We start from the raw sequence: 144,179 nt of genomic DNA, 5'->3' as shown, positions 1-144,179 counted from the left end.
ATGAATAAGTTTCCTGCTTCTCAAGTATCCATACCTTTACTCGTGGTCATTTTGTTTTTTTTATATTTTTGATAGCCAATCTGGGGCAAGACAAAAAGCCTCAAAATAGTTTTAATTTTCATTCCCATTATGGCCATGAATTTTGAACGTTTAAGAAAATGTCTCTTAACTACTTGTATTTCTTCTTTTGAGAACTCTTTGTTTAACCTCAAACCCTGAATTTTACTGAGTTGTTTTATTGATGTTTAGTTTTTAAAAGTTCTTTGTATATTATAGATACCAATTTTTTGTCATATGTATAACCAGGACAGAATTTTTCCCATTTTGTAGACTGCCTCCTCACTCAAATGATATTGTCCCTTGTTGTACAGAAGCTTTTTAGTTTAGTGAGGTCTCATTTGAAATTTGTTAATCTTAACACTGATGCTATTAGGATTCTGTTCATTAAGTCTTTCCTTGTGGCTCAATTATATTTCCTATGTCTCTGTCACATTCTGAGTATCTATACTTTTGTTGATGTCCTTGATGAATTTGAAATTGAATTTTGGTTAGGATGAGAGATTAGGTTCTACTGCCTTCATTCTTCTAATGCAGGTATTCAGCTTAACTAGAAATATTAATTGAAGATACTGTCTTCTCTCCATTGTGTATTTTTTGTCTTTTTGTAAAGTAAAAAAATCACATGGCTTTAGAAGCATGCACTTATATCCAACTTCAAAAATTTGATTCTATGTACCAATTAATGTGTCTGTATTTATAACATTATAATGTCATTTTTTTATTGGTGATATAAGCAGGACTTTTATTGTTCAAGATTGTTTTGACTATCCTTCGTGTTTCACTGATTGTATAGATAGTTTTTGATAGAATGGCCATCTTTACAATTATTAATACTACCAATCAATGAATATATGAAGATTTCCATTGGTTGGTCTACTCTTCAATTTGTCTTTTCAGTGTTTAAAAAGGTCTCATTGTCTTGCACTTCCTTGGTTAGATTTATTTCAAATATTTTAATTAATTTTTTTGCATAGAATTTATTTTGATCATGTTTCCCCTCCCCCAATACTTCCCAGATCCTCCCCACTCCCTTTACCATCCAATTTTATGATCTCTCTTTTAAAATGAAATAGAAAACAAAAAACAAGCCCCCACAAAAATGAAAAGCAAAATAAACAAGTAAAAGACTAATATGACAAAAAAACCAAAATGAAACAAAAAGTTCACAAAAATATCACTTAGTTTGTTTTGTGTTTGTCACAAACTACTTCTGGGAATAGGGTTTACCTTGTAGTATGGTAGATATACCCACTGACACTCTAGTAGATAAAAGTGAATTTCTCTTTTTTAGCTGGTATTAATGTAGCAAATAGCTTTTGGAGTGGTGTTGTGACCCCTTAATTCCTTACCTCTCTCAGTGTTGGTACTCAGCCTGGCTTGAACCTGTGAGGTTTTGTGTGTGTTGCTACAGTCTCTGAGAGTTTATATGTGTACTTGCTTTTCAGTTCATACTTACCAATATTGAAAATATTGATTCATTTATCTAGAAGATGCTGTTTCCTTGGAGCCATCCACTACCTCAGGCTCTTACCATCTTTCTGCCTTGTTATCCTCGTAGATTCCTGACCATTGTTGGGAGGAGTTTGATAAAGACATTCCATTTAGGTCTGAGTGCTCCAAAGTTTCTCACTCTCTGTGCATTGTTCAGATACGGTTCTGTCTTAGTCAGTGTTCTATTGCTACGAAGAGACACCATGACCAGAGGCTTAGAATGAAACCTTAAAGCCTACCACCAGGGACTGAATTCCTCCAATGAGTCCATACCTCCTAATCCTTTCTAATAGTTTAATAGTGTAGCTCCCTGTTGACCAAGCATTCAATCTATGAAGCTATGGGGGGCATTCTCATTCAAATCACCACATTCACATTAAAATTGCATTTAGTCCAACTTCAGAAGTCCCCATAGTCTATCACAGTTTCTACAGGATTTAAAAGTTCAAAGTCTCTTCTGAGCAATCTCTTAACTCTTGCCTATTGTAAACTAAATCAAAAAAGTAGGGGCTGGAGAGGTGGTTCAGTGGACTTAGTTCTATTACACTTCCTGGTGTTCTTTTTCTCCTCAAACTGTACATTTTGTATCTTTCCTTGATTAGCTTGCTCGTTTTCATTATAGATCTGCATAAGAATGACCATTAATCACCACATGAGTGAGTCAATACTACAGTATCTTGAAATCTCCTTTGATAACACCTTTAATCCAAAACTCTTCAACTTAGCTTCAGGAAGATTGTTTTTGGACAAGAGCAGAAAGCAGCCATATTCTTTGCCAAAATATCACAACAATGGTCTCTAGGACAATAACTAATATTCTTCTTCTCTGAAACCTCTTGATCCAGATTATTATATCTATATGACTAGTATGAATCTTCCACACTCCTACTAGGATGTCCTAAATATTAAACCTTGCTTAATATTGAATTGCTTTTCTAATTTAAAATTCTAACTTCTATGTTCTGCCAACAGGGTGCATGGTCAGGTCTGTCACAGGAATACCCTGCTCCATGGCAACAATTTCTGTCTTAGTGTTCTATTGTTGAAGAGACACCATGACCACAGCAACTCTTAGATAAAGAAAATGAAAAACACTCAATTGGAGTTTGATTATAGCTTCAGAGGTGTCGTCCATTGTCATCACGGTGGTGATCATGTGGGCACACGGCAGACTGCTGAAAGAGTTGCTGAGAGTTCTACATCTGGATCTGTAGGCATCATGAAGAGAGAAACTCTGGATTTGACATGGGCTTATTGAAACCTAAAGTTTATACCCAGTGACAGATTTCCTAAAACAAGACTCCTAATCCTTGCAAGTAGTATCACTCCCTGGTGATATATGAGCCTCTAGGGCCAGTCTCACTCAAATCACCGCCCTACAGGGTCTCTGTGTTAATTCATACCTACTGCAAAAAGAAGTGGGTGAAGTTGGGTATAATAGTACATCATCAATGAAACAAATAACCCAATTAAAAAGTGGGTTACAGAAATAATGAAAGAGTTCTTAAAAGATGAAACGCAAATGCCTGAGAAACATTTTTAAATGTTAAACATCTTTAGCCATCAGGGAAATTCAAATTCAAATTACTTTGAGCATAGGAAACAAGTGACAAGGCATGCTGGTGAGGGTGTGGGAAAAGGGAACACTAATTCCTTGTGTGTCAGGGGAGAGGGTGGTGGTGAAATGCAAACTGGCAAAGCCACTATGGAAGTCAATGTGGTAGTTAAAAGCCTGAAAATTGTTCTACCTTCAAGATTAGCTGGATCACTCTTGGGCATGTAAGTATACATATTGACACAGAGATAGTTGCTCATCCATGTTCTTCACAATAGCCAGAAATTACAAGCAGTCTTGATGTCCATAAACCGATGAATAACTAATCAAAAGGTGGTACTACATTTACACAATAGAATATCACTCAGCTGTTAAGAAAACAAAATTATGAAAATTTCAGGCAAATGGAAGGAGTTAGAAAAAAAATCTTAGTAAATTAATCCAGGGCTCCAAAGACAAATATTGTAGGTTTTTTTCTTTTAATGTTAGGTTTTAAGCTTTTGTTATGTGCACAACAATCTGAATAACCACAGACATTAGCTATCTCGTAAAAGACCAAGAGGGAGAAGAGGATTCCCTAAGGAGGGGAAATACAATGTCACGTCATGGAGAGATAAAGGACAAATTAGAACGGGAGGATTAAATAGGGAGTGTCCTATAAGAGGAGGGTAAAGGAGGAAGTCTGGGGAGGGACACAGTAGATTATCAGTATAGGAGAATAATAATAAAATACCACAGAGAACAATATAGTATCAAAAGTATAGAACATACTTCCAGCAAGCTACACAAATGAGACAGTATTCTCAGTATTAATAATTATGAAATGAAAATATTGATCAGTTGATAAATTTCATCCAATGATATCAGATTTGCAACCCAGATTAAATTATATTTGTAAAAATAAATGTGAAAATGTGCTTTTTGTTAAAAAACTGTAAGATGCAAAATTCAAGAAGTCATTGTTTTTTACTGCTGAGTAGTACTCTAATATGTATATATTCCATACTTTCTTCATCCATTCTTCCATTGAAGGACATCTAGGTTGTTTCCAGGTTCTGGCTATTACGAACAATGCTGCTATGAACATAGTTGAGCATATACTTTTGTTGTATGTTTGGGCATCTCTTGGGTATATTCCCAATAATGGTATTGCTGGGTCGAGAGGTAGGTTGAACCCGACTTTCCTGAGAAACCGCCACACTGCTTTCCAAAGTGGTTGCACAAGTTTGCATTCCCACCAGCAATGGATGAGTGTGCCCCTTTTTCCACAACCTCTCCAGCAGAGGCTATCATTGGTGTTTTTGATTTTAGCCATTCTGAGTGAGGTAAGCCAGACCCAAAAAGAGGAACATGGGATGTACTCACTCATATTTGGTTTCTAGCCATAAATAAAGGACATTGAGACTATAATTCGTGATTCTAGAGAAGCTAAATAAGAAGGTGAACCCAAAGAAAAACATATAAGCATCCCCCTGAATATTAACCTTCATCAGGCGATGAAAGAAGACAGAGACAGAGACCAACATTGGAGCACTGGACTGAAGTCTCACGATCCAAAGGAGGAGCAGAAGGAGAGTGAGCACGAGCAAGGAACTCAGGACTGCGAGGGGTGCACCCACACACTGAGGCAATGGGGATGTTCTTTCGGGAACTCACCAAGGCCAGCTGGCCGGGGTCTGAAAAAGCATGGGACAAAACCGGTCTCGCTGAACATAATGGACAATGAGGACTACTGAGAACTGAAGAACAATGGCAATGGGTTCTTGATCCTATTGCACGTAATGGCTTTGTGGGAGCCCAGGTAGTTTGGATGCTCACCTTAATAGACCTGGATGGAGGTGGGTGGTCCTTGGACCTCCCACAGGGCAGAGAAACCTGCTTGCTCTTTGGGCTGAGGAGGAAGGGAGACTTGATGGGGGGAGGGGGAGGGAATGGGAGGTGGTGGCGGGGAAGAGGCAGAAATCTTTAATAATTAAATAAATTAATTAATAAAAAAAATAAAAAAAAATAAAACCGCATATTGACAAAAAAAACTGTAAGATGATGTACATGCAATAGAACTGTTTTAAAATAAAATTTGTTTTGACTTATCCTCAGCAAATGCTTAATTCTTGTTTTTGTTTTGCATACCCATACACAGAGCCACAAAGCTGAAGAAGCTCTGATTTAGGAGACATAATCTCACAGTAAGCTTCTCATTCCCGTGACTCTTAGAAGCCTTCTGCTCCCTCTTCCACATTCCTCTGCAGTTGTGTTGTAGCTGTTTCTGTTGGAGGAGACCGTTACCGAAAATTGTTGTAATAAGAGCGGCAGGGCTGCATCCCCGGCACCCGGCCGCCCACCCGCATGGCTAGCTTATGCCCCGAAATAATTACACGGAAACTGTATTCTTTTAATCACTGCCTGGCCCATTAGTTCCGGCCTCTTATTGGCTAGCTCTTACATATTGATCTAACCCATTTCTAATATTCTGTGTAGTACCACGAGCTGGCTTACCAGGAAGGATCTTAACCTGCGTCTGTCTGGAGTGGGAGAATCATGGCGACTCCTGACTCGGCTTCTTTCTCCCAGCATTCTGTTCTGTCTACTCTGCCTACCTAATTTTCTGTCCTATTAAAGGGGCCAAGGCAGTTTCTTTATTATTTAACCAATGAAACAACAGATAGAAAGATGACCCACCTCCATCAGAAAATAATAAGATCAAACCAATAAATCTTGTACCCATATTGTTTAGTCTTGTGTAACATATGTTCATTGGCCAATTATATATTTTAATTAATTAATTTAGTGTGTGCATGTGTGTGTGTGTGTGTGTGTGTGTGCATGTGAGTGCACAGACACACAGAGGCTTGTAGTGGGCATCAGATCTCCGGGAGCTGAAGTTACAAATGAATGTTAGTCACTGAATGGGTGCTGGGAACAGAATTCTGGTCCTCTGAAGGAGCAGCAGATAGTCTTAATAACTTAGCCATGTCTTTAGCCCCACCGGTCATATGTTTTACAACTGAAGTTGTATTTCAAGACAATATGGATCAAGGAACATATTGGCTTTAGATAATATAGTTTCTGTACTATGGTATGTTCCCAAACATCTTGGAAACAAATCAAAGCTATATGCTAGTCTGTGGCTTTATCGGCTGGTTCATAGACTGAAATGCTGACTCTGATCTTGAAACTCTGTATGTTAATACTCAGGATCTGAACAAGAGCCTAAACATTTGGTTGTGTTTGGGAATGAGAGAGTTAAATATTTGCAATGAGGTCACATAAGAATGTATTTTGAAATATTTTCTCGACTTGTTTCTCACATATTTCTATTAGCTATTTTTATATTATTTGTGAGTAATTAACTTCATCTTATCCCATTTTCCACTCCTCAGCACTGTGGACAGGAAGATAACCACTCTTTTATTTTCAGCAGTTAGGAATTATTGTATTCTGTTAGGAAAAAGAAGGCGGGGTGGGGGCAATCTCCTTCCTGACTATTGTCTGAAAGAAAGGCTGTGGTTGATTTTTTTTTTGTCTAATATACTTACAAGTAAGAATATTTCACCCTAAAGTAACTGTATTTTCCTTGGTTCCTAATTTGGAAATTGTTTTAGTAAGTCTATCAGAAAATAACTTTGTTAAATGCTATTGAGAGTTTGGAGAAAGATAACTACTTTACTTTCCTCTGCCTTAGAAATATTTTCTGACTCAAACTCTTGCAACAAGATTTCATGCAATACAATTCTGAGGGCCTAAGTGTTTAGGATAAATTAAAAACAGCTTATGTGACCCTGATAAACTTCTCCAAACAAGGCTTTCGTTTTGATCACCTTGTACAATTGTCCAAAATTCTACTGCATAGCTGTTTCTCCAGGATCTGCATGGTGACAGATGTCCCAGTGAACATCCTTGTTACTTAATCTTTGCTTTTTTTCTCTGACCTATACTTCCATTTGGGTCAAAGAATAAGCAACTCCGGTAAAGCTTTTGAAATAATTATCAAGCTGTTCTTGGGGGGAAAAAACAGACGGTGAGGAAATTTTCTGCTCTTTGGTTGTTGACTGGTTATAATTTGGATGTGTTTTCTGTGGATTTCTAGGATGAAATTTGCTCCCTGTGGTGAGGTATTGTCTGAAAGTGGAAACCAAATCTGACTAAGGTGTTTAGAGGTAGGTTCTCAGCAAGGTGATTAAGAAAAAAAAAAAAAAGAGGGGAGTGGAACACACACAGGCTTGCTTTCTGGCCTTTTTCCTCTTCCCTGTTGCACACTTCAACTCAGTTAGCAAGAACATAATCACTAGATATGGGTCCCTAAGTACTGTACAGAACAACAAAGCACAATAAACCTCTTTACAACTTGTGCTGGCTAGGTTTATGTTAATTTGACAGAAACTGTAGTTATCAGAGAGAAGGTAACCTCAACTGAGAGAATTCCTCCATAATATCGAACTGTGGGCCAGCTTAGAGCATTTTCTTATTGAGTGATTGATGGGGAAGGGTCCAGCCTATGGTGGGTGATGCCAATCCTTTCTGGCTGTCCTGGGTCCTATAAAGAAAAGCAGGCTGAGCAAGCCATGTCAAGCAAGCCAGTAAGCAGCACCTTTCCAAAGCCTCTGTATCAGGTCTGCCTTCCGGTACCAGACCTGCTTGAGTTCCTGTTTTGATGTAGTCCAATCATTGATTAATATTTGGAAGCATGAACCAAATAATCCATTTCCTCCCAAATTGCTTTTTGGTCATGGTGTTTCACTGAAACAAGAGAAACCCTGACTAAGACAAACAATAGTTGGAGACAGCCCCTGTTTGCAATATTAGGAGTCCCACAAGTAGACCAAGCAGCACAACTATAACAGATATGCAAAGTGCCTAGATTAGCACCATGCAGACTCCCTGGTTGTCAGTTCACTCTCTGTGAGTCCCTGTGAGGCTAAGTTAGTTGATTCTGTCAATTTTCTTGTGTTGTCCTTGACTTCTCTGGCTCTATAATCCTTTCTCCTCCTCTTTTTTTTTGTTAAATATTTATTTATTTATTATGTATACAATATTTTTGTCTGTGTGTATGCCTGCAAGCCAGAAGAGGGCACCAGACCTCATTACATATGGTTGTGAGCCACCATGTGGTTGCTGGGAATTGAACTCAGTACCTTTGGAAGAGCAGTCAGTGCTCTTACCGCTGAGCCATCTCTCCAGCCCCCTTTCTCCTCCTCTTCTGCAGGATTCTCTGATCTCTGCCTAATGTTCGGCTGTGTGTTTGCATCTGTTTTCATGAGTTGCTGGGTGAAGCCTCTCTGATGACAATTGGGATAGACACCAAACTATGAGTATAGAAGAGTATCTTAGGCATCCTTATATCGACATTTCCCCCTCCAGTCATGTTTGTTTCTATCCTAGGTCTCTGGGTCATCTAGTTTGTGGGTCTTAATATTCCAAGCTGTGTCACCGGGGTGGGGAGAGCTTGCTCTCATGGCATGGGTTTTAAAGGAGAACAGTCACTCCTTCAATCTCTAGCCACCCTTACCCCCGTACATCCCATAGGCAGGACAGACTATAGGTAGAAGATTATGTGGCTGAGTTGGTTTTCTTTCCCCTGCACTTAAAGTCTTGGCTGGTCACAGGAAATAGTCAGTGCAGGCTACATATTTGCTACTGCTAGGCGTCTTAGATGGGGTCATCCTTGTAGATTCCAGAGGGACTCCCTTGTGCCCGGTTTTTACCTACCACTGAAAGGCTCCCTCCCTTTCCGGGAGTCTCTTTCAGTACTTTCCCCTTCCTCCACAAACTGATTGCCCATATTTCCATCCCCACTCACCCTCAGTTCACTCACAAAATCTCTTCTATTTCCCCTTCCCAGGGAGATCTGGGTGTCCTGCTCTGCCCCCGCGAAAACTTTTTGTTACTTACACTCTTTGGGTCTGTGGATTGTAGCATAGTTATCCTTGATTTTACAGCCAATATCTACTTATAAGTGAATACATATCGTGCTTGATTTTTTCAGTTTGGGTTACCTCACACAGGATGATTTTTTGGTTCCATCCATTTGTCTTCAAAAATCCTGATGTTATTGTTTTAAACAATGAGTAATATTTCACTGTATAAATTTACCACATTTTAAAATTCATTCCTTGGGCCAGGCACATCTAGATTATTTCCAGGTTCTGGCTATTATGATTAAACCTACTATAAACATAGTTGAACAAGTGTACTTGTGCTATGTTTGCACATCCTTTGGGTATATGCCCAAGCGTGGCATAGCTGTGTCTTGTGCTATTGAGTCCCAGTTTTCTGAGAAATTACCACAGTGATTTGCAAAGTGGCTGTACAAATTTGCACTCCCACGAGCAATGGAGGAGTGTTCCCCTTGTTCCACATCCTCTCCAGCAGGAGCTATCACTTGGTTTTTTTTGATCTTAGCAATACTGATAGGTATAACATGGAATTTCAAAATAGTTTGAAATTTTGTTTCATGATGGCTATGGATATTGAAGACGACTGTAAGTGTTTCTGAGTCATCTGAGACTCCTCTGTTGAGAACTGTCTCTTCAAATCTCTTAACGTCTAGTTTCTTGAGTTCTGTATAATTTGGAAATCGGCTTTCTGTGGAATGTGGGATTGGGGAAGATCTTTTCCCATTGTGTTAGCTGCTGTTTTGTCCTTTTAACAATGCCTTTTGCCTTACTGAAGCTTTTCCTTATCATGATGTCCCATTTATTAATTATCAATATTAGTGTCTGGGCTACTGGTGTCCTATTCAGTAAGTTGACTCCTGAGCCAGTGTATTCAAGGCTAGTTCTCACTTTCCCTTCTGTCAGGTTCAGGGTAGCTAGATATATTTGAGGTGTTTAAGCAACTTGGACATGAGTTTCGTGTTGGCGATAGATAGGTATCTATTTGCATTCTTCTCCATGCCAACAACCTGTTAGACCAGCACTGTTTGTTGAAAACACTTTCGTTTTTTCCATTGTACAATTTTGGCTTCTTTGTCAAAACTCAGTAGTCTATAGGTATGTGGATTTATGTCTGGGTCTTCAATTCTATTCCATTGATCAACCTGTCTGCTTTTATTCCAATACCATGTGGTTTTTATTGCTATAGCTCTGAAGAAGAGTTTGAAATCAGGTATGGTGATACCTCCAAAAGGTCTTTTATTGTACAGGATTGTTTTAGCTATCCTTTGTTCCTTGTTTTTCTGTTGTTCTATTGTGCTTTCATGTCTGCAAAAAATTGTGTTTGAACTTTAGTGGGGGATAATGTTGAATCAGTAGATTGCTTTTGGTAAAGTAGCCATTTTTACTATGTTAATTCTACGAACATGAGCATGGGAGATCTTTCCATCACCTTATGTCTTCTCCAATTTCTTTCTCAAAGACTTGAAGTCTTTGTCATACAGGTCATTCACTTGCATGGTTAGAGTTATACCAAGGTATTTTACATTACCTGAGGCTGTTGTAAAGGGTGTTGGTTCCCTGGTTTATTTCTCAGCCTAATTATCATTTGTATATCAGAGGGCTGCTGATTTTTGAGTTGATCTTATATCCTGTCATTTGACTAAAGGTGCTTATCAGCTCTAGGAGTTCCTTTGTAGAATTTTTTTGGGTTGCTTATGTATACTGTCATATCACCTATGAATAATGATACTATGACTTCTTCTTTTCTTATTTGTATCCCCTTGATTTCCTTTAGTTGTCTTACTGATCTAGCTAGAACTTCAGGTACTATGTTGAGTAGATAGATAGAGAGCAGACAGCCTTGCCTTGGTCGGTCCTGATTTTAGTGGAATGTTTTGAGTTTCTCTCCATTTAATTTGATGATGGCAATTGTCTTGTTGTATATTACTTTTATTAGGTTTAGGCATGTCCCTTGTTACCCTGATCTCTCCAGACTTTTTATCATAAAGGGGTGTTGGATTTTGTTAAAGGTTTTTCAGCATCTAATGAAATGATCATGTGGTCTTCCTTTCTTTCAGTTTGTTTATATGGTGGATTACATTTGCAGATTTTCATATCTTGAACCACCCCTGCATCTCTGAGTTGAAGTCCACTTGATCACGGTGGATGATAATTTTTATATGTTCTTGAATTTGGTTGGCCAGTATTTTGTTGAGTATTTCTGCATCAATGTTCCTGGACAAAATTGGTCTGTAATTCTCTTTCTTTGTTGAATATTTCTGTGGTTGGGAAACAGGGCAACTGTGACCTCATAAAGGAGTTTGACAATGATCAGTAGACTCTCTTTTATGATAGACACTGTAAATTGTTTCTCCAATATTAACTCCCCTTTCTTTTCTAACAAAAAGCCTTTGAATTGTATTAATTGCTATCATCTCTTAAATTCATGACAATAATAATAGTTCTCAGCCTACCTTATAGCTAGGATTGGTCATATATCAAGGTCCTTGATGATAAGATGTAAGTGAAAGTTGCTAGAGGAAAACTGGGGAAGCTCCTTAGAGCGAAATAAATAGGCTAGCATCTTTTGCAGTTGCTTTCTTCCTGGGTCTTTGCTCTTCCTTCTGACATGTGTAGCACTGCACTGCTGCAGAATCTATCACCATCAAGTGAGAATGGGTTAAAGACACACAGTAAGGATAGAACAGATGAGAGGACCTGCTCCTTGTTAGCATAACAAATTGATATTTTTATCACAGCAAGAGAGCTTATATTTGGTTTACATGAATAGTAAAACATTTATCTCCTTATGCTTTAGTAAATTAAGTTTGTTATTAGGTGCACCTAGTAGGATATTATCTGTCATGTTTAATTGGAGAGAAAAATTTGCTAATTGATTTAGAAAGGCATTTATATTTAAAGCCTATAAACTATTTAATGAGTTTGATCAAATAATTTCCAGCACTTCATTCCTGATTATTTTGTATTCATTTTCTTATTTTTGTCTAATCAGTTCTGATATTTTCAAATTATTTATTAAAGTCATTAACTTATTCATTCATGGTTTCTGCTTTGTCAAATTTAGAATACCTTTTTAGTACATATTCAATCACCTCCATTTCCTTGAAATCTTGGCCTTATTTTTGTTAACTGACTAGAAGGAGATGGCTATTTTTTGTGCCTTCTGTGTTCACTTAAGACATCATTGGTTGTTGTACCCATTCTTAGTGAATACTACATAGGCTAAAATATGTATTTTTGTAGGATTAAGTACTTTCTTGGATAATATGGAGCATTAATAATAAAAATATATAGATATATCTACTAATATCTTTATGATAAGTTACTGGAGAAACAAGCCAAGAACAAACTGATATAAATGTAGGCAATAAAAGAAGTTGAGAAAAATTTTCTACTTAGGTTTTTGTATGTGTGACATATAAGCATGTATTTGTACTCATATATGTGTATGTGTGTGTGCGAGCATGTGCGCACACACACGCACGCACATGTGTGTACATGTATATACGGGCAAGACCACCTTACCGAAAACAACCTACAGACTCAATGCAATTTCCATTAAAATTTAAACACAACTCTTTACAGACTTTGAAAAGACAATTCACAAGAAAAAAAAACAAAATAAACAAAAGCTCTGAAGAGCTAAAACAATCCTGAAAAATAAAAGAACTGCTGGAGGTCTCTCCATTCCTCATTTCCAGTTGTACTACAGAGCTTATATAATAAAAACAGTATTGTATTAGCATAAAAGGACATGTTGATCAATGGAATCACATTGAGGATCTAGGCATAAATCTACACACCTATGACATCTGATTTTTCATAAAAAAGACATAAATACACACTGTAAAAAAGAAAATATCTTCAGCAAATTGTCCTGATCATACTGGATGTCTACCTGTAAAAAAATGCAAACAGATCCATATTTATCACTCTGCACAAAACTCAAGTCCAATTGGATCAAAGGCCTAAAAATAACCTTGTAGAATAGCAAGTGGGGAAAGCCTTGTACTCATTGGCATATGAGAAGACTTCTTAAACAGAACCCAGCTAGCACAGGGACTAAGATCAATAATTAATAAATGGAAGCTCTTGAAAATGAAAAGTTCTGTAAGTCATTTGGACAAAGTACTATCATTTGGACAAAGTGATAGCACACAGAATGAGAAAACATTTTTACCAACTCCACATCTGATAGAAGACTTATATACAAAATTTAAAAAGAACTCAAGAAAGTATATATCAAAAATCCAAATAGTCCAATTAAAAATGGGGTACAGATATAAACAAAGAATTTAAGAGGAAACTACAGAGGAAACTCAAATGGCTAAGAAATACTTAAGGAAATATTGAATATTCTTAGACATCAGGGAAATGAAAATCAAAACTACTATGAGATTCCATCTTACACTTGTCAGAATGGCTAAGATAAAAAACACAAGAGACAATTCATGTTCTTGAGAATATAAAATAAGAGCAACACTCATCCATTGGAGTGCAAACATTTATGGTCACTTTGGAAATCAATATGGCAGTTCTTCAGAAAGTTGGGAATTGATCTACCTCAAGATCTAGCTAATCACTGGGGCATATACCAAAGGACACTTCATTCTACCATGCTGATAATACTCATGTTTATCTGTAGACACTTGTTCAACAATGCTCATTGCTACTCTAGTCTTAGTAACAATAAACTGAAAACAACATAGATGTCCTTCATCAGAAGCATGGATAAAGAAAATGAATGTTCTACATTTGCACAATGGAGTATTACTCAGCTGCTTAAAAAATGATATGATGAAATTTGCAGACAAGTGCATGGAACTTGAAAAACTCATCCTTAGTGAGGTAACCCAGACCCACAAAGACAATATATGGAATGCATCCACTTATATGTGGATGATAGCCATTAAATAAATGATAATCAAGCTATAATCTCTAGACCCACAGAGGATAGGTATAGAGGATGGGACCAGGCAGGACACCTACCGGATCTCCCTGGGAAGGGGAAACAGAATAGATTTTATAGAAGGACTGGGGTCAGGTCAAAATGAGAAAGGAAGGATCAGGTGTGGGGCAGAAGAGGAGAGAGGGTTGAATGCAGAGAGTAACTGCTGAAATTGAGGAGATTTTGAGAGATGATACAGAAGCTAGTACAGTGGAAACTTCCTAAAATATATGAAGCCAGTCCTAATGAGGTCTCCAAATAATGGAAAGATACAGAATACCAACTGGCTATCTCTTGCCACCAAATAAGGCTGCTAGTACTGGGACTGACTTGCATTCAGTTGATGTGTTGGCTAAGGGAGCCCCATGGAAATCCCCAAACAATCCAAGATGTTGCTAAGACAAGGCATTTCTCTCTGCAATCTGACAGCAGGGCCTCATTGCTGAGAACACCCACACAACTCATTAAACATGGAGATAATTCAAGGTTGTGCCAACATAGAGCCTCCACACTAACATTCTAGCATTTTTGATGTAAGAAGGTACTCTGCAGGCTACTATAAGAGGAATAGAAATACTAACTCAGCCAAAACAAAACAATTTTGACCTACAATGTCTTGCCTGCAAAATATGCTAGGTCAATGTTGACACAGAACTTGTGGAGGTAGCCAACTGATGTCTGATTTTGACATAAGGCCCACTCCATGAGGTGAAACTCATCTTGACACTAATTCAGTGACCAAGAACCTGAGACCAGATAGACCAGAGATGTAGCAAAAACTATGGAACAAAAAGAAAAATAATAGTAAAATAACTCCTAATGATATGCTGTTATGTTTATAGATTGGTATCTGATTCAGCCATTATCAGAGAGACTTCCTTCTGTAGCTGATGGAAACAAATTCAAAAATCCACAGCCAGACATTAAGGAGAGAGAGAGAGGAAGAGAAAGAGAGAGAGAGAGAGAGAGAGAGAGAGAGAGAGAGAGAGAGAGAGAGAGAGAGAGAGAGAGAGAGAGAGAGAGAGAGAGAGAGAGAGAGAGAGAGAGAGAGAGAGAACACATAATTATAAATTATAAATAGGATGTCTTCATGAATGCCGCTGCTTACAGCTCAGGGAATCCCAAGCAAGAGAAGGCAGAAAGAGCATATAAGCCAGAAGATGTAAAGGATACTAGGAGAACAAGACCCAATGAATCAACTATGCAAGGTGCATACGAACTCACAGAGACTAAACCAGCAAGCAAGGAACTTAAATGAATCTACATCAGTTCCTCTGAGTATATAGTGTAGCTTACAGCTTAGTCTTTTTATGGAACTCCTTAGTGTGTAAATGACTGGATCTCTGGTTTTCGTGCTTGCCCTTATGGCTTGTTTCCTTCTGTTGGTTCCTTTGTCCAGCCTCAATGTGATGGTTATTGCTTTATCTTATTGTATTTTTATTTTGTTATGCTTTGTTTTTATCTTTTTGAACCTTGACCTTTTCTAATGTGAGACAAAATGGGAGTGGATCCAGAGGGGAGGGGAGTTGTGTAGGAAATGGGAGGAATAGAGGGATGGACATATTATATAAGAAGAGAACCTATTTTCAATGAAAGAGAAAAATGAAAAAAGAGTGTATTTCCAGTCTAAAAAATGTAAATGATGCTATCCCTGAAATGACAAAATTGTTTATAAACCGAAAGGAATCCAGTTATTTAGACAGATGCATATGCTTTAGTTTAGACTCACAATATGGTGTTTGGATATCTGAAAAAAAGTGACAGAAGTAGTTACTAATCTGTAAATGATAAGTTCACAACTTTATGGAACAAAATGTTCTTCAATAGATTTGAAAAACTTGAAGGGGAGATGTTCCTCCTAAGAACTAGTCTTCATGGTACCAGAGTTACTTATGCAGGATTCCAAAAAAGAAAAACAGGGAAGCAACTAACAGTTCTACACAACTGTGATGTACAGGAACCACAATGATGATCAGCATGTCATGAAAACCCTAAAGGTTAGGAGTACAGGTATAAAGCATGGTGGCCAAATGCTCTCTAAATGCACTTAAGACCCAATCAACAAAAGGAAAATCATCCCTAGTGCTGGAAACCTAGCCTGCTATTCAGGGCTAATGAAGTCATGGATCTTGGAGAGAACCTACAGCTATGACTTTATCAAAATAACATAATCCTTAACTGCATTCTAAATATTTGTCTTCACACTCCCACATAAGTGTAATCCTCACCTTACTTTAAGGAAATTTCTCACTGCAACACAGAGAGAGACCATTGCTGAAAACCATACCCAATCAAACTGCATAGTTTATGGTCTAGTCCCCATAAAAACATCTACAAAACACTCCAGCATTTAAGGCTCAGGGAACATTGTGGAAGAGGGGAAGAAGATTGTATGAATCAGGGGATTAAGGATTTTTCTATAAGACTGTCTCCTAGTAACATCAGAAACTTTATTTGTGAAATCTTACCAACATCATTTCTTAAACACAAGTTGAACAGAATAACAAAAATAGACATGCTTAATGGGGGAAAAGCCCATGAAGTTTCAACACTACATAAAGAACTATAGGCAAATAAGGAATGTGGACAGTTAGGGAAATAGTCTTACCCAAGAGAGACTACACCAATTAGTAACCCAATGCCGAATGATCAACTCTGAAAAGACACATAAAAGTAACTTTATACAGACTGAGCAGGTTATATGTTGTTATATATATGCACTTATATATATATATACACGTGCACACATATATACATGTACATATGTATCATATACACATGTAACAAAGAAGAGAGGTCATGAATTAAAGAGAGTTAGGAGTATATGAAAATATAGGAGAGTTTGAAGGGATAAAAGGGACTGGGAAAAAGATGTAATCCTATTTTAATCTCAATAAATAACACAAATAATAAAAATAATGAATTCTAGGAAGGAGCATGGTCTTTAGGTGTGATAGGTTTCTTTTTTTTCTTTCTATCTGGCTCATTTCCTCATTTTCCTTATTGTAACTTGCTTACTTACTATTTACCATATATTACGTTGATGGTAATTGGAATCTTTCTCTGTTTGCTTATCGCAGAAAACAAAGGACATTGCTGGTGTAGCTGCATACTAAGTTTATAAAGGATATATATTTTTAAATTCATCCAATACATTTTTTCAAAGCATAATTTATATTACTGGGTTAAAAAGGAAATACGTAGACACTTTTTCCCTTTAGCTAGTGTCTGCCACTTTGTTACTAACTAAAGATGAGTGAGCGGCTGGCTACTCTGCTATTATGGATTGTGATACCACAAGATAAAGTAGGAAGAATAAATGGGACTTGACTTCATTGGTTTAACCACTAGAAGAATCATGAAGCTAAGAAGAGAGGCTGTAGGAGGGGATCAATAGTTGACAAATGAAAAGAGTCTCAGTCAGGTGGAAGGTGCATTTATTTTCACATGACGTAGGAGAATAAATCACTTGCAGAATTCAACAGTCAGGACTGTCCATGGCAAAACAACATTCTGCTTTTCTCTATTCAAAATCTCTGGGAACTATAGTACAAAGTGTATTTTAAAAATAATACAATTTGGGAAACTGGAGGTGCATCTATCCAAACTGATGATTGCCTCAATTAATTACTAAACATAATATCAAATTATCTGAGGGAATGTGAGTTATCACCCACAGTCTGTTTACAAACATGCGATTCTTGTTGCCATCAAAACGGTAAAGAGGCTTATTTATAGTCTGCTAGTGATACACGATCTCTATGTTATTGCTTATTGAGAGATTTTTTTCTGCTCTGATTGTATTTTTCTTACCATATTTTTGTAACTTAAATTTATTCTTTAGTATAGGAAATCTCTTTATTCTTTGCATATATTATAAACCTGTTAGATACATCTTCGGGCTTGGCATTTGCCCTTATCCTACTTCCCATCTGTTCTCTACTATTTTCTTGTAGTAGTCACTAGTCAGTAGCTTAAGGTTACAGACACTGTGCTTTGCTCCTAAAATAAGTAGTCTATGAGGGTTTGTTACAGCCCAGATTCCAAGTGCCTTCTCATATTGTATCATGGATATTCTCCCAAAAAGGACAGAAATCAAAGACAGAGCCTAACTCAAATTTCATAGTTATGTGTTGTTGTGTGCCATTTTTTTATAAATCTCAACATTTGCTACAAATGGAAAATGTTGCTCCAGGGAGGAAGGGGAATCTAGTGAGGCTTCCCTTCAGAAAGACACACTTGGAGTGTGGTACTGCCTGCAAGCTGCAGAAAGATCCAGTGGTCACCAACCACATGGGGTGGGCTTTCTGGCAAAACAGCTGCATTTGAGCTATCCCTGATCCTCAGAAGTAGCTCTGCACCCACACTCCTGTTAGTAACCCCAATAAAAATTCATGGATACACCAGATTCCACATTGGTATAATTATTACTTTGGTCTATTGTGGGCTCCTTTTCTGTGGTGAAGAGACATATGAGTCTGGAAAAGTCTGCCAAATTTTTTTTTTTTGATTAGAGGATTGTCAAAATTGTTCAGATCCAAGTTACCAAAGCTTATAACAATATAACATGATCAGACCAAAAGTAAAAGAGGTGAGTGATGCATTCTTTGCAAAAGAAATAAAAAGTTTTCTGCTAGGAATCAACTAGCGTATGATCTACAAAAAAACAATTTGAAGTGAATAGTTGATTACAAGGACACAAAGAGATGTCTGAATGAATCCAAATTCAAGGACTGCTGTTGGCCTTCAAGATTCAGAATGAGAGACCCTTGTACTTTTGAGACCTACCTTACCCATGCATGCTTAGATGTTTGCTTACCTTTTAGCAGGAAACTCCATTTGCCTTCTTACCTTAATGAGAGAAAGCAACAGGGTGACATACCCTACGTGTCAGGATCCAAAGAGAGCTGTCTGTCAATTTTAATTAAACACTAGAAGATAAAACTGACACTGATTGAGTGTGGATGAGGTTCTCATTTGCAGAACACAACAGACAAAGAAGGGCAGACTGAATAAGGTAACTGCTAGCATACAATGACATGGTATGGTGATTTTGTTGAGGTAGCATAAAAAAGAAAATGTAAGGTCATCGCTCTACCTAAATTTAATTTAGCTGTAGGTTGCCATTTATCAATCATTCATTTATAAAATAGTACATTAAAAAATCTAACTAAAATTATTAATACGATCTTCATTTCTTGTAAAAAGAAAATGGGGCTTTAAACTACAAAGTCTTCTAGCTCCTCTTGCAAAATGCTATGCCAAAGTTTTCGATTTCTCCCTAATATAGAAAGAAAGAAAATATTATAAGTAGATGTCATTCCAAAGACACCCAAGATATCGACACAACTTTCTTTTTACATACACAGTTTTGAATAAAGCAATAAAGATATTTTCACTGATTGTTATTAAGTAATTTTGGTGCAAGAGACAGAACAAAACCAATGAAGTTTATTTATACTTGCCTTTCTATATCTACCCTGTCTATAAGTAGTGGCAGCAAGTAAATAAAAATGCATCATATTTTTAAATTATTGTTATCTATTGCTGTTCACAATCTATAGTTACTTGCTTCTTTGTTAATGTTATGAGGCATAAATTATAACTCCACATTAAAGATGAGACAAGTTGAGTAGTGGGTTAATGGTCCAATAGTTATTTTTTTTTTTTTTTAAGATTTATTTATTTATTACTCTGCCTCCATGTATGCCCGCAAGCCAGAGGAGGGCGCCAGATCTCACTACAGATGGTTGTGAGCCACCATGTGGTTGCTGGGAATTGAACTCATGACCTCTAGAAGAGCAGTCAGTGCTCTTAACCTCTGAGCCATCTCTCCAGCCCCCTCCAATAGTTATTAAATGACAGATTCAATGCATAAATCCACGTTGTATTAATTCCAAAATCTGCACTTGTTTGTTTAGTGTCTAGCTTTTCAGTTTCAATGTCTTTCCATGCTAATAGTCATTGAGCATTGTGCTAAGTTGGAGCTTGAGTGCACACAGAAAATATTATATGGTAGCCTCATTTGGGATGAGTAGGCCCCGAACAGTCACTACACTGCATTGGAGATTGAAAAAAATTAAATCACAAATACTAATTAAGTATCAATTTGTGATGTTTAATTGTATCTTTAACTTGACATATAGGTAAAATGACTGGTAAAATATTTATAGGTGTTCTGTAAGGCTCTTTCAGGAAGAAATTAACATGAAAGTGAGTAGACTAAAGATAAACTCCCACTAGCATCCAATCCGTTTGTCTGGACGGAACACAAGATTCTACCCACAGAGGAAGGAAACTTGCTTCCCGTTTCCCCTTTTAGCTGGGACATTCATTTTCTTCTGTCTTTGGCCATTAAATTTTCTAGTTCCTTTGTCTGTAGGCTGTGGCTGAGGGCTGAATTATACCACCTGCTCTTCTAATTCTCCAGTTTTTTTGGACTTCCTCGCTTCCACAACAGTGTGAGCCAATTCCTATAATAAATCTCATACACTATCCATATCTTACTGACTTTGTTTCTCTGGAGAAACCTGACTGCTGCAGTACTACAGGCCAGAAAGCCAGCCAGCTGTTACAGAAGACTCTCAGACTTAGCTCATTCTCTGAGACAACAGGTTACATATGCTCTTGGGGGAAGCTGAACTAAATGAAGGCAAGGGAAGATTGAAATGAAACAGGATGGGATGTATTCCCAGAGTTCCATATCTCAACATGGAGAAGATGAGGAGGAATAGGAAATGATTCACGAACATCTCCTATAAGTTTTAAAGAAAAAATCCCTAATAAGAGATAATTTTCCTGTGATTTATTTTTTTCTTTTTTTTCTTTTTTTTTATTCTTTTTTAATTAAAATTTCCAACTGCTCCCCGTTTCCCATTTCCCTCCCCCTCCTCCCACACATTGCCCCCTCCCCCCGCTCCCCTCCCCCATCCCCACTCCTCTTCTCCTCCCCCCAGTCCATTCCCCCTCCCTCTCAATACTGAAGAGCAGTCCAAATTCCCTGCCCTACAGGAAGACCAAGGTCCTCCCACTTCCATCCAGGCCCAGGAAGGTGAGCATCCAAACAGGCTAAGCTCCCACAAAGCCAGTTCATGTATTAGGATCGAAACCTAGTGCCATTGTCCTTGGCTTCTCATCAGCCTTCATTGTCCGCCATGTTCAGAGAGTCCAGTTTCAACCCATGCTTATTCAGTCCCAGTCCAGCTGGCCTTGGAGAGCTCCCAATAGATCAGTTCCACTGTCACAGTGGGTGGGTGCACGCCTCGTGGTCTTGATTTCCTTGCTCATGTTCTCCCTCCTTCTGCTCCTCATTTGGACCTTAAGAGCTCAGACCGTTGCTCCAAATTGGGTCTCTCTCGATCTATCGCCAGATGAAAGTTCCTGTGCCATTCTCCTTGGCCTCTCGTCAGCTCTCATTGTCCGCCACATCTATTGGGAGCTCACCAAGGCCAGCTGGACTGCTACTGAAAAAACATGGGATAAAACCGGACTCTCTGAATGATTTATTTTTTATAATTGGTCATTTTATTTTATTTATTTGTTTATTTATTTATTTTGGTTTTTCGAGACAGGGTTTCTCTGTGGTTTTGAAGCCTGTCCTGGAACTAGCTCTTGTAGACCAGGCTGGTCTCGAACTCACAGAGATCCGCCTGCCTCTGCCTCCTAAGTGCTGGGATTAAAGGCATGCGCCACCACCGCCCGGCATAATTGGTCATTTTACTCATTGACGGTTTGATTAACTAATTATGGGTTAATTTTCATTTTACTGCAAGTAAACGCATGAATCTGTCCTCTATTTTGGAGGTTAGACAATCAATGTAATATTTTTTATGAAGTAAAGCAGGAGTTTTAGGCAACGTAACTATTCTACACAATTTAACAATTTCTACAAAATACAGTTTCAGGTACTGTAAGCATCTAAGACTTTAAATGAAACGTTCTGCTGGTACTAATTCTTATCCAAGTGTATTGCTGGATAAAATAGTTCCATTTTGACTTTTTTTTTATAATTTCAGTTTTTAAAAGCATTAAATTCATAAGGAAATGATCATGCCAAAAATTTTAGAGGAAGGATATTCCGAATGCCATCTTATGATTATATTAGTGGTTTGGGCTATGACTTCTATAAATTTGTTGTAATTATTGGTTGACTTAACTGTCTTATTAGGAATCAGTAGGAAGGCATTTTAGTTATTGATCCACTTTATTTACTCTCTTGGAAATGCCGTGTAACTATCAACAGACAGACATAGCAGCAATAGTGCTCCCTCAACAGACAGACATAGCAGCAACAGGGCTCCCTTTTGAAGTACTCAGCTTACGTTAATATTATGGTTATTAGTTTGCACTCTAGTTTAACACTAAATTTTAAAAAGGTTTTATTCCTTTTATTTCTTAATTTTTTGAACAGTTTATTATTGCTCCAGAAAATTGCTTATATTAATGTCATTTTCCTTAACTGAGTACTATAAAGCAACAATGGTTTTGATAGGAATGTGTGCATATGTATATTAAATTGGGTCTGACTTATAATATGGCAAGTGCTATCGTTGATGATTATGTAGTTTGAAGTGAAGTTATGACTTAGAAATAGATGTGGCATATGTTCTACACTACTTAAAAAATATGCCTGTGGGAAACTTGAAAAAAATTCACAAATCCTGCTTGAATTGAAGAACTGCATAAATTGACTTACAATGTATTTCTTTGCATAAAAATGTTTATACCTCATAGCATTTGAACATCAGATATCTCAAAATAATTTTATGTTTTGAATAACACAATAAGAACAGCAGCTGCACCTACAGAATTTTTTACTTGATGTTAGACTATCTTCTATCTACTTTACACCAGTTACCATTTATTCTATAATCTTCATAGTCAGTCTGTCCTACTTAACATGTACACAAGAAAATCTCAATGGTTAATTGATATCACACACACACATACCAGAAGAATAAAACTGTGAGTGAAAAAAACCAAGGTAACTTCTTTAAAAAAACAAGCAAACACCTAGAGTCATGTGCAGAACTAGCAAATAATTTTATTTACATAAAAATGCACAATACTTCATTTGTACACAGAAAATCCTAAGTATATATTACCCACATATTTTACAATAAACAGTATTTTACTCATGTTTCTAGATGAACACAAAAGATGTCTCAAAATATTATTCACCAACCACAAATTTACCAAAGCACCCCAATTAACTCAAAGGAGAAACTTCAAGCATGGACAACCACATACTAAACCGAGCACAACTTGTACAAAAAAGAAAATAAGACACTGCAGATATCACCAGGAAAAGAACAGACTAGAAATGTGAAATAGAGAACAGAGCTGCTGCCTTTCTGAACAGTGTGATAAGAGCATATTTGTTGGTTATGACTTACCTTCCATGAGCCCCCTTTGAGTATTTTGTTCAATTGATTTTGTACAGATGAGAAGTGAGGAAGAAGTTAACATCTACTACTGGGAGAGTAATCACACATCTGGAGCCCTAAAACTCTTCATCCTTTTGCCTCTTCTCACATAATGTCAAGTTCCATCATTAAGATGGCCACCCAACTCTTCTAGAAGGTGAGGACACTGAGAGTAAAGTAATTTCAAAAGCTCAGGGATGTGAACATTGTAGGTATCAGCACTTAACATTTAGAAATATCCAAATATAACTCATATTTTCACATAAATTTCTTATTCTCATTTTAGTGATTACCTAAACATACACAAAAGAAAACCTAATTTGAGGGGGCTATAAATTATGAGCCCATGACTGGAATTTTTTGCCCCAAACCACTTCCTTTTGATTTCAGAATTGTTCCTTAAATGTATATAAAATTGGATTACCAAATGAAGAGAATAAAATCCTAAACTTTGATGTGCATAGAACTTTAAAAAACAATCTCTCGGCATTAAAGTGTTTGGAAACATTGTCATCTTCATTATTGTTGAGCTGATTTAGACCCACATTTGCTTTTCTAATACCCAAATGGTATGTTACACTACAACTCAAACAGAAATCATAAGGGCAAAGTGCTTTGACCACATTCTACTCAACTGCCCACATGGTAATGTGTTTCATTCTCTTGTGAAGCCATAGCCAATAAAACTGGCACCAATCTGAAGAGACAGATTTAGAGAAGGGTTTGACACCAGAAGCACAATTCTCTTAAATACTGCCTTTTCAGTTACTCCGCTGAACCTACTCTTTCTAAGGAAACCTTCCAAAACATTTCAACAGCAGGCTCATTTGAAGAGCAATGCTTATCACATGCACAATTCGGTTCCTTCCTTCACACATGGCTAGTACCGATGCTTCTTACAGAGAAGCAGCATTTCCAGAATGTTACCATCTCCCATGAAAATGACGGTTTTACAATCAGTTTGACTTTTTTGATAAAGGTACTTATCACCGAAACAAATGCACTCCATATTTGAATATATTATTTTAATTTGAAAACCGGACAAGGAATTGTAGTCCACTGTCAGAAATAAAAAGGATATTTTTCCATGGAGAGCTGGGGCAGTTTCTTGGGCATTTTAGGTAAATTGACGTGAGTATTTCATTTCTACTACTGAGAAAAGATTCATCCAGAAGATAAGTATGGTGTCTCACTATGGTAATTGTAGTCAGGACAAACCTTTTGCACAAGTTTATAATCAACGCTGTAAAAAGCAATGTAAATGCAGATAACCTTAAAGGGTTTGGAACATAACCAGGATACATGGCTCTGTGTCTGCTCCTGGTAGCAGATCTTAGAAGGGTCGAAATTGCACAGAGCGGTCTTCTTTGCCCGATCTGTTTTTTCATACTCAATACGGCAGTTGAAAGCTTTGGATTCCTTGGTCTCCAAGGTAGACTGGGGGGATACCTCAAATTCCACTATTTTAGAAGGAGGTACCAAGCTCACTGAAACATTGCCCAGGCCTGTTGAATTGTGTCGGAAATAAACACTGAATGTTCCATTTCCGTGATCTACAATTTTCCCTGTGATGAGCAGGTTAAGTTTAACGGTCTTAATGTTAGAATGGAAGTCACCCCAGCCAAACATTTTCTTAAATTTTCCTGTTTTCACTATTGGTCGTCTCTTAGTTCTTGCCAGTGGCTCCTGAATCTCCGTGATGTTGGCCAGCCAATCCCAAAAGTTTTCCATGCTGTCTGTATATGCAGGCTTTGGACCCGGAGGTTGCTTAACAAACAGGCGCAGAGGACTGGTAATCCGTGTGTGTACCACATTTCCAACCAACGCTCCTGGAACATCTCTGTCTTCCCAGTCCACACCCTCCGTAGTGTGTATCACTTCTTCACTGTCACAAAACAGCTGTGGGGAAAGAAGAAAGATAAATGTACTTTGGGATAGGCTTTGACTATAAGCATAGATTGATAAGGAAAAGAGAAATGAGATAATTTGGATTCCAGTGATCAGTCCACATGCAGGTATGTTCATCAATAGAAGGACAAAGAGCATTTAATTCAGACACTGGAAACTGGTGAGAAAAGTTTTAACATGCTGAGGTTAAAATGAAGTCCTCCAGCTTCGATGTTGCTGTGGTCTCCCTATCCTCAGCATTTAATCTGCAGATTGGCTCAAGTAGCGGTTATTTGGCCCTCATGTGATAAACTGTTAAATTTGTGAATATTAGTTCTTTTAGTCAAATGAGTATATAAGTACCCAAAATTTCTATCAAGGAGCTATAAGACCATGTAAGTGTATAATATTAATAAATCTTTTAAATGTATTTTGAAAGATTATGGCATTACATTATTCAAAGACTTAATACATATAATTTCATAGGCTTCATTAAAATAAGTAACAAAAATAAAGATTGGTATTCAGTTTTCCATGGAAATTTTAGATGAAAAACACAATTATATATTTAGTTGCCTACACTAACAAAAAATGATATGAAAGGGTATACACTGATTAAGAGACTATATAGCTTAATATATTGTATTATAATAAAACCATACTCCAATGAAGGATTCCTAAGAAAGACCTCTATGTCTGTTTCAAAGGTTCCAAAGTATTTTGGTTTAAACCATAGCCACTGAGACAACATTTTTATTTAGATTTGATTTCTCCTTGTATTGTTTAAGTAGTAGAGATCCTCATGAATTCCCAACATCATTTAGGTAGGTCAGTGTGGATTTTGAGGGGCAAGCTTATGACATGTATGACGTTATAGAGTGAGGAACAGAGGCTCCTGATGGATATACAGATAGCCTCTTATCTTAGTGGAACAACACCACTATTGTAATGATTCCAGAGAAAACTGTCAGCATGATGAAGAGGAGGAGGAACAAAGGGAGGCTGGAAGCATACACTGCTTCTCCACCCTATGCAACCTTCCAAAGCAGCTGGCAAAATTCACATCAGATTATTTTCAATAAAATTTCAGAAAAGAATAGAGACAGCACAGACTAAAAATATCACAGATCTACTTTGCATTTGTGATGTTTCTTAATGGTTATAAAACCTTGGAAGTTTTAATTTTAGAAGAACCTAGCCAGACATGTCTTAACATATAAGTACCAGAATCGCTGTGGGGTAGGGATCCAAAGTTTCAAAACTGTGGAGTTTTACCTTTTCCTTCAAAATTCCTTTCTTATCACTGAAAGTACTACAGTTAGATTAAGGGTAATTTGGTATAACACATATTCTTATTTTTATGAGAACTCACATCCATCAACATCATAGGTGTTTATGCAGGCACGTGCTGAATCACTAACTTCTACACCCATCAGGGCAGGGGTGGAGCTATTGCAGAGAAAGATACTTGGGCCACTCCATTTGGCTAAGAAACTTTTTTAAAGTCCCAGATGAATTGGAATTTCCCTAGTAATCATACATTGAGGGAAAAGACTGATGCCTGGTGCCAGACACAGGATGAGCTTGTCTTCCAGGAAGAGATTTCACACAGTTCTGACAGTTAGCACATTACCTTGCTTCAGAAAAAAAGAGACAGTGACGCGCAGGGTCACACCTTGACCAGGATTGCTTAGTTGTACACACCTCTCTTGCTTTTTCCTTTAAACTTAAACCGTATTGTCAGAGTATACCAAAGAGACTTGCAGGGATCTGTAGATCTGTTTATTTTTCATTCTTCCCAAAGTGGCCACGCTGAATACATACTGCTATTCTGCTTTGTTTCCCCAGTATTTGTGTCTTTAGTTGGTGTGTTCAAGATGGGTCATTTAGCAAGTCTTGTTAGGGCAGCCAGGGCCCACTGTCTTGTACATGGTGAGCAAGCACATTAACACTCAACTGAGGGGAAAGGCAGGGAGGGGAGCAGAGAAAAATGTAGAGCTCAGTAAAAATCAATAATAAAAAAGAATGATGTGCTGGAAAAAAACTCAACTGTAGTTCAGTTCTTTAGCTCTTGGTTCTGATTTATTTTGACAGAGGGTATTTCCAGTTTTATCCATGTTGGCCTCAGAATCATGAGGCTTCCTGCCTTTGCCCCTTCAAGTGTTATGAATACAGGCATGTGCCACCGTACCTGATGTCACTACTTCTATCCCTGTGGTATTATAGATGACATATTTAGGATTTGGATATATATGCGCATATGAATGATATTATAACTATAGCTTTTAATTTTGAACATTCCTGGTTATAATGTATACAAATCAAAGGCAATAGACACAGAGTTGACTTAGTTTCTGAAGAACTGAAAACTTTGGGTTAAATATTACATCTTGAGCCCCAGTGAGATCAAGACCACACGAGCAGATAAGAAGCCCAGTTTCCCTCCTGCAGGATTGGGATTGTTGCTACCTACTTTCAGCTGTGTACCGACTTTGTGAATTTGGCCTTTCTTGGGAAATATGTTAGATACAGCTGCTGTTTGCTGAGCATCCCTGGTACATAAACTGTTCCTTTGCTTCTGATCTAGATTTGACTTGGCACAATTTCAAAATGTTTTACCCTACACCTGTTTGCCTTCCTCTCTCCCATAGGTCACATTTCTTCTGATTGCCCTTGTAAGGTGCATTTCGTACTTACATTCTTTTTTTTTTTTTAAATTAGGGCTGGAGAGATAGCTCAGTGGTTAAAGGCACTTATTATTGCAGAGGATCTAAACCCAGTTGCCAGAACCCATGTCAAGTGTCCAACAGATGTCATTAACTCCAGCTCCAGGGATTCTAATGCCTTCCTTTGTGCCCCTGCACACACATGTAAATTCATACACATTTACATGAATATAAATAAAAAATAATTTTAAAATAGCTTATTATTTCATTTCATCTTTTACCTTAGGGATGGTAATATAATTTCATCATTTCTCCCTTCCCTTTCTTACCTCCAAACCATCTCATATACCTCTCCTTGCTCTTTCAAATTCCTGGTCCATTTTTTCATTAATTTTGTTACATGTACACACATGTGCACATGCTTGCATACAGATACACACACACACACCCATAAATACAGAAACTGAGCCTGATCATTCTGCATATTATTACTCGTTTGTATGTTGCATAGCTGACCATATGGTGTTTCTCTCACTCTCATCGTTCCTTCCTTTCTTATACTTCCCTGAGTGGGAATGAGGCCTTCTGGGCTTCGCTCCACCCCCTTTACTATGTCTACTCTTGTGGTCTTTGTTCATCTCATGCTCAGTTCAGTTAAGGCAGTCTTGCTGGAGAGATTTTATGGGTATAGATTATGACATTACTAGGAGACACAAAATCATAGCAAACTCACTGATCCACTGACTTCTACATTATTTCTGTTCGTACAACTATTTCTGAACCTTAGAAGTAGGAGTTGTTTTTCAGAGGCATCTACTGGGCCTGGACTCCACAATTCTGTACTTGCTTGGCTATGGTTTTCTGTAGTGGTCTCTTTCTGGTGCAAAGAGAGTATTTCTTGATGAGAGGTAAGGACTACACTTATTTGTGGTTGTAAGGACACATGTTTAGAATGTAGTTAGGAATTATGCTGCTTTGCTAAAGTGGAGGTTGTAGGTTTTTCTTCAAGAAGATGACTTCAGTAGTCCTGGGTAGTTGGCTAGGTTTCCTCCTGTTGAGTGGGTTTTGTGGCCAATTCACGAGCTCCTGGTTATTACCAAGATACGTATGTCCCTGTTGCAGCCTGAGTTACCATGCTATGCTGACATTTGTTATGTTCCATGGGCAAGACTGTTGGTTGCCTCTCTCTTTTGGAATTTTGCATGGCACCTTCTGGTACCATGAGAGTTGTTCGTTGGGGAGGAGGCATTTGGGCTAGTTCCAGCTGTCTGAAGAGCATGGTGTTTTCAGCCTCAGGACTTACCTTCTGCCTTTGGAGGAGCAACCAAGGGCTCTAGCAATAGTCTATAATGTTTTGGAATTTTTTTCAATGATCCTAACATTTCAGAAGATGGTTTCTCATGACTGGTATAGAGGTTCTTGTTAGATGGTTTTACCTCTTGGGGAAATATTATCAGACCAATGGGAAAATTTCATTTAAACTATATTAAATATAAATCATATTAGACCATTTAAACTTTAATTACATTGTGTGTGTGTGTGTGTTTGTGTATTTGGAGTTCAGAGGGCAGCTTCCAGGAGTTGGTTCTCTCTTTCTACCACGTAGTTATTAGGGGACGGAACTGAAGGTTTAAATCAAGCTTTGTGGCAAGCATCTTTACCCACTGACCAAACTCAGCAGCCTCTGAATTTTATAACCTTCTACCAATTTATACCTTATGAATAGAACTAGGATATATTTTATTCAAAAGTACTATTGGCCACAAGTATGAAGAAAAAACAGTCTTTGATACCAGAAATCATTTGTCTTTCCTTCCTTTAAGTGTTTATTGCATGTTATGTGCTTTCCTGAACTTTTTCTGCTTAGAATATGTCTGTTCAATCAGTGCTTTGTTCATCCTCCCTACCAGTTTTGTTTTTGTTTTTTGAGAACCCCTAAATATTGAACCTACTTCAGTGGCAAGTGTCTTCCAATCTTACCCAATTCTAATGAATTAGAACATGCAGTAGACCTCAGCCACTTATGAGACCGTCTTCTTTCTGCTATGACTGCTGGTGTGGTAGTTCTGAAGTTACTCACTGTCTTAGTGTTCTATTGTTCTGAAGAGACACCAAGACCACTGCAACTCTCATAAAGGAAAACCTTTATTGGGGTTGGTTTACAATTCAGGGGTTTAGTTCATTATCATTGTGGAGAGAAGTAAGGCAGCACACAGATGTCTGTGGTACTGAAGAAGGAACATAGAATTCTACATCTGGATTGACAGGCAGGAGAGAGAGAGAGGAGAGAGAGAGAGAGAGAGAGAGAGAGAGAGAGAGAGAGAGAGAGAGAGAGAGAGAGAGAGAGAGACCTGGCCTGGCCTGGGATTGTGAAATTCCTGGTGACATACTTCTTTAACAAAGACATACATCCTAATAGTGACACTCCCTAATGACTGGGTATTCAAATATATGAGCCTATGGGGGGCATTTGTATTCAAACCACCAAACTCACTAATAATAGCAAACGGCTATTTTCTGACTTATGTAAGATATATTTTCCAAAAAAATTATAAAAGATATAACAAAATTTCATCCAAACATACATGACTCCCTTAAGAAATATAAGTGAGAAAGAAAAGAAATATAAGTGAGGAAACAAAAACAAATTTAAGTCTATCAAACAAATAAATTAGATGAGATTGTTTATATAAAAATTCACTAACTCTCGAGAAAAGATAGTCCATGTGAGATTTAAAATAAAATTCTATTCCTAAAATAATCTTTCTAACACACTCTTCTTTATTTAGGAACATACCAAAGGAGTCCTTGATGTGACGGCTGGGTTATATAAAATAATATTTAGCCAGTAGCACAAACTATAACATTTCCTTCCTGTATCCTGACTGCAAGTTTCTTATATAGGAAGTGCTTATATTATATATAGAAGTACCATTTATGTATAAAATATCTTCTTATCTCTCATCCATTTATCTGTTTCCACAGACCATCATCTCTAATCTGCTCTGGCAATATCATTAACCAAGTTGATAAAAACTGTACAATTCCACTGAGTTGTTTACACAATGCTGATTTCTGGAGCTATGTACAAATCTCAACAAGGAGTTCAGTAATGATTTTTCTAGTGTAATTAAAAATTGAAATACATTTCTCATCATCTTGAAATGCCAATGCAACTTTCCAGACTTCTTCCTTGTCTGGTAAAACATGTGCATCTTCCTTTTGTTATTGGCCATCACTACATGGTTTCATCACTGAGAAAGTACACTTTTGTTGGCGATTCTAGCAGATCAACTAGACGGTTGCATGATCTAAGTATCTAAAGTTCATGCTTACCCTCGGAAAAATCTTAGGAAGGAAGACAGACTAGACAAACAAACCACAACAATGCTCCAGTTAAAAGCATACAACCTTTTACACAGAGAAGCCACATGATATGGTGGGAAAAACAACCATTTATTGATCATGGATATTATTCCCTCTTCCATTGCTCTATGAGCTGAACCCCATGTTTTCTCATTTTCATCTCATGTTTATTTTGAGACAAAGAGAAGAGAGATTAGAGAGTAATCCTTAGCAAAAGCCTTTTAATAACCAATGTTTCTCCCATGTCCAAAGGCAGAATCTCAGGACTCCTACTGAACACTGTCTCTAAAGAATTACACAAATTTGTAAGCCTCCAAAGAACTGACTAATGAGTAATTGAACACTGTGTTCGCTGCCATGTGATAAATTAGCAGCTCAGTAGAAATCCGCCTTCTCAACCAAGGAGATCAATCATTTCCTCATATTTGTAATCTCACTAGCAGTGAAGTCACACCTAGATTCGAGACACATAGAAACTCCCTTTGATGACAAAATGTGTTTATGGATTTTTAAAATTTTTTTTATGAAATTCGGTATAAAATGTACAAATAAAGCATCACACAGCAAAATTAACTGCTTACCCAAAGTCTATACACCTCAACTAACTTCTAGACAATGTAAAATGGTGCCCTGAATTGAAGCTGTGAAGCAGCTTCATATTAAACTTTCAGTAGTTTAAGCAGTCAGCCACCATCAAATGAAAAAAAAGGATCTAAGACACAATAAGAACCTGAAGAACAATTCGTTTCGTATCTTCTCTTTGATTCTACACAAATGAGTTCAGCAAGTGGACCTGCATCAGGGTCCTGAACTGTTTCTATGATAAAATATTCTAGGAGAACACAGAACATCTCTCTTAATTTGGTAAAATTTCCCATCAAAGCAAAGTTGTTCATTGTTACCTAAAATACATGTCTGTGCCCCTTTGCCTACTTTCTCTACTTGCTGGGGCTCTCACACCAGTATCAGTATCATCCTTGTTTTTTGTCCTATCACAACAATCATGCAAAAGCACTTACTTCTAAGCACAGGACTGAGTTTTATAAAGGGGAAGAAGGAGCAAGTGTTGATCTTTATCTGTTTGAGCATTCTCTGTTTACAACACATTTATCAAAGCTTACGTAATTTATGTTTTGTTTGGATGAATCAATCTCAATAATCACACACATTGGTTATATACAATGCTATCATATTACCCTTTTCTGCTCCTTACAAAAGAATCCAAAAAGATTAATAAGAGCTCAAAATTGTCATCCATTAATTGAAGCAGTCAGAGAAAAGCAGGTAGGGTAATAAGACCATTTCATTTCAGTTCCTTTTGTCCTGGTGGTGGAGAGGGTAGCTGACAGGCTCAAGTCGTTCATCTTAACAAGCTGAAGTTGAATTTCACTGATAATTAAATGCATTTTTCTTAGAGGCAGGAAAACTGCAATGAATTTTATAGTAGTAGATGTGAGAACTGTCACAAATTATAGAAATAATTTATAAACAAAAAGGCACATTTTTCTGAAAACATCCTTTAAAATTTTTTCAACTGTATCTGCTACATATTTTTAATAATCATTTTACTTTGGAATTATTTTAGTGAACAAAGAAGTTGCACGATATGAAGTGTTTCAATGTGCTCTGCTCACTTTCCTTCACCCTTCACTGTGCTCAATTTTTTCCACTGTTAACTTCTAGCAGTAAAATGCACCTCTCATAAGCAGTGAGGTACCAACACTGATACACATCAGCTCCAGGTCTGGAATTTCCTCATGGCTCCCTCACCATTAACGGTTTATTCCAGGATGTAAATGAATCATTGTGATCTCTACTCAGCCTGTCTCACATAGGACAGTTGTTCCGATATTTGTGGTTTGCCATTACTTTGATTGCTTGGAGGAAGATTGGATGTATAATGTTTAGAATGCTCCCCAACTTTGGTGTGTCTGCTTTTTTTTTTTTTTCTCCCAGAAGCATTTTATTGTCTGTTTTCTTTTTTTTTATTAATTAATTTATTTAATTATTAAAGATTTCTGCCTCTTCCCCGCCACCACCTCCCATTCCCTCCCCCTCCCCCAATCAAGTCTTCCTTCCTCCTCAGCCCAAAGATCAAGCAGGTTTCTCTGCCGAGACACTTAAGATCGTGCTCAACTTCCTTAGCAATCAGGGAAATGCAAATCAAGACAACATTAAGATACCATCTTACACCGGTCAGAATGGCTAAAATCAAAAGCACCAATGATAGCCTCTGCTGGAGAGGTTGTGGAGAAAGGGGCACACTCATCCATTGCTGGTGGGAATGCAAACTTGTGCAACCACTTTGGAAAGCAGTGTGGCGGTTTCTCAGGAAAGTCGGGTTCAACCTACCTGTCTGCTTTTTTTATGGTTAGGTTAAACTGATGCCTTTGCTTGAAGAACTTGAATGCTAGTACCACTTTCATCCCTTTCATTGAAGAATCTCTGCTAGCAAGACAATTTAACTGCTGTTAATGCTGATATTCTGCTTAGGCAGAGAAAATCCTGAAGAAAAATGTTTTCTTTTTTTTTTTTAATTTTTTTTCTTTTTTAATTTTTAATTAAAATTTCCACCTGCTCCCCGTTTCCCATTTCCCTCCCCTCCTCCCAAATATTGCCCGCTCCCTCCACTTCCCTCCCCCTATCCCCACTCCTCTTCTCCTCCCCCCACTCCATTCCCCCTCCCTCTCGATACTGAAGAGCATTCCAAATTCCCTGCCCTGCGGGAAGACCAAGGTCCTTCTATCTACGTCCAGAAAGGTGAGCGTCCAAACAGGCTAAGCTCCTACAAAGCCAGTTCATGTATTAGGATCGAAACCTAGTGCCATTGTCCTTGGCTACTCATCAGTCTTCATTGACCGCCATGCTCAGAGAGTCCGGAATCAACCCATGCTTATTCAGTCCCAGACCAGCTGGCCTTGGTGGGCTCCCAATAAATCAGTTCCACTGTCACAGTGGGTGGGTGCATCCCTCGTGGTCCTGATTTTTTGCTCATGTTCTCCCTCCTTCTGCTCCTCATTTGGACCTTAAGAGCTCAGACCGTTGCTCCAAATTGAGACTCTGTTTCTACCTCGATCCATCGCCAGATGAAGGTTCTAAGGTGATATGCAAGATATTCATCAGTATAGGATAGGGTCATTTCAGGTTCCCTCTCCTTAGTTGCCCAAGGTACCAGCTGGGGACATATTCCTGGACACCTGCGAACCCCTCAAGAGTCAAGTCTCTTGCCAACCCTAAGATGGCTCCCTTCATTTGGAATTATCGTGAGGCTTGGATCTCTAAAGCAAACCATTTGAGCCTTTTAAGCCCAATGGTTTTAAACATCTGTGTTCTGACTTAGTAGGAAAACACTAGATATTAACACTTCCTGTTTAACAAAATAGGAAGTCAAGAAACATACAAATAGCTGCCAAAGATATTGCTTTGATGGAATTAAGTTTACTGATTCATTTATTTTGTCCATACCTGAAACACAAGAATGCTTACGACACTCTTATGCTAGCTTTCAAATTACTGGACAAATACAAATGGTGGAGTGTGCTGATAGAACCTGTCTATCGTAATAAGTTGAATGTGAGCATAACCATTTGCAACTGTATATACACAATAATCAAAATAATTGTGCTGAGTCAAGAATGAATAGAAGAGCCTGAGGAAAATGAGCTCAGTCAGATGGGGTAAGATTAACGATCAGAAGAGCTGGACAGAAACAGAAAATCATGTCATTTTCTTAACACCTTTTACAAAACTGTTCTGCCATTGTGGCTTTTGCTTAGCAGAAAAAAATGACAACAACTCAGAAAATCAAATAGCTCTTTAAAGATTTGAAGGGGCTTGTGAGATGGACAGTGAGCTTGGATGAGTCAAATCTATCTGTAGTGACTTGGCTAAGCAGGAGGAGGGAGTCAAGTCTATCTATAGGTACTTGGCTAAGCAGGGGGAGGGTACAGTGCAGAGGAGAAAAGAGAACTTGAATCCCCTTCAAATAAGCATCTGCCACTTTGGAATCACCTATTTAACATACTTTCCAAATATATTATTCTGGGTGCCTAAAATTGTGCTCTCCGCCCTGGAAGTTTAATACTAAAAAGGACAAACAGATTGTCTCTTCTAGCAGAAGTCACACCAATTTTCTCGCCTTTTACAACTGTGAAATGTGCTATAGTGGACTTGTGAGTTGCAACTCAGTGCTGAGGAGGAGATGATCATTGTAGGCCTTACAAGTATAATTTTTTTACAAGACTAGTGATAGAAACATTAAAGACATAGCCATACCAATCAAAGAAACATGGACAGTATGGTAGAAAGGACTGAGCAGAGCTGCAAAGTTAATATCAATTTTATTCAGATAGAGAAAGAAATTAAAGATGTTCCAGTGGATAGTTGAAAGTGAATGAATTAGTGACTAGATAAAGAAATTATATTCCTCTGTGACTAAATAGAAATTCTGTATTGATAGGTTTCTAGCTACTAATGAGAATATGATGAGATTATGGAGAAATTTTCTTGTGAAAAGCTAATGAGAAGCTATTATTATGACATACACATGGCCTGTTGCTCATTGTGTTCTGAATTCCTGGCTTTCAAATGCAGTTTTAGAAGAAATGACCTTATCAGGTCTTGTCTTTCCTCTTTACATATGCAAAAAATGATGAAGAATTTGGAATATACTTTCCCAGGTTCAGAAACAGACAGACTTTGGCCATGATTATCATTATCATCTTTTAAAGTTCTATATAGGAGCCGGGCGGTGGTGGCGCACGCCTTTAATCCCAGCACTCGGGAGGCAGAGGCAGGCAGATCTCTGTGAGTTCGAGGCCAGCCTGGTCTACAAGAGTTAGTTCCGGGACAGGAACCAAAAGCTACAGAGAAACCCTGTCTCGAAAAATTCAAAAAAAAAAAAAAGTCTATATAGGTTTGATAGTTCAGTGTTATTTGTTAATGAATGGAACTTGTTCTAAATAAAGAAGTATATTTCAAATTTGCCAGTGTATTTACAAGGGTCTAAGAAATCTGCTAATAGGCAACAAATCTAACTAATATTCTTGATTGTCATTGGACACATTAGTGTCAATATTTAAGAGAAAACAAAGTAATTGAATTGTCCCTACAACTAGTATATCAAAGAGGCATTATAAAAAAGGCCTTTCTTTTTGAAATTTTACTTAATTTACTATTTATGGGAGGGAGAGACTACCACGATGCTCACAGTGAGGTCTGGGCAATTTATGGACTTGGTTGTCTTCTTCCACTTTCAAGTGATACCAGGGATCAAACTCAGGTTGACAAGCTCGTGAAGTATGTGCCATTACCCACCAACAATTGTGCCGGCCCCAAAGTTTCAGGCATCCAAATTTGCATCGAACAATTATATTTACAGTTTATATTACCTCACTTCAAAATACTTGTTGTAACAATGCAGCACACAATACATTGCATAGATTACCTGCCATTAAAAAGGAATCCTTATGGATTATAATTATATACAGCACACCAATAATTTGTATTCTTTTATTTATAAAAGAAGAAAATCCTGACTCTGCAGGAATGATAGCAATGAACTATATGTTTTCTTGTATGTAACAAACTGTTTATTTTCACTTTTTTAAAAATAAGGAATATAGCAATGCTACAACAGATAAATTAACAAAGTTCTAAACAAATATGTTTTGGAGAAAGCTTTATTGAGATTCTTCAACACCCCAGAAGATCTTATTCATTTTCTTTCAATGTGACAACCATTGCTAAGTACAAGGTAGGAGAGAGAAACTGGTTTGCTTGATGAATTTGATTACAGCACTATAATAATTGAATCTATATAGCTAGCAACTAATTAATTCACTGGGTGTCCTTGTTTAAAGCAAGAGCTCTACACTGGTCCCTGTTATATAACCTAAAGGTGACTCACAGATCATTTTATAGCTGAAAAATGGAACCAATAATGAAAAGTGTTCTACAGCCTCATTTCTGTTGCTTGTATATAGCTGACATAATTGGATTACTTTAATAATCCTGTCCCATTCCTTGCAGTTAAACCAAAATGACAACTTGCTTAGCAGAAACTACACACACGCGCACACACACAGAGGGGGGGGGGGAGAAAGAAAAAGAGGGGGGGGGCTGGTCAACTTGTAAATATATCTTGAAAAGCATTTTTTCGGAGGAGAAAATTTTCTAGAATATCATCCATACAGGCATGAGCCTATTGGATGCACGTAATGCTTTATTGATGGCAAATGCTACAGCTTTCCTGAGAGTAATATTTCCAATGTTTCATTACAAAACTATCACAGCAGATTAAGGGAGAAAAAAGTGAAACGAAGAATAACAGAATCAAACATCTGTCGATATACTAATTGCACATATTAATGTTTCATGGCATTACTTCAAAATTCATTTTGCCTTTAAAAACAGATGACTGCTTAGGAGAAGAAAGTTAAACAGTGATCATCACTTCTGCTGAAATTCACATACTCATTTTATCTTTAGAAAAATTTTAATTGTTTTTACAGTTTTCTAAATTGATGCAGGAACTAACTAACAGGAAATACCGATCTGAAGACAGAAGTCTCATCAGTAAGAGCCAAAAAGTTCAATTGCAATGTTTGGCAGTAGTTTTACTGCTAAGGTTAAATATGGCAACTCTTATTTTATCTGTATGCTCTTAATCATTGACAGAAATACCATGCTCATAAAAAATTCTATACAAATATCTGTGTACAAAGATTGTTTGTCCACAAGAGACTGTCACAAATGTGGAAGTGACATGTAAGCTCACACATGGAAGATTATTTGGGTCTCATTGTTGATGTGACAGGGGTATAATAGACAGAAGGAAAATGTGTGGGAAGGGGGACTGATGGTAAGACAAAACTTAGAAAATTATAGTAGTTGGATTAAAATGGTTTGTGAGGGCAAGGGCAGAGGCAATGGAGAAAAGGTAGGTAGGTATCTGGTCATGGGGGCATTAATCTGAGTATGTTACTTGTTGGTAGTATTAAATAAATATGTGTTAAATTTTATGAGCTAAATGTATTGCAACCAGAAAAGTATACAGATAATATTGGTGAAGCGATTAAAATTAAGAGTTTGAGACACTGGGTTCTATACTTTCATTTGAATGCTATTTCAGCAACTTATATTAAGTTGACATAAACTAGCTAGGACAGGAAGTATTGCATCAGGGAATTGATTATTTACTGTTGTAATCAGCTAATAATTCACTAATTTATGTAGTCTTGGCATGTGAGCAGCTAGTTATGAAGTTTAGTTACACAGAGGAATTCAGAAGTCATCAGAACTTCCTCTACAGTCAATGCTGTCCAAATGTAGGTTGATCCAGAGAGAGCTATCAGGAGAGGTCATCTCAGGGCCTTTTCATTTATAGTGCCCACACAAACCCATAGGTCTGAGCTTGGTATTTTGAAGATTTTATAATCCTTGTTGAGGAGTGTTTTTTTTTTTTTTTTTTTTTTTTTTTTTTTTTTTTTTTCCAGTTCTAAGCACTCGGTCTTTCTGAGTATTGCCACCTGAGTATAGTCTAGTGCTTAGAATTCCACAGGGGAATTTTTTTCTGACAATGTTTGTCAGAGCAGCAGTAACTCCCTTCTAGATTGATGTTTTATGATTCATGAACTGCTCACTCATATTAACTCTTAAAATGTTAAATTTGTCTCCAAGTTTCTTTTTTTTTTTTTTTAAAGATTTATTTATTCGTTATGTATACAACATTCCTTCCATGTGTGCCTGTAGGCCAGAAGAGGGCATCAGATCCCATTCCAGAGGGCCGTGAGTAACCATGTGGTTGCTGGGAACCAAACTCAGGACCTCTGGAAGAACGGCCGGAGCTCCCAACCGCTGAACCATCTCTCCAGCCCATACAAGAGATCTTAAACAAGCAAACAAACAGTTGTTCCAATCACTTCTATGACATGATTAGACAGTAAAAGTGCTGGATAGACCTCATACACTCTGCTGACTCCAAGAAAAGAAGTGCTTTGTTTTTCCCATTTTCAATGGTACCAGGCTTTCTTTAGCTACGACAGGCCTTCTCTGACTCTATGCTGCTAACTATAATGTTGTCTGCTCATGGCTTTCTATTTGAAATCTTTCCTTTCCTTACAAAGAAACTGGTCACATTGGATTCGGGTTCACCCTTATGATTTCTTCTTTATATACTGGTTTCTGATATTAAGATGTGTTAAAGAAAAGGAACTTCAACAGGCAATGTTCATCAGTAGAATACAAGAGATAGAATAAAGACCCTCAGGCATTGAAGGCAAGATAGAAAAAATTGGTCACCTCGGTAAGAGAAAACATTACATCTAAAAACATCAAGAGACAAAATATGCAGGAAATCTGGGATAAAAAACTAAGAATAATAGGAATAGAAGAAGGAGAAGAAATTCAGGTCAAAGGCATAAAAATATGTTTACCAAAACCACAGGAAATTTCCTTAGCCTAAAGAAAGAGATATCAAGGTAAAAATAGACCTGACAAGAAGTCCCCCATGATAATAAGATCAAAAAGGCAAATGTGCAGAACAAAGAAAGAATATTAAAATCTGCAAGGGTAAAATACCAAGAAGCATATAAAGGTAGAGCTATTAGAATAAAACCTGAGACGAAATCTACACAACTCACTGAACTCATAAGTCACAATGATGCCCACCTAAAATCTTTACGCCTACATGAACTAGTTCATGGTACTGAAAGGTACTCTCTGATGCTACCAAAGGAGAAAGTTAAACACTAAAACCAGCTACAAACCCATTTTATCTAAATGGAGACCTGCATGCAGGATGAGCGAGTGCTCATGCTTTGGGACCAATGAGTATCTAATTGGATTAAAGCCCTGTCCATGAGACGGAACCCATTTTCTACACTGCTTAGGTGGCCTAGAATCTGAGACTAGATGGGTCAGGGATTTAGAAGAAAACCAAATACTACTATTCTTCAAAAGGAACATAGCAATAAAATGAGTCCTAATAATGTTCTGCTATACTCAGAGATCAGTGTCTTGCTCAACAATCATCACAAAAGCTTCCTGCAGTGGTAGATGGGAATAAATCAAGAGACCCACAGCTAAACAATGTGCAGAGTTCTGAGACGTTGGAACACTAGACATAAACTGGATGTCTCCATCAATTCCCCTCTGCCAGGCCTTAGGGAAGACTGCAGAAGAAAAGATGGAAAGAGTGTGAGATAATCAGGGGGAAGGAGGACACCAAGGAAACAAGGCCATCTAAATAGAGCAGGATGGATGCAAATATGAATTCATAGAGACTGTGGCAAAATAGGCAGGGCTTGCATGGGTCTGGACCTGATTGGGGAAAGGGAGTCTCAGTTCTGAGAGTGGAAGTGGACACAAGCAACCACCCCTAACCCAGAAGCTACCTCAAAGTGATAATTGTCTGCAAAGGAAAAGCTTAGTTTTCTCTCTCAGAGTCTCACTGACTATGTAAACCACTCTTAAAAGAGCAGGACCCACGCATGACTGTAGATGCCCAACACAAAATGAACTCAATGGCATTTTGGGAGGTTCTTTGTCCCATAATGCTTTGTTGCAGCTATTTTTTTCATTAACCATATAGGTTTTGTGCACATGCAAGCGCACACACACACATTTCCAGTTTTTTGTTTTTCTGAGATTTCTGTGAGTGATAATACACATTCTAAAAGACCAGGAGGGCCAATCTAGACTAATATACCCAGACATGTGGACCACTATAGTTAAAGGAGAAACAAAATCTTTCCATGATATAAAGAAAACAAAAACATTGATAAACAAAACTTTGTAAAAGACAGAATACATTATTTTAGACTGGACAGAGGAATTCTTATAGCTAAGAGGCCCTGAATAAAAATGCAAAGCTATAATAACTGCACACAAAATACCACTGAGAACAAAAACAAGAACACTAAAAGTCAACAAGACAATGCCTTCAAACAACACAACCCTTCAATAGTACTTTAAATATTAACAGTCTCAGTTCTCTAATCAAAAGTCACAAGATAGCTGAACCAAACACAAAACAAAAACTATGTATCTGTTATTTATAAGAAACACAGCTTTAAACTAGGTTTAGTGATGCATGCCTTTAATCCCAGCTCTCAGGAGGCAGAGACTGACCTGAGGCACCTCTGAGTTCAAGGCCAATCTGGTTTACCTAGTGAGTTCCAGGAGAGCCAGAGCTATATAGTAATACTGTCTTGAAAAATAAACAAACAAACAAATAAATAAACAAGCAAATAAATAAATAAATGAAAAGAATCACAGTTTTAAAGATATCACTGCCTTATAACCAAAGGACTGACAAAAGTGCTGAAATCAAATGGGACTGAGAAGTAAACAGTTACTGTTATCATAATGCTAACATAAGGCATAAAGATAGACTTTCAACTAAAATGAATCAGAATAGGTAAAGGACACTTTAATCAAGGGAACAACCAATCAAGAACACATTACTATTCTAAATAAATTCTCAGCAAAGTCTTCAACACCCAATTTCATAAAATATGTCCTACTCTAGTAAAAACAGATTGACATAAGCAATTAATAGGTTATTTCAATACCCTGCTTTCTCAGTTAAACAAGTGATCTGTACAAAAATAACTGCTAAAATTAAGTGATATCATACATCAAATGGACCTAACAGGTGTGTACAGAAGATTCCACAGAAACACCAAAGAAAATAAATTCTACTCAACAGTACATGGCAGATTCTCTGTTCTAGACCACATCATGGGATGCAAAACACATATTTAAAAATTTGGAAAGTCTTAAATAATTCTATGCAAATGAAACTTAAAATTGGCAACAAAGACATTTCTAATCAACATACAAACAGATCAAACAACTCATCACTGAATCATTACTGGATCAAAGAAGAAAAAAGAGAGAATTCTGAAATTCCCTGAAACTAAAAGAAAAGGAAACTACAAACCAATGAATAACTTAGCAGATGTGAGTAGGTTTCTACTTTGCTGGCGATGTAAATTTGCAGAGCTTTACTGGAAGATAGTTTACATTATTCAGGAAAGTCTAAAAATCCTCATTCTAAGTCATGAAATAATTAATTCCACCTTTTTTTTTGATTTTTTGAGATAGGGTTTTGCTGTAACTATCATGTTGGTCCTGGAACTCACTCTGTAGACCAGGGTGGCTTCAAACTAACAGAGATCCACCTGCCTCTGCCTCCTGAGTTCTGGGATTAAAAGGGTACACCACTATGGCCTGGCTTAATAGCATTTCTAAAGTGTTATCCTTACAAAAGTTTTTACGCAATCACCTGTAACAGATATGTGTATAATGTGATAGACTATACTGTGGCAGCATGCAAACAGGCAAAATCTCTAAAATATGAAGATAATTGTGCAGATATGCTTTGATATAATTACTTAAACTCTTATTTTCTAGTATTTTTAAATGATGATATATTTTAATAATGCCTTCTAAAATGATTTGTTAGAATATCTATATAATTGTTCCTGAGTTATTATTTCAATGTAATAATATATAGCAAACATGGGGAAAATTGAAGTAAATGTTCTAAATAATTATAAGACAGAAAGTTCCCAGATGGTTTCCCTCTTAAATTCAATCTGTATGTATATTTTGAAAACAACCAAAGTAAGCCATTATAAATTGAATCAATGTCTTCTAAATAAGATAACTACAATGTATGTAGCCCAAATCAATGTCTTCTAAATAAGATAACTACAATGTATGTAGCCCAAATCAATGTCTTCTAAATAAGATAACTACAATGTATGTAGCCCAATGTTAACAAATTCTAAATTGCTGTCTATCAGAGACTTGTTTACTCTTCTAGATCCTGGTGGACTTGGAAAGATAAACTTTATGACTAGAGAATAAACAATTATGCACTTTACGTTTTTTTGACCAATGCTGGCTAGCACAATACCAGAATAGGATTGTCAACTAATGTTTATTGTGATGAAGTGGAAGTGAAAATTATTGAAAGTATATAAAGATACTTGCATGTGAATAAACATACAATTTAAAAATAAAAGAAAATACAAGATATTGTCTTAAGTTATTCAAGAAATACATACAAATTTCAACCACTTAAATAGAAAGAAAAACAACACAAGCAAACTCCTTTTGCAGTTGTCATAGAAAGTATAGATCTATGGACTGCTCAGAAGTCTTTTCTTTTTTGTTTTTTTGTTTATCAAGACAGGGTTTATCTCTGTAGCTCTAGCTGACCTCGAACTCACAGAAGTCTGCTTGCTTCTACCTCCCAAGTGCTGGTATTAAAATCATGCACCACCACTGCCCAGCTATGCTAAGAAGTCTTAATGAGTAATTATGCTTAACTCTAAGCCTGATAACCTGAGTTCTATCCCAGATACCCACATAATGGAAGAAGATAACTAAATGGCCCACATTTGGTTTAGAAAGTCCTTCTGTATACGTGTTGCCTTTATTGGTTAGTGAATAAAGAAGCTGCTTTCGGCCAATGGCTTAACAGAATATTGCCAGGCTGAAAGATATCTATCTATATCTATATCTGTATCTATATCTATCTATATAAATATAGTGATAGAGATAGATAGATAGATAGATAGATAGATAGATAGATAGATAGGTAGAGAGAGAGAGAGAGAGAGAGAGAGAGAGAGAGAGAGAGAGAGAGAGATAGAATAGGTAGAGTCAAGGAGATGCCATGAAGGAGAACGATATGAGTTATAAGCTGGAACCTTGCTGGTAGGCCACAAGCCTTGTGGTAAAATATAAAATATATAAATGGGTTAATTTAAGATGTAAGAGTTAGCCAGAAATATGCTTAAACTATTGGCCAAACACTATTGTAAATAATATAGTTTCTGTGTGATTATTTTGGGAGTCTGGGCAGCTGGGAAATGAACAAGCAGCCTCCCCCAACAGATTGGTGTTACATATGTTGACCACTTGCAAGTTGTTCTTGGACCTTCACACAAGCACTATGATACCTAAGTATGCATGTGTGCACATGCACCTGCAAACCACACACACACACAAAGAGAGAGAGAGAGAGAGAGAGAGAGAGAGAGAGAGAGAGAGAGAGAGAGAGCCTTACAAGTAGAATGAATCAGGGAGAAGCTAGAATACTAGAATTTGAAGACAAAGTAGAGGAATTGGGCTAGTTAAGCAGTATTTTATTTTATGTATATGAATGTTTTATAGGAATTTTTGCAAATATATCACATGCATGAATGGTGCCTTTAAAAATCATATTTAAACTTGGTGAAGGCCTTCAGACTCAGGCACGAATGTGCCACCCCCATATGCTAACCCCCTGGTACATTCACATAAGCTCCCACACTAGCATTTCTTGGTTAGCACTCCGGATCTAAGCCTGACCGCACCATTTCTGAAACAGACAAAAACAAACAAGGAGACAGAAACAGGAGTAAAAAGCCTTCGAACTAATGCAAGCCTAGCTCAAGGTGAACTCCCAGCAGAAGTCGATCAGATTTTCAACAAGATTTGTACAAAATATGTCTAATTATTTTTAAGAAAAAAAGAAAAACACAGAAGTAACCTTTCCAAATCACAATCAAGCTGTCTATATTCCGAAGATATGGTTCAACATATGTAAGTCAAGAGATGTAAATGAATCATATAAGTTGGCTTAAAGATAAAAGTCATATGATAATGTATTGATGCAGAAAAACATTCTGATAAAATTTAAAATGTATTCACAATAAAAGTTCTAGAAAGAGTAGGGCTGGGGAGAATATACGTTACCATAGTAAAGACTCCATATGACAAACTCACAGCTCCATAAACCTAAGTGGAGAAAAACTCAAAACAATTCCAGTAAAATTATGAATGAGATAGAGATCTCCACTATCCATACTCCTCTTCAATCAAGCACTCACTAGAGCAACAAAACAAGAGAAGAAAATTTAAGGACTAACAACAGAAAACAAAGAAGTCCAATTATCTATGTTTGTAGGTGACATGATATTACACATAAGATAGTCCAATATTCCACAGAAATCTCCTAGAATCAGTACTAGGAACACTATTTACAGCAAAGTGGCAGTTTACAAAACCAGCAGTCCTTTGATACACCAAACACGCTAACAAAGGTGTCATCTAATGGTCCCCAGAGGCTTGTGTGTTTGAATCTAGAAAGTGTGGTGGTCCTGTTGGAGTAGGTGTGATCTTTTTGGAGTATGTAAGACCTTTTCAGGGTAGGAGTGGCCTTGTTGGAGTAACTGCACCACTAGGGATGGGCTTTGAGGTATCAAAAGCCTAAACCAGGCCCAGATGTTCTCTCTATTTCTGTTGTCTGAAGATCTGGCTGTAGAACTCTCAGCTCCTCTCCAGCACCATGTCTGCCTGTGTACCACTATACTTTTCACCATGGCAATAATGAACTAAACCTCTGAAACTGTAAGCCAGCCCCAATTAATGGTTTTCCTTTATAAGATTTGCCATGGTCATGGTGTCTCTTCACAGCAATAGAACACTGATTAAGACACCTATAATCTGAATAGCTTATAATAGAGACTGGGATGGACACTAGAAGATGGAAAGAACTTCCATGTCCATGAATTGATAGGATTAATTTTGTGAAAATGACCATTTCATCAAAAGTCATTTACAGATTTAATGCCATCCTAATGAAAGTCTCCATGACATTCTTCCCAGAAATGAAAATCCTAAAATTCATATAGAACCACAAAGAGTCTAGGATAGTCAATGCCATCCTGAACCAAAGGTACAATGCTGGAGAGATTACCAGTCCATATTTCAATCTATATTTCAAGAGTTATAGTACTTAAAACAGCCTGGTACTGACACAGAAGCAGATATGTAGACCTAATGGAACAAAATAGAAGACTCGAACATGACAGCATATTACTACAGCCCTGTGATATGTAACAAAGGTGCTACAAACACATACGTGGAAGGAAAATAAGCATCTTCAAAAAATCATGCTGGGAAAACTGGATGCTCACATGAAGAAGAATGAAATTAGATCTATAAACAAGTGCAAAACTGAATTGCCAATGTATCAAATACCATAATGTGGAACCTGCCACTGCTAGATGAAAGTGAAGAAGAAAGTGTAAGATACAGGAAAAGACTTTCTGAATAGGACTCCTTTTGTTCAGGATGTACGAACAACAATTGACAGCAGGAACCTCATAAAACTAAAGTGCTTCCACATAGCTAAGAAAGCAATTAATCAAGGGAAGAGGAAGCCCACAGAGTCAGAGAGAATCTTTTTTAGCTCTGTATCCGGTAAGAATATTAATATCCAGAATGTACAAAGAATCAAGAAAACTAATGACCCTGTTAAAACATGAGATATGGATCTGAACAGAGAGTTCTCAAAAGAAAAAGAGAAATGGGCAAGAAATAACTTAAAAGCATTCAACATCCTAAATGTCCTTCAACTGATGAATGGATAATGAAAATGTGGTACAAAGACACACTGGAATACTATTTTAACTGTATTCTAAATATTTATCCCTACACCCCCAAATCAGTGTAGTTCTCACCCCTCATTACAAAAGTTTCTCTTTTTGTAGCAGAGACAATCACAGAGAAAGGAAATCATTAATTATTTAGGTAAATGGATGAAATTAAAAATACTATACTGAATGAGGTACCCAAAACTCAGAAAAACAAACACTGTAAATTTGCCCTTAAATGAAGATCTTCATTCCAAATCTTTGGTTGTGAATATATAACTTGAATCAATCACAGCAACCAGGAAAGTAAAAAAAGACTATGGAAAAATGGGTGCAGGTATAAAATTAGACACAGAGGTATTAAAAGATGACATAATAATAAGGGGGTAATATTAAAAAGGGGAGAAAGAGATTTACAGAAGAGGAAATGTAAAGGCATAAACATTGCAAAGATTTTTGAAAAAGCCACGAGGAAACATTAGTTTATATTTCCTTAAAATATATACACATATATGTGTATATATAATATGTCTCTCTGTGTGTGAAGTTACCCCACTTGGGTTGATAACCTTCCAAGAGCCATAGATCCTCTAACAAAAACCCCAGTACCTGACTTGAAAAAGCCCTTTCTAGTTGTTGATCATAGGAGTCCAAGAAACTTCCCAAACAACATAAGCAATCACTGCTGCCTTTGGTTGCTTCCTAGAACTTGAAGGTAAAATTCTATTTCTGAAGACATTACAGGATATAAAAGAATCAATCTGGAATTGACCTGGAGGCATACTTCTTGAGGTCTAGCTCTCACAGTATCTGAAAACGCTGTATAAGCTGCCAAAGAAGAAAAACAATCAATTGCCCCACTGAGATATAAAGCCTCTCAACCACAACAGTGATCAGCATGACAAGACATCCTCAAACAGGCAATAGTGGCAATTCTATCCTAGAGTTGACCAACATCTTCTTGCTTGCACTTAAGGACCACACAATAGGAGGGAGTACCTATCTGGTTCTGTAAACCTAGAATTACCCATGGACAGTAAGGACTTGGAGGTTATGAAAGCCTACTACTTACTGCCACTTTCCTAAGCCAGTAGAGGTTAATAATAACTGTATTCTAAATACTTATAATCATACTCACAAATTAGTGTAGCTTGTATTCCTCATCCAAGAAGCTTTGTGCAGCACACAGAGATCATCAATGAACTCCACTTTTGCATATGAAAAAAACTTCCCTTTATTAAACCTTGCAGACTTATATGTGTATAAATTGATGACATGACCACTCAATGTTATGGTTTGGGGAAGGTTTTTATTGTAGATATGAGGGAAGAAACAGCCAGATGCATCTGGAAAGAGTACAGAGCAGAGAGAGAAAGCAGAAGGCTGAACAGGACCTACAGACCGGATGTGGCCAGGAGAGAAGCAGGAGCAAGTAGAGAGAGGAGATGAACGAGAGAAGACAAGAGAGAGTGTGGGCAAAAGACCAAGACAAGGCATTGCTGTAATAAAAGGGTTGTGAGGACGGTGAGAAGCTGGGAGTGGGCTGAGGCAAAGGAAAGCTCCTGCACTGAGGGAAGTCTAGGATGTGTGTTGTGTGGGGAAGTGCGAAAACCTGTGAAGAGCTAGGATGCTTGCAGGGACTCTGAAAAGTTATAGCAATGACACTGAGGGAGCCTGGAGACCAGCATGTGCTTTGGCATGCTAATTAGCAACCTATCACTGGCAGCAGGGACACATTCCCCGGTGGTAGAGGAGAACCCAACTAGCTTCACAAATTCCTGTCAGAATTTCGGAAAATGGTTTCCTTTGGACCTCACAATACGTGACAGTCCATTTTAAATGTTGCATTCAAATCATTTTTTAACATTATTTATGCCTCCTCATTTAACAGTACAGGGTGTGCCATCACACAGTCCTAAGTGAAATGCATATTTACTGCTATAAACATCTTAGAAATGAACCTTAATTATGCAACCATCTTCTCACTAATACTCAGTTTCTAAAATTTTTACTTTGCTCTTTGGATACCCGTCTATATAAGTATAATACCACGTTATTAATTTCTAAATAAGAAAAATAGTGAACTTATTATGTTTAAACATTGTACACTGATGTTTAGTTTTAGGTTCTTGCATTAAGTGTTTACAGTATTTATGACTGAGACTATTTAGGCAATTCTGTTCACGCTTAAATATGGGTTTCTCCCCCCTTTGTGAAGATTATAAAATTGGAGCATTCGACTATCATACCAACACCTGCCGGCCATCCGTCTGTTGGACTTCTTACTTAATGTCCTCCCTCCTGTTCATTTCGTAAATGCCTTGGAGATTTCACTTTACATTTGCTAAGACTGGCTCATTAAAATACTAATTTGATCCTGTAATTATCTGTTGGTTCATTTCAGTGGTCTAAACACAGTGGTGCTGATATCTTCTAGCTGCAGGACAAATTCACATCCGCTCTTATCCCCTGGGTCTCAAATAAGAATTACTGTAGTGAGGATTGAAAGAGATGTACAGAGCCATCACAAACAAACAAACAACAACAACAACAACAAAAAAAAACCAAAACCAAAAACAAAAAAAATAAAGGCAAGAAATAACTGTAAATACATGAAATTGACTCAATTGCAAACCCATTCATGATAATTCCTTTGAGGATGGGAGAGCAAAAACAGTTAAATAGAAATGATGCCAAGTGATCCTCCCAATATCAGGTAGGGAGAGAAAGTGACAGGGGCACTGGAGAGATGGCTCAAAAGATAATAGCACTGACTGTTCTTCCACAGAACCTGGGTTCAATTCCCAGCACCCACATGGCAACTCACAACTGTCTGTAAGTCCACTTCCATGGGATCTGACTCCCTCACACAGACATGCATGCAGGCAAACATCAATGCACATAAAATAAGAATAAACAAATAGTTTGAGGAAAACAAAAAAGAAAGTGGCATGGGTAGACGATTCCTTTCTTTATAGTAATGATCAATAATATAATTAGTGTGGAGTGGCATTAAAGAGCTGAGGGGATGCCCATTGGTAGTGAGAATTCAAGATAGCCTCAAAGTTCAAATATAGATGCATGAAGAAGAAAAAAAAGCAAATAAGAATAAAACAGAAAATACATTTAAATGGTAAGATGAATGAGAAAGACGGCTAGGAAAGAAGAGAGGAAGAGAAAATAAAAGCATCCCTGGGACATTATCTACAGTTGTGAGCACTTTCTATGAACAAGGCACCATAGAGAGGATGCGGGGATGTATGAAAGGAAATTTGAGGGACGCTTACTGTGTGCTCTGTTGACTTGGGTCTTGGATCTGGAGAGTACCATTCACACAGGTGAGGTAGCAGGTTTGTAGAGGTCAGACTCTGGATTGAGAAGTCCATTGCACAGTCTTTAATTTTGTCATGAGTGGCACAAAAAGGCACAGAGCTGGCTTCTGCAAGGGGTTGACCCTGCTAGCCACTGATTGCAGGAAGACAAGCTAGAGTGCATGACTATTACTCTGGTTTAAGGCAAAATATAAAGGAATAATTGGCGAAATCTCTGCAACATGGGTCATTTTACTATTCTCTAGAAACATTTTTCTTATTTTTACATATATTTCACAAGTAGTTCTTTGCTTACATAAAATTACAACACTGGACCACAGCCTCATTGTTCAAACTCCACCAAGGGCAACTACTGAGGATTCAAAATGTTCTGAATTTTCTTTGTGCTCTCCATATCTACCCATCCTCACAAACCGACTAAAAATAACATTAAAAGAATGCAAGCTACTATTTGTTGCTACCAATGCAGCCAAGAAGGGCAGCCGACTTCCTTGACAGATTATTTGCTGCATAAAATAGAATATAAAATGCCCTTATCTACATATAAGAAGCAAATTAGCATATACTAGCATATACTACGAACAATAACAAAAAGTGAAAGATCTTTAACAATGGCCAAAGCAAAGGAAAAAGAGTTTAGTTTAGCACAAGAGAAGAGAGAACAGACGCACATCCTTTGTCCTGAGCATGCAAAGAGGTAAAGCAAATGGATGAAGGATGAAGTTGAATGGATGACACTGAAATAAGGAATTCCTATTGAAAAATCCATTTGGAAACTATTTAAGAAAAGTAGTGCTTCAGCTCTTATCTGTACCTGTTGGAGAGATGGGCCTTGTTTTTCCATGTTTTACATAATAAGTATTTAAAACTAGGGGTGTAAAGTCCATTTTTCTTCTATATCTTCAGGACCTTGGGATGAGATTGTTAATAATTTAGCTAACTGAGTACACCTAACGCTTTGAATCTTGAAGCAAAAAAATAAAAATTCAACATTTCCCATAGATATGATAGGCTTAATATTTAATGCTTCAGAGATCATTAGTAAAAGAAAATATTAGAGCCGTAAACCACCTCTGAGAGCTAAACTAATGAACGTTTCCCACCTGCAGTTGGAAAATCATAGACTCAGTATGGATTTCAAGAGAAGGCACCACTGGCCGACGGCAGAAAGGACAAACTGAGTTGTACAGGACTAAGGTAATAAACCATGGGGACCCTTTAAAGACAAAGATGCCACCATTAAATATTTCCAGCCACTTGAATGCAACTGAGAGATACATTCTGGGGGTCATTATCAAGAAATCCAGTAGGTATCTGAGTGGTGAAATGCTAACAACCCCAACACAGGTTCTGTTCACACCAAGACATAGGTAAAACAGCTCTTACTGACACCTCTATCTATTCAAAGTGATTTCAAGGTTTCTTTTCTAGTTTTAGTGTTTGCTACATGAAGTGATGAATACAAGCTGGGCTGATATAATGAAAAACTGTGACTGAGCCTTTTCTAAAGGATGCTCAGTATGATGTTGCTATTAATTTTTAAAGTATGGCAAACAATCTCTTGAGAAGAATTCATTCATTGAGATCATATCATGCATAAGTCTACCACTATTTACTCTTTAATAAGGCATATAATATATATTTAACAACATGCAAATGGTTAGCCTTCATCTAAAACTTATACCCCAAGGAGTCACAATTTTCCTCCATTATTTTCCTGGATGTGATCATGTTATATCATCTACGAAACTGCATTGCTGATTTGAGTCCACACTGAATACATTTTTTTTTTTGCATTTGTCTCAAGAGTTAGAGAAAATGATGGGGGCACAGAATGTCTGATTAGGTTCTAGCATTTTCTCTTATGCTCTGAATACAAGTCATTGGCTCCAATTAAAATATCATCCAGCTATTGATGTATAGAGTACAAGCAAGTATGTAAGAAGCCACAGGAAGGCAATGATTTAAAGGCAGTCTAGGCCCTGAAAGTGACTTTGGCTTTGTATCAGAATTAAGTGTTCCTTAACTTGACAGTCATCAGATAACCTTTAGTTTCCGAACTGCCACCAAGATAAATAGTTTTGTGTTTAGAAACTTTTATAGCAATTTGACTTTCCTGACATCATCCAATGATGTGGATTTGAATTTCATAAAAGCACCAGAGTGGAAATTAAAATAACAAAAAGAAGCCATTTTCACAGATGGCTTAAGAATTAAGTATTACATAAGGTACCAGAGAGATGGTGCAGCATTTCAAACTGCTTGCTGCTCTTCCAGTGTACTCAAGTTTGGTTCTAAGCACCTTTATAGGTTAATTTTAGCTCCGGGAATCTGGAGATCTTTTCTGGCTTCTGAGGACACATACAAATAAATCTTTGTTTAAAAATAAATAAGATAGCTGGAGACATCTCAGACATTCTATAGAAGGATGGAGATCCCTGAGCAGGTCCTGAGTGGTGAACTACTCAGGAGAATTCAATATGGTATCAAACCAATGGAAGGCGGCTTATAGCACACTTGGAACGGGAGCTGACCAGCACCCACTAGCAAAATGGAGGCAGGATAAACAATCAGGGATTTAACACTAATACAAGATCAACATGAGCTTTTCATGCCAGTGTTCAAAGTGTATCAATCACCTGATGAAGGCTCAACTAAGTTGGATTTGTACAACCACATATAAAAGGAAAGATACTTTATTCCTTCTAAACAGATGTGCTTTAAAGAGGCTCTAGATTGGAAATGGGTCATGAAGATTTCATCATGATCTAGATAAAATATAAACTGTTTGAGGCTCAGGCTTCAAATATGAGAACTATCTAGAATTGGACTATTGTAATACAGCAATGGTGCCTTATTTCTCAACATGAAAGTAAAGTATCAATGCTACTTGAGTACTATACTCTGGGGTCTACATCTAAAGCAGGTAAGTTTTATTCACTGGGATAGAGCCCACTAGAATTACTATTTGTTCTTTTTTTTAAGGGTAAGAACTATCAAATATTTTTACTCTTCCATGTATTCACATTTGTACTTCTCAGAAATTCATGAGACAAACTTCTACTGCAGAGACACCATAGTTGTATTCCAGAAAATAATTTATTAACAACAGGTACTTGCTTCATTGAAAGAGAAGAAATCTTAGTTCTTTAAAGATTAGGTTTATTTAATTGTAAAATCAAATTTCTACTTAGTGTACACACAGTTAGAAAACAGTATTCCGTGTTATTGTCACCAATCAGAATACACACTAAGCAGATGAAAACAGAGACCAATCATAGTCCCCAGAGAAAGTCATTCCAGTTTACACTGACTAGAGACTCATGCCATCCTCCAAGGAAAGGGCCTGGCATTTAAATGGATTAGCCATTGCTCTGGCCTGGTACAGTATGAACCCTCATACTATAATCTATGATTTTAAACATCATTAACCTCAAAGAACATTTGCCTGACATCTGCGTACGATGCTTTATGCTATCACTTTTCTTTTGCGAAATACCACAATCTATTAATAAAGCCTGAAGTTGCATAAGCATTCTGGAAAGCTTACGCATGTGTTGGAATGCTTTTGCTAGTTTGATGATTCACAATATTATTTTCAACTAAAATTTTCGCATACGTCTAACTATGTATGCTTTATTGTCTGGTGGTGTTCATTGTGTATTCCAGTGCCAGACCTTGAAAGGGTCTCTTTCAATTTCTTTCCTTCTGGATTGATCCATCATAATAGCCTGCTGAGATCACTGTGAGTCTTGTCAGGCAACACATCCTTTCTCTCACTGAGCCTCATGTCATCAGCTAATTTAATAAGATTGGTCTCTGCCCTTTCAAAAATCTGACCTTGTCAAAAGACTCTGCAGGTCGCCAAGCTGATTGTACAGATACTACCTCCAATTCCTTTTTTATCAGGTGTAATTTGCAATGGCAGTCACATCTGTCCCCAGATGCCAGAGCTGTTCTCTCTAAAGAGCTTCAAGAGTGGCTCTGAAACTTTCTTTTATATGACTGCGTTTATCCTGACATGCAGGGTGTATAATGAACGTACTTAGATAAAAAGAATTTCGTTTATTCCTAGCATAGAACATGAAGCAGTGATAACCTAGAAAATAATAGCAACAAAACAACAAGAAGTTGGACTGCTACTTTCCCAGCGGTGACACACACTAACCACTGCACAATTTGTCACCAGACCGAGGTAGTCAAACATGACAAAAATATAAGCATGGATGAATTAAGGCATTTTAGAAAGTTTCTGAGCACATAATGTGCCTTTATTATTTTTCACCAATACTTGAATATTGCAAATACCTGCATTCATTAAATCTAAAATAATGTCATTATTCCTTTCTATTGAAAATTAATGTTTCATTCTGTTCTCATGGAAAAAAATAGTTATATGACTGAAATTGTTTAAATGTTTTAACAATTTATTTTCCTTATAAATACATACTGAAAAATCTTGAAAAATAGTAACTGTTATTTAGTTATGAATACTCCACATAGGAGTCTAGAAATAGGTCCAAACGTCAAGTACAGTGATTATTATCTTCTGAATGTTGTTCTAAATTAAGGATGCACATTGCCAAAAAGTTAATGACTGTTAACTAGAAAACCTTCAATTAAGTAGTTGGATACCAACTTCTCCTTGGGTTAAAGGCTGGAGGACATTTATCCAAGCGTAAATTAATCAAGAATTAACAGATGAGCTGTGTTGTACAGTGTACTTTAATTCACTCTCTTCATGTTGACAAAATACAATGCAGAATCACACACTTAAGTTGTGTCCGTACAGACTACAAACTACTTTGAAACAAAAAAAGAGAACCTTCAAATTCAGACCAATTTTTGACAGGTGCATTCTCTCAGCTGTGTCAGCAATATAGTAATTCCAATCAAGAAAAAGCAGCTTCAGTCCCAGAATAACTGGGGGAGATGCTGGCACAGTCTCACTTACAGAGGCCATTCTGTCTTTTCAGAGGAAAAAGCTGCTAGCCTGAGGAACTGAGGGAATTCTCCTCAGCATCCCAAAGGCTCAGATTATGGTTTCCCTCCCATCTTTAATTCTACAGCATCCATTAAAGCTTCTTTTGAATTTTTCCTCCTGTGATGAAACATACATGAAATCCTTTGTCATTTTAACTATATTTAATGGATGATAGTTTGAGTACTTTTAAGCTTGCAGCAAACTCAGGTCAAAGTACAGAGATCTGTACCTCTTACTCCTATGGGCAATCTTTCCCTATAATCAGCATTCACCAAGCATGGTACACTTTTTTTAAAAGTTATACACATCATAATACAGAGTCATCCCTGCCCCCCGATTACAATAAGATCAATAGATTTGAAAAAGTGGATAAGAATATTTATCAACCCTTATAGACTATACTGAGTAGTTTCATTGCTATAAAACATCTTTTATACTTAGCCTATACATCCTTACCCTCACTTGGCCTCTGACAACCACTAATCTTTTTTTCCCCATTTCCATAGTTTCACTTTTTCCAGAATGTCTTACATCTGGAATCATATGGTAAGCAGCCTTTCCAGACTGATTTTCTTCCTTTCGTAATATGCATTTAAGGTTCTTCCATATCTGTTTTTGATATGAATGGCCATGTATTTCCAGAACTGAGTAAGATCCTACTTCCTGAAAATACGACACTTATTTACTCAGTTCACTTATTAGAGTTTAGTTTTTAAATATTCTATGAAGGCCAAGTTTGAAGGCTTGTTTGCCAGCCTGTGATACTCGTAGAAGGTAATAGGCCTATAGGAGGTGACACCTAGAAAACATGCAAGTGGGAACACGTCCTCGAAGGGGATACTAGCCCTTCATCCATCTCTAATCGCTTCCTGACCACCACAAGGTAAATAGCTATGCCAAGGGTTTCTTATCTTTGTGAACAACCTGGCAGAAACAAGGTGGGAGAAGAAATATTTATTTGGCTGTCAGTTTCAGGGTATGAGTCCACCAACAGAATGGCCATTGAGGAAGAAAACAGGACAAGACACAGCCTTCAAGGATCTCCTTCTTCAATATCCTACTTTTGACTCATATCACCTCCAAATAAAGCTATTTTGCTAGGGGCCATAGCACACATCACACCCATTGATCAGGTGTGAGCCCTCATGATGTCTCTGGAGAAGCCCTAACGCACACATTCAGAAGTGTGTTCTACTGATCTCCCACAGAGTTAACAAGGCTGTTCTTGTTAGAACATGCACACTCTTCACCATTATGCTCGCCTTATTACAATTCCTGAAACACGGGAGCAAGCCGACGTGAGTGAAACTTCTTAGTCTTTCCTTTGTATAAGTCAATTCTCTTAGGTATTTTGTTACAGCAAAGAGAAGTGAACACACCCAGAAATAGACATTTTTACTATTTCCAAATTATAGCCACTTTATGTGTAAGAATTAAATTACATTCATTTTTTTCACTAACTTGTATAATAATCACTACGGTGTTTTTGTAGTGTTCCACTGTCCCAAACTGAAATTCTGCCATTAAGCAACAGATCCCTACTCTCTAAACCCCTTATAATGTACTAATTTGCTTAATAGAAGTATTCTCTAACAGTAGGATTACAGATATGGTGATTTCAATGAGAATGTCCTTTATCAGTGCATATATTTGAAGTCCCTTGAAGTTGGCACTGTCTGGGGGAGGTTTAGGAGGTGTGGCCATATTGAAAGAGTATGTTACTGAGGATGGGCTTTGAGAAGGAAAGTCTTACACTACTTCCAGCTCTCTCTCTCTCTCTCTCTCTCTCTCTCTCTCCCTCTCTCTCTCCCTCTCTCTCACCCACTCTCTCTCCAATGTTGTGCCTGAGGTTGAAGATGTGAGGTTTTAGCTTATTCTTCCAGCTTCCATGGCTGCCACTTGCTGCCATGCCTCTCCACCATGATAGACTACAGGCAAATAATCGGTTCCTTCTATACGCTGCCTTGGTTGTGGTGTTTTATCACAGCGATAGAAAAGTACAGTACTGCTGGGAACAATGTGAACTATAGAAGTTCAGCTCAGAGATTTTAGAAGGTAACAATAAGAACAATGGGCTCGAAGCCAAAGGTGAGATGTTTTGGCATATAATCTAGCTTTCTTCTGCTGTTGTCCTAAGAACTTTTCTAGGATAAATAAATGAATCAAAGATAACACATTTATTTCCTTGGCAAAAGATTTTTTTAAGACAGTATAATATTGAGTATGTGCAGTGGCAATTATTAATGGCTCTTATACATGTCTACAATTACAATGTGCAAGTGGAGCAGAAGAAAAACTTAAATGTCGAGTTTGAAGAGAAAAAGAGCATTAGGAAGCATAATGTGGCAGTTGCAATGTGTGTTGAAAGAAATAAGGATATTACCCCTGCTAAGGAGAGTCATTATATTCTACACTGGGTTAAAAACAATGGTGCCAGGACTAACCTAAACTTCCAACTTGTGAAAGAGCCTAAACCCATTCTTTTGTTTGATGGAGGTGGGTCTTGTATTTATCTGTTGCTTTCATTGGTTAATTAATAAAGAAAACTGCTTGCCCCTGATAGGACAGAAAATTAGGTAGGCGGAGTAGACTGAACAGAATTCTGGGAGAAAGAAGCCGAGTCAGTGAGTCGCCATAATTCTCCCACTCCAGACAGAGGCAGGTTAAGATCTTCCCTGGTAAGCCAGCTCGTGGTGCTACACAGAATTTTAGAAATGGGTTAGATCAATATGTAAGAGCTAGCCAATAAGAGGCTAAAACTAATGGGCCAAACAGTGTTTAAAAGAATACAGTTTCCGTGTAATTATTTCGGGGCATAACCTCGCCATGCAGGCGGCTGGGTGCCAGGGATGCAGCCCCGCCACTCTTATTACTACAGAGCACCGCTCCTTATTACTACATTTGTTGTTCTTAGAAAGTGCCTGAATATTGATGCTAATGTAATTCAGGGGACAGGGTCTATCCCAAACTAGCAGTCAAATATGACAGTGCCATCCATATGGTGTTGACTTTAAAGGCATGAAGGATGCAAGAATGAAGGGGTTGTAGATTCTTCCTGAGGTTCTAGACAACCATTGAGACCAGGCAGTGTGTAGCATGTGAGGCCCTGCACAAAGGCTTCGAGAAGTCAAAAAGCCATGGCATGGAAATGTGAAAGTGGAGACTCTGAGTTATTGGAGATGTCAGAGCTACCAAGGAGTGCTACACACAGGAACTGAAACCAACATGAGGGAGATGTATGTTGCAGGGAGCAAAGCTAGAGGGATGGAGCCATCTACACCCTTGCACACTGGAAAAAGTTTGATGTTTGCCCTATAGGATTTTGGTCTTGTTTTAGTATTTCTTTACTATGCCTCCAATCTTTCCCTTTGGAATGGTAATGTATATTCTGTGCTGCAGCAATGCAATATTCTGAAACTCTCTCCTACATTCCAAAAGACTGGAAACTTTTGATCTCCAAAAGTTAATAATAGATCTTGAGATTCCCTAAGACTCCTATTCTGCTGTGTTTGTTTGACCTGCCTTTAACGTTTGGTATTAACCGAGCTTACTTGCCTTGAATTCCCCCATGTAATTAACCTTTACAACCTAAGCTAATGCGTAACTGTAATTTTAAACTATTGAGGACTAAACGTTCATGAGTAATGCATCTAACCACACATTTATAGATTCATGCAGGTTGTGAGAATGTTAGTAAATGATCTAAGGTATGTGAAACATGAGAATTATAGATGTATATATGGTATTAAAATTTTAGGTTCTAAGTGTACCAGATTGATGTTAAGCCTCTACTTAAATTAATGGAGTTCTCATATGATAGTCATGTACTCTTTGTAACACTTATATATACACTGGATGCTAAAGCTTTAATTAGAAAACCAATTAAAATGATAGGCACAAGCTTAAAAATTTAAATTTCCTTTGATCATTTTAAATTGTTTATAACATGCTCATGCTGATAACTTCAGGCTTTTACCTGTACTGCAACACACGGGTCTGCATAAGCCTGTTTACAGATGTTTATTAACTCTTTTCCCTGATAGAAGGAGCCCAAAGCAGATCAAAAACAAGCAATAGCCTTGCTGATGTATCTAAAATACCTCTTTTTAAAATCAACTTAGCAAAATTCATGTCTCTCATAGAATTCTACATAGCTTCCAAGGACAAGTCATAATTGAATAAGCTTATTTATTACTCAAAAATAAAATGTATGAACTTCTCAGGAGCAATTTGTCAAATCAAAATAGACTTTAAAGTTTCAGTAGTTCATACTTATAGCTGTTACCAATAGTGGATTAATACTTATGAGAGCTCTATTAATTTAAGTAGAGATTTAACATTTAACACCAATGTTTTAAACTTTGAATTTGGCAGTTTTAATAACAACATACATATCATAATATTTCATGTTTCATATACTTTAAACCACTTACCAACACTCTTACAACTTGCCTAAACCTGATATTTTTCCTTTTCATTATGGAAAAATCTAGCCATTTTAACCTTTTTTTTCTTTTTTTTATTTATTAATTAATTTATTTAATTATTAAAGATTTCTGCCTCTTCCCCGCCACCACCTCCCATTCCCTCCCCCTCCCCCAATCAAGTCTTCCTTCCTCCTCAGCCCAAAGAGCAAGCAGGTTTCTCTGCCCTGTGGGAGGTCCAAGGACCACCCACCTCCATCCAGGTCTATTAAGGTGAGCATCCAAACTACCTGGGGTCCCACAAAGCCATTATGTGCAATAGGATCAAGAACCCATTGCCATTGTTCTTCAGTTCTCAGTAGTCCTCATTGTCCATTATGTTCAGCGAGACCGGTTTTGTCCCATGCTTTTTCAGACCCTGGCCAGCTGGCCTTGGTGAGTTCCCGATAGAACATCCCCATTGCCTCAGTGTGTGGGTGCACCCCTCGCAGTCCTGAGTTCCTTGCTCGTGCTCACTCTCCTTCTGCTCCTCCTTTGGATCGTGAGACTTCAGTCCAGTGCTCCAATGTTGGTCTCTGTCTCTGTCTTCTTTCATCGCCTGATGAAGGTTAATATTCAGGGGGATGCTTATATGTTTTTTCTTTGGGTTCACCTTCTTATTTAGCTTCTCTAGAATCACGAATTATAGTCTCAATGTCCTTTATTTATGGCTAGAAACCAAATATGAGTGAGTACATCCCATGTTCCTCTTTTTGGGTCTGGCTTACCTCACTCAGGATAGTGTTTTCTATTTCCGTCCATTTGTATGCAAAATTCAAGAAGTCATTGTTTTTTACTGCTGAGTAGTACTCTAATATGTATATATTCCATACTTTCTTCATCCATTCTTCCATTGAAGGACATCTAGGTTGTTTCCAGGTTCTGGCTATTACAAACAATGCTGCTATGAACATAGTTGAGCATATACTTTTGTTGTATGTTTGGGCATCTCTTGGGTATATTCATTTTAATCTTTATTAAAAAATATATATACTCTGTACTATGTTGGAAGCATGCAATTTGCCTTTTTCCCCCCTTTTTTTCTTTCTTTGCTTTTTTAACCATGGGTTAAAATTGAGAGATAACCTTGGATCTCAGAAGAGACTTTGTACTTTTAAACAGTGTTGGGACTGTGAATGGCTGTGAGGAATTTTTCAAGTTGGACTAAATGCCCTTTGGATTATGATATATGAGTTTATGGGAGTCAGGGAGTGGAGTGGAGTAGTTTGACAATAGCTGCCATAGACTCAGATATTTGAACACTGGGTGCCTAGTTGGCTGTGCTGGTTAGGCAAATTTAGGAAGTGTGTTCTTTATGGAGGAAGTAAATGACTGGAGGTGTTCTTTTAGATTCAAATCATGGTGCTGGTAATTGACACACGAGTTTTGAGCATCCTGATTGTGCAGCCGTGCCTGACCCTTGCAGCCATCCTTTCCTGTCATGAGGGCTCATTTCCTTGGAACTCACATGAACTTACAACTTATTAGAAAACAAGTTGCCGTAGTCATAGTGTTTTATCACAACAGAAAAGTAACTAATACATATCATATTCATTCATATCTTTGTTGCCTGATTTGTTACTTAGCATTGTGATCCTAAGTGCTCCATGTAGATATGCTAGAATTTCATTCCTTTTGATGGTTATATACAAACACTTGTTTATATATACACACCAGGATTTGTTTATCCATTAGCTCACTAATGGACATTTGCTTGAATATGCTTTTGGTAATTGTGAGTAATGATACAAACAGTTTGGTGTGCAAGTTTCTGTCTGGGGCACAGTTTTCAGTTCATATCTAGGAGAGAAATTGTGAGTCATATGGTAATGCTATGTTTAGCTCAAAAGGGACTGCCAACCTTTTCAACAGCAACTGCACTATTCTATGTTCCCACGAACGACACACAAGGGCTCCAATTTGCAGCTTTTCTTTGCAGGCAAAGTGGTTAGTTCAAATGAGGATTAACTTGCAACCATTTGGTCTAAGAATTAATTAGCATCTTTGTTTACCACAAGCTATTATAATTTACTGTTACCAGATCTACAGTTTTCCACTGGAATTTTCTTCACCCATACTTTTCTCTAGGCTTTGGGTTTCATGGCAATACTACTAATAAAAGATATATTCATTCTTCCTATGGCTTCTAAACTAGAGACGCAATTCAAATCACATTTAATCCCTAGTTCAATAGAATCATTAAGGTTTAACATATACTATGGCTCTATCACTTACCACTGTTGGTCTTGCCAATTTATTGACATCTTCCTGGCCCATTAGTTAACATTTCTCTTTGTGCTGTCTTCCTATGGCCACTTCCCCTTTGTCCAAATGAGATAAGATGCTTTTGTTTTATCCTGATATTATACTATGCAATCCTATCTTTGGCAAAATTATTTCTTAAAAAGCTTAGCCAAAGGAAGAAGGCTTACTAACAGATGTACACTTCAACAGAAACGTCCTTACTTCTTCCTTACATTTGTGCCTTTCCTTCATTCCTCTGGCTCCTGCCAACTTGAATCCAGAGCTGGATATTACAATAGTTCTGCAACTAGTCTCTGCCTCCTTTTCTATGCTAAATCCATCTTATAGACTATGGAATATGTCTTCTTTGTGTGATCGTCTACTCAAACTTATTCAGAAGTCTGACAATAGCAGTCCTGAACTTCCACAATGACCCAAGCATTTTCTCATGACATTTTTTTACTGTTCCATAATGGACTTGTATTGCTCCAATCTTGCCTGCCTCATGAGCACTCCCATTATGTGTCTTCTGACTTGGTCTTTGTGCTTTCTGAGGACCATGATCCTATGCCTAAAGAATTTTCACATTTTGTTTGAAGATAGCATTCATGGTGAAAACTAAAAGAGAAATGCATATTCTTTGCCAGCCTGACATAATTTATAATATCTGTTTTAGGTTTAACTTAATCTGAGAAGCATCTATGAATCTGTCACAACAATAAGCATATGGCTGGCTGTCAAGTAGTTTCTGTATTTGTATTAGTTGCTTTTCTTATTGCAGCAAAACATGACCAAAAAACTTAATAAAGAATTTATTTTGGCTTGCATCTAAGAAAGAAGTCCTTTATGGCAGCAAAGTCAGCAGCAGGAGTAGGAGCTTACTGATCACATGGCATCTGTTACAAAGAAGCAGAATGATGAATTCTTCTGTTCAGTTAACTTTATCTTTTCTAATGCATTTTGGGATGCCAGGCCATGGAATAGTGACACTCACATTTAGGGTGGATCACTCTACCTCAATTAACCTAATCTAAATAACTTCCCTTGTCATATACAGAAGGTTATTTCTTTGAGCAGACAATGTACAAAATCAATCCAAAGTCCATTCCTTATTAATTTGGCATCCAAACTTGAGTTCATACCTTTCCATTGATACATGCAAAGAAGAGTTGAACCCAGGTGTGGATAGTGCACTTGAATTCTCAGTCTGCAGCATGGGTAGTTGTGTGGCAGAAGAATAAAGTTAAATTAGTAAGACGCAGAGCTCAGGCATGCTTATAGCAGCTGAACTGTGTTCAGGAAGAATTTAAAGACAGTGGGCTTCTGCAGAATTCAAGAAAAATAAAACTGTACCCAAGGTTATCCTACTGGATCATGGTGATGGGAAATTTTGTGGTATGTTGTGCTGTTAGCTGTTTAAAGTACAACAGAAAAACTTAACAGAAGGTGACCAAACATGCGGAATTGTAGGAATTCCTTCAGCCAGTAGCCTTTAAGATACCAGCCCATGAGACTTAGCCAGTGACGTAGGCTGGAGCAGGCCTGAGACAGTAAAACTCCACAGGAACAGGACTAAGCCAGCGACCTGGGTTGGAGCAGGCCTGGGAAGGTGAACTCCACGGGACCAGGAGCAGATCCAGACTAGGGACATTTGAGGAAGCAGGACTGAGCCAGCAACCTGGGCCAGAGAAGTCCTGGGACAGCAAGCTCCACAGGAGCAGGTACAGGGGAGCAACCAAAGAGGGAAAGGACCAGAGCCAAAAACCTCTGTGGGTTCAGGCATGAGTCTGGGATCCATGAGGGTATAGGTAGGTACCAGAGACCTCTGCAGGTCTGGGCATGAGTCTGGGACTTGTGAGGGAGTAGGCCTGAGATAGAACCTCTGTGGGTCTGGGCGTCAGTCTGGGACCTCCCAGGGAGTAGACAGGAACCAGAAACCTCTGTGAGTCCAAGTGTCAGTCTGGGACTACTGAGGGAGTAAGCCGGAGCCAGGTCCTCTGTGCATATGGGCACACCCAAGTCTGGGACCTTCTATAGGGTAGATCAGAGCCAGAGACCTTTGCAGGACCAACTCAAAACCAGGGACCTCCGCAGGAGCAGATCCAGACCAGGGACATTAAGAGAAACAGGTACAGGCCCTTTGAATATCAGTATGGCAATTTCTCAGAAAATTAGGAAACAACATTCCTCTAGACCCAGCAATACCACTTTTGGCTGGCTATATATCCAAAGGATGCTCAATCGTGCCACAAGGACATGTGCTCAACTATGCTCATAGCAGCATTATTTGTCATAGCCAGAAACAACCTAAATGCCCCTCTACCAAAGAATGGGTAAGGAAAATATGGTACATTTACATAATGGAGTACTACATAGCAGAAAAAAATGACATCTTGAAATTTTCAGGCAAATGCATGGAGCTAGAAAACATCATATTGAGTGAGGTAACACAGACTCAGAAATACAATTATCATATTTACCCACTTACAAGTGGTTTTTAAACATAAAGCAAAGAAATCCAGCCTACAATTCACAGTTTCAGAGAAACTAGACAATAATGAGGACTCTAAGAGAGACATACATGGGTCTAATATACATGGGAAATAGAAAAAGGCAAGATCTCCTGAGTAAATTGGGAGCATGGGGACCATGGGAGAGGGTTGAAGAGGGGAGAGACAGGAAGGGGAACAGAAAAAAATGTAGAGCTTGTAACATGAGGGGCAGCTTGTTGGGGTATCTGTCCCACCTGGTACCCCACAGCCGGCAAGCCCCAAAGAAAATCACACAGAGGTTTCCATAAGATTAGAAACTGATTGGCCCATTAGCTCAGGCTTCATATTAGCTCTTATAACTTATGTTAGCCCATTATTCTAGTCTATGTTAGCTACATGGCTCAGTACCTTTTTCAGCAGGGTAGGTCACATCCTGCTTCTTGGTTGTCTGGGCAGGAATGGGAGGAATTGGGTTCCTTCTTTTTAACATTCTCCTATTCTCATTGCCCTGCCTCTACTTTCTATCTGGTTGACCCACCTACACTTCCTGCCTGGCCAATCAGCACTTATTTAAAACATGATTGACAGAATACAGACAATTCTCTCATACCAAGAGCTCAATAAAATCAATTTTAAAAATATACTATCCCACTTGGGTGTGGCCTCTTATAAATGCCCAGGTAAAGTACACACTTGCTCCCCTTTCTGACTGCTGGATTCAGTTCCTGTTCCTTGTTCATGCAGAGGACTGTCATCTGTGAGTCTACCCCTAAATAAATAACTTGTTATTATACTCAATTCTGAGATAGTGTCAGATTTTTTTTTTGCGTTCATCTTCAATACTAGGAAGAGAATTAAAAAATCAGGAGACAAGAAGCTTTGTCAGACTAAGCCAGTGACAGTGTTTGTAACAAGGGGTCTCTTCTGTTATTCATCTAGCCATGGGTTTATTTGATTCTAACTGAAGAGTTATTCTAATTTAAAACTGGGTTCTAAGGGCCATGCATAGTGGCACACACCTTTAATTCCAGGCATATCTCTGTGAGACCCAGGTTAGCCAGAGTTACAATAGAGAGACATCAGCTAATAAATATATAAAATAAAAGGCTCTTCATTCATGTGCTTCCATTCATCTATTTATAACTATCATTATAAATTAATCATACAACACACAGCTATCATTATACTTATTCTGTAACACACACACACACACACACACACACACCAGTTCTGTGAATACAGACAAAGAGTATTTGTTCTGTAGAAAAAAATCTGCCCAAGGTGAGCTGTTTACTCTATCAGGATGAGAGAGATTCTGACTTTAATGAACAGTTAATATGAGACTGTTGTGTTTTGAGACAGGTGCTTGAATATTTAATCCCCAGCTAGCTAGTGGTGCTATTTTGGAAAGTTGTAGAACCTATATAGGAGATAGAAGAAGTGGCCACTGAGAGCAAGCCTGAAGTCTTTATAGCCCTACTCCTTTCCTTTCTTTCTCTATCTGTATACCTCAAAGTTGTTTTGATTTGCATTTGTCTGATCGCTAAGGAGGTTGAGCAAGACCTTAAGTGTCTTTTGGCCATTTGAACTTCTTCTGTTGAGAATTCTCTGTTCAAATCAGTGCCCCATTTTTTAATTGGGTTATTTAGCATTTTAACGTCTAGTTTCTTGAGTTCTTTATATATTTTGGAGATCAGACCTTTGTCTGTTGTGGGGTTGGTGAAGATCTTCTCCCAGTCAGTAGGCTGCCTTTTTGTCTTAGTGACAGTGTCCTTTGCTTTACAGAAGCTTCTCAGTTTCAGGAGGTCCCCATTTATTCAATGTTGCCCTTAATGTCTGTGCTGTTGGGGCTATACATAGGAAGTGATCTCCTGTGCCCATGTGTTGTAGGGTACTTCCCATTTTCTCTTCTATCAGGTTCAGTGTGTTCAGATTGATATTGAGGTCTTTGATCCATTTGGACTTGATTTTTGTGCATGGTGATAGATATGGGTCTATTTTCATTCTTCTACAGGTTGACATCCAGTTGTGCCAGCACCATTTGTTGAAGATGCTTTCTTTCTTTCTTTTTTTTTTAATACTTTATTTATTTATTATGAATACAATTTTTGTCTGTGTGTATGCCTGCAAGCCAGAAGAGGGCATCAGACCTCATTACAGATAGCTGTGAGCCACCATGTGGTTGCTGGGAATTGAACTCAGTACCTTTGGAAGAACAGGCAATGCTCTTAACCACTGAGCCATCTCTCCAGCCCGCTTTCTTTCTTCCATTGTATACCAATCCCCATTTCACTCCTACTGCCATGTTTTCCCATTCATGACTGCAAGCCCCTTGAGATATATGAGTGGCCAGGTCCCCCCCCCCCCCGATGACCTCCAACTGCCAAGTTCAACTGACAGAACATTCTAATTTTCCTAACAGCTAGACTCAGACCCTTTTCTCCAGATAAAAAGTCCAAGCTCTGGAATTGAAGTCCCACTAATCCCTACCCCGGAAACTTTCACCCTGAAGAGGTCCACCCACTCCCTCCACGAGAAAATCTAGTATAAACCCTGCTTGTTGCTCAGTTCTGTGTTGTATCTCACTCAAACAGAGGAAGCCACCCTCATGAGTTTTTTCCTCCCAATAAATCTCTTCTGTGAGGTTATTTGTGTGGTGTGACTTTGTAGTATTCCTTGACTGCTGATTTCCTGAATACCTTTTTATCCAAGCTGTAATGCTTAAAATGATGAGATGTAACCCATTCACTTATGTCCCAAAAAACCTTTCTCCCATTAAATCATTCCTTTCAGGTATATTGCCACACCACGAGACGTAACTGAGATTGTGGTTTATATTGATTGTCACCTTGACAGGATCTAGAATCACTCTGGAGATAAATTCTTGGAAGTGTCTATGAGGGATTTTCAAAATTCCATTGCTTGATACAGGTAGCACCACCTTAAATGTCTGTGTCACTGTTCCATAGACTGGGACCCCAGACTGCATAAAAAGGACCAAACTAACTGAGAAGAATCATTCGCCAATCTCTGTTTCCTGACTGAGCATTCAATGTCAACTGACATTCCAGCCACCATGCCTTTGCTGTTATGTATAGCTTTTGACCCGAGCATAAATAAAGCTAGATTCACTTACCTTTTCTTATAAAAGTATAGGAGTTTAAATTCATAGTCCTATATATTAAATATAAAATGGAAAACTCATTTAATCTCATAATTCATAATAAAACATACTAAATTAACTTTCTTTCCTTAGCCTTTTCTTAATATGTGATGTGGATGGGGAAGAAGGCCCTGCTAAGCCAAAGAGGCAATAAAATCCTAGTGTGAGATACAATATTTTTGTGACTATCTATTTTATAATATTACATGATTCTCCTGATTCTGGATATATTCTCAGTCATCAGTATTCAAATACTGAGGTCTTTGAATTCCTAGAAATGAAGTTTCTAGAAACAAATTTCACATAAATGTGAAATTTCCTTACTTCTGGTGTCTTTGAAGATAGTATAGGAGAATGCATTGAATTCCTCTCTTATATAGGCAGGAGGTAGCTAAACTCACTCTGATCAAATAAAAAAAAACACTTTTCCTCACTTGTCTTGATTAAAAAAAATAAAATAAAGGTGAGGCACTGAAGGGTTGTTCCCTCTTGGGTGCAGAATTGATTCGAATGAGGTTCTTCTTTCCTGTCATGATTTCAAATTTCAAATTGTCTATTTATGTCAGCAGATTTGTGGGACAAGAGTACAAAAAATAAAGTTCATTATCTCAAAGCAATTAAACACTGTATTAAATAAACCTTATTAATATATAATAACATAGTATATTATATATATTAGTAAATATATAATAATCACAATATATATAATATATTATACATATGTATTGTACATTGTTGGTAGTCATTGGCATCAGTTCTGTGTTTTTTTTTTAAGTAGAAAAAAAGAGCATTGGAGAAAACATTACATGTGTGCAACATAATTGTTAAGCTGACTCTCAAGTTAGTTCAAAAGGCATATTAGCACATTTCCTGACACCTTTTAATGAACATCTGTAGAACACAGCAGACAAGTTAATTAATTTAGGAATTAATTTGAGAGCTCAGAAGAAGATGCTGTACTACCGCAAGAGAGAACATAATTATTTTCATGTTATTAAATTTGTAGCCATCAGATTCTAGTTTTTCCAAATTTGTCATATAAATTCATTCTTTGCTCATTTACTTTTGATATAATCACACACTGTTTCCTAGTACAGTGGTAAAATTATTTCATAAAGACAACTGCTTCCAGCCATATGTTATACCATTTGTTATTTTGTACGACTTGTCTGCTTTGGAAAAGATCCTAGTTAGAACATGATATTTTTTCTTTTTTTTTAAGAATAAGAATCCAAATCATAAGCTATTGAAAACTGGAATTAGATAGCCAATGGCTAAAACAAGGAACAAAGTGTCGTGAGGTCTGTGCCTACATTGCTACACTAAATTAGATATTCAATACTGGGCCAGCATCACTTTTTGTGCTGAATTGTGGCTCTAGAAAGGGAAAGGTGGAAGGAAGGAGTCCAATATGGAGATGGAGATCAGACTCTATAATGCAGAGGCAGTGAGGAGACTCACCCAGTAAGCAAATAGGCAGATACCCATGGCAGCATGCCGTCAGACTGATGGGCAGAATTGCTGCACACAGCAGCAATACCACATAACCTGCTTATGGATCCCTGGATGGATGTGAGTGTGGAGTGAAGACTGCAGGGGCATCAGCAAGTCATTCTACAGTGATCCAACAATTCAGTGAACAAGGCCAAGAGTTGCCAATGGGGAAGGGTTGTGGTGTGGTCACATTCTGCATTGTTTAATATGGGCGCTAAAGGTGCAGTCTTTGTATTAAGGGACTGTGGTTAGCTATGTTTAAACAAGACAAAGTAAACAAAACAACTATCATTGTTCAAAATTAGGAGTTTCTTCTTGCCTTCTCTTGAAGTTCTTTATCGTGAGAAGCTCCAGGACTCTTCAGCTCGGCCTATACACAATAGCCTTGGGTGGCATCAGGTACTTTCTTGGATGTGGTTTGTGGCTTTCCATCCACTTATATTTGTTTCTAGGTGAATGAAAAGGTCATGTACACCTCATCCATATTGTCCTTTAAGGTAAAGAGAGGCAAGACACACAACACACTGTTCTTCCAAACAAGGATAGGCAGAGTGACTGGCAGTTTCGTTTGAAAGCAGAACTGAGCAACACTGACAAGCAAGAAACAGACTGTATCTCTAGTTGCAAGCCTCAATCCATGGAGCTTCAATGAAGCTAAAGAGCAAGAATACAGAATGAACTTCCACAGTGCATCAATAAAATTAAGACATCATTTGACAATTATAATGTTGACGAATGAGATGGAAGACCACAGTTAAGTCTACACAGCTGACTATTTGGCATCTGAGGAGAAAACTAACATATTTGGCTCAAACTTTTCCCTGAAATCTAATTTTCAGAGCCGAAGTTTTCATATTAAGCCAGCTGCTAGGGTTTTGTTAATATCGTGTATTTTAAACTGGGCTGGATCTTGCACTTACGAATCTTGGGCATCTCACAGGCCATCTGCTTTTACATAATATGGAGAACTTGACACCTGCTGGGCATGGTCTCCTATCAGTTTCTTGGTCCTCAAGTTAGTGTTCATAGTAGCATACCAGGAGAAACAACATTCTTTTCTCTCTTTGTGCATACAAGAAAATAACTATCTTAGTCACTGTTTTTTTTTTATTTTATTTTTTATTTTTATTCTTTTTTAATTAAAATTTCCACCTGCTCCCCGTTCCCCATTTCCCTCTCCTCCTCCCAAATATTGCCCCCTCCCCCCACTTCCCTCCCCCATCCCCACTCCTCTTCTCCTCCCCCCACCCCATTCCCCCTCCTTCTCGATACTGAAGAGCAGTCCCAATTCTCTGCCCTGCGGGAGGACGAAGGTCTTCTATCTATGTCCAGGAAGGTGAGCGTCTAAACAGGCTAAGCTCCCACAAAGCCAGTTCATGTATTAGGCTCGAAACCTAGTGCCATTGTCCTTGGCTTCTCATCAGCCTTCATTGTCCGCCATGCTCAGAGAGTCCAGTTTCAACCCCTGCTTATTCAGTCCCAGACGAGCTGGCCTTGGTGGGCTCCCAATAAATCAGTTCCACTGTCACAGTGGGTGGGTGCATCCCTCGTGGTCCTGATTTCCTTGCTCATGTTCTCCCTCCTTCTGCTCCTCATTTGGACCTTAAGGGCTCAGACCGTTGTCTTAGTCACTGTTGACTAAAGGAACTCATCACAGAAAGCATTTACATTTTTTTGGGGGGGGGGTTTCGAGACAGGGTTTCTCTGTGGCTTTGGAGCCTGTCCTGGAACTAGCTCTGTAGACCAGGCTGGTCTGGAACTCACAGAGATCCGCCTGCCTCTGCCTCCCGAGTGCTGGGATTAAAGGCGTGCGCCACCATGGCCCGGCTTACCTTTAACATTTCTAATGCTGGTCTTTGAGAGGGCTAGATAATTTTGAGTCTCCTTTTAGCATGTTACCAGCAGAGTACTATCTTAGCCGAGACTTGTGCAATTGCATCTGAGAAAGGCCCATCGATGTTTCATGGGTCCAAATTGTAGTTTTAGGCTGCTCTCCTCTTCCTATTGCAAATGGTTGTTTCTCAAGTTCTTCACACCTCAAAATACACATTTCTCAATATAAAACTATTTGGTGATCCTTCACAAGACCAGCTCATATTTCTTCCTTTGTCTAATCCTGTTCTGAGTCTGACTCATGGTTCTCTGTCTTCATCAGCATTACCCTCAGCACATAGACAGGTTTTCTCTATGACCTGCTCACTTAGGCTCAGATTCCTCACAGATTGCTCACCTTTGCTCTTTACTGTCATCTTTAGAAGCTCACTCAAATATTTATTATTATTACTTTTATTCACCTACTGATTTATTTAGCAATTTGTTTTTACTTAGTTACTTATTTCTGCCCTCTTCTTGGTAATACCGATCCTTAAGAACATGCACTTAATATGCTCATAGTAAGAGCCTGTGGAAGTTTGTTGAAAAGGAAATAAAATTCAATGACTATGCACCCAGTATTGTTGTGTTTTTTATTTGGGAATAGGTAATTTCAAGGAATCTGATTAGATTTGGAGAGAGGCTGTATTAAATTTGAGGGCTTCACGTGTATTTAATACCTATTCTGACTAGGTCTAATCTATGAGCTAATGACATAATGATAATCTAGGAAACACAAATGTGTGGATACAGCTTACTGACAACATCATGGTTACTTGAAAATAATCTACTGTTATATATAGCCTCCCCTGTCTTTTGGCAAACTAAGGTAAGAGTGAAGATGAATGGAGTTTCTGGATAGAGAGAGACACTAATCATCCTCTGTACCAAAAGCCTGGATCCGAATGAGTTTCCATGTTTTCCAAATACCAGGATGAGTTGTAAGTTTCTGGTCAGTCATAATTACAGTTTGTAGGTAGAACATCTAAAAACCAGACAGGTCACAAGGAATATTCAAGCTTAGAACTGATGACCCAAACTCAAAGCCAATACTCTTACATATGTCAATTAAGGCCACCAGGACTGTTAAAAGTTGACAGGAGCTTGGCCAGGATTGTAGCACAGCTTTCATCTAGAAGCTGACACAGCAGTATAAATTGAATAAATATATTTCTCAAGACTTTATATTTCTAGTGAATAAATCTGTTAAGTGTGTTTGAGACATCACTTGGAAATTGGAAGTGAAAATTTGCATTAAATTCTAACCTTGAATTCAACTATATTATTTCTTACAACAGGTAAAAGAACCCAGTTTATTCCACAAGGACTTTTCCATCTTGTTTGGTATAATAAAGACTCATCTTTAAATATAACATAATGCATTGTTAATCTGATAAACAATGCTATAAAACATAGTAATAGACACTTTCTAAAAGCCTATTTTTTTAAAATACTGAATATAATGCATCTGAAATTTTAAGAAAGTCCTGATAGCTCCATACTTTTAAAACTATGCCTTGTTTTGTGTTGTAAGAGAGAGGAGAGGGCCTGCTTTTGTTACCATCCGCCTGGCTAGTTTAACCCCCAAAATAACCACATAGAAATTGTATTAATTAAATTACTGCCTGGCCCATTATTTCTAGCCTCTTATTGGCTAACTCTCACATATTAGTTTAACCTATCTCCATTAATGAGTATCGCCACTTGACTGTGGCTTACTGGCATGAGTCTAACCAGCATCTGTCTAGGGCAGGAGAAGCGTGGTGTCTGCCACACTCCCCTTTTTCTCAGCATCCTGTTCTGTTTTCCCTGCCTATCTAAGTTCTGCCCTATCAAAAGGCCAAAGCAGTTTCTTTAGTCAACCAATGAAAGCAACACATAAACAGAAGAACCTTCTACTCCAGTTTTGCCCCAAAGTTTTATTATTTTTTCCTGAAAAATTGACTTACTTTTTAATTATTTCTTTTATTTTTGATTGTATAATATAAGTGCTTCATTTTGCTTTCTCTTTCCTCCCTGCAACCCCCCCCCACTCCAAACAGCTCTCCTTGCTTGTTTTCAAATTCATGGCATCTATTTTTCATTAATTGCTGCTATAAGCATACATGAATATGTATATACATATTTATTTCTAAAATATAAATATAACCTTCTCAGTACATATAATATTACTTATATTTTTTCAGGGCTAACAACTTAGTACTGGATAACCTTATGGCTATGTTCTTTTCTGTGGAAGTCTATTTCTCCCCTTCTTAGCATCCCTCAGCTGCCTGTAATTCTTTGTGTAGGGTTGCAGCAGGCTTAAACTGTGATCCATAAATGCCCACACCCGGAAATGTCTTTGTAAATATCTTTGAATGAACACGAGTAAATGGGCAGAGAAGCTGACAGGAAGCAGAAATAATAAGAGCAATGTGATTAAAAGGCAAAGTTCAAAGATCACAGAACTGCCTGCTTGCTCCCATGCAGATCAGTCTGCGTCTGAGTCTGTCTAGTTGAAAGGAGTGAATTATGGTTCTAGAAGTTTGCTGACTGGATACACAGTGTGTTGAATGGGGATGAGGAGTTAGGAATGTAATCAGTTTACGCAATTGAAAGTGTTCTACTACTCTGTATACACATTCGGTTCAAAGGAATTCGTACTGAAGAAATGTTTGATGACTTGTTGTCAAATATCTGATACTGAAACTTCTTTCATGGAGGAAAAAGCAGAAAGCCCGATATTAATCTGTGAACCGGGTTCTTTCAGTAGATAGTCCTTGAAAATCTGAAAGTGTCAGATTCAAGGCAATGAGCATCCTTCTTATGATGGTGATCTCAGGCTCTTTCAAGTGCTGGCTTAGCTTTGTTACCCCCGTATGTCACAGCTTTGCTGTTCTTGCTAGTTTTGCTCTTCTGGTGATTTACAGTGAGTCCATTTGCTCTTTCTGATTCCAGTTTGTGCAGCCGACTTCATATTCAAACTCTTAATAAGAGGTTCTTTGTAATTCTTAATAATATGACTCTGTAGTTTATTGCATATTTTTCTGTTTAATTTTTATAGATTTGATCACTCTTCATGATTATGGATATTATGGTGATTTAACTAAATGCCAAAACCATTAGATTAAAAGGAAAATTCTGAACCAAAGCATAAATATGTAGTATTATATAAAATAAATTTCTAAGCAATTTAATATCTTTGTCTTCATGTGACTTCCTTCACTATTTTGCTTTTAGCCTTAAATACATATTCAGTTCTTTCAAATATATTGCATATTCTTTTCTTCTCTCCCTTTGCCTCTTCTCTACTCTATTCTCTCTTGTCCTTTCCATATCCATTAGCCTCTTTTCTTTTCTCCTCTAACTCCCCCTTAACCTTCTCTGTCCTTCTTTTGTTAGGAAGAAATCTGACAAAGTGAACATTTTGAAGAAAATTATGTTTTATTTATTTCTTCAATTTTTTTATAATTTAGGTGGACTAAAATGGATGTATTTGAAAGACAAATTCATGTAAAGATATTTTACCATTGAGTGACATATTTGTATAGATTTTTTAGTGCAAGTGGCTCAGTGATTACTGTCTTTAAATAAATCAAGGTAAACAAAATTAAGGCCACTTTGTTAACTAGGAATAACTTAAAAAGAAAAGACAGGTAGTTTCAGGTATTGCGAGAGAATATCTGACTTATTTTAAAAAGGAGTTGGATAAATTTAAGGAATTTTTATTGCTATATGAAATTAAAAGGAAACAATATTCAAGTGTCTCAAAATTAGCAGAGCTAGCTCATATTTTATTAAACACTAAGATTCAAAAAGGTCTTGAAAGCCAAAAGGAGAAAGCTGAAACTAATAGAAAGGATGAAATATGTTTGCCAAAGCAATATGAGACAAAGAAACTACAAAAAATGCCATTGAGTTTGTTTGGTGTTGCTGCCTACTGTTGAAGGTGAGAAGAAACTGAGAGAAGTTGGGGGAGGGGAAGCCATAATCTGAATTATTTGAAATAACTTTATTTTCAATTAAAATTAAAAAAAAACTAATAGAAATATTATCTTGTACACTTAATCTTTGAAAAACTTTCCTACAGGAATTGTCATTAATCTGAAAATATCTGAATGTTCAATTGTCCCCTAGACACATGGAGATATGATGCTTAAATGTTCTCACAAGATTCAGCTGCTTTAGGAATACAGACTGTACAAAACTGTTAATCTATTCATGTAGCCCAGATCATGTCTTGATGTTCATACTTGATCTGAAGAAGGTATTGACCAGTGTCTGTAAGTGTTCTGGAATCAAAGTTAGTTTTATTGGAAGAGCAGAGCAGACTTGAGAGAAACTGTGTGCACTATTTTTAAATGTGAGAAGAAAGTCAAGTAGAAAAACATAAACCATTCTGGGTATTTATAAAGAGTAATTGCAGAATTACAGAAGTATTTGAGGAGAAAAAATCAGGTTAGTATTCGAGTCAATCCCTATTTAATTTCCTGCTATGTTCTGAGCTTTGAGAAGAGAAAGCTAACAGGACTGAGTTTTTGTTACCCAAAACACAATTCAGAGGGTAGAAAATGATATTTTGTTACTTATTCAATATGGCAGTAGAGCCAAAAAAAAAAATAGTTAAGCTGGGCAAACCTTTACAGAGGAAGCTTTGTTTGAACAGAATCTTTAATGAATGATTATCTACTTCTAGAAATATAAAATCCAGAGTAGAAGAAGGATCCTGGAGATGTGAATTTCAGTCACAAAATATTGACAACTACTAGCCAGAGTGAGATGAAACTAATAGTTTGCCAATTGGAAGACACGGAACAAAAGAGATATAATTGCTGATGTGGTGTGGTAAATAAAATTCATGGTGATCCGTAGGATTCATGCTTAGGTACTCCTGTGACTGGTGGCACTATTAACAAAAGGAAGCAGGAAGGAGAACAGCTTGATGCTCAATGGAGGATCAGAAAAGAAATCAGAGAATTCAGGGCTCAGTATACCGAGTTTAAAGCTACTGAGGAAGATTTTTGACAGTGTTTACAATGAAGTAATGGAGAGCGAAAGAGTCAAGACTGTTGAAACAGATTTACTACTCACCAACTTATAGGAGGTAATCAGTGTTCTAATTCGGGGTATGGTAAAGAAGATTCAAACAAGAGGAAGGGCAAGAACAAAGCCATGCACTAAGTCAGCACATGAGACACAGAGGAAGTGTGTATGTAAATCATAACCGTGAGCCTGGTGCTCTTTTGGAAAAATCAAAGATAAAAGATGTCTAAAGTTAGAGAGATTGGTTTTATAATTTGCAATGTCACAAGTCTCTTATGACTTTTGTGACTGTGAAAGTTGAGACCAGGCCTTGTACAAAGGTTTGTAGTTGGGGTCCTTTCACAATGCCCTATTTTTCAACTATTCAATGTCTACTACCCACATATTTTAGTACAAATTTCAAATTGTCTTTCTCTAGCAAGTCTCAACTTTTCTGGAGTCTTCTCTCTAAGGTAAAGAGTATAGCAATGTATTTAGATTGGTCAGAACTAGATGCTCCTACCAACCCTTTATTATCTAAGCCAAGGCTAATGTGGTAGTACTCTCACCTTTAAAATACGTAATTTCAGGCAGCTAAAAATCAGAAGGCGTCACTGAACCATAATGCCATGTGACATCATTGAAAGATGCTGACAGTAGAATTCATCACGTTCTTCTATTACCTTGTTAAACTGCATCTTCATTTTTGCATGTAATTATAATCCAGCATAGTAGAAAGAAAGCAGGATTTAGTTCCAAATCTGATTGATTTTATTACATAAAATGGGAATGATATGTAGCTTACAAGCCTACTCTGATAATTAGATAAAATAATGAGGGAAGAAATACCTTCAATAATCCATGGCACTTATGGATTTCTTCCAAAGAATAACTGATATTTCTACTTTTATTTTGAAAACATTTTCATTCCTTTTCATTGTGTGCAGAAATCTTTATTAAGCCTCTGGAGATACACCTATTACAACAGCCCATAAGGATAAAAGACTTCATGGCAAAAAGAAAAACCAAAAAACAAAAGCACATTGTGGTTATTCAAAGAATTTTCATGACACTGATAAATGGGTCTTTTGTCGGATGTAGTTTTCCTTGATCACTTCAGCGCTCATTATAGATGTACTTCTGTTCTATTCTCTTTTTAGTTCTGTTCCCATAACAAAGCAAATCAAAGCACCCAACTTCAATGCATGGCAGCACTACACCGAAACAAAGAGTCTGAGCCAAGGGGATTGTTTGCAGTCAGTCGCTCCCCTTGCTCTTCCCATTAGCGCTGTGTTATCACTTGTGCCATGTGTGCCCGTGTCAATGGATGCAGAATTCTATGAATTGGAGACGTATCTCCCATCTCCTTCTTTGCAGACAGACAACCCTATAGCCTGTCTGATTGTGATACAGAGATTCAATAGACAGAGAAGTCAGCTGGTCCTGAGAGATTTGTTGGCCTCAAGGATTCACAAAGTCCTGGGAAAGTGGATCTATTATTTTTTAGGGGAAATTCCTTTAAAGTAATAAATTTTACAAGAGTTCTGTGATAGTGAATATTTGCATACTGTGATTTCCATAGGAAAGTTTTATTGCCAAAAGGAAACATTTTTTTTAAAAAGGCCATGACATGCATAATACAGCAACAATAATCCCCAATGCCACTACCAGCAACACCACATTTATAGAAATAAAAAGATCAGTATGTCTTCATTTAACTAAAAGTAATTACCAGGTCTCACATGAGAAGATTGTAGGAAGAAGAACTGGGATAGGGGTGGGCAGAGAAGGTCACAGGCCCAGTGTAAATGAAACTCTATGCATATTTAAATAATCACAGCGTTTGACACCAAAATTACATAGATATCTATACACCAAATGCAAGAGAAACAATCACTCACTGAAACAATAAGCAAATGATTCAGGCATGAACTATTCTGGAAATAGGATTTGGTAGGAGCTAAGACATGGAGGGTACAAGAAAAGGAGAAATCAGTGGTTGAGGGACAACGTGACAAATCATTTCATGTTACTACCATGAAGGGTTACGACCGCACGAGAGACCTGCCTAGAGAAATAGAGACTAGAACAGGCAGGAGCCGGCAGGAGAACTTAGAAGCCAGGTATGATTTTTTTCTACAAGTAGCTTCAATGGGAAACTGTCTACTTCACAGTAGGGAGATATCATCAGGCCAATGGTGTTAAAAAGGTTAACATTGGGGAGTAGAACAGAGCTACTTTTGGTCGATTTTTGGAATCAGGTGGTATGTATGTATTCAGAAACCCAAAGTATTTATCAGCAAACAGAAAGATGATTGTATTGTAAATGAAGAAAGGAAAAAGGCAGACAGAACAGACAGAAAGCAAGCAGGAAAATGTAAGTCTTAACCCTGGAAAATCTGTATCTCCTGTCTTTTGAGCTGTTTCTGGAGTGGCCACAGTCATTTTACCTAATCCGTGCATACCTGTCCACTATAATCTAGCAGCATACATTTATACAGTGCCGTGTATGTTCCCCTGCAATAGCTAGCAGATTGTTCCACTCTAGGTTTAGGCTCTGCCTGAGTCTTCACATTAGGGACCGAGATCTCCAGAAGTCATGCCAGTTAAGAGAAGGAGTAAAAGAACAAGGCAGGAAAGGGTGAAGAGAGAGATTTTAGGAACTGGTGTTATATGATGTGGGAAGAGAGTCCTGGAATGACATAGTCACTTCAAAACAAAAAAATCTGTATTTTGAAACCAGCCTGAGGTAAAATTACTTTTTAACTTTATGGCTGGAAGTGCTTTGGAATAGCCTTTCTTCCTCTGGTTCCTAATTGACATGCCATACAGGTGTCTAACTGGTCTTGAACTCTGCTTGTTTGCTTGCATAGCTTTGCCCAGCATCAAAATGAGGTGAGAAGCTTCTATTCACCTTGAAATGAGTTGGGTAATTAAATTATATTTTATTTTAGTATGCTTTTTAGTATAATTAAGTTACTAAGGCAATCACACCAGAATAAATCAACCATATTTTTACATAATTCTTTTTAATAAATAGAGTTATAATTATAAGAAGGCAATTATGAGGATACCATATGCTACAAAACAGGGAACATAATTTGTTTCATTGATTTGGAGATACAAACTCACTCATGTGTAATAACTTTTATCATCCAAATTGTAATTCGCATTGCATTATAAAGTTGCCTGCTTTATAGACTACAACATGGTGTTACTTTGCAATGGGACTTAAGGGAGAAAGGATATGCTTCAGCTTTGAGAAAATGTGATATTGAATCTCTTTGTATTTCTAAAAAGGTAATATAAAAAGAGATGTAACTAGAACCTAGGTGGAGAAAATATACCTTGAAGCAAATCCTTAACGGGAGAGCTATGTAGCAACAGTCCTCTTGCTTTTACCTTCCCTACAAATGTGCCTGGTCAAAAACAAACAAATAAAAAAAGATGCTATACTAAGCTTTAAGGAAAAATGGTCTAGTTTATGGTGCAGAAGATATCTTGCTTCATGTGTTGGAGAAAGGAAAGAATAACACTGTTGTCTGACAACTTGGCCTGGAGTAGTTACCAGCTCTGGCTAAGACTGTGCTGGCAGAGCAAGGACATTACGTGTCCAAATAACAGAGGATCTTTTGAGCTACCCATCCACATAGTCATTCATCCACCCCTAGATTAGGAAATTAGGACACAGTCCTTGACTGCTACCCTGACACCCTGTCTGATTTCAGAGGATGCTAGAAAGAGGGAATTCTAACCTCCACACATTGGGTGTTACTAAAGGAGTCTTGATGTTCTCTAAATCCAAATTCTCAGTACAAAAAGAGCAACACAAACTCATTTTTTCTACCAGTGATAAAACTTGGTAATCTAACTGATTTGTCTGTAGACTAAGACTGTTAATAAAAAAGAACATTCATGCAAGTATCTTAATTTATCTAAGAAAAAATCCACAACAGAGAAGTAAAAGTAGTAAAAAGTGACATGAAAACAAGATACTTAGTAAACTGGGTACTTCCTGAACTAGGTGTATGTTACTGTATCCTGAATGTCTAATGAAAAAGGCTAGATACCATCTATATTCTCTTACATTTTATTCTTGATCTTACATGATTGATTACATACAAAATGGAAACTGAGGGTAACCGGAGGAGAGAAATAACTGTGTGTTGTACGTGGACTGAGGAGACTATTACCATGATAAAAATGTCTTCTATTGCTCCTCCATTCATGCTTCCAGAGGCTGGCTACAACATTCTCTACGTACGACATATGCAAAGACAAAGACAACAATTTCTTATTTTCATTTACCCTGACAACCCAATTTGTAGCTATGGTGGTTTGAGATAGTTCGAAAGAATTTCAGAAGAGACATTGAACTTTAGACTTTTAAGTAAACTTAAGACTTGCTATAGACTAGGGGGCTTTTGAACTCGGACTGAATATTGTAGCCACAAGCATGTGGGGGCCAGGGAGAACAATGTGGTGGCTTCAAAGAAAATGGCCCTATAGGAAGTGGCACTACTAGGAGGTGTGGCTTTGTTGGGGTAGGTGTGGTGTTAGTGGAGGAAGTATGTCACTGTGAGGGGCAGGTTTTGAGGTCACTTATGCTCAAGTCAGGCCTAGTGTGCTTCTGCTTCAGTCTACCACAAACTTATACTCGGCAACCTCTCTCACATCATGTCTGCTTACATGTCACCATGTAATAATGAACTTCTGAAACTGTAAGATAGCCCCGATTAAATATTTTCCTTTATAAGACTTGAAGTAATTGTAGTGGCTCTTCATAGTTGCACTCATCAAAAATCAACTTTGCTTGATAAATACAAGCAAAAAGACATCAGTCAGTTTAAATTCTAGATCAAAATTTTCAAGGATAATGAAGTGATTTTGTAGGTCAGAGGCCAATAGCATCTAGAAGTCCTAGAGATGGACCTTAAAAGCAAAAGATAACATCACATTAGAGGTAGGGAACTAATTGAAAATTGAAAATATTTGTTGTGAATCTTCATGTCTCTATTCATGCATACTGGATCACTGACTGAAGACTGCTAATTCTGAGTACTCTTCCTTGTACACCCAGACCCCATGGCCTAGTACAACAAGTGCCATAGTTCCCCTGAATTCAGGCCTTGTAGCCACGCAGCTACAAGTCCAAAGTGTCTAGCTGTCAGCTTCACATGCATATCTGACAAATCAGAAGAAGTGATGAAAACACAAGCCCAATCCTCCTCAATCTCTGCTTCTGTGGTCCCAGAGACTAACAGAATTCCATTTGACTTCCTTCTTTTGAATGAAGCTATAGTTGGGCATGCCTGTCACCCAGTAAACCAGGCAAATGGAAGAATGATTCTAATCTTTTTCTTTTTTTTTTTTTTTTTTTTTTGTTTTTTGTTTTTTGTTTTTCGAGACAGGGTTTCTCTGTGGCTTTGGAGCCTGTCCTGGAACTAGCTCTGTAGACCAGGCTGGTCTCGAACTCACAGAGATCCGCCTGCCTCTGCCTCCCGAGTGCTGGGATTAAAGGCGTGCGCCACCATCGCCCGGTAGAATGATTCTAATCTTAAACTAGAAAGGAGATTCTCCAGTGGGCAGCAACAAGCTGCTCTACAAACTGATTATTCCTATTTAAACTGCTACAAGTCAGGCATAATGATGTTCACTTGTTTAACGTCTCTCCTGTACATAGATGAAATCAGATGTTTCGTTAGGAACCATTCCTAAAGGTAAGCAGGTTTTAAGTAGTGCTGGATATTGAAGTCTCCATTTTCATGTATTGTCCATTTATATCCCATTGTTGAGCTGTTAATTACAACTTTTCCTTATGAATTTAGGTAATTCAAAAAAGTTAATCACATAATGTTTTCTAATAAAAATTTGAAATCACATCAAGAAGAAGAGGAATTGGCATTTCTGTGTATGGAACATATGATAACGGTAAATTTAAAATGTACTGATGGAGAAAGGGCATTAGTTAATTAATAAAGAAACTGCTTGGCCCTCATAGGTTAGAACATAGGTAGGTAGAGTAAACAGAACAGAATGCTGGGAGGAAGAGGAAGTGAGCTTAGATGCCATGCAGCTGCTCCCCAGGGCAGACACGATGAAGCTCTGACCCAGGATGGACGTAGGCTAGAATCTTCTCAGTAAGCGCACCTCGGTGCTACACACATTAATAGAAATGGGCCAGGCAGTGTTTAAATGAATACAGTTTGTGTGTTGTTATCTCGGGGCATAAGCTAGCCAGGCGGTTGGGAGTCAGGGGGCAGGAACACAGCCTGTAGCTCCTTCAACAATGTACTGTATGACTTAAAGTTGAAAAAGAATCTGGTGAGTTGAGTCAGTGGATAAGAGAGCTTGCAGCCATGCCTGATGATCTGAGGTAGATCCCAGGAATCCTTTTCGAAAAAGAAGCCAACCTCACAAGTTGCTCTCTACATACATACCTTGGCACTCACATGTACATGCATGTGCACACACACAAACGTATTGTTTTATTTCTTATATTTATTATAATAATTATTTATTATATTTTATATGGTCCATAATAATAAAAGGGTTAATGAGTTATAACTCTAATGAGTGACATACAGTGGTCTACTCTCATGGAACCTAGTCCTATTCCACCCAAACAAAATCAAAATCACTACCCAGATTCTACTGGTGATAGTGCTCAAGGACTGTAATGAAACACATGAGTTATTCTTTCTTGTACACTTATATAAAGGGGCTAAACTGGTACCTTGGGCCCCTTCTGGAAGGGAAAGGAAGATGTCTACTAATATCAGCGAAGCTAGCACCAGTCATCATTTTCATTCATTTTGATATGTTAATATACATGCTCTAACTTTCCCAAGGAGTTATCTTCATGACCCCCAATTATGCTTCTGTCTGTGCTTGTCCCTCATTCCTTAGTTTCATTCCATTAAGTTCACAGCAAGTTCTAGTTTGCTTCCTGTTGCGATGATAAACACTATGACCTGAGACAGCTTGGGGACAGGGGTACACAGTTTACAATCCAAGTCTGTCATTACTATGATTGGTTTAATGTCAACTTGACACAAGTTAGAATTGCCTTCAGCAGCACCTTAAGAATCTTCCTGATTGCTTGGCTTGATGTGAGAAGTCCCAGAGTGGCATGTTCTGGTAGCAAGACAGAATCAAAAGGGTATTTCAGAAGGAAGATTATCCTGTCCCACCTTCTCTCTGGCCTCCTAGCACTTTTGCTTCTGCTGCTGATTTCTTTGATAGTAAAACCAGTGTTTACAAACTTTCATTGTGAGCAAGGCATTCCAGGAATCTTTAGGACTTCCAACAGCAGACAGAGACACTCCATCTTGTGTCCTCCAAGTGACTGACAGTTATCTTGAGACATATCTGAATTTTGATGCATTTAGAACCAAGGAGAGTTAATTATTGACATCTCAGTGATCATAAAAATCAGGGACACATCCCTCCAACATTATGGAAAGGATCTCTTTAAATTAATAATTCTATTCAAAATTAAGGATTTAAAATGGGTGGCCAGACTAGCCTCACCCTAGTGGTATTTCTGAAGGGATTTCTGGGGACCATAGACACCCAATTTGGGGAGTCCTGGTTAGTGAAGTTATATCAAGAACTACACCGGAGGGCAGAGGCACCGGCACCCAGGCAGGCCCGGGTGGCGGAGGCACCGGCAGGCAGGCCTAGGCGGTGGAAGCACCGGCACGCAGGCAGGCCCGGGCGGCGGAGGCACCGGCAGGCAGGCCCAGGCAGCGGAGGCACCGGCGCGCAGGCAGTCCCGGGCGGCAGAGGCACCGGCAGGCAGGCCCAGGTGGCGGAGGCACAGGCAGGCAGGCCTATGTGGCGGAAGCACAGGCGCACAGGCAGGCCCGGGCGGCAGAGGCACCGGCAGGCAGGCCCTGGTGGTGGAGGCACCGGCAGGCAAGCCTAGGCGGCGGAAGCACAGGCGCGCAGGCAGTCCCGGGCGGCGGAGGCAAACGGCAGGCAGGCAAGTCTGGGCGGCGGAGGCACTGGATGCAGGATAGTGCGGGCAAGAAACAGTGAAGCCCGCACTGAGAGCAGATTGCCCCGCTACAATTAAATCAAACCCAATAGATAGCATCAGTAAGAGGAGATGGGCAGACGCCAAGGCAAGAATTCACCCAACAATCTGAAAAACAACATGAAAACACCAGAACCCAATGATCTTACAACACAAGGACTTGAACACCCTAACACAGGAGAAGAGGAAAAAACTGACTTTTTGAAAGCAATAGGGTCCCTTAAACAACATGTAAAAAACGCCCTCATAGAAATGGATGAGAAGTATAACAAAAAGTTTGAAGAAATGAGTAAATACGTAAATGATACCCTGGGAAGCCAAGAAAAAACGATCAAACAGGTAATAGAAACAGTCCAAGAATTGAAAACTGAAATGGAAGCAAGGAAGAAAACACAAACTGAGGACCAGCTGGATATGGCAAATATAGGTCAACGAGCAGAGACTACAGAAACAAGCATAATCAATAGAATACAAGAGATAGAAGAAAGAATTTTAGATTCTGAAGACACCATAGAGAAAATAAACGGACTGATCAAAGAAAACACCAAAACCAACAAATTCTCATCACAAAACATTCAGGAAATATGGGACACAATAAAAAGACCAAACCTAAGAATAATAGGGATAGAAGAAGGAGAACAGGCACAGCTCAAAGGTCCAGAAAATATTTTTAACAAAATTATGGAAGAAAACTTCCCCAACATAAAGAAAGATTTTCCTTTGAATATTCAAGAAGCATACAGAACACCAAACAGACTGGATCAAAAAAAAACATCCCCTCGCCATATAATAATCAAAACACAAAATATACAGATTAAATAAAGAATATTAAGAGCTGCAAAGGAAAAAGGCCAAGTAACTTATAAAGGTAAACCAATCAGACTTACACCTGACTTCTCTATGGAAACCATGAAAGCCAGAAGGTCCTGGATAGAGGTACTACAGAAACTAAGAGACCATGGATGCAAACCCAAACTACTATACCCAGCCAAGCTATCGTTCACTATCAATGGAGAAAACAAGACATTCCAGGATAAGAACAAATTTAAACAATACGTTGCCACAAATCCAGCCCTACAGAAAGTAATAGAAGGAAAATCACAACCCAAGGAATCCAACATTGCCAACACTGCCTACAATCACCCAGGCATCTAGCGACCCTTCAACAGCACAACTCAAAGAAGGGAGACACACAAACTCTTCTACCAAAAGCAATAAGAATAACCGGAGTTAACAACCACTGGTCATTAATATCACTTAATATTAATGGTCTCAATTCACCAATAAAAAGGCACAGGCTAAGAGATTGGATACGAAAACAGGATCCAACAGTCTGCTGTTTGCAAGAAACTCATCTCAACCACAAAGACAGGCATCTACTCAGAGTAAAGGGTTGGGAAAAGGTTTTTCAAGCAAATGGTCCTAAGAAAAAAGCAGGTGTGGCCATACTAATTTCTAACAAAACTGACTTCAAACTAAAATCAATCAGAAGAGATCGAGAGGGACACTTTATACTCATAACAGGAACAATTCAGCAGGATGAAGTCTCAATCCTGAATATCTATGCCCCTAATATAAAAGCACCCACTTATGTAAAAGAAATATTGCTAAAACTCAAGGCAGACATCAAATCACACACACTAGTAGTAGGAGACTTCAACACACCTCTCTCACCAATGGACAGGTCAATCAGACAGAAAACTAATAGAGAATTAAGAGAATTGTTGGAGGTAATGAATCAAATGGACTTAACAGACATCTATAGAACACTCCACCCAAATAGGAAAGAACACACCTTCTTCTCTGCAGCTCATGGAACCTTCTCGAAAATTGACCACATACTTGGAAACAAAGGAAACCTCCACAGATATAAAAAAATATCAGTGTTCACCTGTGTCTTATCAGATCACCACGGATTAAAGTTAGAAGGCACCAACAATGCTACCCCCAGAAAGCTGATAAACTCATGGAAACTGAACAGTCAACTACTGAACCACACCTGGGTCAAGGAAGAAATTAAGAAAGAAATTAAAGTCTTCCTTGAATTTAATGAAAACAAAGAGACAACATACTCAAACCTATGGGACACGATGAAAGCAGTGCTAAGAGGAAAGTTCATAGCACTAAGTGCCCACTTAAAGAAAACGGAGAAAGCATACATTGGGGACTTAACAGCACACCTGAAAGCTCTAGAAAAAAAAGAAGCAGACGCGCCCAGGAGGAGTAGAAGACTGGAAATAATCAAACTGAGGGAGGAAATCAACAAAATAGAAACACAGAAAACAGTCCAAAGAATCAATGAAACAAAAAGTTGGTTCTTGGAGAAAATCAACAAGATTGACAAACCCCTATCCAAACTAATTAAATGACAGAGAGAGAACACGCAAATAAATAAGATCAGAAATGAAAAGGGGGACATAACCACAGACACAGAGGAAATTCAGAGAATCATTAGATCTTACTACAAAAGCCTGTATGCCACAAAACTGGAAAATGCAAAAGAAATGGACACTTTTTCAGATAAGTACCATATACCAAACCTAAACCAAGACCAGGTGAATGATCTAAATAGACCTGTTAGTCGCGAAGAATTAGAAACAGTTATCAAAAATCTCCCTTCCAAAAAAAGCCCAGGACCAGATGGTTTCAATGCAGAATTCTACCAGAACTTCCAAGAAGAGCTAATACCTATACTTCTTAATGTATTTCACAATATAGAAACAGAAGAGTCATTGCCAAATTCCTTTTATGAAGCTACAGTTACCCTGATACCAAAACCACACAAAGACCCAACCAAGAAAGAGAATTACAGGCCTATCTCACTCATGAACATCGACGCAAAAATTCTCAATAAAATACTGGCAAACCGAATCCAAGAACACATTAGAAAAGTTATCCATTATGATCAAGTAGGCTTCATTCCAGAGATGCAGGGCTGGTTCAACATATGCAAATCTATCAATGTAATCAACCATATAAATAAACTGAAAGAAAAAAACCATATGATCATTTCATTAGATGCTGAAAAAGCATTCGACAAAATTCAACACCCTTTTATGATAAAGGTCTTGGAGAGATTAGGGATACAAGGGTCATACCTAAATATAATAAAAGCTATTTACAGCAAGCCGACAGCTAACATTAAATTAAATGGAGAAAAACTCAAAGCCATCCCACTAAAATCAGGAACACGACAAGGATGTCCACTCTCTCCATACCTCTTCAATATAGTGCTTGAAGTTCTAGCAATAGCAATAAGACAACATAAGGGGATCAAGGGGATCCATATTGGAAAGGAAGAAGTTAAGCTTTCATTATTTGCAGATGATATGATAGTATACATAAGCGACCCCAAAAACTCTACCAAAGAACTCCTACAGCTTATAAACACCTTTGGTAATGTGGCAGGTTACAAAATCAACTCCAAAAAATCAGTTGCCTTCCTATACACTAAGGATAAGGAAGCAGAGAGGGAAATCAGAGAAGCATCACCTTTCACGATAGCCACAAATAGCATAAAATATCTTGGGGTAACTCTGACCAAGGAAGTGAAAGATCTATTTGGCAAGAATTTTAAGTCTTTGAAGAAAGAAATTGAAGAGGACACCAGAAAATGGAAGGACCTCCCTTGCTCTTGGATTGGGAGGATCAACATAGTAAAAATGGCAATTCTACCAAAAGCAATCTATAGATTCAACGCAATCCCCATCAAAATCCCATCAAAATTCTTCACAAATCTGGAGAAGACAATAATCAACTTTATATGGAAAAACAAAAAACCCAGGATAGCCAAAACAATCTTATACAATAAAGGATCGTCTGGAGGCATTACCATCCCTGACTTCAAATTCTATTACAGAGCTACAGTACTGAAAACGGCTTGGTACTGGCATAAAAACAGAGAAGTCGACCAATGGATTAGAATAGAAGACCCTGACTTTAGCCCACAAACCTATGAACACCTGATTTTCGATAAAGGAGCTAAAAGTATACAATGGAAAAAAGAGAGCATCTTCAACAAATTGTGCTGGCAAAACTGGATGTCAATCTGTAGAAGAATGAAAATAGATCCATATCTATCACCATGCACAAAACTCAAGTCCAAATGGATTAAAGACCTCAATATCAGTCCAAACACACTGAACCTGATAGAAGAGAAAGTGGGAAGTACTCTACAACACATGGGCACAGGAGAACACTTCCTACGTATAACCCCAGCAGCACAAACACTAAGGACATCATTGAATAAATGGGACCTTCTGAGACTGAGAAGCTTCTGTAAAGCAAAGGACACTGTCACTAAGACAGAAAGGCAACCCACTGACTGGGAGAAGATCTTCACCAACCCCGCAACTGACAAAGGTCTGATATCCAAAATATATAAAGAACTCAAGAAATTAGACCGTAAAAGGTTAATCAATCCAATTATAAAATGGGGCACTGAGCTGAACAGAGACTTTTCAACAGAAGAAGTTCAAATGGCCAAAAGACACTTAAGATCTTGCTCAACTTCCTTAGCAATCAGGGAAATGCAAATCAAGACAACATTAAGATACCATCTTACACCTGTCAGAATGGCTAAAATCAAAAACACCAATGATAGCCTCTGCTGGAGAGGTTGTGGAGAAAGGGCACTCTCCTCCATTGCTGGTGGGAATGCAAACTTGTGCAACCACTTTGGAAAGCAGTGTGGCGGTTTCTCAGGAAAGTCAGGTTCAACCTACCTCTCGACCCAGCAATACCACTATTGGGAATATACCCAAGAGATGCCCAAACATACAACAAAAGTATATGCTCAACTATGTTCATAGCAGCATTGTTTGTAATAGCCAGAACCTGGAAACAACCTAGATGTCCTTCAATGGAAGAATGGATGAAGAAAGTATGGAATATATACATATTAGAGTACTACTCAGCAGTAAAAAACAATGACTTCTTGAATTTTGCATACAAATGGACGGAAATAGAAAACACTATCTTGAGTGAGGTAAGCCAGACCCAAAAAGAGGAACATGGGATGTACTCACTCATATTTGGTTTCTAGCCATAAATAAAGGACATTGAGACTATAATTCGTGATTCTAGAGAAGCTAAATAAGAAGGTGAACCCAAAGAAAAACATATAAGCATCCTCCTGAATATTAACCTTCATCAGGCGATGAAAGAAGACAGAGACAGAGACCAACATTGGAGCACTGGACTGAAGTCTCACGATCCAAAGGAGGAGCAGAAGGAGAGTGAGCACGAGCAAGGAACTCAGGACCGCGAGGGGTGCACCCACACACTGAGACAATGGGGATGTTCTATCAGGAACTCACCGAGGCCAGCTGGCCGGGGTCTGAAAAAGCATGGGACAAAACCGGTCTCGCTGAACATAACGGAAAATGAGGACTACTGAGAACTGAAGAACAATGGCAATGGGTTCTTGATCCTATTGCACGTAATGGCTTTGTGGGAGCCCAGGTAGTTTGGATGCTCACCTTAATAGACCTGGATGGAGGTGGGTGGTCCTTGGACTTCCCACAGGGCAGAGAAACCTGCTTGCTCTTTGGGCTGAGGAGGAAGGAAGACTTGATTGGGGGAGGGGGAGGGAATGGGAGGTGGTGGCGGGGAAGAGGCAGAAATCTTTAATAATTAAATAAATTAATTAAAAAAAAAAGAACCACACTGGAGAGTCCCCTGAGGCTTTTTTTCTAGGCCCCTGCCCCAAGCATTCACTGTTTGCACAGATGGCTGGAAGAATGTGGCCACCTTTGTAGTTTCACTTGCAGGAGGACAAAGACCAACATTTCAAAACTCTCCCTTGTGGGAGATCTGCTCAATATAAGGAAATAATAGATGTATATATTGCCCTACAAGAGGTCCCAGAACCCTGAAACCTCTAATGAGACAGCTCTTATGTGTAGAACCTACTGCCACACTTACCCTATCCCTATATCAGATTGGATCCTAATCCTATTTCTGCCTTGATGATACAACTCAGATCGCTCTTAGAAGGTAGGAAAAAAAAACATATAAAACATATATATTCAACATCTCAAAGGAGCTGAGATGTAGGGGACTGGATTCCGCGGATAGAAGGGAGACCTAAATGCAGAGGTTCTGGGGGTGCACTCTACCCCAGGCATCTTACCATAATGAGCCTGGGTGTTCTCATGTCCTTAGGAGACATGCCCTCCTGCAGACACCCTTTTACATATGCCCAGGAAGCAACTGGACTATCTCTGCTATTAAAAACTGTAGGGAGGCCTCCTGATTACTACTGTTCTTCCTGGAGATAAGAGCAGACTGGGCTTGATGTAATTAGAAAAGACAGAGACTGCATCACATTATTTACAAAAGTCTGTGGATTCCTTAGCAAGGGTAACCTTACAAAGTAGGAGAGGCTTGGACTTGCTGTTTATAGAACAGGGAGGAATTTGCAGGGCACTTGGGGAAAAATGTTGCTTCTATGTGGACTATTCTGGGATAGAAACAAGAACCCTAGATGAGTTAAGAAAAGATATTGATTCATTTAAGTCAAGGACCCCCTAAGAGACCTGGTTTAATTTGTCCCCATGGCTTACCACACTCATCTCTTCCCTAATTGGGCCAATGGCTATTTGTTTATTGATATGTCTTTTTGACCCATGTGTTCTCCACAGGCTGAAACAAATATTCCAAAAACAGATACAACAGGTACAACTCATGGCCCTTTGAGTATGCTATGATAGGCTCAATACATCTCACCCACGGATGAACTCTCAATTTGAAGGTGTTCAGGCCAAAACTCCAGATAGTGTTGGTCCTGACCTATATACTCTCCCTGCTGGGCTATTATGGCTTGGTGACCATATAAAACAAAAGAGGGAGATACTGGGCCAAAATTATCTCAGTACCTATACCTCGAGGTCTGTAGGACCGAGAAAATCCCGGCTCAAGTTCAGGGTCTGTATCTCAAGGCCTGTAGGACAGAGAATAGCCTGGCTTGAGTTTAAGGGATAGTCTCTAAGCTACCGAGGATGAGACAGCAAAATCCAGGTAGATGGCCCTCCATCCAGAGGGAGGGCTTGGGTGTCTCTCATTGGCTAGAGATGCCCCACATCACGTGATGTCACTTAAGCTATATAATCTGATGCTCGCAGTAATAAACTGAGTTTCTGCTTTGACTTGACTTCCTATTACATCTGATTGTCCTGCACGGTGGGGCTGTAGAGTAGGCAGATAGTGCATTCTAATTTCCCTTGGGAATAAGGCTAAGAAGGCATGGCATCTTGTATATTCTAACTCTGGTTAATATTTTAAAGCTGACTTAATTAATTCTTAAATATATATTTACCACCTTGGTTCTGTTCTCATAGAGAACCCTGACAGACATGGTCCCTCACTGGAGAGAATCAGAAAGAAACTCAAGACAAGAAACCCAAGGAAGGATGCTTATTGTCTCATTCCTTTTGGCTCTGTTTTCTGCTTACCCAGCATTATTATACAATCCAGAACCACCTGCCCATGGGCGTGCCAACAATAGTACCCTGGGCTTTTCTATACTGATTAATAAAAAAAAATAGACTAGTGCCATAGTAATAAATGTAGAGTTCTCAAAAATGAAATACAAATGGCTAAGAGTCATTTTAAGGAACTTTAACACTCTAAACCATCCTGGAAATGCAAATTAAAACTACTTTGAGATTTCATTTTATCACAGTAAAAATGGCCAAGATTTTAAAAAAAATAAGCAGCAGATGCCATCAAGGATGTAGGGAAAGGGAAACATTTATTCACTGCTGGTAAGAGTACTAACTGGTGCTACCACTATGGGAATCAATGTGGAAATTCCCCAAAAAGTTGAAATTACATCCACTACATGATCCAGCTATACCACTATTGGTACCCAGTGGATTCTATATCTTACTGCAGAGGCATGCTCATGTATGTTCATTACTACTTTACTCACAAGAGCCATGAAAAAGAAACAACCTTAATATTCATACTGTTACATAGAAATTAAAAATGTAGTTCATTCAAAATATGATATACTATTCAACTACTAAGAAAATAAAATTCAAAGATAAATTGATGGAATTAGAAGCAATCATCCTAAGTGAAGTAAACCAAACCCAGATCGATAAGCATTGGCTTTTCTTCTTATATGTGAATACTAGTTTTAGATCTGGAGATATGTGTGCTTCACTTGGAATACCCATAGAAATGAGGAAACTAGTATAGGGGAGGAGGGGATCTTTGAGAGAGGGGAGATAGAATATAATGATATGAATGAGGAAAAGCAAATAGTGGAACATGAAAGATTAAGTGAGTAGGGTGTGATAGGGCAGGAGAGAGGAATAACTAACACTAAAGACTTTTTGAAAAACCCATATGGAAACCAACTACTATGGAAGCTTCCTAAATTCCAGATATATATATATATATATATATATATATATATATATATATATATATATAGTTTAAATGAGTTGTCTTATAAGAAGAGGACAAGTCCCCAACTAGACACCATATGCTAACATATAAAATCCTCAGTACCCAAAATGGGTTACCTCTCTTGAAGTTGTCATGCAGTGGTGTCCTATAGATGTTTAATCATTACAGGCTATTGCCAATGCACTGGTTACCCTTCAGAACTTGACATGTCAATTCTGTTGCTGAAGACACCATATACTTGAGTCATAAACATGGAGAAGTCAATTTGTAAACAATCTGTAAACGTCATCCCTGCTGGTTAGCATTCATAGTGATGAAATCATTACTCTTGCTATCACAGGATTGTTATTACCACTCTAACCTTGCTATACACCCTATGAATTGTAATAAAGACTGACATAGCAAAATATGCTTACTGGAAAAATAGTGGTAAGAATATTTTTGGAGTAAACAACCACTTAGCCACTTTTTTATTGAATTTAATGTCTGACCCACAAAATTGAACTCATTCATTGTACTGATAATGGAACCTGAAATTTATAGCTAGTTCATAGGCCCTAGGGAAAAACCTACTATTATTTTGTTTCGTGGACACTGTTAATAGAGGTTTCTATCCCAAAGAAACACACAGAGGCTTATATTAATTATAAATTGGTTTGCCTATTAGTTCAGGCTTCTTATTAACTCTTACATCCAACATTAACTCATTATTCTTGTCTGTGCTAGCTACGTGGCTTGGTACCTTTTATCAGTGAGGCATTCTCATCTATCTTCCTCTGTGTCTGGGTGATGACTGCAGACTGAGTCTTTCCTCTTCCCAAAATTCTGTGCTGGTTCCCCCACATATAATTCCTGCCTGGCTATTGACCAATCAGCATTTCATTAAAGCAATATAAGTGACAAGACCATTGTCCCACTGCACTTCCTCATTTTTTTCCTTTTTCAAAACAAGAACTCTTAATTTTATCTTTTTTACTTTGCTTTTTTCCTTACCATCATCTATAACAACTTGTAACCAACACTCTAAAGAAAGAAAAAACTCCATAATCCATTTTGTTTTTTTGGAATGTGGGTATAGTTTTTCAAGCTACTTACTGCTGATTGAGGGCACTGATATTGTTATAGGGACTTAAAGAAAATTTAGAATTATAGTCAAGTCCTGACTGGACTATTCTCTGAGGCTTAATCATCTCAACTAGCAGTCTTAAGACTGTTCTGGTTGTAGAACTCAGACATCTGGGCAATCCAGTCCTATTGGAGATTTCTCAGAGGGTCTTCCTTGATCAAACCTGATTTTCCTTAACCCAGAATGAATTCACAGTCTCCATTGAAACAAAAGCAAAACCTCTTCTCCAAAGTAACATTTTTTAATTTAAATTTTGAAGTCAATGCATTTTCAAAATATCTATGTTGAATTAACCTAACAGTATTTATAATCAAATGTCTTTCAGAAGCTGTTGTTCATTCCTTAGTCATCAAGTAATTCAAAGATAACACAATAACTACAGTATTCAGCTTTTCTGTGTAGTTCCCATCTTTATGTGGTTTTATTTTAAACTCTATTACTTTTACTTTTATTTTTAATTTTCATTTTTTTGAGACAATGTTTCTCTGTGTATCATTGGCTGTCCTGGAACTCACTCTATAGATCAGCCTGTCCTTGAACTCATAGAGATAACCCTATCTTCACCTCCCAAGAGCTGGGATTAAAGGCGTATGCCATCGCACCCAACTGCTCTCTTACTTTCTTTATTTTTAAGGACTTTATATTTTATCTTTTTCTCTGAAGCCTACATATATTTTTAACACACTATAAGTCATTTATAGGTTTTGTTTTTTTCATCTGAATCTATCTTAACTGTATCTCTCTCTTTTTCTGACAACCCGAGTCTTTAATTTCATAAGTTATATGGCTAAAATTAAAGCCATGGCTTTGATGGCTGGATCTACCCCATTCCTTAGCTTTCTGAGAGTCTAGCTTCATGGTGGAGGTATTGGTGGCAGCTATGTTTATTGTTACAACTCTATGGTGTCTCAAGGTCCCTGACACCACTAAGAAGCATGTGTTGTTTATTCATAAACACCATTTATTTAAGTGTTTTATGGTGGGGCCTCTTAAAAGGGCTGAAAAGTTCTTTCAGCTAAAGATGTGTCAGGAAGCATCTTTTATTTTATTTATTTATTTATTTATTTTTTTCTTGTTTCTTTTTTTTTTATTCTTTTTTAATTAAAATTTCCAACTGCTCCCCATTTCCCTCCCCCTCCTCCCACACATTGCCCCCTCCCCCCACTCCCCTCCCCCATCCCCACTCCTCTTCTCCTCCCCCCAGTCCATTCCCCCTCCCTCTCGATACTGAAGAGCAGTCCAAATTCCCTGCCCTACAGGAAGACCAAGGTCCTCCCACTTCCATCCAGCCCCAGGAAAGTGAGCATCCAAACAGGCTAAGCTCCCACAAAGCCAGTTCATGTATTAGGATCGAAACCTAGTGCCATTGTCCTTGGCTTCTCATCAGCCTTCATTGTCCGCCATGTTCAGAGAGTCCAGTTTCAACCCATGCTTATTCAGTCCCAGTCCAGCTGGCCTTGGAGAGCTCCCAATAGATCAGTTCCACTGTCACAGTGGGTGGGTGCATGCCTCGTGGTCCTGATTTCCTTGCTCATGTTCTCCCTCCTTCTGCTCCTCATTTGGACCTTAAGAGCTCAGATGGTTAGGAAGCATCTTTTAAATGAGACACACTTGCCTCTAGCAATGAGCGCCACCATGAGAAAATGTTGCTACCAAGAAGTCATGCTTATCTCTGTTCTTTTTTGCCTAGAATTACTTTCCAAGTTTTCTCAGGTTTTATGTGGATATAGTTGTCCACTTTGGTGCCATTTGTTGACAGAGGTTTCTGTCCTGCCTGGTCCTGCAGCCGTTCAGTCCCAGAGAAATACACAGAGGCTAATATTAATTATAAACTGAGGCTTCTTATCAACTCTTACATCCTACTCTAACCCATTATTCTTGTCTGTGTTAGCCATGTGACTTGGTACCTTTAATCAGTGAGGCATTCTCTTCTTGCTTCCTCTGTGTCTGGGTGATGACTGCAGACTGAGTCTTTCTTCTTCCCAGAATTCTCCTGTTCTGGTTTCCCTGCTTATACTTTCTGCCTGGTTATTGGCCATTCAGCATTTTATTAAAGCAATACAAGTGACAAATCTTTACAAGACACACTATTAAAATGACTTCTAATGACATTATAATATCTATAGAATAGTGCAATTCTCAAACATCATCAGAGAAACTTCTTGGAGTAGATGGAAATTAGTATACAGACCCACAGGTAGACAAGAGTCTCCAAAATGCTGAGCCCTAAAATTGAACATCTATATCACCAGCTTCTCTACAAGGCTCAGGGATGTTTCAGGAAGATAGCACAGAAAGATCCAGAGATAGTAGATGATATCAAGGAGACAATGTTTCTAGACACAATAGGGAAGCTATACATAAGAACTCTCGGTTAATGTTATAGTATGCACAAGACATGAGCAAGTTCAAGTTAGACCACAAACTTCAACCTCTATCTGGAGCTATTAGCATTTGTATCTCCTGGGAGAGGAAGAGTCAATTTCTTTGATGGTATGACTCAAGTAAGTCAGTTAAATCTGAAGTCTGAAGTCATACTCCAGTGAAGGCTGCATAGACAAGAAGAGTTGGGCAACAAAAATTGAAGTCTATGTGTTTAAAAACAAAACAAAACACCAAAACCACAATCATCAAGTTGGATAAAGTGGAGAGCCAGGGGTAAGCCTGAGAGGATCTGGGAGGAGTGGGTATGGTTTTTAAAAATACATTTTTTGAAATCCTCAAGAGAAGTCCTAGCTGACTTTTTGTGAACTTGGCACATGCTAGTCATTTGAGGGAATCTCAACTAAGCAAATGCCTCCATAAGATTAGCCCATGGACAACCATACAGGGCATTGTCTTAATGAATTATTGATACGTGAGTGTCTAGTCCATGTAAGCGGTGCTACCCATAGATATGTAAGTTTAGCGTGTATAAGAAAACAAACATGAAATTCAGGAGGAGCAAGTTAGCAAGCAGTGTTCCTCCTTGATCTCTGCTTTAGCACACGTAAGCAACACAAAAGGGATTCAGTAGGTTATATCTACGTGTTTATTAATTTTTATATATAGCAATAAAAATTAAAAATATGGAGGTGACAAATTTGAGAGGGTCTGGTAAGCAAGGCACAGGAGAAGTTAGATAGAGGAGTGGGATGGGGAAAATGATGAAAACACAGTAGTGTACATTTTTGAAATTAAAAAAGCTAGCATAATTTATATGCAAAATAGGTCAGTGGCATATTGACATATTTGTTGTTCAACTGGACCATTTTGTGGGCTGAATACTTGTGGTGACCCATTCTCTGTTTGAACAGAATGACAGCACATACAACAAAAATGTATGGAAACGCTTAGTACTAACAAAATGGGTTTACTACTGTGAAAGATAAAAATGGGCTAGAAAAGAAAATGTACATATGAGAGAGATAGGGAAATATAGCATGAAAAGTATATTTTTTTATCATCAGAAAATACCATATCTAAACAGGAGGTATAGAAACTTCTAGCTGTTAGCTATTGAGTTTAATTGTAGAAAGCAAAGATAGACAAACTGAGAATAAGAGGGGTACAAAGCAAAAGTTACATTAAGAATGGCATTTTTATATAAAGATGATTATGCACTGCAGTTAAGAAACTCAATGGTTACTCTGTGATTATAAAATAGAATAAAAATTTTAATGTATTATTCTTTATTACTACTCTGATCAAAAGTCTGAAAGTTCTTGAAACTTAGTTCACAAGTCTTTAATTATTAGCAGACTTACTTTAGCAATAGTACCTTAATACTCTTTTGTATTTTACAAATTATGTTGATATATATGTATATATATATATAAAACCAATATACTTAAAAATATGAAAGAATCACAAATATTTGGGGAGTAAGTATTCAGAAAATACATTTCTTAGAAATGAAAATTTAACACAGGTTCAAGAATTGGAGATCTTACAATACTTCCTCTTTCCTCTGATAAAAGTCAAAAATAACTATTAAGGATATCATTTAAAATGTCAGAGTAAAATAGTAAATTATAGTGACATTCTGTTTTGTTCTCGATAATGGATGAATTGAAGTGAGAAAATGTTCCTCTACAAACTAAAGACAAATAGGAATATGTTCCATTATATCAATCACACTAATGGTCTGAGGGAAGCTGTTGCTTATGTGAAGAGCACGTTCTGTCCTTTCACAGGCCAGGACATTCTGGTTGAAGCTCTCTGCATCTGTTCATAAACACCCAAGCAGGTTATCTGCTGGGACTCCCAGTTCTACCCTTGTGGAGCTGACAGAACAAAGGCCGTGTTCCTTTGCACCGGCGAGATTGTGAAATCTCCTTTGACAGTCTGCCAGAAGAATCACTTTGTGAATGGGGTGGCTTCCTCTGGCTTTTAGTGCCTCTCATGGAGTTCAAAATAACTTAGAATACAAAATTTAACCCGGAATGAGAACTCAAATATACCAAATTGAATAATCAAATGAGTTCAAGCACTTTAGGATATTAAAACTGCTCCTGAAATTAAAAAAAAAAAAAATCTGGAAATAGTGCTACTATCGTTAGAAACCTCATGGATCTAGCCCAGAAAGGGAAGGTAGCCATGTGTCAGCAAAGTAAGGTCTCACTTCTCATATATTCATTCACTCATTTATACATGAATTCTTTTACTTATTTCATATATATTTACTAAGTGTTTGCCGAGAATAAGATCAGTGCTCACATGTGAATAAGTTAAAGGCAAATGAGATGCAGTCCCTGTCTCCAAAACCATAGAGACAAGAAGATTATGCCACATCTGTAGGATAATATGGCTTCAAAATTAAATTAGTAGGAAAAAGGAGATGTGTACAGAAATCAGAGACTACAGGACAACAACAGATGTGAATGCAGCAGTCTATATTTGATTATATATTCTTACTCAACGAAAATTATAATCGTGATGAGTTCTGTCACCATAGACTGTTTGTAGTTTCTCACATAATGTGGCCTGGGTAGATCTTTTAGAAGAAGAATACAAGAAACTGGATTATTAAATAGGAACACTTTATGTGGCTAGGTATGTTGGTGCATATCTTTAATTCCAAAACTCTTTAGGCAGAGGCAGGCTAATTGTGAACTAGAGGCCAGCCTATTCTACATGATGAGTTCCACTATATCCACAACTATGTATAGAAACCTTGTCTCAAAAAGAGTCTTTTGTATACAAAATTGTGAATATGTTAAAAATAAAATAACTAAAAAGAAAGGGCAGTTTATGTTAAAATGTATATATAGAAGAATCTAATGAAGTTAATTAAACTTAAATTAAAATATTACTTACTAAATATTTTTTAATAAATGATGTTAGTCAGAAATGATAAAATGACATAAATAAAGGACATTGAGCCTATAATTCTTGATCCTAGAGAAGCTAAATAAGAAGGTGAACCCAAAGAAAAACATATAGTTATCCTCCTGGATATCAACCTTCATCAGGCGATGAAAGGAGACAGAGACAGAGACCCACATTGGAGCACCGGACTGAAATCTCAAGGCCCAAATGAGGAGCAGAAGGAGAGAGAGCAAGGATCTCAGGACCATGAGGGGTGCACCCACACACTGAGACAATGGGGATGCTCTATCGGGAACTCACCAAGGTCAGCTGGACTGAATCTAAAAAAAGCATGGGATAAAACCGGACTCGCTGAACATAGCAGACAATGAGGGCTGCTGAGAAGTCAAGAACAATGGCACTGGGTTTTGATCCTACTGCACTTACTGGCTTTGAGGGAGCCTAGGCTGTTTGGATGCTCACCTTACTAGACCTGGAAGGAGGTGGGAGATCCTTGGACTTCCCACAAGGCAGGGAACCCTGACTGCTCTCTGGGCTGCTGAGGGAGGGGGAGTGGATTGGGGAGGGGGAGAGAAATGGGAGGCGGTGGCAGGGAGTAGGCAGAAATCTTTAATAAATAAATAAAAATTTAAAAAAAATGATAAAATGAGGAACTGGAAAGATGACTGAGAGTTTAAGAGCACTTGTTGCTTTTCCAGAGTATCCCGACTAGGTTTTCATGTCCACATGATAATTTACAAGCATTGATAATTCTAGTCCCAGGGATTCTAACACCCTTTTCTTGTTTCTCTCTACAAGCAAGAGGCATGCAAGTGGTATACAGAAAAAACACTCATATTGTGGTGGTCTGAATGAAAAAAATCATAAGCTCATGGGGAGTAGCACTATTTTAAAAGATTAGAATGTGTAGCTTTGTTAGAGTAGTATCAGTGGAGGTGGGCTTTGAGGTTTCAGAAGCCTAAACCAGGTCCTATCTTCCTACTGCATGTTGATTTATATGTAGAACACCTGGATCTTCTACACTTGGATGTTCCTTCTCTAGCACTATGTCTGCCAGAGTACCATCATTCTTCTTGTCATGATGGTAATGGAATAAATCTCTGAACCTGTAAGCCACCCCCAAATGCAATTTTTCCTTTATAAGAATTGTCATGGTCATGGTGCCCCTTCATAACAATAGAAACCCTATCTAAGACACATACACATTAAACAAATCTAACAAATTTATATGTCTTATATGTTTAATATATGCTATATACACACAGATATATATGTATACATACATATGTATACATACATAAAAGTATGACAAGTTGAGAAATATGTTTCTTAGTAAGTGATATATGACACAACCTAAAAATTGTGGTAACTTAAGACTTTTCTAGTTCTAAGAAGTATTATCTACAGTTTGTGGTTCCAGTTTCTTGCTGGATAAAGCAAGCACTGTCTTTTTTTTTTTTTTTTCTAATAAAAAAAATTGTATTTACTTAGAAGCATTCAGAATGTCAACAAAACAGCTGCAATTTTTTTTTGCAATTACAGAGTGGTATTCAGTTAACAGAACAACAATTATCTTCGTATAAGCTGCATCAGAGACAACTGAAGATGAAAAAAAAACCAAAAACAAAACAAAACAAAACAAAAAAAACCAAAAAAACTACCGTCCCCATATATAACTAATTTGTGCTGTGCACCAACAAGAACCTGCTTTAAATTTCCATGCCAATTTACAACCCCCAGACTGTACCAGGCAAGGTTAGTGGCTATTGAAAATACCACTAGGACAGGGCTATCTAAAGACACATTCGGTAGTGTGTTAACTATACAAAAAAAGACACTGTACAGTTTAAAAACAAATCTTACACAGCCTTACATTTCAATTTTTTTCTTTAAAAGGAGTGAGTTGTGTACAGGGGGGTTAAATGCTTTATAGACAAGAAAAAAAAACTGCGCTAGAACCAACTTATTCATCATCATCATCTTCTTCCTCATCTTCGTCTTCCTCTTCTTCCTCCTCCTCTTCATCCTCTTCGTCTTCCTCATCATCTTCCTCTTCCTTCTTTTTCTTGCTCTTTTCCGCCTTGACCACCCCCTTTTTCGCTGCATCGGGTTTTCCTTTAGCTCTGTAGGCAGCAATATCCTTTTCGTACTTCTCCTTCAGCTTGGCAGCCTTCTTTTCGTAGGGCTGCTTGTCATCTGCAGCAGTGTTGTTCCACATCTCTCCCAGTTTCTTTGCAACATCACCAATGGATAAGCCAGGGTGTTCTCCTTTGATTTTGGGGCGATACTCAGAACAGAACAAGAAGAAGGCCGAAGGAGGCCTCTTGGGTGCATTGGGGTCCTTGAACTTCTTTTTGGTCTCCCCTTTGGGGGGGATGTAGGTTTTCATTTCTCTTTCATAACGAGCCTTGTCAGCCTTGGCCATGTCTTCAAATTTCCCCTTTTCTTTAGCAGACATGGTCTTCCACCTTTCTGAGCACTTCTTGGAGAACTCTGAAAAGTTGACAGAAGCATCCGGGTGCTTCTTCTTGTGTTCCTCCCGGCAAGTTTGCACAAAGAATGCATACAAGGACATTTTGCCTCTCGGCTTCTTAGGATCTCCTTTGCCCATGTTTAGTTGATTTTCGTCCGCGAGGCACAGAGTCGCCCAGTGCCCGTCCGGCTCTCGCTTGCCCCGGCGCTGTCTCTATGGAGCTCAATGTACTGCGAAGCACTGTCTTATATATACTTCTTTTCATTAACTTCAAGCACTAGCCTTGCTCACTTATTTCAATAATTTATTTGAAAGATGGTGTATAACATATATAATTGAATTTAAAACTAATGGTATTTACATTTTCCTGATGATAACCTACTACCTTACTAGGTTTCTCCAATATAGTATCTCAAGATTATGCAAATTGACTATATAACTGCAATATGATATGGTTAATGGAAGGTTTTTATTGTAGATATGAGAGAGAGAGAAAAAAATAGCTCAAGGCATCTGGAAGAGTCTTAAGCAGAGAGAGAAAGGAATAGTTGAACATGGTCAGCAGACTGGACATGGGAATGAAAGAAGTAAGAACAGACAGAGAAAAGGCAAGGAAGGAAGAAAAGTGAGAAAGTAAGAGAGCGAGAGAGCAAGAAGGAAAGAGACTGAAAGATACCATAGCTGAGATAGCAGGGCTCTAAGGAGAATGAGGAGCTGGGGGTTAAGAAGTCTGTGGCCTAAAGGAAGGTTAGGGTAGAGAATCAGGTGAGAAGAGCAGTGATGATAACATGACTTTGAAATGTGTAACAGGTATTTATAATAATGAGGGAGCCTGGGGCTAGTATCCCCATTGATATTCTCAAAGACCGCACAGCTAGCCATTTGTTCTTTATGTAAATGATAACAGAAATTACTTCTTTTCAGCTTCACAAGTTCCTAAAGAATACTGGCTTTTAACTAACCACCAGATGTCCTTATAGGATCCAGGACTGCCTTTTGGAGTCTGGAAAATTGGAGTTTCCTTTGAATCTGACAAGTGTGATATCAAATTTTGAAAATTCTTACTCTGAATTCCCAATACTATTTGGAGCTGTAAAAAAGGTGGAAGCAATCTATTCTCTAAAACATTCACATTTTATAGAAAAATAGTACAAAGAAAATGTAAGTCTACATCTTATTGTGACAGTCTCTTGTTCTCTCAGACCTCTTTTCAAAAACTGTTGTGATGACCCAATTATCACTGGAGAAAACAAAAATCTTCTTGCTAACCCAGGGTACCCAAATGCTATAATACCAAGCTGGTCTTTGGCATTGTTATTTTAATATCTATACCTTACTGAGTTGGATGTGAGGGAGCAAGGCTCTAATACCAGCACTGGGAGGTAAAAACTGGAGCATCTCTGATAGTTCAAATCCATGGTCTACATAGTGAATTCCAGGACAGTCAAGACTACACAGGGAAACCTTTGTCTCAACAAGATAAAACAGAATAACTTATAATGAAATACAATATTTTTATGCCTTATAGTTTCAATTCAGTCTATTAACCTATAATAGGAAATAAACGTTATCCCTCTTTCTACTTCTCTGCGGAGCAGGTTCTTTCTTCCGTTATCTCTGCTTCAGGTTCTTCCTTGTCTCTGGTCTTCGCTCAGGGGTCTCATCATACAGGATTTCTCCTACTAATTCTAAAATTGTCCCACATTACACATACTCTCTCAGTATCATAGGTGCTTTCCCTAAACAACATCCCTTACTGCTCACAAGTCTCCTGATAATCTATCTGCTTGTTTTTTCTCCTGTCACATTATTAGAAGATCAGGAATCTATTTGCTGAATGAGCCAGTTTATCTTGGAACACTGAAAGAACTCAGAAGTAAAAATTCACATAAGGAATCAATGATCAGTACAGATCACATTAACACTATTCTATGCATTCCTCAAGATCCACAGAAACTCAGATGAAAAAGATAGTATTTAGAGTTGATGACCTATAGTTTGGAACCTTCAACAGCTGAGAGGGTTGTCCAGATCCCCGCTTCAGCATACCGAGCAGTAGTTTCATGGAGCTGCCTCATTCGCTACTCCACTCGTGAGAAAACCCATCACTGGAGTCTCCTCCCCTAGCGATGCCTGGGACCACACTGATTGACTATTTAAGACCGGACCCAAACATCTGCCATGTGTTCTGTCTCCTACCTTTCTAAAAGTCACCCAGGGGTGCTCTGCTTTGCATCGCCCTGTTTATTAAATCTGGATTTAATAATTGGTTTGATTTGGCATTTTGAATCAGTGGTGGAGAAACCTAGCAATACCTAACAACTATTTACACCATTTTATTGATTATGCAATATATCCTCAAAGCGAATTGTAATTTCGAGTACATATAATGCAGTATATGTAGGTTATGTTAATATTACTCCAGTGAGTATATTGTGTCACCTTTCATTTTTTTTTATTTTTTTAAGATTTATTTATTTATTATATATACAGTATTCTGGTGACAGCAGACCAGAAGAGGGCACCAGAACTCATTACAGATGGTTGGGAGCCACCATGTGGTTGCTGGGAATTGAACTCAGGACCTCTGGAAGAGCAGGCAGTGCTCTTAACCACTGAGCCATCTCACCAGCCCCACCTTTCATTTTTTATGACTTCAGACTAATTGGCTTTTATGAGAACTGTCTTAGGGTTTCTATTGCTGTGATAAAAATACCATGAACAACAGCAATTTGGGTAGAAAAGGATTTATGTTAGCTTATAATGTTCAGGTCACAGTCCTTCATTAAAAAGAGACAGGTGAGAAACTCAAGGAAGAAACATGGAGGCAGGAACAGAAGTGGGGAGGCCATGGAGAAGTGCTGCTTACTGACTTGCTCTCAAGACATGTTCAGCCTTTGTAGATAGCATGGTAACATGCCTTTTAGATATGCAAAATTAGCTTAGTCGGGAATCTCACTACACCCAAGGCTGTACCTGGTAAACAGAACCCAGGGACATTACTTACTCAGGATAACCAGACACAGAGCTAGAACCCCATGATGCCCACTACACAATATAAGCAGAGATCAAGAGCTATGTTCTGCTCTGCACGTCTGGTAAGATGACACTGTGATCTGTCCCCATGGCTGGAGAGTCTCTACTACGAGACCTTTGAGTCAGAAATTTTTGTTAGAGACTGGACCTGACCTTCAGCAAAAACTTATGACCCTTGTTAGGAACATAGTGTGAACTTTGTATTAACGACCCTAAGCTCAATATAACTTTTCTTATATCTACCTTCTTGCTCATGACAGCTTTCTTTATTATAGCAGCCAGAACACCAGTCTGGGGGTGACAAGCACTGCCTATTGTGATTTGGTTCCTCCCACATAAATCAGCAGTCAAGAAATTGTATAGACTTTTTGACAGGCCAGTCTGGTGGGATATTTTCTCAGTTGAGGTCCTCTCTTCTGAAATGACTAGTTTGTATCAAGTAGGCAGTTAACTACCTAGCACAAGAACCATATATATTTTATCTTCATAATGGCTATAAAGCTATTTTAGACAATTCCTCTACATTTGCTTTCTTTAACTATAAACTATTCCTTCAAAATCTGGAACAAAAGAGTATTTTGCCTCTGAGAAATTCGTATAGCCCCTTGAAAGAAAAAAGAAATTCAGTTACATTTTCTTGTTTTCTTTCACCAGAAGATAATTTAGTGACAGCTTTCAAGATAAATTATAGCAACTATTAATAAATAAAAAATTTAAAGGTAACACATTTTTTACCTTCTCATAATTCTGTTCAGATGGTTAAAAGTTAAACACACTCTACTTCTCTTTCCAATGGATTATCAGTTCTGACTGGAAAGGTTACGAGGAATGCTGAATTTAAATTGAATAGTAAGTCCTAAATTTAACACTCATTATTAAGTATTCAATACAAACTTGGTAAGAGACCTCATAGAGATTTTGTGACAGTGACTGATGAGCAATTGCGATGCCTGAAATACTGTGAGCTTGATCTCAGTGAACTATGAGGAAGAGAAGGGTCAATGGGAGGAAGAATCAATTATAAAACTAGAACCCTGAATAATGATTTATGGTTTGATTTCATGGCATGAAAGTCTTCATATGGCAAGCAATGTGATAAGAAATAGCTAAACAAATAAAACGCAAAAAAACAAGAAAAAAAGAACACTATGCTAAGAGGTTGACTAATAATGACTTGGGAAAATAAAAGTAAGGCATTTACTAAGGCCTTTGTCATCAAACATTTTAAAACAGAAGCTTTGCAAGATTGCTTGAGGGATAAAGCACTTGCTTTGCAAGCCAGTTTGATAGTGAGAATCCAAATAAAGGTGGGAGAAGAGAAGTGCCCTCACAAAACTGTCCTCTGGCCTCCATGTGCTTACCGTGGCACATGTGCACCCATACTCACACCCACATATCATATTCATATATGCATAATATTCACAATAATAACAATTTAAAAGAGTAATTCTATTAAAAATTTTTGTTTAAATTAATGTCAACATTATCAAATTACTAACTTGTTTTGAGATAGTCTTGCTATATAGCTAGAGTGGGTCTTTCCAGAAGTCACTGAAAAGGGCATACTGACCTTGAACTCATCATAATTCTGTCTCCATATGCTGAGCGTTGGGACGATAGGCTTATAAACCCCCTGCCTCACTAAACTTTTCATTTTAAAACAGTTTAAATGAAAAGAAAGCCATAACATAAGACATGTCCTCATTTACCTATACCTCATTTTCCCTATTACTGACAGCTCATATATAAATAAGGCTCTCTTCTCACTTAATAAACCAGTTCTGACACATTAACATTAGCAAAAGTTCATTTCCCCTCTAATATCTCTCTTTTGATCCAGTCCCCTGATGTGGGATGTCCTTTTGTATATGTGTTGCTTTTATTTTTTGATGAATAAAGCTATTTTGGCTAGGGTCTTAGCAGAGTAAAGCCAGATGGAAAATCTGAACAGAGATACACAGAGAAAGTAGACGAAGTAAAAAAGATGCCATGTAATCACCAAAAAAGAAAGATGCCAAAAATAATATTGGTAAGTCACAGCCTCATGGTGATACATAGATCAACACAAAATGGTTAATTTAGGAGTAAGGAAAGAATATGACTGAGCCATTGGCCAAATAGTGTTATAATTAATAAAGTTTCTGTGTGATTATTTGGGCCTGGGAGGCTGGGAAACAAAAGCTCAGTCTCCGATTACAGTCTCCCACTCAGAAAGATAATACAATATTCTGTTGATTCTCTAACTCCTTTTTATTGTAATTTTCCTAAAACTTTGCGTTTTTTTTTCTTTTTTTGCTGGCATCCATATTATGAGGAATACAAGTCAGCTATGTAGAAGAATGCCTTTCAAACAGTATTTGAATGTGGGTTTTCTTCACAACTTGATTGCGGTTGTATGCTTTGAGAGGGAAAGACAACCGATACAGAGTGTCATTTTTCCAAAGGACCAAGATCTATTGTCATCCTAATATCAGGGATCTGACATTGTTTATCTGGTTAATATCTTAGATTTTCTCCACTACAAAAAATACAAAAAAAAATATTTTCCCTTTCCATACAGTACTTTTACCAAAATCCAGTCTCCTTACACAGTGTACAGTTAAGAACTGAGGACTTCTCTTTCTTCTTTTGGTAGTGTCTACATAAATTATTTGGCATTCTTCTGCATAAGAGATTTGCCTATGGTCCTTTAGTTTATTATTGACTAATTTCTATTGACAAGAACATCTGAGTATGTACTCTACAGTTTTGGTTAAGACCCAATACTAATTTATTTTCTTGGTTATATTATTCTTGTCTTGACCATTCTTAGCGCTTTTGGTTGGCTTTGTGTCCTTTCAACACATGCCTGTCATAGAGGGTTTGAGTTTTTGTGGGTTTGGGCGGGGAAACATTTGGTTTTGTTCAAATATATTCTTACATTTTAGCATTATAAGATGCTTTATTCTTATATACGAAGATTTTTATGCCGAAGGTCCAGAATCAGCCATTTCCCTGGTCATCTTTACTAAAAAACAGAAATAGCAAACAAGGTCTGTTTTTAAGTGTTTACTGTTATTGAGGTGTGGTTCTTTCTAAGCTGTCTCAGCAGGCAAAGTTAGAAAATATTTCATGCAAAAGAACTTGTTTTGTCTTATGCTTTTTCCTTCCCAGTCCAGCTGGAGTTGGAGAGTTTCAATTAGCTCAGGAAAACTGTTTCAGTGGATGAACCCTTCATGGTCTTGACCTCTTTGCTCATATTTCATTCCTTTTATTTTTCAACTGGACCTTGGGTGCTCAGTCCAGTGCTCTGATGTGGGTCTCTGTTTCCATCTGTTGTTGGATGAAGGTTCTATAGTGATATTTAAGATAATCATCAGTCTGACTACAGGACAAGGCCAGTTTGGGCACCCTCTCCTCTATTGCTGGGGTCATCCTTGTGGATTCCTGGGAGGTTTTTTTTTTTTTTTTTTTTTTTTTTTTTTTTTTTTTTTTTTTGGTTTTTCGAGACAGGGTTTCTCTGTGGTTTTGGTTCCTGTCCTGGAACTAGCTCTTGTAGACCAGGCTGGTCTCGAACTCACAGAGATCCGCCTGCCTCTGCCTCCCGAGTGCTGGGATTAAAGGTGTGTGCCACCACCGCCCGGCTCCTGGGAGTTTTTCTAGAGCCAGGTTTCTTGCTAACCCATAATGGCCCCCTCAATCAAGATATCTCTTTCCTTGCTCTCGTATCTGTCCTTCCTCCATCTCTACTATCCCATTCCAAGTTCTCCTCAACCATCCCCTTATCCTTATCCTCTCCCCTTCCCTTCTCCCCTTCCTTTTACTACCCACCCCCATGCTCCTAATGTTTTCAGGAGATCTTGTTAGTTTCCAATTTCCAGGTGAGTCTATGTATGTTTTTCTTTGGGTTCACCCTATTACTTAGCTTCTCTAGGATCATGAACTATAGGCTCAATGTCCTTTGTTTATAGTATCGACTTCTGAGTGAGTACATACCATATTAATTTTGGGGGGGTTGGGTTACCTCACTCAGGATAGTATTTTCTAATTCCATCCATTTGCATGCAAAATTCAAGATGTCATTGTTTTTTAATGCTGAATAGTACTCTAATGTGTAAATGTGCCACACTTTCTTTATCCATACTTCAGTTGAGGGGCATCTAGGTTGTTTCTAAGTTTTGGCTATTACAAATAATGCTGCTATGAACATAGTTGAACAGATGCTTTTGTAGTATGATTGAGCATCTTTTGGGTATATTTCCAAGAGTGGTATTGCCGGATTCTGAGGTAGGTTGATTCCCAATTTTCTGAGAAACTGTCATACTGATTTCCAAAGTTGATGCACATGTTTGCATTCCCACAGCAATGAATGAGTATTCTCCTTACTCCACATCCTCTCCAGCGTAAGCTATCATTATTGTTTTTGATTTTAGCCATTCTGACAGGTGTAAAATGGTAGCTGGTTGTGGTAGCACATGCTTATAGGATTTGTGGAAAGAGGCAGAAGCAGGAGGATCACGAGTTCAAGGCCAGTATATTTGGTTTTGTGATGAGGTCTTTGATACACTTAGAGTTGAGTTTTACGCCTAGTTTTAAGTATGAATATATTTGTATTGTATTACAGCTGTATAGTTTGACTGTCACCAATTTTTGAAGATGATGTTTTTTTCAACAATGTATTTCTGGCTTTATTTTTACTATAAAAATTCAGGAGTCCATAGGTATGTGGATTTATGTCTGGATATACAATATGATTCTGTTGATCAATATTTCTGTTTCAATGCCAATACCACACTCTTTTTGCTGTTATAGTTCTGTAGTAGAACTTGAAGTCAGGTGTAGTAATACCTCCGTCAGTACTTTTATTGTTCAGAATAGTGTTTGATCTTATAAGTTGTTTTGTTGTTGTTGTTTCCTATAAAGTTGAAGATTGTCTTTTAAAGATCAGGGAAGACTTGTGTTGGACTGTTGATGGAGATTTCCCTAAAGCTATAGAATGTTTTTGGTAGGATGGCCATTTTTACTACATTAATCCTAATGATCCATGAGCATGGGAGGCCTTTCCATCTTCTGTTATCTTTCTCAATTTATTTCTTCAATGTCTTAATATTTTTATCATATAAAACTTTCACTTCCTTGGCTAGACTTACCCCAAGATATTTTATACTATTTAAGAGTATCATGAAAGGAGTTTTTTCCCCTGATTTCTTTCTCAGTCTTTCATTTGTACATGGGAGGGCTCCTGATTTTTTTTTTCTTTTTGAGTTAATTGTGTATCCAGGTACTTTGGTGAAAGTGTTTACTAGTTATAAGAGTTCCCTGGTAGAATTTTAGGAACACTTATGTGTATTACCATATCATCTTCAAACTAAGAGACACTGATTTTTCCTTTTCCTTTTTTTTTTTTTTTTTTTTTTTTTTTTTCGAGACAGGGTTTCTCTGTAGCTTTGGTGCCTATTCTGGAACTAGCTTTTGTAGACCAGGCTGGCCTCAAACTCACAGAGATCCACCTGCCTCTGCCCCCCAAGTGCTGGGATTAAAGGCATGCACCACCACTGCCTGGCTCCTTTTCCTATTTATATCTCCTTGATCTCCTACTCTTATTACTCTAGCTAAGACATCAAACACTATGTTGACAGATACGAAAAGAGTGGATAATTTTGGCTTGTCCCTAACTTTAGTGGAATTACTTTGAGTTTCTCTCCATTTAAGTTAAATGTTGGTTATGGGTTTGCTGTAAATTGCCTTTATTGTGTTGAGACATGTTCTTTGCATCCCTGATCTAAGACTTTTATCATGATGATGGGATGTTGGATTTTGTCAATGGCCTTTTCTATATCTAATGAGACAATCATGTTTATATTTTTATTTTTTTCAATCTGTGGAGGCCCAAAAATATGAGCCTATTCTACCTTATCTAAAGGTCAGATAATCTGACCTTGCTCACTTCACTGGCTATGATAATGGTAGTAGTCACCCCAAAAGGTGGCTTGATACATTAATCTTTCAGTTTGTTTAAACATTTATTAATTTTTGTATGTTGATCCATCCTGCATCTCTGGGATGAATCTTCCTTGATCATGGTGGATGATGGTTACTGTAAGAATTTTATTGTGATTTTTTTGCATCTATGTTCATAAGGAAAATCTATCTATAATTTCCTTTTTTTATTTAATTCCCTTTCTTTGTTGAACTTTCCGATGGTTTGGACAAAACTCCAAGGAGTAAAAGGCATTTCAGCTAAATTTATCATTTTTTAAAATTTATTTTTATTTATTTATTTATTATTAGGATGGGCTATTCGAGTGCCACAGTATAGGTGTGAGTATGTGCAAATCAGAGAACAAATTTGTGAGGTGAGATTTCTCTTTCCATATTTACATAGGTTCCAGTGATCAAACTCAGGTGGCCTGGATTGAACACAAAACTCTTACCCATTGATCCATCTCACTTGCCCAGGCCCTACCTGTGTCTGTCCATCCACTCTTAACTGAAATTTTACAAGTAACAAAAAAGTTTTGGATGGTGATAAGAGAGAGACAGAGAGAAAGAGACACAGATACAGACACAGACTTGTGCCAATATTCTATACTTTTACTTTGTTTTAGTCAAAACATTAGAACTAATTCAATTTCCTCAGTCCTAGAGGACTTGGAAAGCAGCAACCTCCAGGTTCCATTTCAGAAATGCTCCTGATCCCTGTCTCAGATAAATAGCCACAAAGCAAAAGGGCTCCCACTGCAAACTGAGTGACAGTAAACCATTCATAAATCAATGTCTTTTCTTTCTTGCTACATAATTCTAGCCTAATCTCTTCCTGTCCTCATAACTGGTCAAGTTGTCGGACCACTCACTCTGATTTTTAAAACAAAAGAGCTCCATATGAGAAGCAAGTTCATGAATACTGATATCCTGAAAAGTTACTTCTAGAATATAGAGAACCACATGTCCTGGTGTGCATAAAAGTTATTTTTAGAGAAAATATCCTTAGGTCATTCTACATCGTACTTAAATGACTATTTTTTAAGACAAAATAGAACTAGGTTTTTGACAGTTACTTCTCAAAACATTCTTAGGCTCCACAATTGAAGTATACTGGGATCTGTCTTCCAGGCCCACACCTGCACTGTTACTAATTTTTTTTTTTTGAGACAGGGTTTTTTCTGTAGCTTTGGAGCCTGTTTTGGAACTAGGTCACATAGACCAGGCTGACCTCAAACTCATAGAGATCTGCCTGCCTCTGCCTCAAGAGTGTTGTGATTAAAGGTGTGAGCCACCACCACCAGGCCTGTTACTATTTCTTGAGGTCAATTCATCCTTAAATTTGAGAAAACTTTCTTGGATTCGTATATTACACTTATGGGTCAAGTGGCATTGTTGGTTGACAAAATTTTCAATCAGATTAGGTGTGATCAAATTCTAGAAAAGAGCAATCATTTCATTCCTTGGATCAAGACAAATACTTGAACTTGCTTGGTCAAGCAAGTATCCAGACTAAGAGCAGCAACATTATCAGAATTGGTTCTTCATGTTCAAGCTTCCTTTTGACCAATATTCCTTCTCAGTATGTGTCAGAGCTCCATGAAGGTCCAGGGCTTTTGTGTAAATTCTTTCCCTCTGCCCCAAGTTTCACTTCAATCTGAGCCTACCCACTCCAGCTATTCCCCACCTATGTTCTGTACATTTTCAACTAATTCTTTTGCTTCTAATTTTCTAAATCATCCCCTGGATAGCTAGTCAGTCATTTTCTTTCAATGTTGCCTTGTCTCTCTAAACTCATAAGACAGACAGTCAGTCTTAGCAATAGGATTGACTCGATACTCATTGTGGTCCATGTTGTCACCTCTCAGAGGCTATAGCACAGTTCATGCTACAATAATGCATCAAATATTTTCAATGCTATTTGCCAAATTTCTCTGGAGTTTTGAAATTTTTTAGATTTAAAAGAACATCAGCTATGCCTCCTGTTGGCTTCAAGCAAGAAGCGATGCAGTCTGTAGCAAAAAAATAAAGCAAAATAAAAAACAAAAAAGTGCTATTTTGAGAAAGATTGTTGTGAGTCGAAAGGGATTTCCTGTGCCATTTGATTCTGACAAGGTAGGATCCTGTCTTGGGCTTTGGTTGCAAACTAAATCTTCTTCCACTCAAAGTTCACTAAAATAAAGTTGCCAAAGTGATGATTTTTCAGATCTACTGAAGACATAGGATTACTTTTTCAAAGGTTCTGATTGAAGTATATATTTAAAGGTGTACTTTTCACCATATACATCCAAATGTATTCACTATCTGAAGATTAAAAAGAGGGTTGACAGATTCACCTAAAAAGAAAGGTACAAGTTCTGAGAGTTTTAAAAAAATGCAAAGATAGGAGTTGAAAGCTAATCATATAAAAGTACTGGAAAGTGCAGAGAGGATGTTCAAAGATTAATGTAAAGAAAGTATAAAGTGCCACTGCATTTCAGAGAATACACAGAAAGACTGAACTACCTAAAATTCAGGGTATCATAAAGGGTAGACACACTTGGAGACTTTCTTCCCTGGTTAGAAAATAGTGCTAATAAAATTAATATTATTTTTAGATATACAATAAATTGTGAAGTATTCAAGAAATATGGGTCCTGAGAGAATAAATTCAGCAAGAATTTCTGTTGGAGATAACATTAAACAGATTCAGAATTGAATGAGAAGGAAGAAAAGAACAAATGTGACAAAAGCCACAGTTCTTTCCTCTTTCCAGATACACCTTCTTGCTATCCATGGAATACATGCAAAGTCAGTCTGGAGCTCTGAATCAGAAAGGCTCTACTGGAGATCATAAGAAATCAGAATCTGTGATATGTTCCCTATGTTTAAAGGAACCAGATTTCACACCAATCCTGATTCATCGCTTACCATGATTCACATGGTATACAAAAAGATCCAGAGTCATAAGATTGTTACTGAAAGTCTTCAGATATATCATTAACATAAGTCAAGCACAAAAGCCCTTTGCCCGTTGCAGACACCAACATAATGAGTATTTCACCAAAGACATCTCATTTAACAACTTATTTCATTTAACAACAGCTTAGGCGACACTTCGTCTCAATAAAAATCCAAAGACAAATCAAAAGGAAGTTTCATGGAATAAATAGCTGGTCCATGCGCTTTTCTCATGTTCATTTTAGTCCACAGATATAAATGTGCTGTCAAACATGGAAATGGCTCGTCATCATAGCTTAAAATGTTTTTTTTCTACAACCCAGAAGTATAATTGTTCCCGGAAGAAATTTCAAGTTTTGTCTCTGACATACCTTTAAAGTGGGATGCTGTGAATGAATAGAGAATACCTCGTCAGAATACACTATGAGTCCTGCCTCACTTAAGTCAATATTATCTACAAACAGTAGCCTACACTAGAGAGCATGCCTGTCCCCTTGTCTGTCAGACACATGCTCATTTAGTATCCTCCATCCTTTTATTATGCTGTATCTACTTCCACACAGTAAAGAGTTTGTAAATGGTCCATTATTATCAAATGCTGCAACCCTTAAAGATAGACAACATAATGAGTAGTAGAAATCATCTAGTTTTTACAATTTTTAGTATCATTCATGAAATATATCAATTAACCTCAAATGAAAAATATGATGCATAATTCTTAAAATTTGAAAAGATGGTAAATTGAGCTATCCTAAGAAAAAAGTATCCTTAGTACATCAATACTAGTAAATTTAAAACTATTATGTCATAAAATATATGAAAATAAATAAGAAAATTAATGCAGATTAGCACTAAGATATCAAAATTACATACTACACCAAAAATATTGATCATAAATTTAAAATTACTTGCTGCTTAACTCCTTATTTTCACATTATTATTTATGGCATTTTCTATCAAAGAACTGGATCCAATCTTTAGAAGTATTTATTTACTATATTAACTAATCTTTCTAGTTACTTAAACGTCAGTAGTTAAATAGGACAACTGCCTGACATATTATCCTAGAAACAAACAAGTTAAGAAAAAGGCATAACACATTATAAACTAGACGCTGGTTTTTTACATTTTCTTCCAAAAAATTACCAACCATTTTTCTAGCTTCTGCTTCTTGTTTTTGATAAAAGATGGAGATGTTCTTGAAAGAATTAGGCAGAGTATATAATCTAGGAATAGACGACTTGTTACAATATATTCCAGTACCATATTTTTAAAGACAAGACGTATTTTTCTATTTAAGTTTTGAGAACCAAAACAAAGAATCTCTGGTTACACCTAAAAGTACAGCTGACTGCTGGGGCAGAATTAATAGACCACTCAAATGGTTTCTCTATAATCTAACAGAAGAAATTCTTATGCTCTAAATCATAGACTATCAGAGGAGTTATTGAACAAGTTATTTCAGTAATTCATCACTTATCCTCTTCATTCACATATCTGATGGATGACCTGTACTGCTACAGAGAATGACATCTCTATTTCTGTATTCATATAATTTGCTTAAGTACAATAGCCGAAGATGAATATCTACAATTAAAACATCAGGGATTAAAGAGAATAGACCAGAGTGAAGAATTTATGTTGTCCACCTACTTCTGGATTGCACCATTTTCCCTGTCTCATAAGTCTCAGAAAGCTAACAAAACAGAAGAAGGCCATGAAGCTTAGGAAGTGTGGAAAGCAGGAAACATTTAGGCAGTTAAAATTTCCCAAGGCCAGTATTTTATTGAGGATTTTCACATCGATGTTCACGAGTGAGATTGGCCTGTAGTTCTCTTTCTTGGTTGAGTCTTTGTGTGGTTTTGGTATCAGAGTAACTGCAGCTTCATAAAAGGAATTTGGCAATGACTTCTCTGTTTCTATATTGTGAAATACATTAAGGAGTATAGGTATTAGGTCTTCTTGGAAGTTCTGGTAGAATTCTGCATTGAAGCTGTCTGGACCTGGGCTTTTTTCGGTAGGGAGGTTTTTTTATAACAACTTCTAATTCTTCGCGACTAACAGGTCTATTTAGGTTGTTCACCTGGTCCTGGTTTAACTTTGGTATATGGTACTTATCTAAAAAAGTGTCCATTTCTTTTACATTTTCCAATTTTGTGACATACAGGCTTTTGTAGTAAGATCTAATGATTCTCTGAATTTCCTCTGTGTCTGTGGTTATGTCTCCCTTTTCGTTTCTGATCTTGTTAATTTGCGTGTTCTTTCTCCGCCGTTTGATTAGTTTGGATACTTAGCCACATGGCTTAGTATCTTTTTCAGTAGCAGTCACATCTTGCTTCTTCTGCATCCGGACAGGACTGCAGAGGCAGCTTCCCTCTTCCCAGAATTCTCCTGTTCTCATTGACCTGCCTCTACTTCCTGTCCAGTTGCCCCGCCTATACTTCCTGCCTGGCTACTGGCCAATCAGCATTTATTTAAAACATAATTGACAGAATATAGACAATTGTCTTGCACCAGAATTTATTTTCAATAAATTGAGAAAAACTAATACTTTCATTTTCCCCTGGGGGGCCGGGGAATCCAATCATACAATGGATTCATATACCATGTATATGAATTGTAGTGGTAGGCTGCAAATGAAGGACAAGGTTTCCATGATGGGGTGGTAGGGGGTGTATTTGCCTTCCTGAATCTGTAACTTCCCATAGGGATGGTTCCTATTTCACAGTATCTGTGTTTCCCAAAGTACCATGAATTCATTGCACCAGATGTCAACAAAGAGATAAGATTTTCCAAGAGTTCCTGAAGGTAGTGGCTGTTTTCTGCCCCCTTAGCCTCAGTCCAAACAAGAAAGGAAAAACGGTTTGTGGAATGACTCCTTCTGCAGTTGTTGTAGCTGTCCCATTGGCCAAAATTTAGGAATTACTGAGCTCTAATTCCTGAACATTTAGAAGAAAATGAGAGGAATACATACACAGAAATGAAAATAAATTCACCAATTTAGTGACTAGGTACACTGGGATAGCAATAGAGAGAAATATGGCAAACAAATTTGTATCCCAACTTCTATAAAAATATTGCCAAAGCAGATGACATAAATCATATATAAAAGTGCACAGTGAAGAGCTGTACAGTGGGAACCTCTGTTCTTAGGCAAACATAAAAAGAAACATTTGGAACTTTTGTTCTTTAAAGGAGGGTATGGGTTTTATCAAGAAAAAAAAATCTCTTCTCTCAGAGTATATCATGAGGAAAAGCTTAGCATATTTTTCTACAACAAATATTTAGTGGTGAACAAATGAAAATTCAAGTACTCTCATTAAATGCTATACAGTGGCCATTTTCTAATGATTCATTAATAAATAATGGCTTGTTTGAACATTTTTATAGGAAGGCTAACATACTCTGGCTGTGATATATATGTATGTGTATATATATGTGTGCGTGCGTGTGTTTGTGTGTTATATCACACACACACACACACACATACCACCGAGATGAGCTGCCTGCTCAGAACACCCCCAGAAGCTGGGCGGTGGTGGCGCACGCCTTTAATCCCAGCACTCGGGAGGCAGAGGCAGGCGGATCTCTGTGAGTTCGAGGCCAGCCTGGTCTACAAGAGCTAGTTCCAGGACAGGAACCAAAAAGCTACGGAGAAACCCTGTCTCGAAAATCAAAAAAAAAAAAAAAAAAGAAAAGAAAGAACACCCCACCCCCAGACATATTCACTCTGAGGAGCAACAGGATTATCCTCCATATAAAAGGACGAAAGTAAACCACTATGATTCTCACACTTTCTCCTCAACGAATAAGATCTTTAATTATGCATGAATATAATTTCATGAAAATAAATTTCAAATTTCCACTCCAACAGACACTGTTTACTTTTATATTAACATGGTTATCCATTAGAGTTATGATTAAGCATGTTCATAGATATGTATTCTTTTTAAAAATTATTTTCTTTAAAGAAAAAAATAATTAAAAATATAATCCAATGTAGAAGAAAGAGATTCATATCACTTTTATAAAAAATAATTTGCAATTTTCTTTTAGGCAAACTATGGAATCTATAACTTTTAAAGAAAGTGCAATTTAGCTTCTTCAAGGCAAACATAACAATCATAAAGTGACTTTTAAGCCTAAAACATAATAAATGAAAATTTATGCTGTAAATTATAGTTTTCCAGTTTTGACATCTACAATATAACATGGGTTTGTTCTAGAAACTTTGATGCATACTATTCTACTACCTTTTAATTATACTAAATGTGCTTATTAAGTGTTTGATTTATTCAAATTTTCATGAACCAACCAGTGTTTATGATTGCTATTTTCAGCTTTATTTACTGTCTTCAACAGAGTAATATTTTTCTCACTGTTGTATTTTAATATATGGAAATTAGAAGACTTTACTAAAACTCCGAACCAGTCCTAGCAACTGCTAACTAAGATCATGCATGAGGCAAAATAAAATGTGTGACAATTTCCACACGGGGTGAGGTCAGGGAATAAAGTAAATATCCATGTAGAGAATAGCAGCATAAATACTCTTCATTCATTTTTCTTAAGGAGGAAATTTTGTCAGAGATGTGTGTACTGGGCACAGAGCCAGGAAGAGTTGGCCCTCATAAATGCTGGTTGAATTTAACAGAATGAAAGAAAATTCGCTGCATTCGAAGGACAGAAAAAAGGTGCTTTTGCAAACAAAAAGAGGCCATTTGTTTGAGATACTTTCATAGTCAAAAGTCATACTCAGTATTCTCAGGTAGGACACTTTTATCCCTTGGAGACACTTGATAACACCTGAAGACATCTGTGGCTGTGTTGGTGGAATGGGGACTATTGGCCTCTAAGGAGTAGAGCCAGAGGTTCTGTTTAGCATTTATCCTCATAATTTTCTGTTATTGTGATGAAGAAAATTGACTAAAAGTAACTGGGAGAGGAAGGGTTTATTTCAGCTTACATTTCCACTTTAAAGTCCATCACTGTTGGAAGTGGGGGAGGAAACTCAAAGCAGGAACTTGGAGATAGGGACTGAAACAGAGGACATGGCGGTAGGCTGCTTGCTGGCTTGTTCAGCTAGAGCTGCTCAGTTTGCTTTCTCATAAAATTCAGAATCACCTGCCCAGAAGGGTCATTACTCATGGTGGTTTGGGGTCTTCAACTTCAATCCTTGAATAACAACAATAACAACAACAAAAACAAAAACACATGGACATGCCTGCAGCTCAGTATAATGGGGACGTTGCTCAGCTGAGGTTCTCTATTCCCAGAGGACACTAGTTTGTGTCAAGGTTACAACTATGTAGGACAGCAATCTTCAAGGCACAGAATGAATAAAAACTAAGAATTGTCGCACAGCAAATAACAACAGTTCTCATGAACTGATGACTCCAGAGCAGACAAAGTTGGCCACATCATTTCATGGAACGTTCACGGCCTCATGAAAAGTCTGTTTGACAAACATCTTCTTCACTACGAAGACTACTTTGGTATGAAATTTATAGACTAGTAAACACTTGTTAAAAGCACAACATTGCTATGGGATAATGCTTATCTACACTGTAAAGATTTTTCTCTTGCATTAGCTTAATAAAACACTGATTGGCCAGTACCTGGCAAAAAGTATAAGTGGGACAACCAGACTAGGAGAATTCTGGGAAGAAGAAAGGCAGAGACACAGTCATAAGCCAATGCAGAGGAAGCAAGATGAAAATGCCTTACTGAGAAATTGTACTAAGCCACATGGCTAAATATAGATAAGAATTATGGGTAAATTTGAGTTGTAAGAGGTAGTAGGTAACAAGCCTGAGCAATAGGCCTAGAAGTTTATAATTAATATAAGCCTCTGTGTGTTTATTTGGTACTGAGTGGCTGTGCGACCAGGTGGAACTGAAACTTCCATCTACACAGCCTAAAAAAGAGTGTATTTTGAGATCAAAATGGAGACTTCAGTGTCTGCCTTTTTCTTGTGATAATTTCAAATATTTTTAATGAAGTCAAGTTACAGAAAAAGTATAAAAATTTATAGTGATAATTTCATTTATATACTGAAATTTTGGTGGTTACATTATTTTAATTCTTCAAATATTTGGGAACCTTTAAGACCTCTTGTTTATCTTTATTTATTAAGATTAGTCATCTTCTATTAATTTCCTAATATGTAAGCTAAGAAATCTGTCACATTTTGCTAAATTCATCTCTTATATTCCTCTCACTTACACATTTAACATTTTCATCTGTATTTATATTATACTCTCTAAACTATTTGTTAATATTTCAGTATCTATGCAAAAATCTATTTGGAGTGCCACAGACTGTATCATTTTATAAACAGATGCAGTTTCAGTGCACGACCCTTTGGGACCACACACAATCACTGCACCACAACGGGAAAGAGAGAGACCTTGTTTCCTGGCACAGAGATCTAGTTATACTAAGACTTGAATGCAGCTGTACCTCATCACCTCTGTGTCCTGCCTTCTTTTCTTGCTTTGAAACATTTTTTTGAAGATTTTCTCCATGGAAAAAGTAGAACTATTCCTTGTAGACCTTTGCAACCCCCAAGTATTATTTTTTGCTTTCTTTAATTTCTCTTCCTCTTTGCCCTCTTCCTTGTTCCGTCATATGTAATTTCAAGTTCAATTTCTCTCTCTACTCAAAACCTTGGGATGTCTAACATTCAGTATGATTAATTAGATGTACTGTGTCACTGCTGTTCTATTGTATTTCTTTGAAAGTTCTGAAAATTTTCTGTTTTAGCCTTCAAGTGCTATAATGAGGTCTTATGTTTTGCTTGTCTTTTAATTACTTTTTATTTTCTAAAATTAAAATGCAATCCATTGGTCTCCCTCTCCCTTTTCCTCCCTCCAACCATTCCTTGCATGTCTGCTCCTGTGTAGGCAGAGGCTGCTTGTTTGTTCCTGGTTGCCCAGATCCAAAATTATCACATAGAAACCGTATTAATTAATATACTGCTTGACCAAGAGCTTAAGTGTTTTTCTAGCTAGCCCTTACTTCTTAAACAACCCATTTCTATCATTTTACAACAAGGCACATGGTTTACCAACAAGGTTCCCGGATGTCTGTCTCCAGCTGTGGCTACTTGGCATCTCCCTGACTCCACCTTCTTTCCTCCTCTATCTGCTTGGAATCCCTGCCTTACTCAGTTCTACCCTTCTGTAGGCCAAAGCACATTTATTTATTAACTAATGGTATTCACAACATACAAGGGGAATTCCACATCACCCCTGGGCTCTACTTTAACTGCTGTTGCACAGTGTATGCGTGTTGTATGTGTGTGTATGTGTGTGTATCCCAAAGTATATGCCTAAATACATAAATAAAATCTATTCAGTACATACAATGTTTTTATATGTACACGATTTTACGGCTGACTACTTAGGATTGTATAATCAGTTTGGGAGCTCTTCTCCAGGGAAGACATTTCTCCAGTTCTTTGTCTAGCGTTAAGGTCCCATACCATTTACCCATATCATGTTAACATGTCTCTTATTGTACTTGGTCAGGTTTTGTTTAGGCAACCATATTGACGAGGTTTTATGGATATAGCTTCTCTGACACTCCTAGATGACAAACTCTCTCACAGAAAATTTCCTGTTTCCCTCACTCTTAAAGATTTTCACCCCCTATTGCACTGGATCCCTGAATTTAAGTACAGAAGTTGTGTTACAGTTGTATCAGGTGGAGCTGTGACAGTTATTTGTTTTCTTCATTCTGGTTGTTGCTTTCTATAATTGTCTCCATCTGCTGAAAGCTAAAGTGTTTTAGGGAGCTGGGAGACCTATTCTCATCTGTATGGACAATATTATAAGGACAATATAAGGACAAATATTTAGAATTTAGCTAAGAATTGCCTTTTTTGTATAAAGGGGCTATTGGTGGTTTCTTCAAGGTCTGTGAGTTCTCTATGCTGCAGTAGTTAAGTAGTTAACTAGGATTATATTACTAGCCACGATTTCCCTCCAGCTGAGCAGACTTTGAGTCCAAATAAAGAGCTACTGTTTATGCCACTATAGCACCTTAGGAATGCCACTCCCATGATGGCCATTGTTTTAGTTAGAGTTTCTGTTGCTGTAAAGAGAAACGTGACCATGTCAACTCTTATAAAGAAAAACATTAACTGAGTTGTCAACCTACAGTTTCAGAGGTTTAGTCCACTATCATTGTGAATGGGAGCATGGTTCTGGAGAAGGCACGCCTATATATTGATGCGCAGGCAACAGAAAATGGTTCATTCCACTGGGCATGACTTGATCATGTATGATATCTCAAAGCCTGCCCCCCACAAGGACACACTTCTTCCAACAAGACCACACCTAAAACAATAAGGCCACACTTCCCAACAGTGCCTCTCCTTTTGGGGGGTCATTTTCTTTCAAACCACCACGTTCCACTCCCTGGCTCCCAAAGTCTTGTAGACATATCATAATGCAAAAGACATTCAGTCCAACTTCAAAAGTCTCCATATTCTCATATAACTGTCTAAAACTTATTTAAAAGTGTACGCTTACAAATCTCTTCTGAGATTCATGCCATCTCTTAACTCTAATCCCCCATAAAATTAAAATGAAAAGCAGATCACATGCTTCCGTCGTATAATGGTACAGGATAACATTACCATTCCAAACATATGGAAGGGGGCACAGTGAGGAAATCTTAGACCAAAGCAAGACCAAAAGCCAGCTGGGCAGAATCCAAAATCTGCATCTCCATGTCTGCTATCGAAGCACTCTTCAGATCTCCAACTCCTTCCAGTTTTGTTGATTAAAATATACTTCTTTTTCTTGGGTTGGTTCCACTCTCCACTAGAAGCTTCCCTTGGCAGGTATCCCATGATTCTGGCATCTTCAACATCTTGGGGTCTCCAAGGCAATCCCGGCACCAACTTCGCAGCTTCATGCAGTGGCCTCTCAAGGCCTTCATTGATGTAGGAGGGTCATCTGTCCATGTGTTACTTTCATTGGTTAATAAAGAAACTGCCTTGGCTTTTTGATAGGACAGAATTTAGATAGGTGGAGTAGACCAAACAGGATGCTGGGAAGAAGGCAAAGAAGCAGAGGCCATGAATTTTCGGCCCAAAACGGATGTAGGTTACAATCTTGCCAGGAAGCCACAGTCTCGTGGTGCTACACAGATTATTAAAAATGGGTTAATCAAGATGTGAGAGTTAGACAATAATAGGCTAGAACTAATGGGCCAGGCAGTGTTTAAATGAATACAGTTTCCGTGTAATTATTTTCTAGCCAGGTGGTTGGAACGCAGTCCACCACTCCATTTACAACACTTCATTAAGGGACATCCCTGACACATGGCTTGCCTCAGTAGCTTTCCCTAGACATGGAGGCAGATTCCATAACCTGTTTTTTTTTTTTTTTTGGATTTTTCGAGACAGGGTTTCTCCGTAGCTTTTGGTTCCTGTCCTGGAACTAGCTCTTGTAGACCAGGCTGGCCTCGAACTCACAGAGATCCGCCTGCCTCTGCCTCCCGAGTGCTGGGATTAAAGGCATGCGCCCCCACCGCCCGGCTCCATAACCTGTTTATTCTATCGTAACTCTTAAGCCAGAACCATGTGCTTGAAGCTGCTAAGTTTTGCTATTTGCTGGGACTAGAATATGGCATCCTCATTCAATTACATCTTCACCAGCTTTTTGTTCTTCACCGCCTAAACTTTGGCTGTTCTGCAACTTGCTCTATACAGGGCAGGTCTCAAACTCAGAAATCTGCCTGTCTCTGTCTTCCCAGTGCTGGTATTAAAGGTGAGCATAATTATACCCAGCTCTAAGTTTTCCTTTAATTCCCTTTCACAAGTTGGAAATATAATTGGGTAGACCTTGCCCTGAAGTTACAGCTTCCTTATTCTACTTCTTAACTTATTTATCAACTTGCACACAGGACTTAGTTCCATTTCACTTCCTGGTGTTCTTTTTCTCTGTAAATTTTACATTTTGTAGTTTACCCTGCTTAGTTTCTTCCTTTTCATTATAAATCTTCATTAGAGTTACCACAACAGTCTATACTAGGTTGTTTTGAGCTTTCCTCTACCAACAGAATTAATCTAAAACTCTTCACTTTATCCTTTGAACAAAGGCAAAAGCAGCCACATTCTTTACAAGAATGATTTCTAGGCAACACAGTAGAGCTCTTCTCCTCTGAAACCTCTTTATCCATTCCCAGACAGTTCAAGTCATTATCAGCACCATTATCTTCCAGGGTTTTATGTGTGTGACCCATTAAGCAGTGCTTAAATCATTCCACTACTTTCCTAACCCAAACTACCAAAGTTCAAATTCCTCCAAACAGAAGCATGGTCAGGCCTATCACAGCAATACCCCAGACCCTGATATGAACTTCATATCATAGGGTTTCTATTGCTTTATAGAGACACCATAACCATGACAACTCTTATCAAGGAAAACATTTAATTGTGTTGATGAGTTAAAATTTCAGAAGATCAGTCGATTATCATCATGATGGGGAGCACGGCATCATCTTGTGCTGGCTACATCTTGACCATGGGGCAACACAGAGCAGAGTGGACCCTCTCAGTGTACAACTGAGGGAAGCTTGAACAAAAGAAACCTCAAAGCCAGCTTCACAGTGACACATTTCCTTCAGCAACATCACAGCTCCTAATAATGCCATTCTCTTTGGATACAAACTACCATGATAGGCAACTCCCCCAATTTCTGTACCATCTTTACCCCAGCACATCCAATAGGCAGGACAAATTGTAAGGTGATGGCTGTGTGACTTAGTTATTGTCCTATTTCCTCCACTGGCGGTCTTTCCTCGCTATAGCAGGCGATCATTTCAGGCTATATTCTATTACCAGTCACTGCGTGGGTCACCCTTGTAGATTCCTGGGAGTTTCCATTGCACTAAGTTTCTACCTCACTTTGGAATGCCCCCTTTCAGTCATCCCTTTCATTACTCTCCCCCACCACCCCATCCCCTCCTGATCCCTCACGTTCTCATCGCCACCTACCCCCAGTCCACTCCCAAATTCTATTTTTCCGTCCCAGGGAGATCCAAGCATCCCTTGCTCCCAAACCCTTCTTGTTATTTAGCTTCTTTGAGTCTGTGGATTGCAGCATGGTTATCCATTACATTACAGCTAAAATCACTTACAAGTGAATATATACTATTTTTGTCTTTCTGGGTTTGGGTTATCACACTCAGGATGATTTTTTCTAATTCAATCCATTTGCCTGCAAATTTTACGATGTTATTGTTTTTAACAGCTGAATAATACTCCATTGTGTATGTACCATAATTTCTTTATCCATTCTTCCATTGAAAGACATCTAGGTTTGTTGTGGGAGGCTGCATGGAAGGATCAGGGGAACTTACATTATTTAGACTCTAGCATAACATATGCAGGTTCGGGTCATGCAGAGAGGCTAGAATATGGTCTCTAGATTTCTGTTTGTTCAAGAAGAATGGGGCAAGCATGTCCTGGCTGTAATATGGAGTTTGGTGACCATGTGGGAGGGCATGGGCCAGATCTAAGGCCTTGAGGAAAGTGCACAGAAATAAAACTTAAGATTCACTTGACTAGACTCTAGTACAGTGTGTGCAAGATATGACTGGATGGAGAGGTTGGAGTCTCATAATTTTTGTTCATATGCTTTTGTTTTTGTTTATTGAAACAGTTTATTCAATGGTTTTGCTGTGATTATTTCTCTCCCTCATCACCACTGTCATCTTTGTGGAAGATCTTCATTGGGTTTTTTAGCTTTAGCCTCAGTGTCAATTAACTACTCTACTTTTTTCATATTTTACTCCAGGTCATGGGAATTTTCTAGCACTTCAGTTGGCATACCCTTTATCCCTATTCTTATTAGTCATTTCTGTGAATTCTTATGTAGTAGAAACCTATTTCTAAAAACTATTTTTGTTCTCTATCTAATATTTCTTCATAACCATGATATTGTATTCATAATACAAATATCTAGTGACTCTCTAAGAACAACACTTGAGATTTTATAGAATGTGGTTAGTTCCTTGATTTATTGGTTTCCTCCAGGGTAAGTTCTAATTTTTCCTCTTGGCTCCCTTCCTTTCCATTTGTGTGTGTGTGTGTGTGTGGAGGGGATTTGGTATTTATTTATTTATTTTTTATTTTGGGGGGTTTTCGAGACAGGGTTTCTCTGTAGCTTTGGAGCATGTCCTGGAACTAGCTCTTGTACACCAGGCTGGCCTCGAACTCACAGAGATCCACCTGTCTCTGCCTCCCGAGTGCTGGAATTAAAGGCAGGTGCCACCACTGCTCAGCTGGTATTCTTTTTATCTGTGAGCCTACTGAAGTTTCTGGTAATCTCTGTTGTACATGTCCACTTCTGAGTAGGAGGTCATGGTAACATGTATGGAAGACTGGAATCTGTCCCCTCTGCAGTTATTAGTAACAGTTCTTTTCAGTTGGAGAGAAAATTACAAGTTGTCTAATTGGACTACACAGTGCTGACTCTCTTGGATTTTTTCAACTGTCATCAGAGACCGCTACCACTCTCAGACGAAACAGACAGCTTAACCCAAAAGTGCACTCTCAACCTATATGTGAATCTTTAATGAAAAGAAGAAGAGATAAATTGATGGTCCTTTATTTATCATTTATTTAACTTCTAACTGATATCTTTCTGTCTTGTATTCTCTTCTTAAAATGCCTCATTCCCATGTATTTCCTGTGAGCCATCCCTTTTCATTGATTTTCCTCTGTATATGCATTGGTTAGGATCAATTTTTTATTGCTTTCAGAAAAAGAATTTAGCTAGAACATGTGGAACGGAAAACTTACATTTGTTATGTTAATACTGTGCCAGGTATGTTATGCTTTTATATAGAATTATTGCAACTATTTGAAATGGCTACCTATTAATTTTTATAAGGAGAAAATGTGAGATTCATTAGCTTGACCAATGTGCAAAGGAAATTCATCCAGTCTGAAACCAAATATTTTCATTTTTCCACTCTGAAGTATTCATACAGCACAGTATAATAGGCCTAGCTAAAGTTACTTATGCAGTGAGTCCTGGAGGAAGCATAGGTCTAGAATAGCCATGAGAAAAATTTAGATTGGCTGTATTAAATAAATAAATAAGAATATCATAATCTCATTCTTAATCTGTGAAATGTCATAGTAAGTCAAAAGAAAATTAATGCAGATGATTTATGAAAGCAGGATATTCATGTTGGAGTAATGATGTGGTTAAAAAGTAATTTCTTTCTCTGGGGCATAGATCCACATAAGATCTAACAAAAAAAAGCTAAAAAGTAAAAAAATAAATAAATAAAAAGAGCACTTCGAGATTTATAAAAATGGGAGCAAAGCATGACTTCTTAGTAGCTGTACTTTTTCATATAGGCTTTTTTTTTGCTGGCAGCAAACAAGAGAACCATGGCTCTTTTAAGAAAGGTCTTCCTGATTCAGCATTAGCAGAAAAAAAAAAAACCCACAAGGTTTCAAAATGGCAGCTTCCCAGTTGGTGTTAGTTGTACAAATAGCTCTGACTCTTTCAGGTGCCTGATCATTTAAATGGGGTCTGTGAGTAGAATGTTATGAATTGCTTAATGGAGACATAGACCTTCTGTGTATCTGGAAATGAGGCTTGGAGTATGGCTCAGAGAGCTGGTGCAGAACAGACCTCTGCCATTGTTGGACTGGGCAGAGGCAAAAGGCAAAGCAGCCTTAGTCCTAGCCATGCTGATTAGCCTTTTACAAGTGCTCCTGGTCAGAAAATTATTACAGATATGCAGTAAAGACAGATTCAGACAAAAAACCAAAAAAACCTCTAAATGGGTCACAGTGTTGGATAAATGTACATAGGTTTGAGAGAGAGAGGAATAAGAATATAGACAGTTATAAAAGGAAGTAAATGGTTTTTTTGGAAAAAATTAAGACAAAGTTATTAAAGAGACAGTACAGACAATCATAAATTAAAGGAGTAAAGAAAAATAAGTCATGAAAAGATGAAATATAGACAGAGAATAAGGATTATGTATATTATTGTGCTTTCTCTGAATTTATTTACTGTGAATGATCTAAGTACAGAGAGAAATTTCATGGTATAGGATGCTAAGCTGAGTGTGAATGGATATGACAGGTGATAAGGAGAAATAAGTTTAAAAATGACTAAAAAATGCACAGTTACCCTGCGGAAAGTTGAATAAATACATTTACTTTTCTTCCCTCTCTAGGACTGCTAGTATTTACTTTCAGCTTGGGAAAGTCCAAGATCAACTGAGGAATGAATCATGACTGTGGGTATTATTATACTGATCAAAGAGAGAAGATCTATTCATAGTGGGTGACCATTAAATATTTTCTTTTATAAGAGTTGCCATGGTCATGGTATCTCTTCACAGCAATAGAACAATGACTAATACAGTGTTTATGTGAAGCTAAAATCTTAATGGAGTCTCTAGAATATTGGAGATTTATATAGAATAGTAAATATTGAGTGTAGTTAATCCAAGAGAGACAATCTATGCTGTGGGTGGCAAAGTGAGGGGAGTAGGGTTGGCTACCCAGGTCCTTGGGTTTCACCATAAGCCCCAGATGTTGAACATAGGACTTAGTGTTTTCTCTGCTGAGCTTTGGTTCTGCTTTGGTTTGATCATTACATACTGTGTCCTGCCTCTTCTTTTTTGAATAAAAATATGTGTTTTGTGCATTACACATTGGAAGCATATATAGAAGTATGTAACTTGGTTTTATTTAATAGTAACACATAGTTAAAAGACTTTGATGTTTTAATTTTTTAACATACTGTTACTAGAACTTTTAAAGTTAAACTGAATGCATTTTCAATGGTAACATTGTGAGAATATAGAGACAATGAGTGGAAGACAATGGCTTCAAAATGATGTCTTTCCAACCCAGCTACTAAACCTTTTGTCTATAATGGTGACCTGCCTGCATGATATGCTGGTGCAATAGGGACACAGACACAAACATTGTGGTAGTAACCAAAGATTATCTTACTGAATTTAAGGCTCATTTCATAAGATGGAACCCATGCCTACCACTGCTCTGGGGCCAAGAACCTTATACAGGAAATGCCTAAGGGAAAACCAAATACTGTTGTTCTTCTAAAGGAGATAGCAATAAAATGGGTCCTAATGATATTCTGATATACCCATAAATCAGCGTCATCATTAAAGATATTTTCCCTGAAGTAGATGGGAACACGCACAAAAAGATAATGTGCAGAGTGTGAGAAACCTCAGAATATTCAGTCCTATATGGTATGTGTTCCTCAAATTTCTCTCCTCAAGACTCATGTAACTATTCAGAAGAGGAACTATATTGTAAGAAACAGAAGGGATGGATGCATTAAGGAAACAGTGCCTTCCAGACAAAACATGACTGAGACACATATGAACTCACAGAAACTGTGGCAGCATATCTATGTCCTGCATAGATTCAAACCAGAGTCCTGTCACTGAGATGAAGAAGTATGCACAAGCTCACCTTCCTAACTAAGAAGCTATCTCTAGTCAAAAATCACTTGCAAATTGAAAACAAGTTTGCCCAAGAAAGTGTCATCTGGAGATTTTTGTCTCATATAGCTTTATTTGGGTATTTTTAAAACCTTGTCTCTGCCTTATGTATTATGGTTTCTGATTTTAACCTTCTATGTTTTTTGTTTGTATGTGTTGTATGTATGTGTATGTGTTTATGTATATATTTCTTGTGTTCTGTCTTCTTTTTGTTTATTAGTATTTATTTTGTTTTATACTTCTTTATTTGTCTTTTTTATTTACCTGTTTGTTTTCTTCAGAGAGAGAGAAAGAAGGTGTGGAGTTGGAAGGGTAGGTAGGTAGAAAGGAACTGGAAAGAAATTGAATAGGGGAGGAAAAACCATGATCTGAATATATTAAAATAAATAACTTTATTATCAAAAGAACATTATTTAAAATGTAATATGTGTCAATGTTAAGTTGCCAAAGGTATAGTTGGATGGTGAATATTAGTTGTCAACTTGATAAAATCTAGAATTACCTGGATTATTCTACTTTGGGCATGTCTGCGGGAAATCAGCTTTCCTATACTAATGAAGATGAGATGATCCAACCATTAGACCATTCCCCAGCTGGAAGCACAGACTGTGTAAAAGCAAAAAGAGGACTGAACAGTACCATACATTTGTGACTTGCTCCTTCATGAGTATGAAGGAGATGCGACCAGATAGCCTCTTTCTCATGCCACCATGCCATCCCTGTCTGCTGTCATGGCTTCCCCATCAGGATGGACTGTTTATCTCAGAAACTACAACTCAAAATAAACTTCATTTTCCCTAAAGTTGCTTTTGGAAACTCCTATCACAACAGGAAAGGAGCACTTTCCTAAAAGCACTCTCCCAAGGCTAAAGAGATGATCTAGGACTGAAAACCTAAGGGTGCTAAAAAGAAGATACAATGCCAAAGAGTCAGAAAATTTGGAGGCTCTGGAAGATAGGGAGATGAATGAGGTAAGACAGACATAATGTTGCTTGCCTATTCCAGCATTCTGTAGGAGAGTACCAAGACAAAGCCAGGTTGGGCTACACAGTAAGATACTACCTCAAAAGGAAAGAAAAAAAAATCAAGCAAATAAATAAAGAGTTAAACAGGATGATAGAAAAAGTCAGTTGAGCAAAACAAACTATAACCAAACAATTGTGAAAGAGAGCAAGAGGCAGAAAACTGGGGACACAACCCTGGGTGAAACTGGACCAGAGATGTGCCAGCCACTGCATGGGCCACTGTGAACAGAAAATGCTTCTAAATACACGTCCCTTATAGTAAGGAGGTGTGTTGGGCTGTGTCCCACCATCCGGCTAGCTTAACCCCCGAAATAATCACACAGAAATCTGTATTAATTAAATTACTGCCTGGCCCATTAGTTCGAGCCTCTTATCGGCTAACTCTCACATCAACCCGTTTCTAACAATCTGTATGTCACCACAGGGTTGTGGCTTACCAGGAAAGATTCAGCATGTCTGACCTGGTGGCTGGCTTCATGGTGGCTCTCTGCCTGCTTTCTTTCTCCCAGCATTCAGTTCTCTTTTCCGACCTACCTAAATTTCTGCCCTATCAAAAGGCCAAGTTAGCTTCTTTATTCAACCAATGAAATCAACAGAAATATAGAAGGACCTCCTACACCAATCCCTTGCCCAGGATTTCACTCAGCCTGGGCCCCTTGACAGTTTTATAGAATTTGCTATAAAAGCCTCCTATTGAGAGCACATCCTTGGGGAAAAAATAAAGGCAGTCCTTAATCACCACTGTTTGAAAACATGTAAAATAAATGGGAAAATACAGTATACAAATTCAAAATGATGGAATATAATTTTGAAAGTCAAAGTAACAGTATGTGTAATTATGCTAAATAAACCTCAAGAGTTATGAAGTACACAATATTCCTTGAAAATCAATAGAAAGGTTTCAGTTACAGTTCAAAATAAACCTGAATAAGTAGCCACAGAAGATATGTAAAATTAAAGGTCTCCTCTCTGCACACAGACCTCATCTCTCAAACTATAACCCTGCAATCACCCTGCAGCAGACTCTAGCCTGCTTCACTTTTGCTACCTTTTACCTATAAAAATAGAGTTCTAACCCTTCAGAGAAATAATAATTTGTTAATACAGCTTATGCAAGTATAGGCAATCCCAGCTTTCTCAAAAAGAAGTAATGTTTGGAAGCCTATTATAAATTTTTTAAAATGCTCTATTTACATTTTAAAATTATGTGATCCTATAAAATTTTCAACAGACACCTAAAATTAATCTCTAGTCTTGACATAAATTCATTTTAATGTGAATTATAAAAATATGAAAATATGGTTAACTTTATAGATTATCATAAACAAAAAACAAATTTTGTATTTACTAAAATATTCATTAAGTTTGGAAACTTGGGAACAATGCCTACTTTCACCTTCATTCAACAATATTTTAAAGGGTCACCTATTGTAGCAAGCAAATAAATTTTAATAAGACATAATGTTCAATAGAAAGAACCAAATAAAAGATTATTTGCAAATGATATGACCTGTTGAAAAAGAAAATCATATAAAAACAAACATGAATTATTAAAAATAGTGTATGCAACAGATAAAAGCTTAAATATAGAAAATTAATTATATTCCTTAAATTTCAGTGAATATAATTTTAAAATAGTAGGCCTAAAATATTATTCATAATGCTCTATATTGTAAAATATCCAAGAATAATAAATCAAAATTATGCTACTGCAATATTAACAAGAAATTGCAAAGGTTAAAGACTATAAAAAGTCAGCTGAAAATATGTTATTTAAAAAGATCATGCAGAGCATAGAGAAAAAGGAATGTCTTTTAAATAAAAAACATCCTTTTCATTCCTAAGAAATTGCACTCAACACATTTAAGCGCTGGTAAAGTGCTCAGAAGGTAAAGGTACTTGCTGCTAAGCTTGACAAGCTCTGATTGATTATTAAGGCAGATGTGATGGGAGAACTACCCGCTGCAAGGCATGGCATGCTCTGATCACATGTGCACTGTTGCATGTAACCCCTCCACCCCACATACACACAAATAAATGTAATAAAAATCTTAAAATAGCATTTTAAGGCAATGAAATGTTATAAACTGGTATATTTACAAAAATATCAATCATAGACATTTGTATGTATTGTGAGTAGTATTTCATACTGTTAAAATTATTCAGGAGGAAAACCGTATTTAAGCAAATTCAAGCTACAGATTCTCAGTATTAAGCCAGCACCTTCACTTTTAAGAATTTTTTTATAGGTATAGTTACAAATGTTTTCTAGATTTAAAAATACTAAGTATTAACCATAGGTTGCTTAAATATATTTTGGTACATCAATGCTGTGAATACCATGACTTTCAAAACAGAAATGGCTCTATACAATACGGAAGACATCCACATTTATCACTGCATTATACTGGCATGTTGGAAATTATGATGTTCAAAATCATATCATGATAAAAAAGTGCATATTCGTAATATTTGGGAAAATGTCATTACGCTATTAATAATTATTCAAAGCAAGGACAAGATTAGCAGCTACTTTAAGTTTTCTGAATATTGAAGAAAAACTGAAACAAAAACATTAGGTTGGAGTCCCCAGATGCAGATGCTGCTGAGTTAAGCACTTGAGTGTAAGGGAATGATCCAGGGATCGCTTCCTTGGGAGCGTGAGAATGGGAAAAGGCCACGGAAGCATGGTCTCAGACAAAGCCCCTCAGAACACAGCTTTGATGGGCTGCTGCAAAGACACTCTGGTTATCTTTTATACCTCAAAGCTTTACAAACGAGTTGGGCTCTCCATAGTATTTTATCTGCCAGTCACTGGTCCAGAGAACTGTAAAGGAAGGAAATGCCACGTGGGATTCAAACAGTACTTTTGCAAAGTGTATCCCCAGAGCACCAACAATATCTGCTAAAGCGTGTTACTTCTGTAGTGAAATGTGATATCGTAAATAGTGAGGAAGGGAAAGAAAGCGATAGCAGTGTGCTAAAAGCAAAACAAAATTTATCATTCTGCACAAATGTGGGTATTCACTTGTCAGCTCTCATGCCCAGCAGCTTTTTCTCATATTCCCCTGGTTCATTAGAATACCAGACTTAAGCGGCCTTTGAACCTATGCTTCCCTCTCTGCTATCAATCTGTCCCCACCTGAAGTAACACAGAAGAGATCTGAACTCTGAAATCCTCTGATAATCCAAACAGCAATCATATTACTTAGCTGTAAACCAAACATAAAAGCTGTCTATTAGCAGGAAACCATTGGAAAACAAACTTGGTAAAGCTAGATTCAAAAAAGAACTCTAGGTTCAGAAACATGCTCTAACAATCTGTTCACGCTGTTTAACTTGTTTGAGATTATGGCAAGATTTGCTTAATCTATTGTCAAACAAAAGAGTCAGGGTCACTTTAATGCAGTTTCTGTACAGAACAGTTTTTTTCAGGAAAATGTCCCTCAATTTCATTTTCTTGAGTTTCAATTCCAAATGTCTTATAAAGATGGCACTCACGCCGGGCGGTGGTGGCACATGCCTTTAATCCCAGCACTCGGGAGGCAGAGGCAGGCAGATCTCTGTTAGTTAGAGGCCAGTCTGGTCTACAAGAGCTAGTTCGAGGACAGACTCCAAAGCTACAGAGAAACCCTGTCTCGAAAAACCAAAATAAATAAGTAAGTAAGTAAATAAATAAATAAATAAATATATTAAAAAATAAATAAAAAATAAAAAAAAGATGGCACTCATTATGAATCCCACAATTAGCTACAAATGGATCCTGCTGCAAACCAAGAGTGGAATGAAGTTGATGGGCAAGTCGATTGTGGCAATTTGTTTCTGTGGAACATTTGGGCTTTTGTTTCTTTACCCATAAAGTGAAGGCAGCATCCACTGCTCTGCTTATTTTTGAGGGTTGCTGTGAAGATGTTCATGAAGTCAAGTACATAAGAGTTTTTTTTTCTCTTTAAACTGTGTAATACATTATACTATGACATGTTAGTTACACGTATCAAAATGATGGTTTAAAAGAAGTGTGTTTGGCTTTAGACAAGTTCACTAAGAACTGGCAGTAAAATCTAAATTTAAATGAACAGCAAATGGGGGTGGATGCCGATCGGTGGGTAGAAAGGGCGGTTAAAACTGCTGTGTCATCATCTCAGAACAGCATGCCTTTGAATTCTGCTTCCAATTCCATTGGAACAGCCATTCTCTTCAAAGTGCTCCAAATCAACTCCTGGCTTGGATTACTGAATTGCAAAGATTTATTAATACTTGTTACTGTCACTACAAATTGCTAAGTGGTTCTTTTCACCCCACCCCTTCACTTATTGAACATGTTAACTATGCAAATCGCTTTCGCCTTTAACCCAATACAAAATGAGCAGGAGGATTCTTAAAGGCACACACACACACACACACACACACACACACATTAACTAAGCACCCATTTATTTTTTTATTTAAATGAAAGAAAAGAATAGATGCTAATAGTTTACAATTTTAAAGATGGCCTAACACCCGAAAATACGGTTTGAATTGAATTTCATTTGATCTAGCTAATTCTATGCTTAATGAGTGCTAATTTCTTTATCGTACACTAAATTTTCCTTTTCCGTAAGCAGTGTTAAGCATCATCAGCCCCAACCTGTGCTCATGTATACTCCTGTCTCATTTGTGATATTATGAAATCCCATGTAAAACTTTTGCTTAAATCAATGTTTGTGTCTAAGAAGTTGTGTAAATTGTATAAAAACAAAAGATGGGATTCATGAAAAGAAAAATGTGAACCACTGTCATAATGTATTCTTAGAAGCAAATGTTAGAAATAGCTTTTTATTTCTTTTTTCATGATAATTCCATTTTTACATGAGTGTCTGAGACTGTACAATAAACTGTCCAAGCCAACACACACTCATATCTGGAACCGTTTTGGTTCATCTAACACTATCTGGGACAAAATAGTAATATTTGTTGAACTTTTAATTGATTTGGAGAATTCAAATCTTCGACATGGTGTTCATTCATCTTTGTAGAACAAGAATGAAACAATTAATGTATCGTATGGTTCCTAGTCTTAATTGACATAATAATATATGATGAATTTTTGGAAGATCTGAATGTGGAAAAAAACACAAATATAATATGATGCTTGGTCATCATTGTGAATTGACTTTATAAAATGCCCCATTCCTTTACCACTTGTCTATAGGTCTGAAAAAGGAAAAGTGACAACTATGGCCATCTTAAAGATGAATGCAACTTCTTGAATTAAATGATAAAGAAAAACATTTCCCACATAGCATTTAGGGTAAAATAAGGAAAACATTCATTTTGGACTGTATGTTTACTCCTAAACAGAATTTCCTACTGATGCTCATCATAGAGTTTAATAAACCAGACAGTTCTTTGTGGATCCATATTAAAATGTTCATAAATTAAAATAACATAAAATGGAAGTTCTCTAGCAACAATGTTAGATTTCTTCTATAATATTAAAGTCTATGCTGTAACTTATTATAAATCACTTCAAAAGGATTTTAAGATAAAAAATAGAATTGCCATCTGCATCATTGGTCATGTTCTCAGTAATAAAATATTTAAAGAGAATGTTAGTAAATGTCATAGAAAAGATTGTCTGGAATACGTGGTTTGACACAATTGAAAATACCTATTTAGAAATTGTATTATAAAATCATATAACTGTATTAAAAAATATGCTATGTGGAAAACATTATCTTGTACATTAGATAAAATAGTTTTTAATACCACATCTTAACTTATAACCATGTACAAATCAAAACTATAAGATTTGCCTCTTAATTTAGTCACCGGATCAATACAGAAATTAGTTTGTTGAATAATATATCATAACAATAGCTCGAAGGTAACCTCTCATGGATGAGTGCTCAGAATCATTCAGAACGATTTTTAAAGCAGCGTTAAAACAACCTACTTCAAAAATCAAGATATTAAATGCCAGCTTCTAACTAGCAAAAATGCTTATGGCTCAGATAGAAATGAGATTCTTTACAGAAATGCTGACACAGCCCTGGCTGTCAGCTCGAGGGTGTACAGCTATAATTCTTTTTACAAATCTTACCCAGCAACGCCTCAGGTACAGGAGTTTACAGAATATAGAAACAGGGGCAATTCTGTAGCACCCATAAAATCACAGACCGATGACATGTTTATATTCATTTTTGATTGCTACCATTAAATAACAAGATCATTCATGGTGTATTAATTAGCTACTTAATACATAAAAGTTAGACAGTGCATTATAAAATGCACGTTAACACATCATATTGCACACAACAAAAGCTGGGTTTCATAATTCATGTGATTGCCAGGGTTACATGTTTTAAGTTACAATGTAACCTGGCCACTTATCACACACACACAAAAAAAAAAGAAGTAGAAAATTGAGGTTACACAGAAGATGAAGATTAAGGAAGACCTTCTTTTCTGTTTGACAACACACTAAATTCCCAGCAGGAATCAGTTTTGCATGTGAAAAGTACTTAAACCTGGATCAGTAGCATAATCTCAGAACAGGCCACAGGGTACTGGGGAACAAGGGTCAATTATTAAAGGTTCCAGACTAATGATATTTATAGGAGACTTGGTCTGAAAGCCCAGATCACTCTAAATCTTGGGCCTGATGTGATTCTTTTCTTCTGCACTGTCATCTGGACAACAGATGACTATCGATCCCACACTGGGAAATGCTGTTTTGATGTTTATTGATCAAGACGGTATGGGAGAAATTGTGATTGATAAATGGAAGACAGTGATGAGTTATCACTTCTGGACCATACAAAAGAGAGAGTGAGTAAGAAAACTGTACTGAATAACTGTTAAAATTATAAATTCATAAAGGTAAGCAAAAATACACTAAATAAATGTGAGTGAGGTGATATTACATTGCAAGGATGAATGCACCATTACCCACTATCTTTCAAGTATTCCGAATTTATGCAACTCTGAGTTGCTTAGTTATAATGCAATTAACACAAAAACAATTCCAAACAATGCATATTTTAAAATCACTGCTAGATTCTACCTTAACTTCGACTTCATTATTTATTGAAATTCAAATGCAGTATTTTTAGCGGACTGCATTTTGCTGAAAATTAAAATCAGCCTTATTATGAGTCGCAAGTTATCTAGCAAATCTGTAAGAATTTGACATCTGGTGAAGTCGTGTCATAAAACAACCTTCACTTTGTTATACGATCAATTCCATATGCTAATTGTCTTCAAGAAGCAACAGAAAAGGAACGGCGTACTGAACAAGAATATTAAGAAAAGAATACCTGTAAAGTGCGTATCTAATTTGTGTATGAGCCTAGTAATCCCTTTAGTTAGGTTAATAGCATGTTAAAAAGACTGAGTATAGGTCATGGAAACTGCAAAGGTGTAAGGAGTTTACACACGTTTTTCATAGGCTGCCTGTGTATAACCTATAACAGCTTAGCATATTTTCTCCTTAAAGATTCTCATCAAATAAGTAAAATTAATTCTAGATACACAAGAAATAATGTCATTGAAGACTTATTTAAACATGACCTCCTATAACTATTTTCAGATTAAGTAGAGAATTTTTATTTAATTAATTGTTAATATGCCGGAAGAAACTCAATAATCTCTTAAATAATTTTTTAAAGAATATTCTTTAGGTTGACAGTGCAGATGGAAAACTAAAGTCTAATTCTATTTGCAAGTCTTGCTGCAACAAATTTTACATATATTTTAATAAAATTTTACATTATTTATCTCTATATAAATGTGTGTCTGATAGCCATGTAGCACACACCTTTGTATCCTACATAGGGCATGGCTTGGGTCGACTCATGCTTCCTGCAAAATAAGGACCACTCTTCAAATCTAGTTACCGTTTTAATTTATTTCCTCTTAGGATTTAATAAAGAAGTTCCACATCAGCTGAAAATAACACAACCATGAACCATCCAAGCAGCAAATTATTTGATGTTTTGTGAAATCTGCTGGGTGGGTTATACAGTGGGGCTGGGGTGTTTTTATTTACGTCTACCCCCCGCTCAACTGCTCCGATTTCCTTTCATATCACCCTGGCTTGTGTCAGGCTGGGAACCGCTCTAAGAATGTGTAGAATGTAAACAGGCTTTTATTGTCCAGGAGGATGGCAGCTCAGGCCTGCCTGCTTATCACTGGGCTGCAGCTCCCCAACTCACTTTCCATGATAAAGTGCTCCAGAAGAAGAAGAAAAAAAATTACAATCCCAGTACAATCCAAAAACCGATTAGAATTTGGCATACGCTTCCTTAAAAACTAATCAATCAACTCATGCTGTAATATTAGAATCCAGCTCATAAGGAGTATATGTAATTCCTTCCATATTTATTTCCTTGTTCCTGGTGGAGGAGGGGGAATCTAACATTTCCTGTATCAGGGCTGATAGAACTTTTCTCCACCGCATCCTCAAAAGCATTTCCTCGGCTTTGAGGACCAACGCGGTGCTTATGGAGCGCATACTCAGTCCATGGTCACTGCATGTAAAAATCAACCAGCTAAGATTCATGAGGCTGTGCTCAAGACTCCATGAAAGCGGCCAGTTTCCTCAGGCATTTCCTTCTGCACATGGCACAAGAGCTTTCTTGTTGGATCACTTTTACTGGCATTCACATTGATTTTTTTTTTTAAAGCAAGTGATACTAAAGATCATAGGCAGGTATCATGGACATCTAAAAACTTCATTTTAGCTAATTTTATGGGACTCTATTGAAAGTGCTGGCTCATTCAAAAATCGTCGGCCCAGCCACATTTCTTCATGATGCCATGGATAATTTTCTTATTAAATGCTGTGCAGGTGAATTAAGTCTCTGCTGAAACCTCGTCACCTTTTAGAGTCCATTTTACCCTCAACACTTGCAAAGTGCCTACTTCTACCACATGTTGCCGTTTATAACTTTTTTCATAAGTTACTTAGTATTTTCTCTAAAAAAAGACAATGAAAAAGAAGTGGTCTTTATTCTGTAAGCACTTGGAAGTGTTGCCCTTGTTTTTTTTTTTTTTAACAACCCAAGCTGTTAGCAGTCCTGGAACCAAAGACGCCCCGGAATCAAGGAAAGGTCAGCCATCACACTGTCCAAAGACAAGTACCAAGAGACCAGGAGAAATCTGGCAGAGGCAGAACAAGTCAGAAATCAATTTCTACATTCGTGGTCAAGTTGCTTGTTAAAGGTTTTACTTCGAGTCTACCTGAAATACAATTAACTAGGAAAACATAATGTATGTGAAGGAGAGCAAGCTATTTTTCAGGAAACCTGGAGAGTCAAGGCAGGAATGGCAGCTCGACTCTTCCTAACACATCCTGAACTTTCTGTTACCATCCTACATCTTGCTCTGCAGCCACAGTGGTTCAGGCTGTGAGATCTGGCACCGCGGATCCGGCTACTAACAACTGCACGGAGTTGGGCATCAAAGTTACGTTTTACATCTCTAGCCGGTAGAAATCCATTTCCATCTCGAAGGCCAGAACGAACAGAGTAAATCCAAGTCGCCCCGAAAATCAGTTTGTATCTATAATTTACCCCTGCTTTGTATGAAATGTTCGCGGGCACCTGTGCTAAACAGAGCCACCAAGATTATCCCTGGGGCTGCAGGAAGGTCTTTGAACCCCTCGGGTCCTGTCTGTCAGCCCGGATCCACTCCGAGTGACTAGCAGGATGCTTCTTTCTTCCTCGCGCTTCTTATCTAAATATTTCCTTCCTACTTTACCGAAACAGTACATCGCAACCCTCACTAAGCGTTTCAACTCGCCTCCAGGTGCCTCTCTCAAAGTGCCTTTCATCCCCATCAACAGTAAGACAATCTAAACTCCCGTCAGGACCTGAGCTTTTAGCAGCTCGGCTCCCAAGCCCCTTACAGAAGAGGATTTCCCGCCGAAACTCCCCGCACATGGACAGCACCGCAGGTCGGGCACTCACCAGCTGCAGCAAGCCGGGGACTACGACGAGGGGTAGCGGCCGCAGGCGCATGGTGCCAGCTGGCGCGATCTCAGGAGCTGCGCGCCCTCGCCAGCCTCTCGCGCATCTCCACTTCGGGTTGAGAGCCGAGCACGCCAGGGACCCAGTGGTCGGTGGGCGGAGAGGCCAGCAGGTGGGGCGGCCGGGAGGTGGGGTCCGTGCGCCTGGTGCCTCTTTCGAGTGACAAGAAAGCGCGCGGAGCCGCAAGGTTCCGGTACTCTCTCAGATAGCACTGTGCCTCTGGGTTGAGAGGCTGAGGACTTGAGGGCTTAGGGACCAGGGAGACTATGATCGCGACTGCACTGGACGCGGGACAGCCAGCGGCTGTCTCTCAAGAGCTGGGCGCAGAGTTCTGCACGGACCGGAGCGGGCCCCGCCCAGCGACTGGGGTTGTTAGCGGTACCTACTGCCAGGCGCAGAGTGACTCTAGTGCTGGGCTAGGGAGGCGATGGGTTCTCCTTGGATGGATGCAAGAAGGATGCTCAGTGACAGCCCTCAGGGAAGCTTGCTCAGAGTCCTGGGGAAGGGACGAGGACGGCGGGATTGGGGGGGGGGGCGTCTTATGATAGGAAGTAGGCTCAGTCATGGTCTCAGAACACCTGCCTATCTCTTAGGGAGTTTGGCAACAAACACCAGAGTTGTTGGGAGGGGTGGAAGGATTTCTGGAGTTGGGTACTTGTGGAACCCCAGGGGACTTCAAACTGTGCCAGAGGCAGGATGGCGAGTAAAGGAGCAAAGGGTGCTTAAACACCAGGTGTTTAGGATATCCACAGTACTGTGAGCTATGACAGTGTAACATCTGCCTCTGGGCTTAGGGAGAAGAGAGGAAAGCCAGCCACTGGAGAACCTTATAGAAGGCAATCATGGAGGCCAGGCAAGGCTGCGAAGCTCAATTCTGAGCCTCACGCTCTGTGTTAACCTGTCTCCTTTGAGGGCTCCTTAGCCTTTATGATCGAGTGAAAAAGTTAAAGGCAGTGAACATCGAAAACAGTCACAAGGGTCAACTGGTAGAAATCTAAGTACAATTCATAATGATCCATTACTGAACAAATGGACAACCGAACATCAAGAGAGGCTCAATATCCAAAACAATTGGCGTCCTGACATCTAGAGACAAATAGCTCTTACAAAAGGAAACGGTAGAGGTAGGGAAGCAGAGTTGCAACTGCAGCCAAGTCTTAAAACAGAAAATAGAGCAAAAGGAGCAATTTGACTTGCAATTTGAGACAGGAGGAAAAACAAAAGCAATAAAGGTGTGTTTCCTTCTCCTAGAATCCTGGATTCCAAAACATAAGAAGGTGGTTTGTGAATTCCTAGTGGTCAGGCTTGAGGCAAAGAAGCCTTGGTTCCAGGTCTCAGAGGGCAAAGTCCTGCCCAGTCCTCTCAGTGGATCGTCTAAGACTGGGAATGAGAGAAGGACATTATTCCAGAGTGCTGTGCAATACCACTGTGATTTTGAAGCATGTTCCTGAAGCTATGGCAGGAGTATCTCTCCATATAATTTCACTCCTGTGTGGAGAGAGACACAGGCAAGTATAAGCCATGTATTCTTCAAGCATTTGCCAAGCCTGATTTCTGTGTTCTAAGGACCTTGTCTCTGCCTGTCTTTAAATTTTCTTTGAAAGACAAACATCATTATTCCATTGCTACCCACCCCCAAAATTGTCCTTATCAGTGGCTTTAGAGTTTAATTCCACGTCTCTCTGTCTCTCTCTGTATCTTCTCTCTCTGTGTCTCTCTCTCTCTGTCTCTCTCTGTCTCTGTCTCTCTCTCTCTTTGTGTTTGTGTGTGTGTGTGTTGCTGAGGATTGGACCTGAGGCCTCACACAGGCTAGCCAAGCTACCTAATCTTCATTGTTAGCCCTAGAAAATTATTCTGACCTAGAAGGATAAATATGATCATTTTAAAAATCGAAAGAGATTTCTAACATTTAATTTCCTGGGTCTGAGTTTGGGGGTAGAGTTTTAGTTTATTTGCATGCAACTGTATAAAAGGCAAACTCCCCTTTGACGAAATGAAGGTACATGGGTAGAAGGACAAAATATTTGCCAGATGCAACCCCTCATTTGAAGTCATTCATTTCTGCATGAGCATGAACAATTCACCTGTGAAGTAAAAGCAGGGTTTTTTAACTCACCGTGTAACCCTGTATCACAAATGGTTTGTAAGACGAATGTAAAAATCTTAAACCCAACAAAATAAGTCACAGTCCACTCTCTTAATTTATTCATATTTCTTAGAATGTTTCAGTTCTTGTAGGAAAACTTCTAAATCAAATTTAAAAGTGGAACCTAGAGTTAGATATGTTTTCAGGCTATGTATTCTCACAAAAGATGTATTGGGATGAGACATGAATTCCAAACTATCATATATAGTACATAAGAGAACTGTGTAGAAGAGAAGCCCCAAGGTTTATATTATTGATTGTCACGTTTATTTATAAAGCAACAATTGATTGTTTTTTAGATTTCCCAACTTTACAAATTATGAGAGAAGAAAAAACAGGGGGAAAGGACTGAGATGGAGAATGAAAATGGGAAGGAAGGAGAGAGGGAAGAAGAAAAGGAGAGACATAGGGAGTTAGAAGAATTGTTCACATTGCATCTGTTCCTCACAAGTCAGTAATCGTATCAGGAATATGCAATAAACAAAGCATAGTAGTCAATACAGAAAGGAAGAAGAGCTACTTAGCATAGTTAGAGGAAATAAAGATCATCGGAACACCAGTGCTTCATGGAAGAGATAAAATGCTCACTTGCTTAGCTTCCAACAATGGCCAAGTTTGTTCTATGATAAGAAAAATGAAGAAGGTGATTCCACATTGGGGCAGGGGAGGGAAGTGTGAGCCAAAGCAAAGCAAGTGACTTCTGATTGCTCAGCTGAGGAATAAACAACAAGTGCAGGGTGGATGGAAGAAATGTGTTGAGAAAAGGCAAGAAAAGAGCGATCTGTGCGCTAAGTGGTAGAAATCAGGAATGCCACACTAACCAGTTTAGATATAATCTACAGGGAAATTTGAAACAACATCAAGAGGCATAAAGATTGATGCAGGACCACATGCAGGATGCTTTGAGGAGGAGGGGGCTTGGAGTCATGGTAAGTGGAAGCAAGGACCAGAGAAATGTAGCTACAAGACTTTTGCTTTGGAATGATGCATTGAGCCTAATGATTGGGCTTTTACATGTTTCCTGAAAAATTAGATTTTTTAAATCACCATTTTCTTTGTCTTAGAATTAACCAAACAATTTGAGTATCATATTATTGAATCATCATTTTAAGAATTTTTTGTCAAAGTTGAGGGAGAGTAAGATTAGTAATTCTATACCAACTAGTAGCAGAAAGCTGAGCCAACCAAATTTTGCCACCAAGTGATTCTGTTTTGGTCTTTTGAAAACTGTAAGGTGCACAGATAAGCTCAAAACTTTGAGATCAGATTTATCCACCTGCGGCTTTTCTGGATGGTTAGAGGTATTGTATTATTTCTCCATGCTTACTTTCTCATCATTTTTCTTCATTAGTATCAATACCAAAAAGTGACAGAAAATAACATGCAGGCTGGCATTTCAGAGCTGGAATGGATATTAGATATTAGGCAACTTTCTCATTTTACATGTACGGAAACTAGCTGTAAAGGTTATGTGACTTGCTTCAGGTCATCTTATGAGATGAGCAAGTCTGCAACTTGATTGAAGTCACTGAGATCCACAGTTAACGGCTCTTTCCCATTTATCATTCCACCTCAGGTATTATTCAACTCTCTGGCAGTTATAAATGTAGTGAACAATTGTGCCTCTAGCTAATAAGAAATGGGGGGGATGATCTATAGATGCTAAAAGCTAAAGAATCTATATCATTATCAGGAAAAGAGATTCCACTCTACAAGCCTGAAGCATTGATATTGCAATAATTTTAGAAGAGTTGAGAGGTCAGGAGACTGACATGACTTAGTGCTAATGTGCACTCTCAGAGAAGTGAAGCCTCAGATTTAAAAATAGGGTGCAACTTACCTCAAGGACTAAGAGATTCTCAAGTAGCCTCTGGCTTATCGTGGGTTTGACATTAAAAAGCAGGTGGGCTCTTTGGTACCATTCTTAACAAAAATCCTTTTGAGTTCCCTCCTCCTCCTCCTCCTCCGCCTCCTCCTCCTCCTCCTTCTCCTTCTCCTCCTCCTCCTCCTCTTCCTTCATCTTTTTCTGCAGGGTTTCTCTGTAGCTTTGGAGCCTGTCCTGGAACTAGTTCTTGTTGACCAGGCTGGCCTCGAACTCACAGAGATCCATCTGCCTCTGCTTTCTGAGTCCTGGGATTAAAGGTGTGCACCTTCACTGCTGGGCTCAAGGAATCCAATACTCTTAAGTCAGAATTCAATTCTTATTTTGAGAACTCTCTACTTAAAACTATACCCCATACTTTAATTAGTTTATTTGGTATTTTAATGTCTAGTTTCTTGAATTATTTGTACATTTTGGAGATCAGTCCTCTGTCTGATGTGGGGTTAGTGAAGATCTTTTCCCATTCTGTAAGCTCCTGTTTTGTCTTCTTGACTGTCTCCTTTTTC

At 37.9% G+C, this 144,179-nt stretch overlaps 2 protein-coding genes across 2 annotated transcripts; both read right to left on the bottom strand.

The window, feature by feature from the left end:
- Positions 1-23,057: 23,057 nt before the first annotated feature.
- On the bottom strand, positions 23,058-139,914 carry Nxph2 (neurexophilin 2). Its single transcript, XM_057755792.1, has 2 exons — positions 139,586-139,914; positions 23,058-25,272 (listed from the first exon to the last, which is right to left on the bottom strand). Exons 1-2 carry the CDS (start codon positions 139,634-139,636, stop codon positions 24,538-24,540), a joined length of 786 nt encoding a protein of 261 aa, XP_057611775.1. The 5' UTR covers positions 139,637-139,914; the 3' UTR covers positions 23,058-24,537.
- LOC130864932 (high mobility group protein B1-like) lies at positions 100,197-101,373 on the bottom strand. Its single transcript, XM_057755793.1, has one exon. It carries the CDS (start codon positions 101,281-101,283, stop codon positions 100,636-100,638), a length of 648 nt encoding a protein of 215 aa, XP_057611776.1. The 5' UTR covers positions 101,284-101,373; the 3' UTR covers positions 100,197-100,635.
- Positions 139,915-144,179: the final 4,265 nt, after the last annotated feature.

Source organism: Chionomys nivalis, chromosome 22 (assembly GCF_950005125.1).
Source record: "Chionomys nivalis chromosome 22, mChiNiv1.1, whole genome shotgun sequence".
NCBI classification, from domain to species: Eukaryota; Metazoa; Chordata; class Mammalia; order Rodentia; family Cricetidae; genus Chionomys; species Chionomys nivalis.
This window is presented reverse-complemented; position numbering and strand designations above follow the sequence as displayed.

What these genes read in the sequence shown, in the direction of transcription:
- LOC130864932 (XM_057755793.1), bottom strand. Translation starts at nt 101,283, where the DNA reads ATGGGCAAAGGAGATCCTAAGAAGCCGAGAGGCAAAATGTCCTTGTAT.
- Nxph2 (XM_057755792.1), bottom strand. Translation starts at nt 139,636, where the DNA reads ATGCGCCTGCGGCCGCTACCCCTCGTCGTAGTCCCCGGCTTGCTGCAG. An exon ending in TCCCCGGCTTGCTGCAGCTG is followed by an intron (nt 25,273 to 139,585) that starts GTGAGTGCCCGA and finishes CTTTCCCCACAG; the next exon opens with CTGTTTTGTGACAGTGAAGA.